This window comes from Chrysemys picta, chromosome 4 (assembly GCF_011386835.1).
Source record: "Chrysemys picta bellii isolate R12L10 chromosome 4, ASM1138683v2, whole genome shotgun sequence".
Taxonomy (NCBI): Eukaryota; Metazoa; Chordata; order Testudines; family Emydidae; genus Chrysemys; species Chrysemys picta.
The window spans coordinates 35,664,387-35,770,146 of record NC_088794.1 but is presented as its reverse complement, the minus strand read 5'-3'; the positions used below and the strand labels follow the sequence as shown (position 1 = coordinate 35,770,146).

Genomic DNA, 105,760 nt, shown 5'->3' with positions numbered 1-105,760 from the left:
CTCCTCCACCCCCCACCTGCACCCTCCTTCCGCCGCAGCCCTGGGTCACTGGTAAAACGCTCCCACGGCAGGTCATTCAGCAGGAATTTTTAGATGTGCACAGAACACAGACAGGATTGGTTCCCATATTGTTACAGAACTGCAGTAAAGTGGAACAATTTTTAGCTTGTGTGGTTGGAGGATATCGGGATGCATATTATAAGGCTGTCCTACATAAATGAGGAAAAGTTGAGGTGCCTTTATTAGTCTTTTGTTCCTCTCTTTCTTTCTATGGGGAATTTGCCAATGCAATATCACTGTCTTCCTTTTAAACAAACAAACAAACAAAAAAGGCAATGGCTGTTGAAAATAGCAATTCCAGTCGTAATAATCACTGGGAAGCATTTATTGCTCAATTTTATCCTACTTTTTCTACAGCAAGTTACAGTGGATCAGTATATTTGATTTGGGAGAAATGAAGTAACAGCGGCCCAAACTGAGCTTGAACACTCCTGAATTTTGAGGTGTACAAATCTGGAAGGCAGGTGCTGGGAGGGGAGGGGGAACTGTGGCTCAACGGGGGAGCACGTCAGCACGTATGCAGCAGTGTGTCTGGCGCTGTGCGGAGCCAGACACGCTGGTCTGAGTTGCATGGTAAGGGGGCTGGGAGGTTGGATGAGGCAGAGGTTCGGGGGGGCAGTCAGGGGCAGGGAGAAGGGGGGGTTAGATGGGTCAGGGGCTTGGGGGGGAGTCAGGGGACAGGTAGTGGTTGGATAGGCATGGGAGTCCCGGGGATTTGTCAGGGGACAGGTAGGGGGGTGGGGTCCTAGGGCGGAAGTTGGGGGGGGTCTCAGGAGGGGGCAGTTGGACAAGGAGAAGGGAGGCTTAGATAGGGGTGAGGTCCCGGGAGGGGGCAATCAGGGGACAAGGAGCAGCGGCGCTTAGATGGGGATGGGGTCCTGGGGGGCAGTTAGGGGCAGGGGTGATCAGGGGACAGGGAGCAGGAGGGTTGGATGGGTTGGGGTTTCTGTGGGGGGCAGTCCGAGGGAGTGGATGGTGGCAGGGTGGGGCTACCCTTCCTCCCTGTGGAGTGTCCTATTTTTTGAATGTTAAAATATGGTATCCCTACTCACAGCGCAGCTCTCCATTCATAGCAGGCTGCAGCATGAGGTCTCAGCTACCTCCCTCCCTCCCTCCCCCTCTTTCCTGTTGATAGTGGCCAAGGGAATGCTGGGAAATGTAGTTCTTCCCCTGCTCTAGGGCTGGCTCTATAGCAGGGGTCGGCAACGTTCGGCACGCGGCTCGCCAGGGTAAGCACCCTGGCGGGCCGGGCCAGTTTTATTTACCTGCTGACACAGCAGGTTTGGCCGATCGTGGCCCCCACTGGCCGCGGTTCGCCGTCCCGGGCCAATGGGGGCGGCGAGAAGTGGTGTGGGTGAGCGATGTGCTGGCCGTGGCCAATTGGCCCGGGACGGCGAACCGTGGCCAGTGGGGGCCGCGATCGGCCGAACCTGCTGTGTCAGCAGGTAAATAAAATTGGCCCGGCCCCCAGGGTGCTTACCCTGGCGAGCCGTGTGCTGAACGTTGCCGACCCCTGCTCTATAGGCAGGGAGCTAACCAGGGCCCCCTGTTGGTTCTCTGCTCCCATGCTGGATCCCTGCCGCCCCTGCAAATGGGCTGCCCCAAGCACGTGCTTGCTTTGCTGGTGCCTAGAGCCACCCCTGCTGAGGCAGCACTATCTAGTTGGCATTGAGTTTCCTATTTATCTGTGTGCTGCTGCCTTGTCTTTTCATCTGATGCTAGTCTGAGATTTACAAATCATTTATTTTTGCTGTTTTGCACTTCATTACTATCAGAAACATGCAAAATCTCGTTCTCTGACTGCTTGGTTCCTCGATATAGTGCATTTGTCCCTTTGTTTTTCTTATTGGCAAGCTGTGCCATAATAATTTCTCTTGCAACAATTATTGCATATGACTCTGTATGTGGGATATTTTCCATTATCATGTTTTTCTCTATAGTACCTATAGATATTCATTTGCATTTCATTTGTCTCCTCTGCTTTGTATTTTTGCATTTGCTTTTGCACACTTTCTGTGCATTTTTCCTTATATTTTCGTCCCTTTCCTGAGCTACTTGGTGAAGTATTTCTGTGTCCACGCTATTTATGCTCTGCATTTGGACGGGAGCTTGTTCGCTAGCTTTGCACAGCTCTTTGTAGAGTTAGTGTGGGTTCCCTCAGCATTCTTATTCAAGCTCCTTCATCTTTCATCCCTGTTGATCGTATATAATAAACAAATTCATCTTTTAAGATTTGACAATCGTATGAGTTAGCTATTTTGATCAGTTTGGCAATATGTTGGTTTATTGTTTCTCCAGATTCTTGATTACACATACCTTTCATATGACATTTTTTGTGGGTTGACAATGCTTTTGGAGCACTTCTAGGACTTTACCTGGGTCCTTACAGTGCGGACATGTCCAGATGCAGTTGGAGCACGTGGCAGCCTTTGCATATTACAGGTAATAGTGTGGCTATGGTTATTTTGTTTTCCTTTTTATCCCACTCCATTGCAATTTCATAGTTTTTCCATTGTGATCTGAACAATATCCAGTTGCTAAACATGTCCCTTTTATTTTCCTCTGCTCAGGAACGGGAATCTGGTAGGCTGTCATGACTATTGTTTTCCCTTTGTTCTTGTTTTCAATGTTCTTAGTTTCTGATTTCACGTATCTGGAGGAACTGACTCACTTCTGATACTATGTTCTGTGCTCAAGCATAAAGAGAGAGAGAGAGAGAGAGAGAGAGAGAGAGACAAGACAGTGCAGCCTTCCGGCTTTATTGTGCCTCCACCTATACTGTCCTCTTCTCTCTCATCAAGGACTTCCTGAAAGCATAGTTCTCAAATTCTCTAGACATTGCCCTTCTATAGTTAAGGATGTTATCACAGTATCATGCCCCTTATTGGAAAGCTATCTATTGCAACAGGAATAAGGCCCATCTACCCAGAACTTAGGTCCAGATCTGGTGCTGAGCACAGTCCCTGGCTCTCCAAATACTCTTCACTGCCAGCAAGTAGGGGATGAGGGCAGGGAATGGGTGGAAACTTGGTTCTGCTCGCTGCCCCCGCACTCACTAGCTGAAGTAACTGGATAAGTGTGAGGGAAAAGTAAGCAGCTCATTCCAAGGGCTGCAGTAACTTCCTTTCTTTCTGGAGCAAGAGGCAAGCGGAGGTGATTCTGAGGCATGATGCCTCCTAGGACTATTGGTGGTACAACGTATGCACCACCCCTTGCAAAGGACTCTGTCTATAGCCACAAACTAGCCCTTTACATTTGCAAAGATCTTGGAATCCTTGGATGAAAAGTGCTATGCAAAGATAACTATATTATTAATGATTATTATTATTATGTAATTATATGAGCTGATTTTTATCTTACAAAACCTTTGCCAGCCTTGTATTTCAAATATGAAGGCATAAGGCAATGGATGCTAGCTTACATTAATTAACCTACTGTATATGATATTTCAAAGCCTGATAAAAGAACAATAGATTAACAGGATCTCATGCAAATATACTTCTTTGCTTTTGGGTGGAACTGTAATCCATCCATTATTTTATTTAGTATTTGCTTATCGTAACCTTTATGTATGTGTGTACGCATATGAATGCCATTCTATTAGTTTAACTACAAAGGAAGACATTGCAAACTGCTAAAGCAAATAAACCTAATCGCTGGGGGGGGGGGGGGGGGGGGGGGAGGAAAGGAGGGGTTGGTTCCTCCAATTTTATTTGCAAATCTCCAGAGAGGAACAAAATCTAAATTAGTTCTGATAACAATTGTCCAGAGAGAGAGAGAGAGAGAGAGAGAGAAGCCCTCAAGATATTTAATAATAAAGTTTCACCCAGATCCAGCAGTGTCATATTTTAGGGTCAAGTTCAATAATAAAATGTTGACTGGTTTCTGGACTCCAAAATGCATAGCAAAAGAGCAGAAAAATCTACTGCTTATTTCTTAATCAGCACGAGTCAAATTCTGATCTCAGTTATACTATTGTAATACCATCAAAGCCACTGGCACTCAAATGCCCTGCTGAGGGGTCCAGAATAAGACCCTAGATCAGGGATGGCCAACCTGAGCCTGAGAAGGACCCAGAATTTACCAATGTACATTGCCAAAGAGCCACAGTAATACGTTAGCAGCCCCCCATCAGCTCCCCACCCTGCCCCCAGCACCTCCCACCCACCGACAACCCTGCCAATCAGCACCTCCCCCTCCCTACCCACACCTCCCGATCAGCTGTTTCGGGGGGTGCAGGAGGCTCTGGGGGAGAGGGGGAGGAGCGAGGGCATGGCAGGTTCAGTGGAGGGGGTGGAAGGAGTGGGGACAGGGCCTGGGGCAGAGCCAGGGGTTAAGCAGTGAGCACCCCCCGACACATTGGAAAGTTGGCGCCTGCAGTTCCAGCCCCGGAGTTGGTGCCTATACAAGGAGCTGCATATTAACTTCTGAAGAGCCGCGTGTGGCTCCAGAGCCATAGGTTGGCCACTCCTGCCCTAGATGGATAGATTAAATGAAGTCACTCTTGATTCACACTGGTGTAGTGGAGATAAAGTTTCCAGAATGTACTTTTGGGGGAGGCAGGATAGTCCAACAGTTAGGGTGTTCGCCTGGGACTCTGAAGACTCAGGTTCAGGTGCCTGCTCCATTGCATATCCTGTGTGACCTTAGGAAAGTCACTTAGGCTATGTCTACATTTATGGCCGTGTGTAGAGTACAGGCACTACATATATAGCTGCACACCACGGTAAAAGGAAGGCTGCATCCACATTTGTCACTGCAGGCTTAATTCCGTGACTGAGGTTTGCTCTGTGCAGACGAGGAGATGTGAGGGAAGGATGGCTGTAATACATATATGTGGTTCCCTGATTCTTGGGGCCTACCAGGGATTAATCTGTCTATTGGCTTAATTTAGAGCAATCTGAGGGCTGTTTTAATTACACTCAGCTCCCTAGGCTCCAAAGGGCCATTCTGGCAGCTAGGATTGGTGGAATACAGCACTGTTCTGGACATCTCTCATGCAACAGGGGTTACTCAAAAGGGTAGCATAAAACCACTACACTGGAAGAATACCCAGGAGGTTAGATTCACTGGTGCAAAACAGCCAGAAAGGGCTGAGGATGTAATTCTTTGCAAATCAACACAGATAAAAAGACCCATATTATACAAGTCCAGTGCATCTAATATCAATCCCTATCTCTCCTTAATAAGACAAAGAAACTTTCTTTTCCTTAAGACAAGTGCTATAAAGTAACACATCTTCATTCTAAATTAATTTTTAAAAAAATACATATTTAACTATACAATTGGATTTAACAATATTGAAGAATGGGTCCAATCCTGCACTACTTGTTCACACCACAATCCTACTTGATCTTTTGTTTGTCATAAAGTGTAGTATCTATTTAATATTGGACACATCCTCGTTCTGAAGACCATGTTCTTCTTCTGCATCAGCGTGACTCAGCCTTGTGAGCTTTTCCATTTCTAACTACTAACATCCTAAATAGTAGTTTGCAGTGCTGTTGTAGCCATGTGATTGTAGATCAATACAGGATAATGTTGTATATAGGTCAAGGTCAAAGAAGTCATTTTTATAATAATAATTGTAATACTTAGCTCTTACAAAGTACTTTTCATCTGTATATTTTAAAGTGCTTTACAAAGGAAGGTAAAAATAATTGTCTAAACATAACATGAATAACAATAATAATATTAATCTATATCTAAGTAAACCCAATATTCCAGATTTATTTTCAGACAGGAAGGGATTAATCTTCAGATAATACTCAATTACATTTTCTTTATTGGTTTTGCACTATGTCTAATATAAATGTAACCATTTATAGGGGAACAAGAGTGACAGTTGTACTGACCTTTTGTATTCTGATTGTCTTGCAGAATTGCTCTATGCTTCAGCCAATTACAGACAGCCATACATTTACAGTTTTATTAGTGCATATTTATGGATGAGCTGTTTTTAAGTGACTGGAGTGTTTTTTTAAACCTTTTATCAATGGGATGCTATCGTGATTCCATTAGGTATATTATGAATATATGTTTCATTAACAATACTAACAGAAGAGACAAGAACTAAATAGACAGGAAAAACTCCCAACAGTATGTTAATCATAGATCCAATATATAATCTGAATCAGTGGACTTTTGCATATCAGGTTCTTTAATAGCTTTGTAAGGGTAGGGTGGTCATGGCACCCATGCTGAGAATCCAGGTTATGAAGCACACAACTTTACAGGTAACATACGATTTTTGTATGTGGATTGGTCACTGACGCCTGGACAAATACCTAACATCACCAATGAAATTAAATACCTGTTACAAACACTGACCAAACAAACACAGCTAAAGTAATCCCATTAATACCTCAGACAAATGTCCAGAGATATCCAGCAAAGGAACCCCCTAGCACAATTAACTATTGTCTTAGAATTCTGTGGAAGAGAAACCCATTTCTTAATAAGGGAGCTCAAAGAAATCTAAACAACCATTCCCCCTATTATATCTTACTGTAAATATAAAGGACAAGAAAAACTATCTGGGTGATTTTCACCAAGCAATACCTATCTGTAGCATGTCTGATGGAATGCTTGGGTTTTTGACTATAGCAATAAACCATAATAACACACTGGGCATAAGGCAATGAGTGAATGCCTGGGCTGCATTTTGAGGGATAAGACTGAAAACTTAGGCCCCAGTTCAGGACAATGCTTAAGCACATGCTTAAGTCCCGTAGAGATGCTTTCCTGAATTGTGTCCTGAGTGCTTTCAACCACTCAAGAAGTACACTCAATAGTAACTAATCTTTAAGGAATAAAGTGCCTGGCACCAGTTCTGGGTGGTTTCTAGTAATTCTGGAAATATCTTTACTTAATACAAGTAATTTAACATTTTAAAATGCGTGGAGGATTACCTTGGCATGGTCATTTAGCAAAAGCGGGGTCTTTAATCCAAATGTCAAAGTAAAGAGCATTCTATGTCTCATTTAACTTCTTTTTATATTTTGAGAGTGAGTGGGTGCCATCAAAGAAGTAGCTTAGTTTTACAGGCTCCATCTTCACAAGGAATGGAGCCAAAGTTGGGAAATGTGTTTAAACATAGTTCTAGCCAAACTGGTTTCTGGCATAGTGTAGCTGACTGGTGTGTGTCTATGTTAAAAGAACTGAGACCAGGCAAACTGCTTTTGTCTCATCTAGGAACTATTAGAAAACCTTCAGTTTGAAAGTTTGACTTGAACTCAAATATTATTTGGTTCACTGTAAAAAAAAAAATGCAAAAGGAAAAAAACGTTAAATAAAATGGAAATGGGGCAGTGGAAAACAAATACAGAGCAATTGTGAGAAAAGGAGAATAACTCTAAAGAATAATTTCTTCAACAAGTTTTGCATTTTTTCTATTTAGCAAATTATCCTGAACAATGTAGAAATGATTTATATGAATAATGATTGGTCTGTAGATTGTGTGCAAAATTTGAGAAGTGTTGTGTAGTTTTCATTAGATATGTCAAAGTCAATGATATGTTTGATGGCCTGTTTCCCCCCCCAGATAAGATTATCCTTAGATCTTGTCTATACATGGGATTCAGCAACCAGTGGTCAGCAACAAGTGTAGCTGCACTGATGCAAACCCCAAGTGTAGGCAAGGAAAGTAGTCATTTGCACTGGCTGAACTTATCCCCTGCTTGAAACTGGGGTAAACTCAACTAGCAAAATCATGTATCAGAGGGGTAGCCGTGTTAGTCTGAATCTGTAAAAAGCAACAGAGGGTCCTGTGGCACCAGCTTGCATCTGAAGAAGTGAGGTTCTTACCCACGAAAGCTTATGCTCCCAATACTTCTGTTAGTCTCAAAGGTGCCACAGGACCCTCTGTTGCTTTTTAGCAAAATCACAGCTTTCCTTGTCTACACTTGAGGTTTGCACTGGTATAGCTATACCAATGCAATAGAGAAGGTTTTGGAACAAATTGATGAATTAAATAGTAATAAGTCACCAGGACCAGGTGGTATTTACCCAAGAGTTCTGAAGGAATTCAAATATGAAACCGCAGAACTACTAACCATGGTATGTAACCTATTGCTTAAATCAGCTTCTGTACCAGATAACTGGAGGATAGGTAATATAATGCTGATTTTTAAAAGAGGCTGCAGAGGCAATCTTGGCAATTATAGGCCGGTAAGCCTGACTTCTGTACCAAGCAAATTGATTGAAACTACAGTAATGAACAAAATAATCAGACACACAGATAAACATGATACATTGGGGAAGAGTCAACATGACTTTTGTAAAGGGAAAATATTCCTCTACAATCTATTAGAATTCTTTGAGGTAGTCAGCAACCATGTAGAGAAGGGTGATCCAGTTGATATGGTGTACATGGACTTTCATAAAGCCTTATACAAGGTCCATCACCAAAAGCTCTTAAGCAAAGGGATAAGAGGGAAGGTCCTCTCATGGATCAGTAACTGGTCAAAAGATAGGAAACAAAGGGCAGGAATAAATGGTTAATTTTCACAGTCGAGCTAGGTAAATAGTGGGATCCTCCAAGGATCGGTACTGGGACCAGTGCTGTTCAACATATTCATAAATGATCTGGAAAAAGGGGTGAACAGTGAAGTGACATAATTTGCAGAGGATACAAAATTACTCAAGATAGTTACGTCCAAAGCAGTCTCTGAAGAGTTACAACAGGATCTCACAATTTTGGGTGACTGGATAATAAAATGGCAGATGAAATTCAATGCTAATGCACATTGGAAAAAATAATTACAACTATACATACAAAATGATGGAGTCTAAATTAGCTATAATCACTCAAGAAAGAGATCTTGGAGACATTGTGGATAGTTCCCTGAATAGATCTTCTCAATGTCCAGTGGGAGTTGGAAAAATTTAACAGAATGTTAGGAACCGTTAGGAAAGGGATAGATAAATTATACAGAAAATATCATAATGCCGCTATATAAATCCATGATACAACCACGTCTTCAATAATGCATTCAGATCATCTCATCTCAAAAAAGATGTATTAGAATTTGAAAAGGAACAGAGAAAGACAACAAAAATTATTAGGGTTATGGAACAACTTCCAGATGAAGAGAGATTAAAAAGACTGTGACCGTGCAGCTTAAATAAGAAATAAGTAAGGTGGGGAGATATGATAGAGGCATATAAACTCATGAATGGTATGGGGAAAGTGAATAGGGAAGTGTTATTTACACCGTCACATAACACAAGAACTAAGAGTCACCTGATAAATTAACAGGCAGCAGATTTAAGACAACAAAAAGAAGTACTTCTTTATACAACATACAGTCATCCTGTGGAACTCATTCATTGCCTTGGAATGTTGTGAAGGCCAAAAGTATAACTGGGTTAAAAGAAGAATTAGATAAATAAATGGAGGACAGGATCATCAAAAGCTATTAGCTAAGATGGTCAGGGATGCAACCCCATGCTTTGGGTGACCCTATATCTCCAACTGCCAGGACATGGCACTAGAGGGGATGATACAGGATGGATCACTCAAAATTGCCTTGTTCTGTTCATTCCCTCTGAAGCATCTGGCACTGGCCACTGTGAGAGACAGGATACTGGGCTAGGTCGACCATTGGTCTGAACCACTGTTGCCATTCTTATGTTTTTATGTTCTGTACAGCATTTGCTGGCCATTGATTGCTGAGCTGGGCTAAGCCCAAATAGAAATAAGACCTCAGAATTGAGTTTCCAGCATGACTACTGATACAAGTTTACTCCCCAATGCTCCAAGAAAATTTGCTGTTTCTGTGAATATTGCTGTCACTAAACTTACTTTCTAGGATATTTGTGGAGTGACAAACTCAGGCCATATGGCTACAAGAGGGTCATAGAATCATAGAATATCAGGATTGGAAGGGTCCTCAGGAAGTCATCTAGTCCAACCCCCTGCTCAAAGCAGGACCAATCCCCAACTAAATCATCCCATCCAGGGCTTTGTCAAGCTGGGCCTTAAAAACCTCTATGGAAGGAGATTCCACCACCTCCCTAGGTAACCCATTCCAGTGCTTCACCGCCCTCCTAGCGAAAAAGCTTTCCTAATATCCAACCTAACCCCCCCTGCACTGCAACTTGAGACCATTACTCCTTGTTCTGTCATCTGGTACCACTGAGAACAGTCTAGATCCATCTTCTTTAGAACCCCCTTTCAGGTAGTTGAAAGCAGCTATCAAATCCCCCCTCATTCTTCTCTTCTGCAGACTAATCAATCCCAGTTCCCTCAGCCTTTCCTCATAAGTCATGTGCCCCAGCCCCCTAATCATTTTTGTTGCCTTCCGCTGGACTCTTTCCAATTTTTCCACATCCTTCTTGTAGTGTGGGGCCCAAAAGTGGTCCAGCTGAGGCCAATGCTGAATAGAGGGAAATGATCATAGAATATCAGGGTTGGAAGGGACCTCAGGAGGTCATCTAGTCCAACCCCCTGCTCAAAGCAGGACCAATCCCCCAGACAGATTTTTGCCCCAGATCCCTAAATGGCCCCCTCAAGGTTTGGGCTCACTACCCTGGGTTTAGCAGGCCAATGCTCAAACCACTGAGCTATCCTCCTCCCCCCCCATAGGGCTTTTATAGGACTTAAGTGGTGCATATGTAATAATCGGTGGGTGGGATTGAACCTGGAGTCTCTGGAGTTTATGCATGAGCCTCTACTGCATGAGCTAAAAGCCTTGTCCCTCGATCTACTGACAATGCTTCTACTTATACAGCCCAAAATGCTGTTAGCCTTCCTGGAAACAAGGGCACACTGTTGACTCATATTCAGCTTCTTGTCCACTGTAACCCCTAGGTCCTTTTCTGCAGAACTGCTGCCTAGCCACTCGGTCCCTAGTCTGTAGCAGTGCATGGGATTCTTCTGTCCTAAGTGCATAACTCTGCACTTGTCCTTGTTGAACCTCAGCAGATTTCTTTTGGCTCAATCCTCTAATTTGTCTAGGTCCTTCTGTATCCTATCCCTAGCCTCCAGCGTATCTACCACTCCTCCCAGTTTAGTGTCATCTGCAAACTTGCTGAGGGTGCAGTCCACGCCATCCTCCAGATCATTAATGAAGATATTGAACAAAACTGGCCCCAGGGCCGACCCTTGGGTCACTCTGATACCGTCTGCCAACTAGACATAGAGCCATTGATCACTACCCGTTGAGCCCGATGATCTAGCCAGCTTTCTAGCCACCTTATAGGTCCTGGAAGGCCAATATAATAGCCCTAGAGTGTTAAAGGCCCGTTTTCCTACAAGCTGAGAAGGGGTTACCTCAGGTCAATTAGGGACACCTGAATCCAATTAAGGGCTGCCCGAGGCCTTTAAAACCCCCTCCTCTGGGGGGGGGGGGGGGAGAGAGAGAAGCTACTGCCAGTCTAGTGGCAGCAGGGAAATAAACTCTTCCAGACTGAGAGGCTGTGCTCCTTCCCAGAGGGGAACAGCCAAGCCCAAGTGCCTGCTAGGGGAAGGACTGACACCCCAGGGCAAGCAAGAGGACAACACCCTGCCCCAGCGAGGAGGCAGAGAAAGGTATTCCCCTTTTGTTTTTCAGTTTATGAGACGGTTTCCTTTTTTTGTTTGGTGCAGGATCACTCCTTAGGCCGACCCTGGGGCCTACCCTGAAAACACAGCCAAGGGTAGCACAGAAGGGGAAGGCACACTGCCCAGAGTGGGGCTGTTTTACCCCAGGCCTGCCATCGCCAGAGGGGGAAGCGCTAAATCTGGCGAGACGAAGGCGGTGCCTTGCCACAATGGAAAGCAAAGAAAGGAAGGGTCTGAACATAGTAGAAGTAAATTTATTTAAAATTAGGAATGATTTTTTTTTAAATTAATTATCAAGCTTTAATTCTAACACAGTGTGACCCTATCTATCTAACTTGCTGGAACTGTGTTTAAATTGAGTTTAAACATCACTCAATACTTAGTTCTTGACCCATTGTGATTAGGGCCTAAGTTATTGTATGGAACATTTCAAAACTTGGGAAAATAAATGTAAAATGTCAAGAAGCTCTCACCACCAGGAGATTGTTCTTTTGGGTGTAACCATGACACAGCCATTATTTTACCTAATGTTTGCTCATTAAAGGTTAATGGAATGTGTGTGCATTTATGCATAATATTCTGTTAGTTTTAATATATATGAGTACACCAAAATTCATTAAAGCAAATAAGCCTGGTAGGGAATTGTTTCACTCATTAGCTCTCAGATGCTAATATGTGGAGCCTTCCTAGTGGGTCATAGACCGAAACTTTTTCTTAACCAGTTACTGGAGATTTGTGGGGTTGGGAGAGGAAGTTGTCTACAAAAGAATCTTTCTCTTACAAAGTGGTCCACATAGTGAAAAGTGATGACACAGGTGGACAGATTCATGCAAACTTTCCTTTTCCCTTCAAGGTGATACCAGTTTGGTAAACTGTAGGAATTCATAAGGTATTTAATCTGCATTGCCACTGTCCAGATAGTGCCTGCCATTGGGTATTTGGTCTTCACAACTGGATAAGAATTCTGTTCACCCTACATAGGACTTGATTCAAATTCCACTGAAATCATTGGAAAAACTTCTGTGGAAGTCAATGCAAGTTTGATCCCCTTAATTATCTACACTTTGATGGTGAACATATTCCTTTTGTGAAGTATTTTACCAGCTCAAATGGATTACATAGTTCCTATGTACATTTTAGGTACAGTGAAGGACTGTGTGAGTTGAATGACTGCATATCTGCATATTGGATATGAGTTATTGTCCCTAACTATTAATTATGTAATATTTTGGATAGATCATTACTGACTGGTCTCAATTTGTTCCTAGATCTTTTTTTTATCCGAGGCAGAGTTGGTAGCACGTCTCTTTATAACCTGTTTCCAGTTCTTATAACTTTGCCAAACTTAAACAATTTGGATACACATTTCTATGCTGGGTGTGTTCTGTGGGTTCTTTTTTTTTTTTTCAGCCAAAACAGTCCAACTGTTTTTGAGAACAAGGCTAGGGAAAAATATATTATTTTGCCCATATTAAAAAATTCTGATGACCTTTTCTTTGAAAAGTCTTGGGGCTCCCATGCTTTGGAGCAGGGACTTGAAATTTGGCAAAGTGGGTTGGCCTTTGTGACAAGAAAATATCTTAAGCATCCCCATGAAAATCTGCCCAAATTTGGCCATATTTTAAGCCTTTGAAAAAACACAGTTAACACACACATTCGGTAGAGATTTGCTAGAGCATTGCAGCTAAATTCCCAAGAGATTCTGGGATGCTCTAGCCTAGGGCTGAACAAGACTTTCCCTGAAATTGCATCTCTGGGCTGTTGCAGGCCAGGCTAGGACCAGGCACGGAAACTGAGGGTAGGGAGACTCTCTCTCATCTAATCTCAATGAACCCCTGCTGGACCAAGGTATTGTAGAAGAAGAAGCTGCCTGATTTGAATGCAGAAGTGAGAAGAGCTGGACCTGAGTGGGCAGGAATGAGTAGATTGGGATAAGGAGCCTGGGCAGGGAGACTGCAACTGGACACTGTCAGAATCTGGAACTGGGAATTGGGGTAGGAGACTGGGACAAGGAGACTGGGAGCTGGAGGGAGACAGACTGGGAGCTGGTAGGGAGACTGGAATAAGTTGGGCAAGGAGGTTGGACTGAGGGGGAGACTGGGACTGGCAGGGCAAGGATATTGGGTGCTTGGGAGGGAAATGGGTGGAGGAACTGAGAGGCATTGGTTGGGGAGACTGGGGCTGGAGGCTGGTGGAGGGAGGGAAGAGGGAAACTGGTACTGGCAGCTGGGGTGTCAAATGAGACCTAGATTGGCTGGGTAAGGTGACTGGAACTGGGAGTGAGGAGGGAAATGGATTAGAATTCAGTGAGTACCTGGGGGAGACTCAGTCTGAATGGGCAAAGAGACTGGGAACCAATGGGGTTGTGAGAAGGTAGGGGTGAAGGGGAAGGGAACTAGATTTGACAAGGATCCAGAGTATGAGGGGAGAACTGAGACTGGTTATGCACAGAGACATGGTCGAGGAAACCAGGGAGGGAGAATGGGACAGAGAATATGGATGTGGGGAGGGGGATGACTAGGTCAGGTGGAATGGGGAAACACATATGAAACAAGGAGCTAGAAGGGGGAATGTGGGACTGGCTGGGCAAGGAGCCTAGGGACAAGAAGCTAGAGGTTGCGCTGGAATGGGGAGGGAACTGGGAATGGCTGGGCAAAGGACTTGGAATGGGGGAAGACTGAGCCTGGGATGGAGAGCCTGGAGGGGGAAGACTAAGGCTTGCTGGGCAAAAAGACTGTGGCTGGGGTGGGAAGCCTGGGGAGTGGAGACTGGGACTGGGTAGGTGAGCAGAATGGGACTTGCACAAGGAACCATGGGAGGGGAAGAGACAAGACTGTGACAAGGACAGCTTGGAGGGGATGGGACAAAAGTAGGTCAAACTTGGTTGGAAAAGTTTGAAGAGCGTGTGCCCATTAGAGGATACTGCCCTCCAGAGCCTGGAATGGAACTCAAGCTTCCGGAGTCTCACCATTCTTCTGCTGTCAGCAAATATCTGTGAAACTCACTGACAAATATACCACCCCCTCTAATGCTGGTCCCCTTAGAAGATGACAACCTATTGTTGCTATCAGTTACTCTGTTAGCTCAAGTGGAAATAGTCTGTGGGGGGACTCTAAAAGTTCTAGCCATGCTCATGATCCATGTGGTGTCAACATGATGCCATAGGATGGAATTTCTGTTTTTGCAGTTAGCATTATTAAAAATCTAGGAAATTACACACAAAACAACCTACATTTAAAAAAAACACTATTGCAAAGTGAAGCACTGAAAAGTTAAGAAATGCCACAATTAAGATGGCACAATTAATGCTGCCACAAGATTTCCAGTCCAGTTTTTCAGATCAAAGAGACCAAGATAGTTTCAATAAGTGCATAAACATTTGGGGACTACTGCTTATATGAATTGAGCCTGTGAACTTTCCGAGGTTCACCTATCAGTGTCTGGAAGCAAAACAGAAATGTAGGGCTTGTATACACTACTGCTTAAGTAGTTGTAACTTACGTTGCTCAAGGGTGTGAAAAAGCCACCCTGTTGAGTGACGTATGTTATATCGACTTAAAGTGCTGTCCACACCGTGCTATGTTGGTGGGAGACATTCTCCTGCCGACATAGCTTCCACCTCTCATTGAGGTGGAGTAATTCTGCTGATGGGAGAGCACTCTCCCGTTGGCATAGCGCATCTTCACCAGACGTGCAGCTGTGCTGATGTATCGTGGTAGTGTAGACAAGCCCTAAGTGGTTGGCAAAGGGAATCAAGAGGTCAGGAATAGAAAAGGCACTTTATTATTGTTCAGCAAAGAAATCTTTTCACTTGGCTAGTGTGGGTTTATGTTAATGTAAAACAAGGGCATTAGATAAATGGCTGCCGGCTTGACCTGGTGTGAGTGATTTGTACATCCAGCTCATTCATTTCTTTCTAAGCTAAAAGGGGATATGGTTGCCTAGTGACTGCTGAATGGAGGAGTACTAGCAAGGCTAAAACTTGAGGTAAAGGATTTGGGGCCTTGAAGTCTCACCAACTTCTTCCTCCTCCTTCTTTGCTGCTGCCAGCTTAACTGGTGTTGACATGATGGGGCTCCTCTTCAACATCCCATTCCCCCTTCATTGCTGCTGCTATCACTGGGCCCTGAGTAGCCTTTTCCTAGCACTGATGCTGAGATGAAAGAGGAACTGGAGTGATGGAAGGGAGAATGGAAAGAAAAGTGGAACATGTGGTATGGGGAGTGGGAAGACACAAGGAGAACAGGCGAGGAATAGACAGTGAGGAGGGGTGTCTGAGGGAAACATGTGTAAATGGAGAGAATGTAAAAGACTGGTTGATAGATATCGAGCACCAGTGAGAGAGTGAATGTGAGGCGGTGTAAAACATATGCCTCTTGCTAGATAACCACCTCCTGGGCAGCCCTGGGCCCTCAGTTTAAGCTGTCAGTCAGACACACAGAAAGAGTTAAACCCCTTTCTATAAAGATTTCTATTCTGTGTTGTTGTTCTTGGCAAGTCCTGGAAAGAACATCATGCTAGTGAATTTTATTTATCTTGGAGGTGGTGTGTTGACATCCTTGTATCTTGGATACTCCTTTAATTAAATGATACTTCCATTATACTTGCTAGGGTTAAGAAGCAGTTCTGTTTATAATCAGAATACTTCTCATTTGATCTCAAAATTTTGATGAAGACCATCTGTTCCATGGGCACCATGTCTGGTGTTCCACAACCAGCCATTGGAGAACCATTCAGTGACAAAAAAGACTTGCAAAGAGGGCAGTTATCACCACACTGTACATTAGCTAATAGCATACGCAGCCTTATATTCCTATTAATGTCACCCCTATAGTCTGTCTTCCACCTACTCCACTCCACTCTACACCGCTGGTATCTCTTGTCCCTAGGAACTGTCTCATATTTTATGTTTGTACAGCACCTAGCACAAGGTCCCTGATCCTGACAGGAACTGTTACCATTGTAAAACAATAAATACATAATTAAAAATAGTACTAATAGGGCAAAAGACAGAGATGGAAGCAAAATTAAGAACTAGTTCCAGTTCAGCAAAGCATTTAAGTGCATGCTTAAACAAATCCATAGTTACTTCAATGAGACTTAAACACATGCTTGATGTTAAGTACTGTATGGGCTAAAAGGCTTTGCTGAACACGGATGGATTGCTGAATTGGGGCCTTAAGCACAATCTTAACTTTAAATGTGAGTATTCCCAATGATTTCAATGCTTGAAGTTCATGTGCTTGAAGTTAAACACATGCTTTAAATGCTATGCTGTATCAGGGCCTCAAACAGGAGGAGGGTTTCAAGTTCTAAAAGAAAAGAAAACCAAACAAAACACCACCAACAACAGAGTGAAATGAGAACAATTCTTAATGAATCAGGCACAGAAATATGGAAAATAGCAATTTAAGAGGGGACTGGGGTGTGGGGGAAACAGATTAATCTTATTACTCATTGTCTCCCCTAAAGTAATTTTAATTAAGCTTTCTGTCTTTACAAGAGATGTATCTAAATGAAAACCATGGATCCACACCCATCAGGTCCGCTCCAGATCTGATAACCAGGCTCCTCTCTAGTGGATAGCAAACAGTTCATCTCTATTACTCATACTGTGATCTTTTCATCTGACGGTTGTATTTTGATAGGGATTTTCTTTAGCTCCCAGTGATTATGTTAAAGCTCTCAGACTTGACAGTATATGTATCTTGCTGGAAGACCGCCAATGCCACACCTTAAGTGTGGTGTTAGAGGTTGAAAGCTGATACAAGGCAGTCCACAATAGCAGAGTCTGTCTGACTGTTTGCTTTGCGTGCATTCTGTGTGTGCGAAGCTTGTTAAATATTTAAGCCTTTCTGACGCTGAAAAGGAGATTTATTAATAGGAATACATTGACTGTTTCCCATCACTCTCCCCGCTTTTGGAGCATTTGAGAGTAAAGCTGTTTTTCCTGTTAGGACTTCAGCCATCAGTATGGGCTAAATTCACGCAGGGCTTACATCAGTTTTATGTCATCATAACCCCTGGCAGAGGCTCCTGCAACAGAAGAACCAGATTGCAGCAGGACAAAGTAGCTGCAACTTTCCCAATGCTAATGCCAGAGGTTATCAGCACAGTCCCAAAAAGGAGCTTGCATTGGCTGGGAAGGGAGCATGACTCTGGAAGGAGTGTACTAACTCAGTGCCTGCCTGTAGGGTAGTGACTATGAAACTCCATGGCAGGAATTTAAAGATGCCTTTCATAAGAAACCCTGAGACAGAGCAACAGTGCTAACACTGCCACTTCTCCCTTGGGATGAATCCCTCCTGAGAGCCAAAGGCCTTGCTGGCATATATGCTTATAGATCGTGTGCTGATCATATTTTTAGGGCTTGTCTACATTGAAGCTTTTTGCATGAATGTAGGTACATCGGTACAACTCCTTAATCAGCTGCGGGAAAATGCTTCCTCCTTTAACGCTTTGAAGACAAGTTCTGCATACCTCTTAACAATGAGTTTAGAGGCATTGCCTACTCTAGGTTTTTTTCCAGTGCTGTACTGTACTAGTGCAACTCTAAAGGGTGGACTTGTTGCACTAGTGTGAAAAGTGACTTGCACCAGTGTGGCTTACTTCAATTAAATGCATTGATGCAACTCACTTTTTACCCTGGTGCAGCATGTCCACCCTTTAGAGTTGTACTAGTACAGTACATCGCTGTATCTACAGCAGTGGAAATATCCCTAGAGTAGGCAAACCTTTAAACTCATTGTTAAGGGATATGCTGAACTTGTCTTCACATTTTTAAAGGAAGAAGCGTTTTCCTGCAGCCAGTTACTTTATAGAGGCATACTGTGGACCAGTCCTGTCCCAGTTACACAAGTGCAACCGCTCTGACTTCAGTGGGGTGACCTGGTAGCAGTGGAATACAAGATTTGGCTAATTTTTTCCAGTTTCTCAAATAACCAAGTTTGAGAAATAACTTGTTCTGATTTAGGAAGATCTGAGTTGCCTTTGTCAGAGGTAGAACAGGGTGGGTGGATTTTAGTGGCACAAGATATAAGGTAAAAGTTCAGATTAAGTCTGTTATTTTAAACATAGTCTCTCATGGATAATCAAAGAGGTATCAAATCTTTACGTTCACTATGGAACCCTTCCCTTTTGGGAATTTCACTGTATCTTATCCCTAGAAGGCTGCTAAAGTATTCCTAACCTAAAAGGTTATATACATCAACGTATATTGTCCAGCATAACCAGAATCTCTGATCTGAGTCATTTTCTAGATCATACAGGATTCCTAGGGAGAAAGGAACAAAATAGTCTGTAGCCCTCAAGCATAACACCATATTTGTTTCTCTTAGAACAAAAATTTAAATTTCAAGAAACAGAGCAGTGGCTCTTCCTGGGACTACTGAGTGGCAAATAAACCAGCTTTAATACATAGTGGGGAAGAAGCTTCATATATTGGATTGAAAGCAACTACATATACTTCCAGGGATTATAATCACATGTCTTCAGCTTCTTCAAAAAAGTGCAAGTGGTAATTATGATGGTGATCTACAATATTTTAAAATATCTTTGAGATTTTTTTAAAAACAGAAAACAAATGAAATTGCAATAGATGCAGCAAGAAAAACAAAAAAGGTCAGTATCATGCAACACAAAAGATGCAATATAATCAGTAAAAATATTAGTAAAACGAAACTATACATTAAGTGAAGAAACGATAAGAAGAGAAGGAAAGAAAGAGATATTGCTGCAAGAAGAGAAGAGGTATCAGAGTAAATATAACTACTGTTTTAGTAAGACAGGGCAGGAATTGTCCCCACATACAATCTCATTGCTATGTTCCTTGTAATCTATACATTATTCTTTCATGTGAATCTTTTTAATATAAAAACATTATATTTTGCAGCCATAATTTTTATATTTGTTTACACTGACACTATGGCCCAGATCCTTAGCTGTGGCAGGGTTCAGGTCAGCATTGCTTATGCAGGAAAAAAATTGCCTTAAGCCATCTTTGTACTCTCCCAATTCTAAGGCATGCCAGCAGCTGCTTCAGTCCCCTGTGCAACTTGGACCAGCCTCAATGTTGCTTTATGGTCCTGCCTACATTCGAGAAATTTGCACCAATGTGTCGACACCAATACAGATGGTAATGTAGACACAGTGCACTGGTGTAAAATGAGTCTTGCACCAATGCCCCTTAACCTGATAATAACTTAGAGCAGTGTTTCTCAAAGCCGATCTGCCACTTGTTCAGGGAAAGTCCCTGGCGGTCTGAGCCGGTTTGTTTACCTGCTACGTCCGCAGATTCGGCCAGGGCTGTGGCTCTCACTGGCTGCAGTTCACCGCTCCAGGCCAATGGGGGCTGCGTGAAGCAGCGCAGGCAGAGGGATGTGCTGGCCGCCCTTCCCACAGCCCCCATTGGCCTGGAGTGGCGAACCGCGGCTAGTGGGAGCCACGATTGGCCAAATCTGCAGATGTAGCAGGTAAACTAACTGACCTGGATCACCAGGGGCTTTCCCTGAACAAGTGGAGGCATGACTTTGAGAAGCACTGACTTAGAGCAGCCTCAGGGCTGCTCTGAAGCCCCGTCCATATTAGAAAAATGTGCACCAGTGTTACTGTAGTTGTGAAAAATTCTCTAATGTAGGGATTTACACCTGTGGAATCCCTTAAGGATCCATATTATACCCGCCTCTCTTCAATATCTATACGAGACCACTCAGAGAGAGAGTGAGACACAATGGCTCAGATACCACAAATATGCCAATGACAGTTAACTACATCTCTCACTCTCAACTGATGGAACCACCACCACTGCTTCCAAAATGTCAGGATGCTGATAAGAAATCTCTTCTTGGATGAAGAGCAGCTGGTTCAAGCTGAACCCAGGCAAGACTGTGAAGCGAAGTCGGTTCCAAAAAGGAAATACTTTGAAGAACTAGATGAGACGTTGTTTCCACCTTCCATTGAAGGCATTCAATCCCATTTATTGAAGTGGTACAAAACTTTGGGGTCTTGTTTGATGCTCCACTAAGTTTGGATGACCAGGTACCATGAATATTTAAAAATGGCACAGTGATCCATGCATTGGTCACCTCTAGGATGTATTATTTTAATTCACTGTATCTAAAGCTGAAAGTGAAGACAATGACCAGGCTCCAAATGGTGCAGAATGTGACGGCCTACCTTCTCTATGATTTAGACCTTTGTAAGAACATCAGACCTGTGCTCAAGTCCTTCCACTGGCTCCTACTTGGCTTCTGATGCCAGTTTAAAGCTTTAGTACTAATCTTCAAAGCAATTAATGGATCAAACCTTAGCTACATCAGAGGCTGAATTTCAACCTATGAACCACCAAGACAGCTGTGCTTCTTTGGGACAGTGCAACTCATAAAGCCAAGGGCAAAGCGTGTGAGAGCAGGAGACAAAGCCTTCTTGGTAATAGTGATCTGGGTATGAATTAAGCTTCCAGAGTTCAGCTGAATCCAGAGTCTGTCTGTCTCTGTAGGAAATGCTGCAAACCCTTTCTCTTCCAAAAGGTCTTTCCACCATAAAAATGTCATAGCACTGGTGTTGAGCTATGAATCAGACTTTCATGGGGCCCTATAGCTTACCCATGAACCAAACTCCCATGATTCTCTGGGAGTCATGCTAAGAAGAGAAAATGCTAGCTTGCTAAGAATTAGCAGAAAGATATAGACTTTACAAGAATTGTTAAGTAAGGAATATTATTTTTAGCAATGTCCTTACAAAAACGTAACAGATGATTACATTAGCTCAATTTGATGGACTTACTGAAAAGATACAAGTAAATAACAGATGTCTGACTGTGTAATTAGAAATGTATCCAAAAATGTGCTAAAAATATCATGTGTCTGTATGTGAAAAAGAAGAAAAACTGAGGATGAAACTGTAATCAGCTCCTCTTGAAGATTATTTAAGTCTCAGCTAAACACAGAACCAGACAGGAGTGCAAGCTCACTTTCCCCAGTTACAAGGAATGGGTTCTCGCAGACTGTGGTGATGTATATCTCTTTCTCTTATGTGCTGCCTAATTAACAAAACACTTAATAAAGCAAATCAAGCTGACTCTCTCCTGAGGTCTCTTTAATTACTAAATAAATTTAAATCTTACTAAAACCCTCGGAGGTAACACTAGCACCCCTTTGCCCAAAAAAACCCAAAACCTGCCAATGAAAAAACGAAACAAAACAAAAAAGAGGGTGGGTGGGGTGTACAAAAGAAATGAATAAAGTCTAAAAAAAAGGAAAAACCCTATCCCAAGCAGATTTTTACCCAAAAAGGGAGGATGCCAGAGGATCCATGAAGTCTGATAAGAACTTTGCTATTTCTGTCAATTTTACATGGAAGGCGCTTAGATATTGTGACAGTTGGCAGTAGTATAAAACCCTAAAAGAGAGAGGTCCTATTTATTCTAGCTTGTAATGATTTCTTAGGGGCAATGGGGACCATGGGAGCACAGTGCACTCCAGCCATGCCCTCTTCCATCCCCAACACACTTCCAACATGCCCCATGCCAAGAAAAAAGGACTACACAAGGTCCAAAGTGCTGAAGAATCATATTCCTGGAATTACTTAGACACATCACTCTCCCTCAGATGAATATTAAAGCCACAAAAGAGAGGGGCAAAACATCTTAGAACATAAGAACTACCATACTGAGTCAGACCAATGGTCCATCTACCCCAGTTTCCTGTCTCCAACAGTGGCCCGTACCAGAACTTCAGGGGGAGTGTACAGAACAGGGCAGTCAGAGTGAGCCATCCCTGTTGTCCTTGCACAGCTTCTGGAAGACAGAGGTTTAGGGTTGCCCCAAGCATGAGGTTGCACACCTGACCGTCTTGCCTAATAGCCATGGATGGACTATCCTCCATGATGTTTAAAATGTTTAACTTGATGTCTTAATTTTAAATTCATTTACTGTAAAAATTTATGAACCAATAATAACCATATAATCCTAAAGCCAATTCAAAGCCCAATGAACTCAAAGGGAGTCTTTCCATTCAATTCTATTTCTGTTCTATATAGGTTTTCATATTGCCCTCCTCACCATAGTTTTGTAGTTCATTGACTTCTGTGGCCTTTGCATCAGATCCTAAGACCTCATTCAATTTAGCTGCCCAGAGAAATGCTGCAATCTCTAGCTGTAAGATACATTTATAACTATAATTGTCAAATTTTGAACTAAATCTGCTCTTTAAAGGAACTAGAAGGTTATTCCCCACTGCCACAAAATAATGGCTTGTATCATGAGCCCTACCTATTATAATGTATTTAAATAAATTAATTCAATTTCATTCTTTTGATTCAGAGCTATTGTAACAATTCTGTCAGCTTGAAAGAATGCCGTTGGGCTTAATATGTGGCTTGATTCTCTGTTATTTAATGGAACATCTGACTAAATAAAACGAGAAGAGAAATTATTTTTAATGCATTATAGTGAGTTTATCCATGATGCAAATGTTAAAACCCATAATCCTCTGATTGAAGCAATGTGCAGCTTTGTTACTGACAGCTTCGGGATTCTTCAGTGCCTGAGGTCATCACTTTTCATATTCATTTCAATTTTTTTAAAATTAGTGAATGATATGAAAAAAATCCGTCTTTAAAAAGTTGGCAGTATCTAATTATCATGTGTATATAAAAAATAGCATAATTATCATGTGTACTTTGAAATCATGTGTCAGTCTGATTCTCCTCTCACTGTTGCTGGTGGAATTCAGAAACAATTCCACTAAAGGCCAGGGAATTACATCAGTGGAAAACTGGTGTACATGAGAGAATTTATAATGATTAATAACAGCCTCTTACAGGCTATTGTGCCTCCTGGGGATCACAGGTGGTGCTCAATTTGCAAAGAGGCCACACCCCTTTGGGAGTTGCCATGATGACGATATCTGACTCCTCAGGGTAAAATTCCGCTCTCATTTACCCTGGTGTGAATCACACCACATTCCATCCTGGCCATGCCCTCTGTGCTAGGAGTGCTAAGAGGGATGGGATGGGATAGAATTGGTTACATTGGCTGTTCATCAGTCAAGAACTCCCTCATGCCAGGGAAATCCTCAATTGCCCATTTAAGATATCACAAAGGAATTTACGCATGAACTAGGATCTGGCCAGAATGTGCACAAAAGAAGTGTAAGCCAAAGGGACTGTTAGTGTGTGTCTAGTATGAAAATCCATGAACTGAAAAGTGTAATCTAATGCTTTCTGATGGGGGCTGGGGAGGACTCTTTTATCTTACACCTTCTGTTAGTTGATGTTCCTTTCTGACCCCTCAGAATGCTGTGTTCTGTCAGCACTGTTGTTCGGTACTGGCATTGTTTGGCTGATAAGTTTGAGAAGGCAGCTGTCAGTGGTGTTGAGCTGAACACCATTCTTCTTTGAGATCTTGAATGGGTTGATGACATTATCTTGTTGGCTCGGGTTGGTGAACTGCTGCAGCTGATGGCTGATATGGTCCAGGATGAAGCTGTACACGTTGTTCTGGTTATTAATCTGGATAAAACTAAGTCCCTGGTTATTATCAAGCAGCCTCTAGCTCCAGATTACTACCAGCTCATTATTAACCTGTCTGAATGGGACATCAAGCAGGTGGCAGCTGTCAAATATTTGGGCAGTGTCATGGACAGTGCTGGAGGAAGCTTGAAAGTTGTGGACACATATACCAGTGGCTGCTGCCTTATTTTGGGCACATCATGGCCTCTGTTGGGTCATTGTGACATCAAATTTGTTACGAAGCTGCAGATCTATAGAACCATGGTTATACCAACTCTGTTGAATGGAAGTGAAACAAGGGTGCTGAGGAAGGCTGAAGAACACTGGATTGACATTTTTTGATTCTTGTAATCTTTATCTGCTCAATATCAACTGGCAGACCAAAATCAGAAATGAGGATACTCAAAACCGACCCCAGCAGCTGCCTCCATCAGCACTGGTTCAATTTCAGCAGCTTTATTGGTATGGACATATTTTTAGAATGGAAGACCAATGAATTCTGAAGTTGTGTTCCAAGGAATTCTACTGCACAACCATCCGTCACATGGATGTCCGTCCAAGGCTTTGGTGGTGTGACAAAATTGCCAGTGATAGACATAAATTGAATATACAGCCAGAGCACTTTAAGCAACTTGCCAGAGATCTGTCTAGGTGGTGCTCCATTTGCAAAGAGGTCACATCCCTTTGGGATTTGCCATGATGATGATCTGACCTCTCAGAGTAAAATTCCCCTCTCATTTACCCTGGTGTGTGTCTCCACTAACAGCGCTAGCAACAGTGGAATTACTTTGATTTTATACTTGGGTTACCGAGGCCTAGATCTTGCAATCCTAGGGAAGTGCCAGTGTCACAGAGTTCTAGGGAACAGAAACCCCATGAGGTGCTCCAAGTGGCAGTTTCCCTGAATCATGCTATTGGAGTGCATGATTTACTTTTCTGCAGAAGAGGCAGTGGTTTAAACCCCGCCAAACTCTGCGGAACTGTCTTCTCTGTTGGCTTTCCGAACATGTTTGAGAGCCCATCTGCCCTGTCCTTGTCTCTCCTCCTTCTGTCCCCAGACCACCTGTTCCCAACCAGGAACTCCAGACCACAAGATGAAAGGTGGGGTAGGGGCAGGGGTGGTGCCATGGAGGTCGATGACACACAATTCTGCCGTCATGGGAAAAGTGAGGATTCGTGCAGAGGAATTCCCTGTGGGGGCAATAATGTTTAGACAATCTGACCCCGAGATGTTTCCATAGAAGTTGTTCCCACTTACAAGCAGGTTTGGATTTTGCCTAATGTACAGTAGTGCCTGGATACCTAACCTGTTCATTTAAAAAAAAAAAAGGTGAAAGAAAAAAATTACCTTTTCCCAACCAGCTGGAGCATGTTGTTCTTCACTGATCTCCCTTGTGAATTTCTCAACTTCTTCTGACAGATATATGTTTTTCCAGCGACGATGCATACCTGTTGATAGTGGGGAGGAGGGGGCCACAATTTAAAGGTTCTGGTGGTATGCAGTGGAGTTCATGGCAAGGCATATAAACTCTGGCAGAAATCTGGTGGGGGACATGTGACCCAGAGTACCTTCCCCCTCCCCCATGTGTCGCCTCTGGTTTCTTCTGAATTCATATAAAGCTTTCTGAAGACGAGGGGGAGCTATTTGCCTAAACACTCCCTGCTGCTCTAACCCCTACTAAGAATCAATGGTTTGCTGAACTGCTGAAAAGTCAAAGGTCTCTGTGAGCTCAATGACTCAGTGTAACACAGTGGGCACTCACCGCTGCAGCGCCTCCTGCTGGTCAGTCCGGGAATTAGCTCAGTCCAGCCTCGGAGCACCTCCTCCTGGCCCGTTTCTCCCTACCGGTACCTGCTTCCTCATCTCCACCACCTCTGTACTTCAGGCACTTCAGACCCCCTTATCTTGGGGTGCTGCCCCACAGCAACACCCCCACACTCTGAGTCTCCTCTGCCAGGGGAACCCCCCACCCCCTATGCCCACCTTGCCTCAGTGGCTACTGCCAGTCGTCATCTAGCCCCCTTTGTCTGGGGCAAACTGCAGTCTGTAATGACCACTCATCATTAGCAAGGGAGTTGGATCTGCTGCCTTTCTAGCCCCAGCTGTCTCTCTGCAGCCCCCGTACCTCCTTAGGCCTTTCTGTCAGGCCTGAGCTCCACAGCTCAGCTTGCCGCTTCCCCAGCATTGCTCTGTCAAAGGTACCCTGTCTCTCTCAGGCAGCTAGGTCCTTCTCACTCCAGGGCTGGAGTGAGACTCTCATGGCTCCTTACTCCCAGCCCTCTTATCAGGGCCAGCTGTGACCTATCATAACTGCCCAGCTACACTCAGGTACTTCCGTCTTTCTAGTAGATGTCAAGGAACAGGCTTCTGTGAGGTTACTGGCTCAACATCTCTAGCTTGCTGGGTTTGCACGAAAGCCCGGGTGTCCGCGACTTCTCTGGATCAGCACCTCTAGCTTACTGGGATGATGTCAAGGCCCAAGCCTTTGTGAGATTGCTTAGATCAGCCCCTCTAGCTTGCTCAGTTGTCCAGGCAACAGGCTTTGTGAGCTCACTTCAGTAACTCAGCACCTGCAGCTAGCATCTCTGGTGTGAAGGGACAGAGTGGCATGAATCAGCCCCGCTAACTTGCTGGGATGATGTCAAGGTACAGCCCTCAGCAAGGTCTCTAGCTCAGCATCAGTTAGAAGTAATGGAGGAGGAGAAAGACCTTGGAGTCCTGGTAGACCGCAGGATGACTATGAGTCGACAATGTGACGTGGCGGTGAAAAAAGCCAATGCGGTCTTGGGATGCATTAGGCATGGTATATCTAGTAGGGATAAGGAGGTGCTGCTTCCATTGTACAAGGCACTGGTGAGACCTCATTTGGAGTACTGTGTGCAGTTCTGGTCTCCGATGTTTAAAAAAGATGAACTCAAACTTGAACGGGTACAGAGAAGGGCCACTAGGATGATCAGAGGAATGGAAAACCTGTCGTATGAAAGGAGGCTCGAGGAGCTCGGGTTGTTTAGCCTAACCAAACGAAGGCTGAGGGGGGATATGATTGCTCTCTTTAAATACATTAGAGGAATAAATACCAGGGAGGGAGAGGAATTATTTCAGTTCAGTACTAATGTGGACACGAGAACGAATGGATATAAACTGGCCGTGGGGAAGTTTAGGCTTGAAATTAGACGAAGGTTTCTGACCGTCAGAGGGGTGAAATATTGGAACAGCCTTCCAAGGGAAACGGTGGGGGCGAAGGACCTGTCTGGTTTTAAGATTAAGCTAGATAAGTTTATGGAGGGAATGGTTTAATGGGATAACATGATTTTAGTCAAATGAACAGTGTGCCATCGCTGGTGAATAGTATCAATGGCAAATGAGGGTCTGGCTGGAGAATCTTGCCTGCATGCTCGGGGTTCTACTGATCGCCATATTTGGGGTCCGGAAGGAATTTTCCTCCAGGGTAGATTGGCAGAGGCCCTGGAGGTTTTTTGCCTTCCTCCGCAGCATGGGGCAGGGGTCACTAGCTGGAAGATTCTCTGCTACTTGAAGTCTCTAAACCACAGGATTTGGGGACTTCAACAGCAGAGTCAAGGGAAAGGGTTGGGACGGCTTTGTGGCCTGCATCATGCGGGAGGTCAGACTAGATGATCATAATGGTCCCTTCTGACCGTAAAGTCTATGAGTCTATGAGACTATCTTTATTGAGCTGGGCTAAACTCAAGCTTCCTGCAAAAAGAACAGGAGTACTTGTGGCACCTTAGAGACTAACCAATTTATTAGAGCATAAGCTTTCGTGGACTACAGCCCACTTCTTCCAGCATATCTAGTTTCCTGAGCTGATGTCAAATCTCAGATCATTGTTAGTTCTCAATTAGGTTACTGGCTCAGCAACACTGGTGTACTGGGCTGATGTCAAAGCACAGGACTTTATGAACTCACTAGCTCAGCACTTCTAGCTTGCAGATTTGATACCAAGAGATAAGCCACTATGGGGTCACTGGCTCAGCAACTCTAATTTTCTGAGTTGATTTCAAGGCACAGATTTCTGTGGGGTTTAGCACCTGTAGCTTCATGAGCAGAAGCCCAGGCACCAGCTTTGTGAGGGCACTGATTCAGCACTTCACTCTTGCTGGCCTTATGTGTAGCTCCATACTTCATACAACTTTAGCATGTGGTTTGATGTCAAGACATCAGCCTCTGAGAGTTACTGGTTAACAGATGTAGCTTGATGGGCTGATGTCAAGGTTACTGATTCAGCATATCTACTTTTCTAGACTTATTGGAGGTCATTGTAACATTGCATCAACCTTCAGGCTTATGTGAAGGGCCAGATTTCTGTCAGGTCTCTGGTAAGCACCTTTACCATGCGGGGATGATGTCAGGAAGCTTACTTCTGTGATGTCTCTTGTTCAGAACTGTTAACTCACTGGGCTGAAGCCAAGACACAGGCCTTTATGAAGTGTCAAATCATCAGTCACTCTGGATCGACATACTCTGAGTGATTAGTGCTGATCGGGGATCTTCAAATGAATTTTTTCCATCAGAAAATACAGATTCCTCAAAACTAAAACATTTTATGGGAATGTATCAGTTTAGACAAATCTTTAATTGGGAAAGGTGTCTCAGGTCTGGGATGAACTTTCTGGTCAAAACAAGATATGAACCTCCCAGAATAGCCAGTAGGTGAGTGGTTAGGGCATTAAGCGTGGAGGTGGGAGACCCAGGGTCAAGTCCCTTCTGATTCAGAAATGCTGATTCAGAGAAGGGACTTGAATCTCACAACCCAAGTGAGTGACCTAGCCACCTGTCTAGTCCATATTCTGTGTATTTTTTGCAAAAAAACTTTGAAAGGTCTTGTTTTGCTCCCCATTTCACAATGACAGGAAGGGATAGATGTTTGATAAATTGCAAGGAGAGTTGTTTGAAAATTGACCCATTATAACCTTGTGCTTGTCTTGAATTCTACCCCATAGCTGCTGCCAAGTTTTTGCCTTTATAAAAACCAGCAGTGCATTGAGAAATGGAGAATGGTTTATGCTGAAAAATTACCTTTCTTGGAAAAGAAAGTGCAATCTAATGTTACCTATTGTGCTTTAGAAACTCTCTGCATGGGAATATTGACAAAAGGGGTTGTCTTTAATTGTTGGACCTATCAATCCAGTAACTTCCTTGCTAAAGACAAAGGTTTCTTAAACTTCAGGATCACTTCAGGCAGAATTGTAGAGATGTTTCATACAGATATGTATATTGCTTAACTGTACCTTGTCACAAGGTACGTCATTCAGTGTAGACTTAAATTTATCTTCATTCAGCACAAACCAGATATTACGTGCTGTTTATTACCTGTAGTAACTGAATAATGGGGCTAAAATTCCATTAGGTTGACTGATAAAATATGAGAGCACTTATAGTTAAATAACATTAAAAAGGATAAGGAAAAATAATCTCATATTTCAGGGCATAAAGCAAGTGCTAACTGATGGGGATTAGGAAAAAATTCCCTATGGCAGGTTATGACATAACTGTCTATTATGGTGTTTCTTTTATCTTCACCAAGTGAAATTAATAGGCAGCAGGTTTAAAACAAACAAAAGGAAGTATTTTCCCCCCACAACGGACAGTCAACCTGTGGTACTCCTTGCCAGAGGATGTTGTGAAGACCAAGACTATAACAGGGTTCAAAAAAGAACTAGATACGTTCATGGTGGATAGGTCCATCCATGGCTATTAGCCAGGATGGTGCAGGGATGATTTAGTTGGGGTTAGTCCTGCTTTGAGCAGGGGGTTGGATTAGATGAACTCCTGAGGTCTCTTCCAACCCTAATCTTCTATGGTGTCCCTAGCCTCTGTTTGCTAGAAGCTGGGAATGAGCAACAGGGGATGGATCACTTGATGATTACCTGTTCTGTTCATTCCCTCTGGGGCACCTCGCACTGGCCACTGTCGGAAGACAGGATACTGGGCTTGATGGACCTTTGGTCTGACCCAGTATGGCTGTTCTTGTGTTCCTCTGAAGCATTGGTATTGGCCACTATTATAGAGGCTGCATATGGACTAGATGGACCTCTGAACCGTTCTGGTCTGGTAATTCCTGTGTTCTTATGGCTTGAGCTGGGGCTGTCAGGGTGCCTGCCATGGTGCCTGCCATGGAGCCAGAAACCTGGTGCCAGGAGACCAGGTCAGAGGTGGTCTGGCCTAGTGGTCAGAGCAGGAGTGAGCTCTAGTGATCAGAGCCAGATATAAGAACCGGAGTCAGAACCTGCATGCCAGAGCCAAGGGTCAAGACAGTCAGAACCAGGGCTGAGTGTGAAAACTGTAGTCAGAGTCCAGACGCCAGAGCCAAGGATTGAGACAGAGCTAGTAATTGGAGTCAAGGGTCAGAACCGGAGTCAGGAGCAGGGCTGGTTCAGAAGCAGGAGCAAGGCTGGACAGGACTGGAACAAGGCCAGGTACCGGGCAGGGTCTAGGCCAGAGCAGGTCTGGGTGAAGATTGGGGTCTAGGCTGGAGCACAGCTTGGAGTATGGCAAACACAGGTAAGCAGAGGGTCCATGGGTGTGCGCATTGAGTAGTCAGCATGCTACTGCTGTTGTGTGGCGTAAAGAACCAGCCTGCTGGCTTCCTCAGCCAGCCAGGCAGAGCGGTGCATCAGGCAGCCTAGCTGACCCCTAAGGCTGTCAGGAGACTGAGGACGCACAGCTGCAGGGCCTTACTTCTGACATCTGACAGCCCTGGGAGACCTGTCTTAAGCTCTGGCTCACAGAATTCCAGACTCTTTGCTCTGTGGCAGAAAATCTGGGAGCCCCAGATCCCAAGCTCTGAGGCTTCCAGCTTAGCCATGGCTCCTAGGTGCCTGACTCCTCACCAGTCGACTTTTTTGTTAAGAACTGGAACTAATTTTTTCCACAACTTCAGAATTTCCCATGAATGGAAATTCCAGCTTTCAACCAGCTCTTTTTTTGCACACATCCAGTTAAAATGTCCTGGGCTGAATGTCATTCATAACAGTGTAAATCAGGAGTAACTCTATGGAAGTCATTGTGGTTATGCTGGTGTGAGATCGGAATCAGGTGCTCGGTATACAAGATTAGTTGTCATGCTAATTTAGCTGTTAAGCATTTTGTGGGAATCCACTGCTTCTCACATGTCTGAGTGCACATTTTATAATCTGATACGAGTTTTCTGTGTAATTCACATATCAAATGGGTCTTTGTTTATTGGCTTTTGTTTACCATTGCACTTATGTATATTTACTAAAGCAAGTAAAAAGGGGGAAATTAGGTTTTATTTTATACAAATGGCTATGTCTGCAAGAAAGAGGAGAATAATATGAAAGAAAATAAGTGAATGAATCTATAAATGTTGTATTTGAATGATTTGGGGGATGGTTAATATTATAGGTAAACATCTGCCCCCAGTGGTTATAAATAAGAGCTACAGTCAAGAATTGGTATGAGGAGAGTGTGTGAAAGAGAGGGTAGGAAGCAGAACAAAATAAAGCTATGTTTGGGTGCCAAAGCTTTTTCTAGTACAGAGTTTCATGTTCAGTGATGTGCTAAGTATAAAAAAATAGTGCCAGATTCTGTTCTCAGTTACACCAGTGTAAATCTGGATTAATTCAATTGCAATGGAGTTACTCTTGATATGTAATTGTGTAAATGAGTGCAGAATCTGACCTGTAGTATCCAAAACTCAGTTCTTGTACCTGTGAATGTCTTTTCTTCGGAGTTCTTAAGAAGATAGAGCTGATGCTGCTCTTGTTTACTTCCTGATCTCTCTACCCAATTTATTACAGAAGCCTCAGAATCTCTGCCCACCTGGTTTCTGCTCCAGAGCCCCTCTGACATATGATCACATCCTTACTATGGCTGGATTAAGCACTAGATTCAATAGGCCCTGAGTGTAAGGCCCCTGACTCTGGGATTATGTGATATACAAGATGATGGCACAGTGTTGCAATTTTAGATTTTTTTAAAGCCACTTATGTTGTCAGGAGAAAGCTAGATTTTGTGTTTTTGCCCTTGCTAAAAATAGACACCATCTTCAGTTATCTATAGAACTGAAGCCAGCAGCTGCCCTCAACTAAGATGATTTCCCTTTGCCTACAGCATTGCAGCTGGAATTGCCCTTAGTGAAGATGGCCCTTGGCTCTTATTTCTATTAGGACTGAAGCCAGGCAGCTCTCAACTAAGATAGGAGCCACCTGAGACAGTGAGGAGACAATGGAATGTGGAGAGAGAGGGGGTGTTTGTTTAGAGTAGGTGGAGGTAGAGAAACTTTGGGGGTCAGGGAGGGAGAATGTGAGGGTGAGAAGAGAATGCAGAGGGAGCATTGGGACTTTGGGAAGCAAGAAAACTGGAGGAGCAGAGAAGGAGAATATGGGGGTAAATAGAAATAGGGATTCTGTGGGAAAGGAGCAGGGTTGGGAGAAGGCAGTCAGAGCAGGATGGGGCAGGGAGACCCATGACAGAGCAGGAGACTAAAATAGGGGATGGGGCAAAGAAGGGGAGATATGGGTAGGAAACTGAGAGCGGAGGAGTTGAGTGGGGAAGGGAGGGAAGGGGTATGGAGAGTGATTGAATGTAATGTCCCCTCCCCTAGCGGGTAGAAGAGGATAATTGGAGGACCTCTCTGAGCAGCCCAGCAGGTGGGAGAGGCCTGCATATCTGTGTGTGCATTTCAAATTGAAATTTCAACCTGAAATAATTACACACAATTAGGACTGAACCTTTCCCCTAAAAGCTAAAAAAATGAGGTGACAGACAAAAAAACAACCACCACCAAAATTCATTGATTATATTTAAAAATCTCATGGTTTTTAAATTAGTCTCATGGTTTCTTGGTGGGGTTGAACGCATGGTTTTTGAACTCCTAGGGTTGGCAGTACAGGCAATAGTGCTACAGTAGAAGCAGACTGCTGGCTGCAGGAGAGGCTGCCAGCCAGGCCCTCCTCTCCATTGTATAAATGGCTCATCTAGACCTATCCTGGTAAGTATCTGTGGGTGCCCACTACTGTAAGTCTCAGTGTTCAGCCAGGCCAAGGCTTGCTACCTCCCTTGCTGGCCACAAGTCTCAGGGTTTGGGAAGGCCTCAGACCAAGGAGAAGAGGGGTCCTACACCACTGCTGCCTTTGCTACACCTCTTTGTGTGGACAGGTGGGGATCCTTCTTCTCCCCAGCTCGCTGCTGCTATTCCCATCCCTACTGCCCTCCTCAGTAACCATCATTCCAAGTAGAGGATTCTTTGTGAATGACCTCTGTCTATTACCCCTAAGCAGGGGGTAAGGGAACCAGATATTTTACTGTTCCTAGGCCAGGATTGCCTTAATTCAGGCCAGGAATACCTGATATGTTTTACGGTGGTGCCGGAGGCTCCTGCCAAAAACAGCTACTGGCGTCCTCTGCCCACTCCTTATAGCTGAGGAGACACCAGTAGTGTCTCCTGTGCACCCTTTGTGGGAGAAGCATTGGCCACAAGGGGTGACCTGCCTCATAACTTCACACCAGCTTCTCTCTTATCACCCTCAGAAATTGAGTGACTCAAGTGGATGCTTAGGCCAGAGGAGCTTAGGCCTGTTCTGTTGCCATTCTGCATACATGGTGAGAGAAATCTGGGACCAGGATATAAACCTGACCTCATCCAAACCCCTGAGCAATGCTGTCCTGGGTCTCTTAAAGAGAAGGATTCTGCAGAGGGACTGAGCCTTTGGCCATCTTTCCCCCTCCATCATACTGCCTCTAAAATAGGGAAATGGACTTTGCCCTGAGTCCAGACTGTTGCACACCCAAGCGTTAAAGAATTAGCCAGGCACCCCAAAATAATGAGGTTGGCTTAAAAATCATGAGATTAAAAAAAATGCATGTTGGATTCTTTTTATTTTTCCTCAGGTACTGAGCCTTTAGGGGACACCTGCTTCATATTTTCAAGGTTTTCTCTCTAACTATGAGGGCTGGAAATTTTATTTATTTTTTAGTGAAAACTTAACCATTGGACTCCATTGGCTAGGATGTTAAGAAAAACACTTAAAACTGTAGTGCATTAAAAAATAAAAATAAAAGTCACGAGAGGTGGCAAAACTACCACAAAATACCTAATAGGTCATCTAATGCCAGTTCTTTGGAAGAGAGGACCAGTCTGTTGTTGTGGTATTTAATGACTTGCTCTGGTGCCATCTTGTGGTGCTTTAAAAAACGGTAAATTAATTTGAAGGTTAATGTGTTCATGCTTCTTTGATGTGTGTTCTGTAGTGAGTTATCCAGAAGTTGTTGCTGGCTAGTAAACTCTGAATAGACTAATGAAATTTTAGCTGACACAGGGCTGCTGGGCCTTACATTTTACATACTTTACATGGTTTTAAAGAGGAAATAATGATGATCAAACATTATTTGGTTACATCTTAGATTTCTGGGTGAAAACTACAAAAAATTTGTCAGTCACTCAAACTATAATCAAACAGTATGCTTTAGAGGAGTCTTAGCTACAAAAGTTCAGGAGGGAGGTGGGGAGGGTTCTGTCTCCAGGGAGATTTCTCCAAACTAGGCTGAAATTAAAGACTCCTCTCCAGCTGGAATAATTTCTTTCTTCAATGAACAGTTTTCAGACCTGATGTCTTCGTATTCTGAGGATCATTTTATGTGACATAAGTTACTGATAGCTGATAAGTTGTGCCAAATTCTGTCCTTGTCCCCAGTGTTACTTGTGCTGGGCACAGTCAGAATCAAGGGTTAATCAAAGGCAGAATTTGGCCTACTGACTTGTTAAACTATAACAACAATATAACACTCTTGAGTAATTCTTTCCTTTTTCTAAATACAGTAACTCCTCACTTAATGCTGTGGTTATGCTCCTGAAAAATGCGACTTTAAGCGAAACAATGATAAGCGAATCAAATTTCCCCATAAGAATTAACGTAAATGAGGAGGACGGAGTTAGATTCCAGGGATTATTTTTTCGCCAGACAAAAGACATTATATACATATACAGTATAAGTTTTAAGCAATTTAATACTGTACTCAGCAATGATGATTGTGAAGCTTGGTTGAGGTGGTGGAGTCAGAAGGTGGAAGAGGGTTGATTGTCCCGCTGCTCCTCCTGCTGTTCTTGCTGAACTTTCCCAACTCAAAAAAACACATCTAGAGATTGATGTTTTGCTTTCCTTTTTTTTTTTCTTGGTAAATTTCTTTATGCCAATTTGGTGCAGCTTGACTCACAGCTGTGACCGGGTAAGTGAATAGCCTCTGGCCCCAGAGCTCTGTTGAGGGTGTGGGCCAACAACACCCCGACTCCTAGGCCTGCAGAGTCCTACCCATGCAAGCTCTGCAGGTTTGGGCTCGACAAGGGAGCCAGGCTGAGCAAGGCCCAAGGCCCCACCCCGACCCACCTCTTCTCACCCTCTCCCCCAAGCATGCTGCATCCTCACTCCCAGCCTCCCTGCACTCCACGAAACAATTGATTGCAGCGGGCAGGAGGCACGGAGCAGGAGTGGGGAGGTGCTGATCCACGGAGCCTGCCATCGGGTGGGAGGCGGTGAAGGGTGTTATAACTGAACATTGCACAACTTTAAATGAGCATGTTCTCTAATAGAACAGCGACAAAACAACATTAACCTGGATGATTTTAAGTGAGGGAATTACTGTAAAACAGAATTCAGGTGCATAAACTGTAAGCCTGGTGCCTTCTAGTGTCACGTCAGGTGTATTACACATTCTCTGCACAAGAGAGTTACTGTGACCTGCACAATAAGCTGAGATGCATCAAGAGATCATTTGCAAATTCACTCATGTTTCCACTTTATTTTTGGCTGAATTTTGCATTTAATACCTGTCTATTTGTCAATGTCCGTAAGTTGTGAGAGCCTCAGAACAGGGATCATCCCTCCTTGAATGTGAGGGAAGCACCTAATACGTTGTAGGCACTATCATAAATAAATAGGAGATAGCAAGAATGTAGAATTTGGTGTAACTGAAGGCGAGTAGGCTCCATTAGCTGTCAATGTCACAGCTACAGGAGGGATAGTGCTGCAAGGCAGTGAATTTGTGGCAAGTCTTGACCATTATGGACACAATCCATATCAGTGCATTATCAACAGAATGATTGAAAGAACTACCAGCGTGACAAGGAGAGGAATAAAAGATGAGAGAGTTCATAGGAGGGAGCCATTCCAGAGACTGGAGTAGGGGTGATCCTGAAGGGTGAGGATCTCAGTAAGAGGGAAGATGTCCAGCAAGGCATTGGAAAATGGGAATCACAATAAAGTCTCAGACAATGGATGCAGTGGCCTCACAGCTGAGTCAATGTAATAAGGATGGATGAATGAACTTCCCAGCAAAGCCAAAGAGGAACCCAATGTCAATCCTTAGCTACTCTTCCCAAAGGATTTTTGGTTGAGAGGCTAAGGACAAAGGACGCAAGCATTGTTCATCGCACCTAGTCAGTAGTCACAGTAAGGAGTGTACCTGAGAATTTAGAGTCAAGGAGTGGTACAGAACAAGTAGAAAAGGGGGAGTTTGCTAAGGCAGTTGGGAGTCTCTATTAATGGCCTAATTGGCACAAATCTCTCAAGGACTGGAGCAAGTCCTGCTCTGCCAGCGAGCCATGTGAAGTTGCTGGTGGCATACTCTGAATACACACTGTTTTCAAGTAATGAGAGAAGTTATGTTGCTGAGATTCAGGCTTTGGATAGAGAAAAGATTGAGGGTCATATGGCAGCCCTGTGGCATAAAGTTGGGCTGGTGGATTGAGCTTCCGCTCCTGAGGAGGGTTAGTGTAACTAACCTACTTGTCCATTACTAGGTATCCTACCTTCCCTCCCCCAGAATGAGCTGGAGGAGAAGCATCACAGGTTATTCTTGGAGGAACAGAGACCCAGCATCTAGCCTGTAGATCAGGGGCCGGCAACCTTTCAGAAGTGCTGCGCTGAGTCTTCATTTATTCCATCTAATTTAAGGTTTCGCGTGCCAGTAATACATTGTAACATTTTTAGAAGGTCTCTTTCTATAAGTCTATAATATATAACTAAACTATTGTTGTTTGTAAAGTAAAAAGGATTTTAAAATGTTTAAGAAGCTTCATTTAAAATTAAATTAAAATGCAGAGCCCCCCAGACCAGTGGCCAGGACCCGGGCAGCATGAGTGCCACTGAAAATCAGCTTGTGTGCCACCTTCGGCACGCGTGCCATAGGTTGCCTACCCCTGCTGTAGATAACTCTGTGTTACCCAGAGCAAGCAGGAAAAGGGAGTGTCACAGTTCAGAGCAACAGCACCCGTATTTCCCTTTTGTGGTCCACTATGGGCACCCACTATTCCCAGCCATCATCTCTCTTGGGCAGAGACCTGTGTCTTTCTCCCCTTAGCTGAGGTTTTTCCAGGCTACACAGTTTCCTGCTCACACTGTGAATTTCCCAGAAAGACAGACTGCATAAGCAGACCTGCTTTGCCTATGTTCTGAGGCTATAAATGTCTAATTACCCACAGTTAAGTTACCACACTGATATTTCTAAGCAAGCAAATATAGTGTAGTGTCAGAATAAGATCCATTAAATTTACAAAGGTGGCAAGGTCAGTTTGTTGGAGTTTTAGATATGGTACATTAGGCCTTAAAGTCTGAGAACAGGTGGGTGGCATTTACACAATTTCCATTCTGCCAATCCTAATAAAGAATCTTCTGTTACTTACAAAAAGTGTGTGCGTTTATTGCACCAAAGGCTAGAGTCTCTACACAAAGCACACTTCTAAATCTCGAATAAGGACGGGGTGCCACTCCACGCAGTGACATCCTGAACTGGGGCTGATTAGAAAACTCTGCGGTAGATGGGGAAGCAAATATTATGTAGGGCAAACAAACTGCTTGTGAAGGATTCAGCAAAATGAAAAAAGCAGAGGACACAAAAGTTGCAAAATGCTAAAAGTTTATTAATCATCATAACTTTTTTTCCTCTTAAGAAACAAACAAAACCCAAAACAAAATAGAAAAAGAAAACATCCCACAACCAGATACCCACTGATGCTAGAAAATGGGGGCAACATTAATTGTGGAGGAAATGGTCCAATACACTTATTTTTCCCAGAAACAAAATAAATAGCAATAGTACAACATTTAAAAAAAATCTCAGCTTCCTAGGAAAGAATTTATATTACTATTATTATTACTTTTGTTTACAAAAATCCTTCATATACCCCTTTTGGCAAAAATATATTTCTTCTGTAAACAGTTAACCAAAAACAAATACAAGAATCCAAATTTTCATACATTTACTATGCTGATGATCTCATGTAAACATAGGATATTCTGCAGCAACCTTGTATGATAGGCTTTCTTTCTTTCTTCCTTTCTTTTCTACAACACCACAACCCCCCCCCCAGTATCTTTAAAGTTTGAAGTTTGAGAAGATGCAGTTTCTACAACCTAAACTCTCTTTAATGCTAAAACAACAAACAAGCAAACAAACAAAAAGGTAGGAAGGTGAGCGCGATAGTCTGTGTTTTTCCTGGACTTGAATTGTTGACACTGCCTAATTGAACTGGAATCAGGGGATTTTAAAAGTTGTCTAATTCAGTGCAATGATTAGTCAGTGTCAGGTGGGTGTGTAATGACCGTGACTAGTGAAAAATTATTAATGACCCAGTGATGTTTGTTCTATGCTTGGCCTTGGGCAGTCAGTATCAGAATCACCACAGGGAAAATTTCAAGACAAAAAGAGACTACGATTTACATCAAGGACTTTAGTTAGAGTATAGTTCCACTCACCCCACCCTCTTGAAAGAAAAGCTGTCAGTCCTATAGTACAGCACCGCCGAGAAAAAACAAACCTCAAGATTTCCTAATCCTGCACCTCTCAAGTTAAAAGAAGACACTCAAAGCAATGAGACCCATTGATAAGGGAAGCTGAAATAATTAGGAAACAGAAATTTCTAGCGTGTATACAGGAATTTCATCCGTATGTCCAAGATTCTAGCTGCTTTGGATACTTGTTTATTATTAGGAAAAAAAAGTGAAAAGATTTATTTCAGTCTATATTCTACTCTTCCTGGTTTTGGTTCATTTTTCTGGTTCTGCTCCTGGTTCTAGGACTGCCCTTGTTGCTGCTGGATCTGTTCCTGTTGCTGCTGTTCTTGCTCCTGCTGCTGTGCTGGAGTGGTGGGAGGGGCTTGGGGGATGCACTCCGTGCCTGCACAATCGCACTGCTCCACATGGGTGTATGAGTAATCAGTGGTGCTTCCATCAGGGCAGCTCAGGGTCACCTGTCTTTTGCTGGTCTTGATCTCCTGACAACACTTGCACTTGTGTTGCATCACATTCGCCTCAAGGGAATAGCTGATTGGCCACAAAACAAAGCCAACAAGAAAGAAAGATTTAGAAATACTGCAGCAAAAACCAACAATAAAATACACCCCCATTGCTAGATATCACCAAATATGGTGCCTCTTTGTTGGAAGCAATCGGTTTGACATTATTACTGTGACAATACTGTGGTGAAATATAATTTCAGTGGGACTATTTGTGGAAGAAGTTAGTGCTGCATGTAAGAGTGGCAGAATCTTATGCCCAAATAAATCTATTAGTCTTTAAGGTGCCACCAGACTCCTTGTTCTTTTTGTAGATACAGACTAACACGGCTACCCCCTGATACATTAATACTGTGCATTATCAACCAAAAATCTCAAAGTACTTTACAAAGGTGGCTAAATATTATGTACATTATACAGATGGAGAAACTGAGGTACAGAGGGGCTAAATGACTTAGCCAAGGTCATACATCATCAGTGCACAAATGATGTCCAGGATGAGACTAGCAACCTCATTTTTAAATGGGCAAGAGATCAAGTTAGGATGTCAGAGGTTAAAGGCATTTGTTGCTATACCACCGAGCTTCCATCTTAAGGTAATTAACATCTTGTAACATAGCAGATATCAGAAATTCAAGTCAACACAGTAGAAACAAACACCTGCTTGTTAGGTGGAAATGCATAATTTGCTCCCTGCCACCAATATAATGAATGAATGCCAAGAGGACACAGGGACAATCATATACAAGGAGAGTGAGTAATGAGCTTGTAGCCACTTACATTGAAGAAGTATCACAGTTGCCTTCGCAGTATGTTAGTTCAACAGGCACAGAAGAGTTGCAGTCATTTTGACTGATGACAGTGGTAGTACTACGCAGACTACAAGCTGGAGTGATAAAGGGAAAATAATTGAAAATATGTTTGTTTACCGTATGCAATTATTGATAGAAAACAGAGAGGTGGAGCTGCCATCATGTGTTCACCTGTTTTAATTACATATGGCGAAACGGTGGCTCTTGCTGCTTCTGTTTTCAAGGAGGGAAAAAGGCTCCTGCTCCCTTAAGCACTGGTGCACGGCCCAGACTGAATTTTGCCACGGGCACCTCTTAAATGTATGGCCAGCTACCATGATTGGTGTGTCACTCTATCCTTCGAAGAGAACATGTCCAGCTATGCTGGAGAGTGAGCATGGCCCTGTCCCTTCCACATAATGGCTAGTATTTAGCAGTAGGGAGGGAGAAGCACATACTATACATTGTCAAAGGAACTGTACTGTGTGCTGGGAATGTTCTTTTCCCAGCCACTCCCTATTCCCCTCTCTTGCCCCAGCAGAAGACAAACTGCCTGAACTTATTCTACACAGGCATAATGCCTCAGATCACATCAGCCCAGCCAATATATGTGTGCACCTGCCACCCAATGTGGGTCATATGCTTCAAAGCACTAGTTAGACCATGTATTTTATCTTTACACCACAAAATTAGCATGACTTACTTTTACGGGGTAATGGGCATGATTTGCAGCAGCCATCTTCACTTAGCATGATATCAGCCTGGAATGCAGAAATAGGGGGAAATGATTCAGAATTGGAGCGTATGTACCAACCTGGGGGGTTTCCCAGCTTCCCAAGTTTCCTTGGTGCCAGCAAGAGGTCTGCATTGAGATAGATGCTGATTTGAAGCAAGGCTGGGGGAGCTTAAGCTATTCCAGTGAGGGGCAACTTCTGCATCAGTATACCAGTAATAGGCAGCTTCTTTATAGGCTGGCATTGAGCGGCGCTCATTTTCTCTTTCTACCCTCAGAATTAAGCATTCTAATATTGTATATACTAACCCAACTTTTAAATACTGCATGCTGCAGATACATACACTTCTGAGTGACTGAAGTTGGAGTGTTGCAAGTAAGGGATTATACCAGTATTGGTCACATAGTTAATAAAATACTGACCTTCCACCTATGCGGCCCTGGTTCCAGTCCATCCCAAAATGTTGACTGAGTTGGATAGCTTTATTTCAATCAATTCCCCTTCAAAATAATGTACTCTCTTTCACCTTACTTAGTCTCATTGGGTGGGATTTTCAAAATCACCTAAGTGACTTAGGAGCACAAGTCCAATTCACTTTCAATGGAATTTGTGCTCCTGTATCACTTAGCACTTTTGAAAATCCAACTCCTTTTTGTGTGTTCTGTTCTCTACTCCATGCTCTGTAATCCAGCGCAGCACATAACTTTGGCTCAAGTCAAATTCAAAGGGACCATATTTGAATAGGCTATAATTAGAATTGCATCCCACATAATAGGTATAATCTTTGGACACAGTGTCCTGGTGTTTTTGTCTATCCTTCCCCAGGCAACAAACGTGAGAATTAGAGGAATATTTAGTAGTACTTACGGGATCGCAGTCTTCTGGGTATATGTGTTGACAGGCTTTCCTTACAGTGACAGAAATAAACTGATCCTCAATTTGTTCACATTTATAGAAGGTACAGTTATCACCAGGCTCATGCCAGACTTTTCCAGCCTGTAAGTAACAGTTGTAAAAAATTAATAGAAATCTACGCATTATGTCTTTAAAAAATCCTTTTTTTCATACTATCTACTACAGTGTGATTATTCTGCAAAAAGGTCATTTACAGTCCTTGAGGGCTAAATCAGGGGAGTTCCTGTTGAGGGCTTTTGTAATGTTAGCAGCATAGCTACTATTGTGTAAGTAATAAAACCCAGTTCATTGAAAGTGTGAGGAGACTATATACTACCATTACACTTTCAAGATCGTTTTAATAATGGATTCACCTATCCCTACTCAACTACTACTGAATTACAGTCAAGCGATAATAGTACAATAAGAATTAGCGATACCAAGAAAAATGCAGTGAGTGTACAGGTTGGTTTGGAAGGGAGACAAAGTGGCTGTGAACAGTCTCTTTGTTTTGTCATCAGTCATACCCTCAAGTTGTAATAAAGTGTATATACTCGTGAACTTGGTGCTGAAGACATGTCTGTCTGTAATGACCTATTGTTTCCTTTGTAAAGATATCAAGATACTCTTCCTCTTGAGAAAATACACAGTGGGGCAAACCCTAATACCATTCAAGACAGTGTCAAGATTTCCCGTGACTTCATTGATGCCAGGATTTGTCCAGTAATATTGTAAAGCTTCCAATTGCGATTGGCCACATGCAGCCAGATTCTGCCCTCATGAGAGTGATTCCCATTGAGAGCAATGAGTGCTGTGTTTTCATACCGAGGGCAAAGCCCGGCCCAGTGTTTTTATCTACATTGCTTTTAACATTGAATTCTGAAAGCTATCATTATTGCAGTAGCTCCTAGAAGCCTCAATCAGAATGGAAGCCCCATTGTCCTGGGGACTGGCCAAGCACGGAGTGAGATCTAACATGAGAGAAGACACAGCGAGCGAGTGTGATAAACACCGGGACAGAAAAGGAAAGAAGGAGACTGGAGTTCACAAAACCTTAAAAGCATTAGTTACCTGAAGCACATGGACTGTGTTATCCTTCATCTTCAGTACACAAGCCTCCTGTACACACTTGCCACAGCATTGTCCAGATTTCATCTTATATTCATAGCCCTGTTTGTAAAGGAATAAAAAAGGAATTGCGCTGAGTCAAGGATGCTCGTTTCCTCTCAGGCAGGTTTTTAAATTGTGTGTGATGGGACAAAAAGCAGCACTCACCGGTGGGCACTCAGTGTCACATGGAATGGGCTGGCAGTCAACGATGTTTCTCTGACTGTCTGGCTGTACTTTGGCAGAGCAGGTGCACTTTTCACAGGTACCTTTTGGAATGACAGCTCCAGGCTAAACAAAGTCAAAGGAGGAGTATTAATTGTCAATAAAAATAAATTGCTTCATGTACAGATCTCAGAGATCAGAAATACTGGGCTAAATTCTTTAACCACACTGGAAAATTTGACCCACTTTATTTAACCAGAGTCCCAGTGTTGGTGATATGAGTACCTTATTTTTCTTGGGGCAAATTCCTTATGCTTATGCAGAGGGTGATGGAATGTTGTTTTTTGATGAAGTAATGGACAATGTTTAACTCAGCCTTTGTGCAAAGAATATACGTTTTAGGCCCCGGCTAGGATTCTGAACCAATTTTTGTTCTATTACATTGTTGTGGTTATTTGTTATTACTGTAGCACCCAGGAGCCCCAGTCATGGGCCAGGACCCCATTGTGCTAGGCGCTGCAAACTAATATGTTTTGTGTTAGAGTAAGTAACATATATGTACATACCATGTAGAAAGTTCCATTGGTTACACAGCCTGGTTTTAACTCTGTAAGGGGAAAAAACAAAACAGTGTGATGCAAATGTAATTTTTTTAAAAGAAGCAGAAAGACACGAAAAGCTATCAGTCATTTTGTTGACAAGATATAACAATAGCATGTAACTTCTTTACACGGTGCTGCTCAGACTACTTTCTTCAACATCTTGACAGGTGTGGATAATTCACAAAAGAAGAGCTTAATACTTACTACATGTGAAGATAGTACAACAATTTCCATTTAATACTTCTGGGATTAACTCGTATCCTGGTTGACAGCTGGCCACTGATTCGGGGCACTTGCTAGTGTCACATCCTATGTAATGTAAGACAGAAAACAAGGAGTTCAACATAGTTAAGTACAGAAGATTCTGTATTGTATGAACAAGAACTTCTGAAGTTTCCTCACTGGGCCATAATTAGCACCCTAGCTCTGTGAGCAAGCATGAGGATGGGATTAGAAAAACTTCTGTAAAGCCTCATTTAAAGTTAATGAGCTTTATTCTTAACCTTAATTCTTAAAACAAATAGTTTAATGTTCTAGCTCAGAAGAGCAGATTAGTGGAAACTTCTCTCTCCAGTCAGAGACAAGTTTGAAAGAGAAAATGTATAGGGATCGAGACTCTGGTGACTTTCAGGAATTCATAAAACCTCTACTCCAGTTTGTAAAAGTTCTACAGAGATTTTGTGAAATAGCTTAGAACTTTTGGTGACAGTGGGTTTTTTTGTGGGATGAGGTGGTTTTAGAGAGATTTTGTTGGTGGTGGTATTATTTACTTATTAGGGGCAGTACAGTTTGTTTTCTTCCAACAGTTAAAATAATTGGACATTTCAAATGACTTTTTGGTAGGCATGCTTTCCCTTTGCTGGTGAAATACTTTTTTCTCTCTCTCAGAAATGAAATGTATTTTTTTTAAAAGGTGCTCCCTTCAGACATCTTGTAAATGCTATACAAAAGGTGTGGGGGTCGTGATGGCACAAGTGGGCACTATATGAAGAAAGTAAATTCCAAATTAAATGTTGAAAAGATGCCTCACAAGTTCCCCACGATATATACAGTATTTTTCACATGGAAGAGCTGAGAGGATTCTTACGGCATTCAGTCTGGACACAGCATGGGTCTTCTCGTGTCAGCGACTGGACAGGAACAAACCCTGGGTCATCACAAGAAACTGGCGGGAGTGGTTTACACGGGCGCTTTGTACACTGTACTGTAACAGTGTACCGGTCACAAACACAGTCCTGGCAATTGCTTTTCCACTGGTCTCCAGGCTGTAAAAAAAAAAAAAAAAAGTTTAGAACCAAGTCAGACTATTTGCACTAGTTAACTTGTTCAGGGCTAAAGCTATGCACAGCTGCATCAGCATCATTCATGTTTATATGATTTCTAGACTAATCTTTATGAGGGAACCTCAAACTCTGAAAATCCTTAGAAGAGGACCCCATATGTTACTGAAAGTATCTGGTCATGACCACCTTTCCTTGCATAAATCTGTTAATTCCTAGAGATTGTGTGAAAGATACAAGAAATATAACTGAAAAAGCATAGGGAACACCCATGTGTGTTCTGAATGCGTAACAAAATTCTCATATCAGGTACGTCAGGTTATAAAATGGGTCTTGTAGAAATTAGATGGAATTAAAGAATTGGGACTGCAAAGTTTGCTATCTATAACTAATTTTTCCTCCATCCAGCCCTTCATTTCTAATAAACTTTGCATGCCAAATTCCAGAAAATAAAGGAAACCAATATGCTGGTCCTCTAGGACTGCTATTTGTGCTCGTATTTTTAGAATGTAATGGAAAGATTAGAAATGGAAGAACCCATTATCTATAATTTAGTCATTCATAAAATTACACAGGGTTCCAGAATTCAGACACTTGCATATTTTTTTTTCTAAAATTTAAGAGGGACGCACATTTTCCAAAAATAAATATTCCTCAAAATCTGTTAGAATGTTTGGCAAACCCCATGTTCATAAACCCCCAAATGTTCCTTGAGCTCTACAATCTATATTTGGTAAAACATACTGATTGCAATACTCACTAATTTGGGCTGTCCATCTGGTCCTATACAGTTACCTGAAAAAAAATGAAAGGATAGATATTAACATTAGTGCTACTGAGGTGATGTGGAATAAATGTGATAGGGTTGGGTCAGGGAACTGCAACCAGAAACAGCCTGCAGATAGATCCTAGAAGAAGAGGGCTGACAGATTCATTCAAACATTGATGCTATTTTCAGATAAATACTGAAAACAACACATCAGAAATACCTTTTTGTCAGTTTGAATGTTTCACAGGTTCATAATACACCGAGGACACACTTTAAAATTAAAATAAACAATAAGGTGGGGGCAGGGAAGATGGTAGAACAAATGTAATGTATTCATTTTTCACTTCAGAATACAATGGCTGTAATTAAGGTCATATAAGTGAAATGAATTCTGAGCCCAGTTATCAGTGCACATTTAGCCACACCAAAATGACCAAACTGGCAATTATGATTATCAGTCTGTGCTGAGAAGAGGCAGAGCATTGTTAAAGGAGGAGTGCTACAGGGCAGGATTGAGATGCTTTGGCAGAGTGGAGTATGGGAATCTTGCATGGGTCATAGCAGTAGCAGGTCTGGAATTAGCCAGCATTATTAGTCACTTGCTTTCATAAGCAATATTCACCACATTCAGTATTCTTTATAAAACAATCAAGGGCCCAAACCAACACCAATTGAAATCAGTGGAAAGCCTCCCATTCACTTTACTGGACATTGGATCAAGTTCTAGATAGACAACAACAATGCTTATCTCTTATATGGAATTTTCCATCCGGAGATCTCAGCATACTTCACAAAGGAGGATAACTACTATTATTCCCAGTTTGCAGATGGGAGACTAAAGAACTGGAGAGACTTGCCCAGAGTCAGTGGCAGAGATGGGAATTGAACTCAGGCTTTCTGACTCCCAGTCCAGGGCCCTATCTACTCCTAAAGTAAAAAACATCTTGCTTACCACATCCAGAGACACAGACATCGCTGTTTGCATTGAAGAGAAACTTTCCTTCAGGGCAGAAACATCCTTCAGTTAGGCCAGTGCCATTGTGTTGAACAGCTCTAGAGTGGAAAGAGGCATATGTTAGAGTACAGGTCTCTCACAGTTAAACAGCCAAGTGCAATCCATGCAGGAAGTCACAGCATTTAGATGATGGATACATGTGAAGAGGGAAAATAATTCAGTTATTTTAAGAAGCAATAGAAATTACAGGTTAAATTCTTTATTACTTACTAGATCTGGCTGAATAATGATACATTTTACTCATGAAAAATGCCAAAATTCACCAGATGAATTATTCACTATGATAATAAAGGATCCTAAGTGACAAAAATCCATAAGGACACACTGAACTAAATGGTTTGCTTGTATGTTCTTTCCATACCTTGAATCACAAGTAGCAGGATTAAGAGGCCCACATGGTTTATACACTTTGCCCACTGGACAGTTATATGCTGTATGGGAAGGGGAAAATATAACAAGGTTAAAAAGCTGAGAGATTGCATTTCAGTTTGGGTTATATTTTGTCGAAAGAGGTCCCATGCATCTAAGGTCCCAGGTTTTTAAGTGGTCTTTCCAAACCCTCCCCCCGCCCCGCCCATATTCATTCTGGGTTTCTGTCAATAGAGCACTCAGTGAAGCAGTGAGTAACAATCATGAGCTAGGTTGAGTTGGGATGTAAGACTGTTAGTTTAACCCTTCATTTTGTATCATCATTTTCCACCAATAACTTTCCAATCTTCTCTTCCCCTCTCTGAAATCTCATGTTACTCTCCTGTAACGAGTAAGCGGGTGCTACAATGAAGCGAAGTAGTAGCTCACCCTTTCGCAAAACACAGTTGGCCAGATTCTTAGTCTCAGTGATACCTGTGTAAATCCACAATAGCTTCAATTGCTTCACTGAAGCTACACTGGATTTACATTGGTCTGAGATGAGAATCTGGCCTTTACAGTATCAACTCTGTGATGCTCCATGCTGACAACCATTTGTGAATTAGGTATCCAAAGTTTGTTCCAAATCTGGATCATCTGAATTAATGTTGCCATATTCTATCCACTAAACCACTGAGACAGACCTGCTCATGTTTTTATAGAGATATTAAATACATTGAGTAAGTGTGAGATGCAGGACGAACTTACTGAACAAGACTCCAGTTACTATTTCATTAACACATGTATTTGTTAATGCTGCAGTACTTACGGCATTTGCCCTGAGTCTCTCCTCTCCAGTCAATACAAACACCTCTAGTGGCACACAGAGTGGCATATATCTCCAAGCCGGAACACTGCATGGATGCATTGGTCATGTGACATGCATCAAAGACACAGCCCTTGTAAAAATCTTGTGGTGGTATCACCTTGTGGCATTCTTCAAAGACTCTTTAAACACAACAGAGAAGAAAAAAGTTTCATTTCCCACAGTTGCTATACAAAATCTATTCTTGTCAAAGAGGAACATCACAGTGTGAGCATATTGTCCTTCTCCTTTGAGATGAGTTTCTGACTGAAATTTAATGTGGGAGAAAGACTCCAGAATGGAAAGGCTGAGAAGTCTGAACCATCATGTAGAACATTTTTTATGTACAATGTACACATATTTTAGATTTTTTTATGGGGAAAGGAGTCTGTCTTTCTGTGTAAGTTTTCATAAACCAAACTCATCAGGCATCTTACAAATGTAAAGTGATGTTACTGTTTGAAAAATATAACTTGGTGTGGATAGATATGCCATGGAAAACATGTGGGAGATAGATGATTTTCTGGTTAAAGCACATAACTGCAAGCCAGAAGATTTGGGTTTTATTACTTGCCAGGCCCCTGACTTGCTGATATTCTCCATACCCTCTCCTTAGAGAGCTGTGGAATCATCATGGAGATCTCCTTGGTGTAATCAGGTATGTGATTTCCACTTGCAGAGGACTTCTATTGCATTTGCCCCCCTCTGCAGCTGTCACACAACTGTTTGGCCTTCAGATATGTGCATAAAGCCACCCTAGATTTGGCCCTGAATTTGTTGATAAGGGCTTGATTGGGATATAGTTCTTATCTCCATCATTTTATAAGATTTTTGGATACTTTTGCTTAGTTAAGAAAGAGTAAATTAATTCATTTTTGAATCTTACTCGCTCAAAATTATCTTGCAAAGAGCAGACGGAGGACAGCTGGGAGCTGGAGTCGGGGTGCTGGGTGGTGGTGTTACTACACAGTATCGCTTCTTGTCATCGTCAACCTTCCAGTGGGGAGCCATTTGGGTACAAGAAGAGATGATCTTACCACTTGGCAAGCGGCAGTCATCGATTTTGGTGTTTGAGCATGTACCTGGAAGACCAAACATAACCAAATCAGAAGGGTGTGAGCCACTGACAAAGTGCATAACCCATTACGTTAATATCAAATTCAAAACTGGTATGCATAGTGAGTGGATCAAACTCCTTGTAAGTTTAGATTGCTTGATACTCAAAGTGCATAATTTCCTTTGAGTTTACTTAATAATTGCTTATATAAGATTAAAATTATAAGACAAAAATCAGGTCATTGAAATATTAAGCATTTGAACCTATTTGTTAGAAGCAGATTGAAGTAATATAAAAAAGTAACAATGAATGAGACCCACATTCTCCCTAAATCCATTTACTTTACATTTGAGGAATTTCAGTCTATGGTAAGCTTGAATAACTATCTGGCTCAGGGAATAAACATAGGGAGAGTGAGAAGAGAAGGATTAATGCATCTATCTTACCACACTGTCCTTCAGTGTTATTGCCAAATTTGCTGAATGGGAGTTTCACTGAGAAGATCAACCCGCTGAAGGTGATGGTAGCTCCAATCTCAGGTATTTCAACAACCATGTTGATGCCAAGCATGTAAATAGAAATGCCATCTTTCTGGAAGCCTGGGTTGACAACCGTTTTATTGAAGATAATCTGCATATGGGGTTAAAAATGATGTCATTGCAGGAGTCACTTTTGTTAGACACATATTTTAAAATAATTTGTTTACTAATCTTTATAATCATGTCATTTCATGATGACATATCCCATGTTCCTCATATCCCACACCAGGTTTTTATAATAATAACTCATATTGTTTTTTTTCCCTTTCGATGCTGCTTTACAAGTCCCCGAGTGACTTAGTTGTGAGACTAATTATCAGAGTGGTCCTGTTCAATTAGCATGGTTATGCAATTGGTCATATTCCATCCGGACAGGCTCTATGCTAATACACATTATTTTAAGGCCAAATATAATGAGTGAAAATATCATTTGCGTCTTTTTGTAAGCATTTTTCCTTACAGAAAATGACTAGGCTGTAATTTTTTAAGCTGCAGCAAGATTCATGCCGTTATTCTGTTATAATCCTGTCATCATTGTATAGTCACAATGGACCAAACCATGAGGGGTGTCTAGCACAGGGAGAGCGCCTGGAACTCACATTGAAATATACATTTCACCCATCATTTTTATATGATGACTTGTTTCCTCTTTAAATTAAGCTGTTACTCACATTTGCCACATACAAATTCCAGGTGCTAACAAAAGTGTGGACCTTTGGTTGGTGATATTGTTCTTCAGGAATTATTTCTATGTTAGGAACTTAACTCCTTTCTCATTTGATTGGGATGGAGGAGGGAGAGTTGCAGATCCCTCAAGTACCATTCTGTTTTGACTGGGAATCACTGGGCTACATTTTACAATATGCCCTATTCCAGTGGTTCTCAACCAGGGATATGGATACTCCTGGGGGTACTCAGAGATCTTCCAGGTGGTACATCAACTCATCTAGATATTTGCCTAGTTTTACAACAGGCTACATAAAAAGCACTAGCAAAGTTAGTACAAACTAAAATTTCATAGGCAATGATTTGTTTAAACTGCTCTGTATACAATACATTGAAATGTAAGTACCATATTTATATCCCAATAGATTTATTTTATAATTCTATGGTAAAAATGAGAATGTATTTTATGTCTGATTTTGTAAGTTTTTAAGTGAGATGAAACTTGGGGGTACACAAGACAAACCAGACTCTTGAAAGGGGTACAGTCATCTGGAAAGGTTGAGAAACACTGCCCTATCCTGTCCCTGACAGTGGCTTATGAGTGCTTGGCACAGCTCTGTGTGTGTGTGTGGGGGGAAACACACACACCTTTGCATCTCCCCTCCCACCATCCTGAGCCATCTGAATGCTGGGTCAGTCCCCAAAATGAAATAGGGCAGCATGAAGCCACTTCTAATTTTCACCAACTGCCAACAGCAATTTAGGATTACTGGGGTAAATGGATGCTCTAGTTCATCCCCTTCTCTTCAATTACATCTTCTGTGCCAGCAAATAGGAATGGAATGGAGAAGGAGCTATTGGGGGGGCTTTATGCTCATCAAAGATCTCCATACTCAGGGGGAGATCCCCATTTGGCCAACTAACGTGAAGTGATTGCTGGTTTGCACCATCAGGGGAGAATTGGTCTTCTGGTGTAGATCTGTTCCCCTTTGTATTCATTTTTTGCACACAATATATGAGTTTGCATCAGACAGAAGTCCCCCAAGAGCAATGCATTTCCACACCAGCCCTTACAAAAGACTGTGTCTTAATCAGATCCAAAAACAGAATACCTTGCTTCATTCACCTGCCTCAATAACATATTCCATGGGTTTGTGTCTCGTGCTAGAACTCATAATCTAATCTTACATAAGAATATAAGAATGGCCCTACTGGGTCAGACCAAAGGTCCATCTAGCCCAGTATCCTGTCTTCTGACAGTGGCCAATGCCAGGTGCCCCAGAGGGAATCAGCAGAACAGGTAATCATCCAGTGATCCATCCCCTGTCACTCATTCCCAGCTTCTGGCAAACAGAGGCTAGGGACACCATTCCTGCCCATCCTGGCTAATAGACCACTGATGTTCTTGTATTCCATGAATTTATCTAGTTCTTTTTTGAACCCTGTTATGGTCTTGGCCTTCGGTTGACTGTGCGTTGTGTGAAGAAATACTTCCTTTTATTTGTTTTAAACCTGCTGCCTATTAATTTCATTTGGTGACTTTACTCTTATACTTTACAATACCACATGTTCCCTAGTTTTTGAACTTCCTCACTCTTGGGAATTTAACTCTGACAAATGCATCCACTTCTTTCATAATTTTCTATTTTTCCAGTAAGGATAGCTCTAGCTCTCTAAACCTTCTATTATATGTTTGCTTCTTGAGAATTGGCATAATATTTTTTATCCTATGATGCCCTCTGCCTAAGCATTTCTGTGCTATAATAAACACAAATGCCCTCAATATTTCACATGAGGTTCAGACAAATGCCTGTACACTTTATTTCTGTTTTGCTGAAATAGGAAACTTAATAGGAACACTGCAAAAACGTTAAAGAACTATATTTTACCTTATTAGCCATCACTCCATTATAGAGTTCACGCGTCAGCACTACCACTGTGTACTTGTAGTAAACGATAATGGACCGAGGACAGGAAAGTCCATCTTCCGCATCACAGAAGTAATTGTCAATGTCAACACGGAAGTTGTCATATTTAGGGGTAATCTGCTTCACCAGAGTATATGTGCAGTTGTCAAGGAATGTGTAATAGGTTCCATCGAATGTAATGTAGTGAGGGTCACCCCAGCCACTACAGACACCTGGTAAAGAGGAAAAATGTAGATGCTAAGACTAAAATAGGTTTACAAGAAAGAATTTAGAAAGTTAAGCCAGTAACACAACCTTCTAGATAGCCCTGGAACCATGAAAAACAAATCCCCATATATTCTATTTACGTGTTTTGTGTATTTTCAGTGATGTTCTTCCTTAATTTAGTTGTCACTTACATTCACATTCATAGTGGTAACAGCAGCCATCCTCACTGAAGACCTCTACTGGTGGGTATCCGTTGGCGCAGGTAATGTTCTTTACAGGTGGGCATTTCACTTTCTGTATAACAACTTTGTTATTTCCCTCGCAAGTTGCAGTGGTACAGTTGGATATCTTCCATGTTTCACCCATCTGTTTAAAAAAAAAGGAATTGGTATCACAAGAGCTTACAATTAGGTTTGAGCTTTATACAGATTTTTAGTTCCAAAATGTTATGATGCTTGCAGTGTTTGGAGGGTTATGTTTCTTATGATATATTTCTTCTCTCTAATGTTTGACATCCATGTTTTGGAAATTTTGGTGACAGTTATTGTGCAGTACATTTTACACTACAAATAGATGAGCAGTAGTGGCACCGTTTTTGCTGAAACCTTCTAAAACAATTCAACTCAAAGCAGCTAATCAAGGAAAATGTTGAAACTTATAAAAACTGAAAACAGACAGTTTTGGAAAGGGTTATGCAGCCTTGTCTACAGCATTTGTTCTGCTCTGCCTTATGATAATATCCCTACTACTTTTGTGTCTATGGCAAAAGAAAACCTTAAGATTAAACCCTGGCAGTATGGTGCTCTGTGGCAATGTACCATCTGGTGTTCCAAAGCATAATCAGGTTTCTTGGACCTGCAGTACCAGAGGAATTCTGAGGAGGGCAGGGGAAGCTCTGTGGCAAGGGGAGTGGAGTTCGTGATCCTACACATTTCCTCACAGAATCCTTGTAGATGACACCAGTGCACCGGTGCATGCACAGAACTTCCATTATTTTTCATATGTGAGAAAAGATTCTGTTGAGGCTCAGCCAGTGTAAACTTAAATGAGCAACAAAGCCTGGAGATCTCCACTGCTTTATACATCAGAAACAGAGTTGTCAGTCAGTAGAGGAGCAACCCATGTTAGCATGAGAGATCTCTCCCCAATGATGCTGAAAGGGGGGGGGTGACATCCTCCCCGAAACTCCCACCTATACCAAGGCTGCAGAGGTAATTTTTGAAGGTGTGTTTTAACCCAGAGGAATCATATTGCCCCTTTGCCTTTGCAACGTGTATGATACTACAGCCCAAAGGCCATCATGAGAAAGAGTGAGAGCTTGGGTTATGCAAAGGGATGTTGGTCAAGGCACAAGGGAGATTACCACACCGTAAGCATCTCTGTGGGTTACAATGAGGGTAGGCCCAAAGACACAGAGTTTTCCACACTATCTTGAGCATACTCAAGATTTCTCAGTCCAGTGTAGAGCTGTCGTACCCAGGAGTAAGAGGCATTCCCATCTCTTACTCCAGTGTACAGAAGGGGCAAGATTGACCATTACAGAATGGAGAGAAGAAATAGCTATCCACTTCATTTGCAGTAAAAATAATTTGGAAGATTAATTCTCTTTGAAATTTGCAGATACCAGGTTGCACAAATTAACCTGTAATATTCAGACTAACATACAAGAGTTTTATACCAATTTTGCACATTGTCTACCACAAGAATTGTTTAAAAAAATATGTGGTCTTTCAGTTTTAAATAATTTATAATGTTCTTTCCTGCGAGTCCCATTATTATTAAAGGTATTTTCAAGGCTGTACAAGATAAGAGATCGATACCTTTCTGGGAGGTTTAGCATCAGGACACTCAATTTTAGTGGTTGAACTAACTGTTGTAGTGGGAGTCGTAGTTGGTATAGATGTTGAAGTTGTAGGTGTAGTTGTTGTTGCTGTTGCTGGAGTTGTTGATTTACATGGTCCCTTAAATCGCTCCACTGAACATGTTTTACTACAAATGGCATAAAAATTACATCCATCCTTGTCTGTTTTGTTGTAAATCATTTCACCTATAAAAAACAACCATTAGAATACACAAAATACAAAGAGAAAACATAAAAAAATCATTGAAAAATCTGCAATAGTTCAATTTGACTATGTAAAATTTTAATATAATTACAATCTGTACTTTAATTAAAATACCCACTCAAAAATGATGTAAAAATCTGTTTTAAATATATTCTAATAAATTGTTAAAGACTTACCAGATGCATAAACAGCGTCCTCAATTTGGCAAAAGCAGTGAGTAGTTGTCATGGTTACTTCTGTTGTTCCTGTTTGTGTACTTGAGATAGTTGGAGTGGTTACACGTGTGGGCATTGTTGGCAAAATTGAGGTTGTAACAGGACAATTAACATTTTCGTCACAGCACAAAACACGTATCTGATAATTGAAACACATTTTAAATTTCCCGATTTGATCCTCATTTTTGCACACCAGCCCAAAATTGGCATCACACTGCACAACTTGACCGATCTGGTCGATGCTTATGTCCGGGTAGTTTTCTGCCCTACACTGAATATTTTCAGGCTTTCCGCAGATTATCTCTCCTGCAGCCCTTATGTTGTTATAGGTTTCAATGTCTCCTTCTTTAGGTCCAGAAGAGGGGAAATCAACATCAAACCATTTGGACCACGTGCACGTTGGTTGACACTTTGTAGTTGAGGAAGTGGTTGTTCCTGTAGTTGTGGGTATTGGCGATGTTGTGGGGATTTCTGTGGTAGGTAGAGTGGTGGTACCTGTTGTGCTTCTGCTTCCGGTGGTTCCTGTAGTGGTGGTTTCTACAATTGTGGTAGTTGGAGATGCTGTGGAGATCGGAGATGTTGTGATGACTCCCGTGGGAGGCAGAGTGGTGGTACCCGTTGTGCTTGTGCTTGTGCTTGGTCCCTTAGTGGTAGTGATTGGAGTTGTTTCAGAGGTAGTGGTTTCTGGTGTTTGTGTGACTGTTGGTTTAGTAGAAGTGGTGACTCTGGTGGTTGTTTCTGTGACTGTAGTTGTTGGTGTACGTGTAGTTGTGGGCATGATACTTGTGGTTGCGGTTGGGCAGTTAGGGTTCTCTTCACAGCAAAATACACGTATCTGATAGTTGAAACACATTTTAAATTTCCCGATTTGATCCTCATTTTTGCACACCAGCCCAAAATTGGCATCGCACTGCACAACTTGACCGATCTGGTCGATGCTTATGTCCGGGTAGTTTTCTGCCCTACACTGAATATTTTCAGGCTTTCCGCAGATTATCTCTCCTGCAGCCCTTATGTTGTTATAGGTTTCAATGTCTCCTTCTTTAGGTCCAGAAGAGGGGAAATCAACATCAAACCATTTGGACCACGTGCACGTTGGTTGACACTTTGTAGTTGAGGAAGTGGTTGTTCCTGTAGGTGTGGGTATTGGCGATGTTGTGGGGATTTCTGTGGTAGGTAGAGTGGTGGTACCTGTTGTGCTTCTGCTTCCGGTGGTTCCTGTAGTGGTGGTTTCTACAATTGTGGTAGTTGGAGATGCTGTGGAGATCGGAAATGTTGTGATGACTCCCGTGGGAGGCAGAGTGGTGGTACCCGTTGTGCTTGTGCTTGTGCTTGGTCTGTTAGTGGTAGTGATTGGAGTTGTTTCAGAGGTAGTGGTTTCTGGTGTTTGTGTGACTGTTGGTTTAGTAGAAGTTGTGACTCTGGTGGTTGTTTCTGTGACTGTAGTTGTTGGTGTACGTGTAGTTGTGGTCATGATACTTGTGGTCGCGGTTGGGCAGTTAGGGTTCTCTTCACAGCAAAAAACACGTATCTGATAGTTGAAACACATTTTAAATTTCCCGATTTGATCCTCATTTTTGCACACCAGCCCAAAATTGGCATCGCACTGCACAATTTGACCGATCCGGTCGATGCTTATGTCTGGGTAGTTTTCTGCCCTACACTCAATATTTTCAGGCTTTCTGCAGATTATCTCTCCTGCAGCCCTTATGTTGTTATAGGTTTCAATGTCTCCTTCTTTAGGTCCAGAAGAGGGGAAATCAACATCAAACCATTTGGACCACGTGCACATTGGTTGACACTTTGTAGTTGAGGAAGTGGTTGTTCCTGTAGTTGTGGGTATTGGCGATGTTGTGGGGATTTCTGTGGTAGGTAGAGTGGTGGTACCTGTTGTGCTTCTGCTTCTGGTGGTTCCTGTAGTGGTGGTTTCTACAATTGTGGTAGTTGGAGATGCTGTGGAGATCGGCGATGTTGTGATGACTCCCGTGGGAGGCAGAGTGGTGGTACCCGTTGTGCTTGTGCTTGTGCTTGGTCTGTTAGTGGTAGTGATTGGAGTTGTTTCAGAGGTAGTGGTTTCTGGTGTTTGTGTGACTGTTGGTTTAGTAGAAGTTGTGACTCTGGTGGTTGTTTCTGTGACTGTAGTTGTTGGTGTACGTGTAGTTGTGGTCATGATACTTGTGGTTGCGGTTGGGCAGTTAGGGTTCTCTTCACAGCAAAATACACGTATCTGATAGTTGAAACACATTTTAAATTTCCCGATTTGATCCTCATTTTTGCACACCAGCCCAAAATTGGCATCGCACTGCACAACTTGACCGATCCGGTCGATGCTTATGTCTGGGTAGTTTTCTGCCCTACACTCAATATTTTCAGGCTTTCCGCAGATTATCTCTCCTGCAGCCCTTATGTTGTTATAGGTTTCAATGTCTCCTTCTTTAGGTCCAGAAGAGGGGAAATCAACATCAAACCATTTGGACCACGTGCACGTTGGTTGACACTTTGTAGTTGAGGAAGTGGTTGTTCCTGTAGTTGTGGGTATTGGCGATGTTGTGGGGATTTCTGTGGTAGGTAGAGTGGTGGTACCTGTTGTGCTTCTGCTTCCGGTGGTTCCTGTAGTGGTGGTTTCTACAATTGTGGTAGTTGGAGATGCTGTGGAGATCGGAGATGTTGTGATGACTCCCGTGGGAGGCAGAGTCGTGGTACCCGTTGTGCTTGTGCTTGTGCTTGGTCCCTTAGTGGTAGTGATTGGAGTTGTTTCAGAGGTAGTGGTTTCTGGTGTTTGTGTGACTGTTGGTTTAGTAGAAGTGGTGACTCTGGTGGTTGTTTCTGTGACTGTAGTTGTTGGTGTACGTGTAGTTGTGGGCATGATACTTGTGGTTGTGGTTGGGCAGTTAGGGTTCTCTTCACAGCAAAATACACGTATCTGATAGTTGAAACACATTTTAAATTTCCCGATTTGATCCTCATTTTTGCACACCAGCCCAAAATTGGCATCGCACTGCACAACTTGACCGATCTGGTCGATGCTTATGTCCGGGTAGTTTTCTGCCCTACACTGAATATTTTCAGGCTTTCCGCAGATTATCTCTCCTGCAGCCCTTATGTTGTTATAGGTTTCAATGTCTCCTTCTTTAGGTCCAGAAGAGGGGAAATCAACATCAAACCATTTGGACCACGTGCACGTTGGTTGACACTTTGTAGTTGAGGAAGTGGTTGTTCCTGTAGGTGTGGGTATTGGCGATGTTGTGGGGATTTCTGTGGTAGGTAGAGTGGTGGTACCTGTTGTGCTTCTGCTTCCGGTGGTTCCTGTAGTGGTGGTTTCTACAATTGTGGTAGTTGGAGATGCTGTGGAGATCGGAGATGTTGTGATGACTCCCGTGGGAGGCAGAGTGGTGGTACCCGTTGTGCTTGTGCTTGTGCTTGGTCCCTTAGTGGTAGTGATTGGAGTTGTTTCAGAGGTAGTGGTTTCTGGTGTTTGTGTGACTGTTGGTTTAGTAGAAGTGGTGACTCTGGTGGTTGTTTCTGTGACTGTAGTTGTTGGTGTATGTGTAGTTGTGGTCATGATACTTGTGGTTGCGGTTGGGCAGTTAGGGTTCTCTTCACAGCAAAATACACGTATCTGATAGTTGAAACACATTTTAAATTTCCCGATTTGATCCTCATTTTTGCACACCAGCCCAAAATTGGCATCGCACTGCACAATTTGACCGATCTGGTCGATGCTGATGTCCGGGTAGTTTTCTGCCCTACACTGAATATTTTCAGGCTTTCCGCAGATTATCTCTCCTGCAGCCCTTATGTTGTTATAGGTTTCAATGTCTCCTTCTTTAGGTCCAGAAGAGGGGAAATCAACATCATACCATTTGGACCACGTGCACATTGGTTGACACTTTGTAGTTGAGGAAGTGGTTGTTCCTGTAGTTGTGGGTATTGGCGATGTTGTGGGGATTTCTGTGGTAGGTAGAGTGGTGGTACCTGTTGTGCTTCTGCTTCCGGTGGTTCCTGTAGTGGTGGTTTCTACAATTGTGGTAGTTGGAGATGCTGTGGAGATCGGCGATGTTGTGATGACTCCCGTGGGAGGCAGAGTGGTGGTACCCGTTGTGCTTGTGCTTGTGCTTGGTCTGTTAGTGGTAGTGATTGGAGTTGTTTCAGAGGTAGTGGTTTCTGGTGTTTGTGTGACTGTTGGTTTAGTAGAAGTTGTGACTCTGGTGGTTGTTTCTGTGACTGTAGTTGTTGGTGTACGTGTAGTTGTGGTCATGATACTTGTGGTTGCGGTTGGGCAGTTAGGGTTCTCTTCACAGCAAAATACACGTATCTGATAGTTGAAACACATTTTAAATTTCCCGATTTGATCCTCATTTTTGCACACCAGCCCAAAATTGGCATCGCACTGCACAACTTGACCGATCTGGTCGATGCTTATGTCCGGGTAGTTTTCTGCCCTACACTGAATATTTTCAGGCTTTCCGCAGATTATCTCTCCTGCAGCCCTTATGTTGTTATAGGTTTCAATGTCTCCTTCTTTAGGTCCAGAAGAGGGGAAATCAACATCAAACCATTTGGACCACGTGCACGTTGGTTGACACTTTGTAGTTGAGGAAGTGGTTGTTCCTGTAGTTGTGGGTATTGGTGATGTTGTGGGGATTTCTGTGGTAGGTAGAGTGGTGGTACCTGTTGTGCTTCTGCTTCCGGTGGTTCCTGTAGTGGTGGTTTCTACAATTGTGGTAGTTGGAGATGCTGTGGAGATCGGAGATGTTGTGATGACTCCCGTGGGAGGCAGAGTGGTGGTACCCGTTGTGCTTGTGCTTGTGCTTGGTCCCTTAGTGGTAGTGATTGGAGTTGTTTCAGAGGTAGTGGTTTCTGGTGTTTGTGTGACTGTTGGTTTAGTAGAAGTGGTGACTCTGGTGGTTGTTTCTGTGACTGTAGTTGTTGGTGTACGTGTAGTTGTGGTTATGATACTTGTGGTCGCGGTTGGGCAGTTAGGGTTCTCTTCACAGCAAAAAACACGTATCTGATAGTTGAAACACATTTTAAATTTCCCGATTTGATCCTCATTTTTGCACACCAGCCCAAAATTGGCATCGCACTGCACAACTTGACCGATCCGGTCGATGCTTATGTCCGGGTAGTTTTCTGCCCTACACTGAATATTTTCAGGCTTTCCGCAGATTATCTCTCCTGCAGCCCTTATGTTGTTATAGGTTTCAATGTCTCCTTCTTTAGGTCCAGAAGAGGGGAAATCAACATCAAACCATTTGGACCACGTGCACGTTGGTTGACACTTTGTAGTTGAGGAAGTGGTTGTTCCTGTAGTTGTGGGTATTGGCGATGTTGTGGGGATTTCTGTGGTAGGTAGAGTGGTGGTACCTGTTGTGCTTCTGCTTCCGGTGGTTCCTGTAGTGGTGGTTTCTACAATTGTGGTAGTTGGAGATGCTGTGGAGATCGGAGATGTTGTGATGACTCCCGTGGGAGGCAGAGTGGTGGTACCCGTTGTGCTGGTGCTTGTGCTTGGTCCCTTAGTGGTAGTGATTGGAGTTGTTTCAGAGGTAGTGGTTTCTGGTGTTTGTGTGACTGTTGGTTTAGTAGAAGTGGTGACTCTGGTGGTTGTTTCTGTGACTGTAGTTGTTGGTGTACGTGTAGTTGTGGTCATGATACTTGTGGTCGCGGTTGGGCAGTTAGAGTTCTCTTCACAGCAAAAAACACGTATCTGATAGTTGAAACACATTTTAAATTTCCCGATTTGATCCTCATTTTTGCACACCAGCCCAAAATTGGCATCGCACTGCACAACTTGACCGATCCGGTCGATGCTTATGTCTGGGTAGTTTTCTGCCCTACACTCAATATTTTCAGGCTTTCCGCAGATTATCTCTCCTGCAGCCCTTATGTTGTTATAGGTTTCAATGTCTCCTTCTTTAGGTCCAGAAGAGGGGAAATCAACATCAAACCATTTGGACCACGTGCACGTTGGTTGACACTTTGTAGTTGAGGAAGTGGTTGTTCCTGTAGTTGTGGGTATTGGTGATGTTGTGGGGATTTCTGTGGTAGGTAGAGTGGTGGTACCTGTTGTGCTTCTGCTTCCGGTGGTTCCTGTAGTGGTGGTTTCTACAATTGTGGTAGTTGGAGATGCTGTGGAGATCGGAGATGTTGTGATGACTCCCGTGGGAGGCAGAGTGGTGGTACCCGTTGTGCTTGTGCTTGTGCTTGGTCCCTTAGTGGTAGTGATTGGAGTTGTTTCAGAGGTAGTGGTTTCTGGTGTTTGTGTGACTGTTGGTTTAGTAGAAGTGGTGACTCTGGTGGTTGTTTCTGTGACTGTAGTTGTTGGTGTACGTGTAGTTGTGGTCATGATACTTGTGGTTGCGGTTGGGCAGTTAGGGTTCTCTTCACAGCAAAATACACGTATCTGATAGTTGAAACACATTTTAAATTTCCCGATTTGATCCTCATTTTTGCACACCAGCCCAAAGTTGGCATCGCACTGCACAACTTGACCGATCTGGTCGATGCTTATGTCCGGGTAGTTTTCTGCCCTACACTGAATATTTTCAGGCTTTCCGCAGATTATCTCTCCTGCAGCCCTTATGTTGTTATAGGTTTCAATGTCTCCTTCTTTAGGTCCAGAAGAGGGGAAATCAACATCAAACCATTTGGACCACGTGCACGTTGGTTGACACTTTGTAGTTGAGGAAGTGGTTGTTCCTGTAGTTGTGGGTATTGGTGATGTTGTGGGGATTTCTGTGGTAGGTAGAGTGGTGGTACCTGTTGTGCTTCTGCTTCCGGTGGTTCCTGTAGTGGTGGTTTCTACAATTGTGGTAGTTGGAGATGCTGTGGAGATCGGAGATGTTGTGATGACTCCCGTGGGAGGCAGAGTGGTGGTACCCGTTGTGCTTGTGCTTGGTCCCTTAGTGGTAGTGATTGGAGTTGTTTCAGAGGTAGTGGTTTCTGGTGTTTGTGTGACTGTTGGTTTAGTAGAAGTGGTGACTCTGGTGGTTGTTTCTGTGACTGTAGTTGTTGGTGTACGTGTAGTTGTGGTCATGATACTTGTGGTTGCGGTTGGGCAGTTAGGGTTCTCTTCACAGCAAAATACACGTATCTGATAGTTGAAACACATTTTAAATTTCCCGATTTGATCCTCATTTTTGCACACCAGCCCAAAATTGGCATCGCACTGCACAACTTGACCGATCTGGTCGATGCTTATGTCCGGGTAGTTTTCTGCCCTACACTGAATATTTTCAGGCTTTCCGCAGATTATCTCTCCTGCAGCCCTTATGTTGTTATAGGTTTCAATGTCTCCTTCTTTAGGTCCAGAAGAAGGGAAATCAACATCAAACCATTTGGACCACGTGCACGTTGGTTGACACTTTGTAGTTGAGGAAGTGGTTGTTCCTGTAGTTGTGGGTATTGGTGATGTTGTGGGGATTTCTGTGGTAGGTAGAGTGGTGGTACCTGTTGTGCTTCTGCTTCCGGTGGTTCCTGTAGTGGTGGTTTCTACAATTGTGGTAGTTGGAGATGCTGTGGAGATCGGAGATGTTGTGATGACTCCCGTGGGAGGCAGAGTGGTGGTACCCGTTGTGCTTGTGCTTGGTCCCTTAGTGGTAGTGATTGGAGTTGTTTCAGAGGTAGTGGTTTCTGGTGTTTGTGTGACTGTTGGTTTAGTAGAAGTGGTGACTCTGGTGGTTGTTTCTGTGACTGTAGTTGTTGGTGTACGTGTAGTTGTGGTCATGACACTTGTGGTTGCGGTTGGGCAGTTAGGGTTCTCTTCACAGCAAAATACACGTATCTGATAGTTGAAACACATTTTAAATTTCCCGATTTGATCCTCATTTTTGCACACCAGCCCAAAATTAGCATCACACTGCACAACTTGACCGATCTGGTCGATGCTTATGTCCGGGTAGTTTTCTGCCCTACACTGAATATTTTCAGGCTTTCCGCAGATTATCTCTCCTGCAGCCCTTATGTTGTTATAGGTTTCAATGTCTCCTTCTTTAGGTCCAGAAGAGGGGAAATCAACATCAAACCATTTGGACCACGTGCACGTTGGTTGACACTTTGTAGTTGAGGAAATGGTTGTTCCTGTAGTTGTGGGTATTGGTGATGTTGTGGGGATTTCTGTGGTAGGTAGAGTGGTGGTACCTGTTGTGCTTCTGCTTCCGGTGGTTCCTGTAGTGGTGGTTTCTACAATTGTGGTAGTTGGCAGTGCTGTGGAGATCGTCGATGTTGTTGTGACTGGAGTTCTTTCTGGTGTTGTTTTACTCACCAGTGTGGTTTCTTTAGTTGTACTGTGCTTTTTCTGAGTCGTGTTTTGATGTACAGGTGCTGTTTGAACTGTTTTAGTTGTTTGTATTTGGGTAATAATTTTTTTCGTGGTTGCTGTTGTCCTTGTTGTTACTGTCGTTGCAGTGGCTGGGGTGCTTGTTGTTACTATTGGGGTAGTTGGTGGGGTGGTTGTTTCTATTGTAGTGGCTGGTGTGGTTGTTAGTGTCATTGTAGTGGCTGTGGTCGTTGGTTCTATTGGGATAGTGGTTGAGGTGGTTGTTTCTATTGGGGTAGTGGCTGGGGTCGTTGTTCCTATTGGGGTAATGTTTGGGGTGGTTGTTAATATTGTTGTAGTGGCTGGGGTGGTTGTTACAATTGGAGTAGTGCCTGGGGTGGTTGTTACTATTTGGGTAGTGGTTGGGATGGTTGTTACTGTCGTTGTAGTGGCTGGGGTGATTGTTACTATTGGGGTAGTGGCTGGGGTGGTTGTTCCTATTGGGGTAATGGTTGGGGTGGTTGTTAGTATTGTTGTGGTGGTTGTTAATATTGTTGTAATGGCTGGGGTGGTTGTTACAGTTGGGGTAGTGCCTGGGGTCGTTGTTACTATTTGGGTAGTGGTTGGGATGGTTGTTACTGTCGTTGTAGTGGCTGGGGTGGTTGTTACTATTGGGGTAATGGTTGGGGTGGTTGTTGGTATTGATGGGGTGGATTTTACTGTCGTTGTAGTGGCTAGGGTGATAGGTGGGCATGTTACAATTACATTTCTGCAACATTCAATTTTGATCTGGTAATTATAGCAGATTGGTGGGAGTTGATCCTTGTTATAACATATCAGCCCTTCTGTTTTGCTGCATATTACATTTTGCTCCAGCTCATTTAATGGTGTGTCAGGGAATCTTTCTGCTCTGCATTCCACAGCCTTTGGAGCTTTGCATACATTGTATCCTTTGGCTCTTATATTCTTAAATGTATCGAAATCTCCACCATTGATAGCAGACCTTGGGTAACTTACATCATACCATTGTGACCATTCACATAGTTCTTTAAAACAATCATCAGTTGTTGGAGGAACAGTTGTCACAGCTGTTGTAGTTTCTGAGATTGTGGTTATTGCTGGAGTAGTTGTTACTGTTATTGATGATGTAGGTTTTGTTGTTGAAATAGGTGTAGTAGTTGCAGCCGTGGTAGTTTCAGTGGTTGTTGGTGTAGTGATTGTACTTATTATTGTGGTAAATTCTGTGGTGGTGGTTTGAGTAGTGGTTGGTGAAGTAGTTGTAGTTGTAAAAGTGTCCGGAATTGGTGTTGAGGTTATTGGAGTAGTGGTTGGTATTGTAGTAGTAGTTTGAGGAGTTGTCATGGTTGTACTACCTGTGGTTGTTGTAGTTTGTGTGGTTGTGGCAGTGAAAGGTGTAGTTGTGACTGTTGTAGTTTCTGTGCTGGTGATGGATGAATGTGTAGTTCCTATTGATGTAGTTTCTGTAGTTGTAGGAGTCAGTGTGGAAGTTTCTGTTGAAACAATGGGTGTGCCTGGAGTAGTTGTAGTTTCTGTGCTTGTGGTAGTGAAAGGTGTAGTTGTGATTGTTGTAGTTTCTATAGGGGTGGTTGTTAAAGGAGTAGTTGTTTTAATTTCTTTGGTTGTGGTTTCTGTTGTTGTGGTGGTTGAAGGTGTAGTTCTTATGGTTGAAGTTGTAGTTTCTGTAGTTATAGGAGTCTGGGTGGAAGGTTTTGTTGAAACAATAGTTGTGCCTGCAGTTGTTGTAGTTTCTGTAGTAGTGGATGTGGATGGGCAATGACTAAAATCATCACAGCAGAATACTTTTATTTGATAGTTATAACACATTTGGAGCACTCCTTCCTGATCTTCATTCCTGCAGACAAGTCCAAAGGATACATTGCACTGGACAATTTGGCCAATGTTATCAATTGATTTTTCTGGGAATTTCTCGGCTCGACATTCTATATTTTCAGGTTTGCTGCAGATCACTTTTCCTGCTGCTCTAATATCATCATATGTTTCAGAATCTCCTTTATTGTCCAGACTGGGAAAATGGACATCATGCCATTCAGACCATTTGCATTTTGGTTTACAAGGTGTTATGGATGTGATTTCTCCTGTAGTATATACAGTTTCTGTTGAAGGGCTGGCAGTTGTTTCAGGGATTGTTGTTGATGGAGCTGTGGTTGTAAGAGTTGAAGTTGACACACTCGTTGTTTCTGTGACTGGAGATGTTGAAGGAGTTTTGGAGGTCATGGTACTTGTTGAAAGAGTAGTTGTTTTAGATTCTGTGGTTGTAGGTAGTGCTGTAGTTGTTGAAGATATACCGGTTACAGTAGTTTCTGGAGTGGTCATTTTTGTGATGGGTGTTGTAGTCTCCGCAGGCGTTGTGGTAGCAGGAGTTGTATATTCACATGGTACAAAGCTACAGCATAAGATTTTTATCTGGAAGTTGTCGCAGATCATTTGATGCTGATCCTTATTATAACATATTAGTCCCCTTGTTGTACTACATTCTACTTTTTGCTCTAGTTCATTTAATGGTGTGTTAGGGAACTTCTCAGATCTGCATTCAACAGCCTTTGGAGCTTTGCAGACTTTATAACCTTTGGCTCTTAAATTATCAAATGTGTCAAAATCTCCATCGTTGATCCCAGACCCTGGATAGCTCACATCATACCATTGTGACCACTGGCATACTTCACGAACACAGACTGATGTAGTTGGTGTCACTGTGGTTAAAAAACAAAAAGAGTGAAAATTTAGTACTAAGAAATTCAAGCAAATATTCTCCTTTCTATTATACCAAATAGACTGAGCGTGATGTCAGCTATCAGCTGTAGGAAGAGGGGCTTGTCTAGACACCTGCCAAAGGGCATGAGCTAGTATACTGAGCTCAAAAATATATCAATTTATTAGGCTAGTTAAATTATAATGAATATCCATTCAAATAATGAAAATAATCGCAACATCTGAATTTGTTGGTATGCCTGGATTTATCACTTCCAAGGGCATGGCCATTATTTCTTGTGATGTGCTAGGATAAAGAGTAATTACCACATTTCAAAAATAGTTGCCTAAGTTACACATGCATAATTTGCACACTTGGGAAAAAGCATCTTTGCATAACATTTTCCATTTTGTGCAGCATGTTTGCATCTTCTCATGAACATTAAGGCCCTGATCCAAAACGCACTGAAGCTATGGAAAGACATAGTTGAATTCAATGTGCTTTGGAGTAGGCCGCATATGCACCTAATTTATTTGTTATATAAATTTACTGCTCATGAACATGTCACATTGCCTGCACTCCTCTCTATTTGTTCATAGAATAATTACTGCAGGGTTGAATCAGGGGTATAAGTTTCCTTATGCGCCCTAATGTGCTTCAAGTCTGTTTGTAAGGGACCATCTCTTGGGTGGAGAGAGTAGTTCATGCTCCTTGCTGATTCAATGCAGGCCTCTCTGAAACTTCTGAAAAGTTGCCAGTTAATGCCAACTATGCTGGCAGTTTCTGTGATGTAGCACTAAGAACTATACTAAAATGACTAACTAATCTCACGTGTGCTATCAAACAGCCATCAGATGGTCATGACTTTCAGGCATTACCAATCTGGGACAAATTGAACCAGAGATCTAGAGGTGAAATGCATAGTATCTCAGTATTGCAGTCTGAGCAATCCATTTACTAACTGCATTTTCAAAATACTATGATACTGACTGGGATTTTAGGAGAAATTAGTCATTCTGCAATTTAATAAATGAATAATAGGGAATGATTCTATGACTGTGCAGATTACTAGCTGTGGACATTTTCTATATAGCAATTTAAAAAGAACAGTATAGAATCAGTTACCACAACAGTTTATAAAATACCCTTGGGATTGTTTTCTAATGAATCTGTCTGAATTTGAGCAAAGATCATATCAAAACCATGCACAGTGGTTTAATTTTCTATATTTTCATGTTTCAATTTGTTTTCTAGCTATGATCAAAACTATATAAAATATATAAAATGCAAAGAAAAATAGGTCTTATTAGTTTTTGAGTTTCTGATCCATTCGTTAGAGTTATAAGCATGGTTTGGTAGGTAAATTTCACTCAACGGCAAGTAAGAGTACAGTGAGCTCATGTATTCATTAAAAACATACCTGTAGTGGTGGATATAGGTGTTGAAGAGGAAAATGAAAATGGTGTTGTGGTTAAGGGTGTAGAACATGCGTAGACTTTTCTATCAATTGTTCCATTGTGACCACAAGTTGCAATGATACACCCGCCAATACCATCTGTAGTGTCGTAGATGACATCCTCATACTCATATTGCTTTCCATCATATGTGCAGTGGCATTCTGTAAATCAAAGGAGAATGTCATCATTAGATTTCCTGTAATATGGAATAGATTGTTCCAAAAATTTCATGTTCAGATAACAGCTGCTTTGTCAACATACCGTCTTCATCATATTCACACTCAATGCCATTCATTGTGCATTCACTGCGGGGGGAAAAGAGAAAAGAAATATGGGACTGAAGATGCATAAAGGATAACCACATACATTTTACTGTTTTAACTGTTTCTATTGCATTTATATCAGAAGGAACAAAATGAAGTTCATGGAGAAAAGTTGTGTGGGTAAGCTCAAAAAGACCTAGAATGTTCTCATCCATCCTGTGATAGAAGGGCCCTGAGCTCTCAAACTGGTGCACTTCTGCTGCAGAAAGGCAGGATGGGCAGGCTCCTTTCAATCTGCAGACAGGATTTGTAACACCATCTGTGCCTACTAACAATACCCTGCACTGCATCCCTTCCAAAGGGATCCACTGACCACTTCCCCCCCAGTGGAGGGGAAGTGCAGCAGGGATGGTGGTGGAGGAATTACTGTTGCTCTTAGGTTGAAATAGCTGCCAGAGAGTCTCTTTAGCTGCTCTGCAGCCTAGTAAGGAGGATTCCCTCTCCTCAGCCCTCGATGGTACGCCCCTGTGAGAACACAGTCCGTTTACTCAGGCTGTGCACAAAGATAGGGATTTCTCACTTACTAATTAAGGCCTAAATTCAGGTACCTTTGTTCACACTAACTAACACTGTACTCCGCAAGTAGTCCTATTGACTTTGTGGAGTAAATTGCTATTCAGCATGAGAAGCATATCAGAATATGTCCCTAAGTAAATATCTGTGTAACGAAGAAATCAGTTACAAAAAATAAAACATATAAAAATACTGAAGGACTCTCCTAGACAGATACATGCCAAGACAATAGCAAAAACAAATGAACAGAATTAAGCTATAGAGCAATTTTAGATAATGATTTCAATAATACCTTGTCAATTTGTTTCCTAAATGCAGTATAAAGAAGATCTTTTTTTTTAAGGATAATACAGAATGTGCAATAAAACAGAGAAATATGCTTCAAGCAAATCACTGCAAAGGAAAGAATTTCAGATCATGATCCTTTCCCTTCCCAGTCCCAGAAATAAAAGTGGTTTATGTACTCATTAGTAATTTATGCACAGTAGGCACAAGACCAATTCCTGTTAGCAAACAATGGAGTTTAATGGCCAGTACATTATGTTAGGATCCTCCTAAAATCCTCATACAGCTAAGCTTACCATGATTGACAGTTCTCTTCTGAACGAATGGGTGTTCCTGGCTTGTAATATTTTCCCTTGGTATCGTAACAGCCACAGCTATCGACACACTCCATATCATCTTCATCAAAATAGGGCTTGTTCTCTGGACACTTTGGATAGCATCCTGCAGTAACAAAGAGAGTTATATTGACACTGGATCTCTTACACTGCGGGTGTCTCTAGACAACTGTCTAAACTCTGCATTGATTTCTTGTCAAGGGTGGAATTTCACCCTTAGTGACATGATGCATATTGCTGCCATAGCATACATTTCTCTGAGAGTTTAAATGCAATAATTTGGATTTTAATCCCAAAGAAGATCATGACCTCTGTAGAGAATTACACACAATTCAGAAAACTCCATAATCACTAACCTGGCTTGTACTTTCTAATATTATTAACTATATTGAGAAGTAGGAATTTTAGTTTAGGAATTTTTAATTAGCTTTTACAAGTAGAGTGAGATATATATAATGTATTTTACCTTCCAAGCCTTGTAACTCATGAAGGCATTTTCCACTTCGGTTCCTGCAGGTCTTCATACAAGGAGACCCACAAGGCTTGTAGTGCCACTCGCATTCCCCTTGCGGGTTGTAGTAATCACAGAACAGAGCTGAAAGAGGGCAAAATGGGTGAAAATATTACATGTAACAAAATGTTTCTAAAGTGCTTCATAGCTATCCATATGCTGTGTACAAATCCCATAATACTAACATAATTCTGCAAGTAGTAAACAGTAGTTATCCTGTTTCTAATTCAATATGATTATCTTAATTCTACAGTTGTATTGACTTCAGTGCTGGTACACTGACAGAACGCATAAAACTCAATTAACTGGAACATAAAATTTTCAGCTGCTACTATGCATTGCTATTACTTACACTGTGACAGATAAAAGCTGTGTGTGTGTTTGTGTGTATATATACTATATATATATATAGTAGGATGGCAGTGGTATATCACAATCTGTAACTAGATAATACAGTAATTTAACAACTAATACAATCACTAGGGCACAGTTTTATTTTAATCATATCTACAATTGGAGATGTGTAGGGAGATTGGAAAAGGAAGTTTTGTAGATAGTTCTATTGATAATTTACTGTTTGCTTTGGACTATTTTGCTATTTTCCAGATTGTAGTGCATCTCAGGAACAGTACTATACGCCTCTTCATTTCTTCCTGTGTTTTTTTCCCCTTCTCATTCTTTATTTCTTTTTCTCCCTCTCCCTCCATGAAGTTATGGGGTAATACTCACGACAGATAGATGGGGTTCTCCATGCAACACAAATGCCAGCCTCATTACATGCTTGAGCATATGAAGCTACCGCTGTACAGAAACATTCACAATCTCCCCCAGTGTCACAGGCACAAGCATCAGTCACACATGCTTCATAATATTCATTTGGTTCAACCTGTTAGAAAAAGAATACATGACATTTAATTTTTGTTCCATGCATTTGTCATCTTGTTTTGCAATAGCAATTCCCTCTCCTCCTAAAATTTCAGTCAAATGTTTGAAATGGATGCTGTTCTTTTCTTTTTCTCTTGTAACATCGTTCCCTATAGCAATGGAACTACATGCAGAATAAATTATGATTTTGGAAAAAAAGAGTCTAAATTGGGGGGGAAATGACAAGAATTGTTTTTAATAAAGTCAAGTGAAGACATCAAGTGTAGGACACGCCTAGCATTAGTAATCATAAGAGAAGTGACTACCCTAACAGCTGTGGAACATTACAAATTAATTGGAAAAAATAATATAATTAGATTAGTACAACCTATCACAACCATCATCCTGTTATCAATTAAATGTATTATCAGAAGCTAATCCTGCTGGACGGAATAACACATCCTGTGATTGTCCCATGTAAAAAGGGTTATCTGATGACGTCTGTACAAGTGTCACATACTTCTTTGATGGACCGGCTTACTTGGCAAAAAGAGAAAATGAATCTCAGTGAAATTTCTGCATAGTCCTCCTGGAATTAGCTATGAGTCCAGTTTGGTCTTAAAGGACCTGGTCCAGCTCTCATTGAAGTCAAATCTTTCCATTGACTTCAGTGTGAAACTGGATCAAGCCCATGATGCTTCTCCCACAATCAAACGTACATGTACATTAAAAAACAGGTAGAGCATCCTTATGTTTAGTGCAGGGAGTGGCAACGCAAAGTGCACCACGAAGGTATTCTGTATATAATATAATCCCTACTTAGAAGGATTCCACCTGAGGATTTGCTATACCTGAGAGTGACAGGCAGCGAATACTTTGCTGTTGATTATGCTGCACTGCTTCTGGGCCCAAGAGTTCCTGTAAGGGTTTGCAGTGCAAGGATCCTTGTTGCTCTTGGCATCTGGGCAAGTAGGAGACACCTTCCAGCTGTTTCCAAACTCCAGCACATCTCCTACCACAGACTGACTTCTGGTGGTAAAGTCATTAATGCCATTGCCATCGTAGTTCCCACACAGGCCACAGACCTGACCCTGCATAGAGAAACAAACAAACTGATGAGTGCTAATAAAATGTATTTGCCAGTATCTGTGATTAACTGAAACTCTGACTTTTCGGATTTAATGTAGACTTTGCGTCTTCAGTGACAGCCTCACACTTGTCCCTGAAGATGCCTTTACCAAAAAATGTACCCTTTTTTTTATTGTACTGAATCCTGTCTGAAGAAAGAAGTAAAGTAGACACATAATTTTGTTCTTAGTATTTAAAAAAAAAAACGAATTAACTATTTTTATTTCATTTTGAATATACCTTATTAGTAATGACCTTTAATGAATGTTCTGCTACTATTTAGTTATGAAATCATTATGTAATTTGTGGACATGAATGATGTATTTAGAAGCAGCTTATCACCCCACTATATTCTGTCACTCTAAAGGATCTATTTTGAGACACCACCGAAAGGCTGATTATATGCAATAGGAATTCATTCAATCTTGCAGTTACAATCTTACTTATGTTTCACTGCACTTCCATTTTCTCCTTCAAGAGATAACACCATAGTGTATCCATAACAGTTGATCCCAGTCACACAGCTCCTAAAACTCACCTTAAAATCTGGGCTGAGCTTGATGAATATGCTGGTTTTCTTATCCCACATAAGAATCAGCCCATTGTTGGTGTCAATCACCATGTAGATGCCCATGTAACGGACCTTGTATGGCACTTCCCCTCCACGGACCTTCTCTATCACTTCAAACTTTCCGTCACTGAGTACCAGTTCATAGTTCTGAAATAGGAAGAAAAGCCAGTTAAAAAACCAACAGATTTAATATATCTATAACTATCTGAATTATTCTATAGCATTTCTTCCTAAGATATCACGCAATTGCTGGTAGCAAGTTTGGAAGGCTACGAAAGGTTATGCTGTCTGATTGGATATTTTTACAGTGAGATCTACCTTGGACAATCTATTGTGCATCCTACTCATGTCAGAGATCAGATACACATGTTCTTTCCCACAGTTTATCAAAGAAGCTACTCACCCCTAGGAAGACTTTAATGGCCTTTGAGCAGGTGGTCCCAGTGGTTCCACAGGGGATGTTCTCAGTGATCACTCGGAAGGTTCCAAGGCTGGTACTGTTTTTACCACAGTAATCCTGAGAACAGGAGTTATAGTTAGTGTTAGTAATACAAGGTCACCACATGTAGGAACACAAGATACTTTTAGTGGTGTAATAATGCTAGGAAAGAAGCTCAGTACCTGGACCAGTGTGTATTCACAGTCTCCACTAAAGCTGAAGCGTTTGCCATCAAAAGTAATGTAATGACCATCTCCATAAACAGAGCAGGTTGCCAGGCAAGGTTCATTGGTGCATTGCCACATTCTGTTTTTACAAGTGCTAGGAGGGAGAAAAAAGTCCAAATGTAACAAAAATACTTAACATATTAATTTCTCCTTATATAGCCAGATGTAAATTTGATTCAGAATGTGTCTATTCCAAAATACAGTAAACCTATGGTACTGGGAAATAGGGCTTACTCATGCTAAACAGTAATCTATCGTAGCTCTGGACCAACAGCACATGGACCCCATTAATTCCCAAAATTTAATTTATTTTCTGATTAAATGGGTGATATGATTGAGAGCCATTTAAAAACCTTTTGGATTTCAAAACCTCTTAGAATTTTTTGAGATGTATGCACCATTGAGGGACTGCATACAGACTGAGCAGGTATAAAGTTTTCCCGTGCAGCTCTAATGGAGAAGAGGGCATATAAAGCCCATCGTTGTCCTGCTCATTTACTAACTATTCTTGTTTGGTTTTGGAAAGAATGAAGAGAGCCCGGGTTTTTTTTTATGCTGAATATTAGATTTCAACATTAGATACCAATGCGGAACTAACTACTAACCCTCTTGCAGTGAAGGATCGCATTGCCAACCAAATTCTAGTGCACAGGCTATGTGTATATCTATCATCACCTTCTGTTGCATGGAATATGAGCCCCACTCAAGTGTGTGCTGTAAGTCTTAATTCTGCTACAGCAAAATGAGATTCTCCTCAAGTTTAAGCGACACGGACATGTACCTTTAGGATTGTGAAAACCATAACTATTCAACATATACCTACCAGGTGTTACAGTTGACTTTAATTGTTTCTCCTGGATTGTAGGAGGCGTCATTGTGAACACATGGACATTCCCCCGCAGCTACACAGCCACCTTTGCCATCTGACACTAGACCATTAGGGCACACGCAGCCAGAGACGCACTGTGTGCTGTACTGTAAGAACCATAGAGAAAACATCACTTGATAAATCATGTCAGTGGAAAAGAAACATTCAACTACAACAGCACAGAGTGTGAGAGATTTAATTTTGGTCAGGATATGAAAATGTTTTCAAGTGGGCATAAGGAATTGGCACTTACGCATCCCATATCAAGAGTCTGACAGCTCTTCTGGCACTCGGATCCAATGGTGCCTGCAGTGACATTGCTGCAGTCAAAGTAGACCATGGGAGCTGCACAGACTGCAGGAGACAAAAGCCATAAGACATTTGGGATCAAACACAGAGTTATCAGTTATTGCTACAGTAATAATTTGTCATGAATATGCCTCCAAAGAGCCCTGATTTTAGAGTTAAGCCAAGGAACACAATCTAGTTACAATGCTTCAGTTACTGGTAAATAACCTTCATTTGCTCTGTCACACATTTTAGCTCTCTGCTGAAATGATTTTAGCCATGGAATTGGGCACAAGGCTTTGTTTAGAATTATAAATGACCTCAGATATAGGAGCTCATTGCCTTTGGTTGTAAACTTGGGATACAATTCTTCATAATTGTTAGTAAAGAAAATTTACAACTAATTTACACATTACTTTGGAAACAAAATCCATTTGAATCTTTATATAATATATTTCAATTCAGTTAATCCTGTAATAATTGTGCTATAATTAATGGGACAGATTTTAGAATAGCAGATGCATAGTTTTCACGTGCAATGTAACGGCATGCACAAATGGCCAGTTAGTTACAGAACTGGTCATTTGCATGTTTAATTACCCCCTCTGCAAGCACAGAGATGGTAAGTGTAGCCAAATCCTGCACTCTTTATTCAGTTAAAACTCCCACTGACACCCGTGGGAAATTTTTGTTTGAGTAGCGACTGCAGGATTGGGTGCCACGTCTTGGATAAGCACCTGATAATAGCTGTAGTATTAAACATATGAACCAGAAGTATGGCCAGAGCCCTGGCCATGCATGTCATTAAAAAAATTGCCATTGGCACATGAACAATATTTGGATCTTAATGTTTTTTTCTTCTACTGTACGGAGAATGGAGTCGGTGGCATGTTATACTTTTGGGTTTTACCTAATACCTACTGAAATATGTGATAAGTGCTTTGAACCACCTTTCAGTTGTTAAGAAATACATCTTACCATCATTTCTTTGTTGAAAAAAGAAAGTGATTCTTGTTACTATATTAACAGCTGTGTTATTTTTCTTTATTTTTTGCTTCCTTTTGCTGATTTTCATTTTTAAGAAGTCTCATAGAAATTTGCCTTTTGGAGAACAATTCATAAAGGACACCCCTCACCCTATATTTATCAAGTTACCGGCATCCAGTAATTTTTGCTTTTTAGGAAATTCAGTGGTTATTATGTACTCCTTAGGGCACTTTTCTTTTTTATCTGTAACACTATGACAAGATCTTATCTTGCTCTGAATTAGATCCTTTAGTTCTTGTCATATTTTGTTTCCACTATGTCACAATATAAAGAATGGTACTTTGCATTTCAAAAATTACATCCTCGCTACTACAAAACTGCTATGCAAATGGTTTCTGATGCGTTAATTTCCCTACTGGGTTTCAAATGTTTGCTGTCTTCATCATTGTAATAAAACTGAGTTCACTCAGAAGTGTGAGAGGGAATTAAAATAAAGCTTAAAGGGATTATACCTGGTTCTGGTTTCACTCTCACGCAGTCCAATTTTCCATGTGTGCAAGAGCTGTGAGAAAGAGAAGGGAATTATGTTTGCTTCAAATCTTAGTTAGTTACATGGAAAGCTGCTTCTATCTTGCCATACATCCAGTGTTTCCTATGGAATCTGGAATACTGAAATGCCACCTTGTGGCCAGAGATAGAAAGTGTCCTTTCAACAGAACCGTGTATATTGTTTGCATATAATTTCTGTGATAGCTGTCCAGAAAACAAACAAGCTTGTGCCTTATGCTAAGGCAATACCACCCAGTCAGTTTGTTGACATAGATTATTACACTTAAAAAGTTTCTTCTGTAATATTATTCATTTCACCAGCATTCCTCATTTTAAGTACAGGGAATATTAAACTGGTAGACTTTTTTAATCTGGAAGAAACCTTTTAAATTCAGGGAGAAAATATGGCTAATTGAGTTAGTTGACTGGATTAAAGAAAGACTTCTAAACAAAGACAATCCTAAAAATTCATGAGTAATTGTGATTTTCACACTGAAAATTCTTAAACGGGGAGAGAAACTCATTTGACTTGAGTAGACTTCATAAAATATATATGATTCCATGATTGCCAGTGTCCAGCCCCAGGGTTTTGTTAAAGAACCTCTTACCATATGACACCATTGTCATGAACAACCTCTCCAGAAGGTAGCACAGATCCTTTGTAATAACAAGGACAGCTAGTAGCGGGCACGCATTTGCCATTTTCATCCATGTAAGTTCCATTTGCACAGGTGCAGCCATCAACTGGAGTGAACTTGATGTTGCACGTGACATCGGGCTCACTCAAAGATCGGCAAGTGGGTTGGCAGGAACTGACAACGTAGCTGTACGTCAGGGATTTGGGGCACGAGGTTATGGCTTGAGAGAGTAAAATAAAGTAAGTTACATTCATAGCTTATTTAATGATGGCTATAAATGCCAAATTTTGGATATATTGTGTATGATAGATCCTGTATGTCCACAGATTAAAACTGAATGGATGAAATTCTGCAGCGAGGTCAACAGTAATGTAATTTACATGTCTTTTGTACTTCTACTACAAAATTTACCCCCACATTACTATCTCGGACGGGTACACTAGAGAACCCCATTGCTGTCAATGAGGTTTCTTCAGTTTAAACAAGTGGAGAATTTAGCCCATATTAATTTGTACAGTTTATTTTTTCTGTTTGTTTATTTTCCTCCTTCCACCATCAGTATATTAAAGTAATAAAACTGGAAGCATTCTAATTATATTAAATCGACAGTAAAAGCCTTATGCTCCCTGATATTTCCTTGGGACTTTCATTCAGTGTAGGCATGATTCTCATGAAGCATCTTCTTTAAAAAGAAGAACAGGAGTACTTGTGGCACCTTAGAGACTAACAAATTTAAATTTGTTAGTCTCTAAGGTGCCACAAGTACTCCTGTTCTTCTTTTTGCGGATACAGACTAACACGGCTGCTACTCTGAAACCTGTCATCTTCTTTAAGTAACTTCCTACTTATCGTTCATTATGTCCCCCGTTACTTATACCCCTTAGATTCAATAAGAGAATTGTTGATAGAACACCATCAAACTTTTGTTTAAGATTTGACTGGGAGAGCCCTGGATTTCTTGGCAACTGGTATAAAGGACCCACCGGCTGATCATTTTTAACCAGTGAATGGTTTTAAAACTTACTGCAGACATTGGTCCTCCATCCATTCAACAGGACTCCTTTGGCAGCACAGGCTCTGACATAGGTAGAGAGGGCAGCACACATGCAGTCCTCACTCTTTTCACAGTTACAGGTGTCAAACAGACAGTTCTAGGAATACATATAAGACTCATTAGTAATCACTGAACTGCCCATCCAAAGAAATTTCCCTTTAAGTTTTTGCATTCACATGTCAAAATCACTGGCTCTATTTAGTCTTATAATGGATTATAGGGCCAAATTCTACCTTGATGTATTCACTTTGCAACCTATTGGACCAAATGGTGCTCTGATTTACCCCAGTATAGATCTGAAGTATGTCAATGGGTTTATTCTGGATTTTCATCAATGTTATTGACAACAGAATTTGGCCCATTAATGTCTGTATATTTATACCTGTATAAAAATCTAAGCATTTCCTTCTTTGCAGTCAGTTATCTAAGAGTGTTTCAGACATGCAAATTTAGATTACTTCTCCGCAAGGGAAATTACCCTGAGTACTTGCCAGAAAGATGCAATCCTTTACAAGGAAGTAAAATAGATGCCTGCAGCTGTATTTTTATGTTCCCCCTTTTATTTGAGGAAAAAAATAGTTTTACTATTTACATCAGATATTTACAATCAATGCAGTGTCATATACAAAGTGAAACAATTAAACTTATCTTCCTGATAGTGTAAAGAAAAATGCCTACTTAGAGAAGGAGTAGATTACATGAAATCAAATTACAGTTAAACCTTATTGTAGCCTGATGAACTTGTCAGAAGCAAATTGGGTGTCTAAACCAGCTCCTCCTGTTTGGTATGTGTTTCTCTTGGCACTTGGTATCAGGGATCAGACTCTTATTGGTGCTATTATAAAGGTGAAAGAAATAACTAGCAAAGTACCGTGTGGTAAACATCTGGATTCACTGTTGAGTGGCATTCAGCAAAAGGTCCTTGAGTATCAGTCAGCAATCCACACCAGTGCTGAGCATATTTTTCTGTAAAAACAGAAAATGCTATGAATTCATGTTTCACTTTATGGGTTAAATTCTCTTCCCAGTTACATCACTGTAAGCCCGTTGTGTTCAGTGGAGTTGCAGAAGCATAACAAAGAGTAGAATTTGGCTCTGTATTTCTTCAAACACAAAAAACTGCCCACTCTCTTTGTACAGAAATATGAACGTGTCATAAATTGACTGAAGCTAAATCACAATGGCTGCCTTTGATTAAGCTGGTAAAACTTGAGCTGGTGTTTTGAAAAAGGAGATTTTCAATGTGGATTACTAATGGCTCAATTCATATTAGCAGCAGAAAGAGTGGCTTGTGGACCTTAAAAACTTAAGTTCTTTATTGGTTAGAACAGAAGATTGAGAGCCTTGAACCAATGAATTCTCAGTATGATTCATGACTCATTGTGTGGCACTGGGCAAGTTACATACAGTCCAAACATACAAAGTTCTGAGCACACCACACCTTCTAGATGGCACTTAGCATCTTACAGGATGGAATGATAACCTCTTCAATGACTCAGTTTCCCCATATGCAAAACGGGAATCTTAACACTTCACTTCTTAACTCACAGAGCTATTGTGATGCTCTAAAATACTCTATTAGTCTTAAGTATTATTATTATTTATTAAGAGAAAACCTCAGTCTTGTCTAACAGAAAATGGGTAGGCAAAATTGGATTAGTTAAAATGAGTCGCAGCATCCTGTTAATATTTCTTACAGTTAAATAATTGCTTTGTTTTTCAAGCTAATCTTCTTTTATGATTTAATTTTTAAAACCATCTATATGTAACATGGAATTTAGAATCTGAATTCATTTCTGCTACCTATTTTTGTCAGATTTGTTTAGTCTTCTAATTATAGAAGAAATATATTATTATAACGAACATACCATTTTCTATGCTGAGGGTACAGGGGTTCTCAAAGATGTTTTTGACATTAGGGCAATCACCCTGGATTTTCCAGGTATTGGCAAAAGCGGCTGCTGTTCCTTCCACTACACCACTTGTGGCTTTGAAGTCATCTGCTTGGATATTGTTGAAGTTTCCACAAAGACCTTAGCGGGAAGCAGAAGGATTTTGAATCTCTCATACAAGATCAAAAGTAATTTCAATGAGTGAGGTCACAACCTGCTCCTTCCTGATTACACTCTTGTTCAAGACCCATGTCTCTGGGTTGCTGGTACAACCTTTGTACCTCTGAAAGCTTTCTCTCAGGACATTTTCCTGTGAATATCAGACTAACCCGGCTACTTTTCCTATCGCTATTTCAGGGGCCCTGCAGAACTCTTCAAAACCCACTGATTGGCTATGCTTTCGACTTCTGGGTCTGAAACACCACTACACTTTTATTGGATCAGAGGAAACATAACATAAAAGTAAAAATAGCATTCAGTGACCCTTCTACTTCTTACTCCCAGAGAGAAAGCTTAATCTTATAAAAGCTCAGCCGTGCTTCCTTTCCTGATCAAAAGTCTAATTCTCTGACTCTCTCTGATCCTGCTGCCTGTCTCCCACCCAAACAAGCAGTCTGGGTGGTGCTTCTCCTCAGTAGGAAAGACACATATTAGATAAGTCCACTTACCACATGTCTGCCCTTTGTGGGACGGGTCCAAGTTTACAAAGAGTTGCATGATGGGTACAAGCTGGATCTGAACCTGAAGCCCAAAGTTTGTTTGTACGATGATGAAGAATGATGAAGGCCTGAAGATAGTGACATTGGCTGTGGACAAAGAACACAATAAACCCATTTTTGTATGTGATCAAAAATCAAAACAACTGTCCATTATTTACAAAGATTCTCTTTATACTAAGCTTCTGCTACATGTAGTGCTAAGCTATCACTTGGAGAAAAAAAGGAGAGTTAATTTGAACTGGATCTAAAATCTGGTACAAAGTTAGTCTATTACTATTCTAGGTACCAAGCAGGCAGAACACGCCTCCAGTCTCGTAATTTCTTTGGAACAAGGAGAAGAACGTGAATTTCTGTGTCCAAACAGACTTTGGCTCTGGGAGAATTACCTAACATGATGTTGTCCTAGGATCCAATCTGAAAATACTCAATACACATATAGTACTTGTACTTCCTGTATATGTGGGTAAGAAACTAAGGAGGTACAGATAGAGTGAAAGGCTTTAATGATGAACAATATTCTTGAAAACAGGCAGAAGAGGCATAGGGCAACCTAATGGCTCAATCAGTTGTAGGCCTGGTTTTTGGGGCCCAGTGTATTTGCTTTTTACTCTTACAGCACTAGTTGGGTCTGGAAATATCAGCGTGATAGTGTATGTGTGTATAGAAGATGTTCTCTAATGGTTACATAACAATATCCGATTATCTCCAAACTGAAAAATGCTGAATGAGCAAAAACAATTATTTTAAAAATAAGAGGTTACTGCAGGGTAACTGACTTCAGAATGTAACGGAGAGTATAAGCAAAGCACTAGGCTAGCCAAGTCAAAGTCCGCGAATGCCACAGATGTCTCCTAAAAGAACATACCTGCAGAGATGGGCAACTGGGTGTAGATCGTATTCACAAACACGCTGCCAGAAGGTTTGATCACAACAATCTGACAAGAAGAAAAAGAGTGATTGGCAAGCAGGTTTAGGAACTGTTCAGCACTTTCCAAATATTTCATATCTAGTATTGTTCAAGATGAAGAAAAAGGCCGGACGCTTGATATAGTGAAAATCAACTTTTCAACACAACTTTTTTTGTTACTATACTATTTTCTATAATTGTTATAACTAGCAATTATTTAGAAAATCTGTATAAAATGTAAATGCCAGAGAACTACCAGTATCTTGACTTCCATTGTCTGCACTGCAGTTTCTTTTTGCTTGATCAAGGTTATATCTTATTTGAACAGAAATCAATGCTGACTTCCTAGCTTCGCTGTTCTTTTTTGTGCATGCATCTACCCCAAACAATACATATGTGTGTTTGTTGGTACAGGATTTGGGATCAAGGACCATCCATGTTCAAATATTTTTCCATCTGGGCACAACATAAGGCTGAACATAGTTCCTACTGCATCAGGAACAGAAGTTGTGGTGAGTCTAGTTGGTGATGGGTAACACTTTTTGCAAGCTACAGATCACTCATGTTTTTCTCTGGTCTTCAGTTTAAGCCCATCCTTCCCACCCACACCTACCTACGCAATAACTGTCCATTTTAAGGTTTCAGAGTAGCAGCCGTGTTAGTCTGTATCCGCAAAAAGAAGAACAGGAGGACTTGTGGCACCTTAGAGACTAACAAATTTATTAGAGCATAAGCTTTCGTGGACTATAGTCCACGAAAGCTTATGCTCTAATAAATTTGTTAGTCTCTAAGGTGCCACAAGTCCTCCTGTTCTTCTTTTTGTCCATTTTAAAAGCATTCAGGCCAAAGGTTGGGTATCTGTTTTTACTACGTACAGTTTGTCCTCCACCTATGCTGATGGCTACACCTTTCAGGCATGTCTCGGTGTCAGTTAGGCCACATTTGCGGACTTCTCCTAGAACAGTGAAGGAATCGCTGTCACAGAGCTGAAAAAAAGAAAAAACAAACCTATTAGGTGAAAAGGGATCAATATCAAATAACATTCTGGGTAAACTTGGTCATTGTAAATTTTGCTCATTCCTTCCCTTTGTCTCTCTTCCTCATATGCACACCCATTTACACTCACCAAAGTAAGCTGGCGTAAACACATGCAACACAATGAAAAGTGTCAGCTGACCATGGCATTAAATACTTGAAGTACCCATGAGGAGATTTCAGGAGCCTTAATGTTCAGACATTCCTAGATTAGCAACAGATATTTTTGTGGCATTCTCTTTTCAGTTAAAATTTAACTTGACCTTACTGAAAGTGAGGTTGTTTTATCTCATAAAAAGGATTTCTAGCACACAGCTGTTAGGTGAGGAAAGATAATTCTTTGTGTGTGTGTTATTTTTAATATTAAGTCTTTATTACTTTTTTTACAGAAGTTATTATATATAAGTCAATGACAGTGGTATATAGGGCCTGACTTTTGCAGTGACTCTGATGGACTTTCATTCAGGTACATAATCATTACCACCCCCATTCATTCCCACATCCTGTATTCCATACATATCACAGTCCCCAGTTATTAAGTTATCTAAACCACACATACACATTTTAGATCCTACTCCTGAATAAGAGTTCTTAGTCTTTTGCTCTGAGACTGAACAGTTATGCATGTGTAATAGGAAAGTTGATAGTCAGTTTACATGAGAACTATAAATGATGCTTCTGACATGAAGAACATTTAATCAAGGAAGGCAAACTGTGTGCAAACTGGATTAAGGGTGATAATGGAGGCAGAAAGGAGGGTTAACTTTACTCAGAAAGAAAAAATTACAAAACACAGGACAGAGGAGATTTATTTGAAAATGTATAGTAACCATCTGCAGGTTATATTGAAGGGGTCTGGAAAATGCAATGTAATTCATAAGCAAACCTCCCTCCCCCTAAATAACAGACATTCCTAATGTATTCAGCTACCTGATTAAGTCTTTGCATTCGTTTATTCTGGGCCTGTTCCAAAGCCCATTGAAGTCAAAGGAAAGAATCCTATTAATTTCATTGGTCTTTGGATCAAGCCCCATGTTGAGACTTCCAGTAGCACTAATTAAGTTGCATCCTCTCTAGTTAAAGAATCTGCCTATACTAAGTTGCATTGGCAGTAAATGCTCAATTACAGTTACCTTCGTCAGGATATAGCTACAATCTCCAAAGAAGGAATAACGTTTCTCGTCAAATGTGGAGATGTGGGAACCTCCTTCAATGGAGCAAGTCCCAGGGCAGGAAAGGCTGACACAACTCCACTGGCCTCCAGTACAGGTACTGAAAAAAAAGACAAGAGATGTTTGTTAAGCTTGAGTGACACAAGCTTAAGAAAAATGGGAGAAAATGTGGACAGATGACACCTTCATTTCCCCCCTGCTGTTTTTATCACTGTTTGCAAGTAGACTAACTGATATTGCATTGTGTCAAGTATTAGGGGGTAGCTGTGTTAGCTTGTATCCACAAAAACAAGGAGGAGTCCGGTGGCACCTTAAAGACTAACACATTTATTTGGACATAAGATTTCGTGGGTAAAAGGGAAAGTTACTCCTTCTCTTCATGTGTCAGTATAATAATGCCCGCATCTCTAATTTACACTCCATGCATCTGAAGAACTGGGTTTTTTACCCATGGAAGCTTATGCCCAAATAAATTTGTTAGTCTCTAAGGTGCCACCGGACTCCTCATTGTTTTTTTGATATTGCATTAAAAACTCAATATGAATAAGGGAAAGGCATCTCCGTCTTCATGGTAATGATGTTTTAACCTAAAGCTATTCATTGTAAATCTTTGGACCAAATTCAGCCCTTGTGAAAGTGGAAGCAATTCTATGGAATACCAAGGAATTTTTCTCATACTGAATTTGGACTCTTACCTTCATTAGCATGAGACAAAATTCAGAGCATGTTAAATAATTCTTTACAAATAATAAATTTTGTGTTTTTATATACATATACACATATACATACACTGAAGTAATATTTAAGCAGCTACGGGGAAGCCATCAATTCACATCCAGAAGCTGTTATATGTGTACACATAATTTCACTATCCATGTAATACACTGTGTCTTCAAATTTAAAATGGTGCTTATATAGAACATGCATATTTCATGCTGGAGTCCACCACTGGATTTACCATCAGATTAGGCGTGAATAAAGACGGGGAGTGGTTGGGTCATTACAAAACCTAAACTTAATTTCCCCAATACTAATTTCTCCCTACTGTTACTTACACCTTCTTGTCAACTGTCTGTAATGGGCCACTCTCTTACCACTTCAAAAGTTATTTTTCCTCCCTTGGTATCCTGCTGTTAATTGATTTATCTCATTAGACTGACCTCACACTTGGAAAAGCAACCCCCATCCTTTCATGTATTTATACCTGCTCCTGTATTTTTCATTTCATGCATCTGATGAAGTGGATTTTAGCCCACGAAAGCTTATGCCCAAATAAATTTGTTAGTCTCTAAGGTGCCACAAGGACTCCTCGTTGTTTTTGCTGATACAGACTAACACAGCTTCCCCTCTGAAACCTGTCACTGGATTTATGTTACTGAGGGCTGATTTGAGCATTCAGTGACTGGATTTGATCATATTGTTAACGTGCCTGGGTTTGAAAATGAGATTACTCTTGTCTAAATTCAAGTTTTTGTTCTCGTGTACAGAAAGAAACCAAGGAGATAAACAACTTCAGTAAGTATTTTAAGCCAGAAGCTTCAGACTAATATATTCATTCCCAACCCCTGTGTAATCAGTGATTTCTTGCCCACTGCCAACAATTATTAGGTAATGCACAAAAAAAGGAAAAGATTTGACAAAAATAGTAGGTTACCATGAAGTGCACTGGGATGCAAAAGAAGCACCTGGACTATACGTTTCACCTTTGTAGGTACAGTGGCACTCGCTGAGAGGGATACAGCCAGAGCTGTTAATGTCATCAGACACGGTTCCTAGAGGAAGAAATAGTAAGTTATTCACTTTGTCATGCTTTCCATGTTGTTTCGGAGCACAGCTGTAGAAGAAATCGTAAAATATGTTGTGTTTCTTTTTTTATTACAGATGAAATGCAAAAATAAAAAGCATTGTAATAATGGAATCTCTGCTATCTACTGACTGCTGCGGCTGTGTAACCAATCAAAGAGTGGCAGAAATCCTAGAGCTCCTTCACTCTGTGATACTCTGGTAAGTGCCTTGGTGAGATGGGCCTTGCTGATTTGAATTGCAAGATGACAGAGTGACAGGATGTAATGGAGCAAACATCTATAAATTCACATGGGGACCCATTTGTAGTGTAAACACTATACACCCTAAAGCAAGCACATAGTAGTCTCAGGGAGACTAGTTAATTTATTCTGACACGAGATGAGGACACGAGGGAGCACCACATGTGACCACACGTAGCATGGGCTGAAGAGCAGGGATGGGAAATATGATGAAGATGATAAATTCACTCCAGTCAGCAAATATTCTCAGCACGAGAACTTAGTTTGCATGGAGATAGCAGGCAGTTACTGTACCTACAATTACAAATTAATGTCCATTTATCATGCATAATTCCTGAAAATGGCCTGATCTTACAACTGCTGAGTGCTCCCAACTCCCAGTGTTTACAGAGGGAGAGGAGGACAGGCAGCACTCCACAGGAAATGTTCATCACCTTGGAGGATCAGGCTCAAAGTTGCTAATGTCAGGAAACATTTTTGTGGGCAAAAGGTGAGTAAATGTAATCTACTTATTGTACACAGTGGCTAAGGAAGCTGCCAGGTTTAGAGAGTTCCATCTCTAGTATGCTGTCATATACTAATTTCAGTCACTTTTTTGGCACATCAGATGCATGTCCTGAATAAACCCCTGTCATCTGAAAGGGTGTTTCCATTAACATAGATAGAAACTATGTACATGTCTCAAGGAAAGAACATGGAACTTCCTGTAGCTGTGGAAAGAGCATTAAAAGATATAATGTATCCAAGGAAAGCTGCTAAACCTGTACATGTAAATGTGCTGGTGCTTTCGAATACGAGAAAAGGAGATGAATATAAACTTGCCTGGGGGGCAGACGCAGCCATCGGTACAGTGATCTTCACAGAGGGCTGACCTTTCAGGGTTGGTGCAGGTGTTAGCACAGGGGGAGCCACATTCCTCGTGCTGCATGTTATAAGGGCACGTCTTGTCTGAAAGTAGAAAAAAGGATAAAGAGTTCTTAATTTAATCCCCATGTATTGACTTTTCTCATTTAAACCATGGAGAGGTGACATCTGTATCTGATGATGAACTCCTTAGGAGATGTGCTGATATCTGCAATTTGTTATTGAGTCCTCTGGGGAATACTGGCATCCCCGGTCACTGCAAAATGTTTAAAACCTTTAATTCCTGTAAGGCCCTGATGCACTCAGGTTGAAATTGACTTCGTGAAAAGTATGGTATATAGGCCTTTTGAAAGCTGTCCGCACAGGAGTAGATTTCACACTATTGGAATTTGTTGGTGACTAGTTGCAAGCATAGGAGAAAGCATCTTCTTGAGATACTTACTGCACAGTTCTTTAGTTCTCCAGTTCAGAGGTTGTCCACCGGCATGGGCGCACTGCCGGGAGTATTCAGCAAAGGTGTTACAGATGCAGAAATCACGCATAGACTCATCACAGCGGCACAAGTCTTGTACGCAAGAGTCAATGTAGTCTTGAACGTCCACCAGTGCATTGCAGCTCACAAATGCTTCACCAGTCAATACTCTCTGGCAGATAGCACTCTAGAAGTGAAAATAGTGGTTGTTAGAGCAACAGTGTTTACAAAACGCCAAAGAACTAATTTTTATTTAGATATTTTAAAGTATTTTGTTCCAAAGACATCCCATTGTCTTCATTTTGATTCATGTTATGTTTTCCTACTCTTCCAAATTTCCCCCAAATTAATTCATTGATGTAAGAAGAGGGAGCAAAGATATTTCAATGAAAAACAAAATACTACAGAAAAGATCCTTACAAATTCATTTGAGCAGTTTGAAAGAGAAGAAGATGTAGGATCCTCGCATTGCTCTGTGGGTCCATCCATCTTCTGCATATTCCCAAACTGCACGTCAGTCAGCTTGATGTCTGTAACAAGCAGTTAAAAAAATATTATGGCACTTTTATTGGCTTTGAAAATGCAGTGCTAATTTTGTGTGGAGATTGACCCTTATGATGTTGCCCGTGGTAATCACCATGATAGCAAAAGGAAAGAGTGATGAAGAAAGTGTGAATAGCTGGCAAGTGTTTGGTGTTGAAATATTAAAAAAAAACAGGAAATCACTCATTACAGCTTTATACCCTATGCCTACTATAAAAGTGTTAAATCAAAGGACATAAAATAGTGCATGTCAATATTAAACATCAGTGTAGTTTAATATTAAACATCAGTATAGTTTCACAACTTATCTGTGGATCAGTGCCCCATTCTATTGAAACAAATACTATTAAAGCAAAGAAAATCAAACCACAGTGCTTAATAATGTTGTTGTTACTTACTGTTTGATGTGAACTCATTGTAAATTGGAATGCCATTGAAGTCCCCACAAAGCCCACAGGTCTGATTGGCATATTTCTTATCCAGTTCCACCTAAAAAAATGGGGTAAGTGAGTTACACACAGAGTTAAAATTTATAGTGTATTCAATGTTAAGGATGGAATTCACCACTATCCAGAGGTACTACATACATCCCACTTAGGTTTTCAAAATCAGTGGTGAATGGACATGGTGCTAGCCCTCGACACGGGGTGAAATTAAACCTAAATCAATGCAGTAGTTTGGTCAGACAGGTTTTTTTCATTAGATATGGGTGTTTGGGTGAACAGTATGATGGATTAAACTAAGTCTGGTCTATTTTATAATAATTGATTTCTTATGATCACCGCAGGACTTCAGGATGGGAGTTGTGGCTACTTTGCTTCACTGCAGTCTCCTCCCCTGGTGGACTTCCCACTGCTGAAGTTCTGCACCATTGTTTATGCTACTGAATGCCACAGGGGCTGTGAACATCAAAGCAGTGGTGTATTTAGTATCTGAGGAAGATTACATTTCACTAAAAAGATCTATTAGTGGCTTGGGGAGAATGGTGATTATAAACTGAGCTCTGAGAAAAGAAAGGAAATTGAAAGCATAATAGAGTAACACAATGCAATGAAAATGGATAAAAATCCCAAATCACCTAATCTCTGGCTCATAAAAGCCAGAATAGTTTAAAAATAAGTATTCTTTGCAACATCTGGAATGTACACTTACCAGAAGGCCATCCAGTTGGTTCCACATGAAGACCAGGCCCATCTTGGCAGTGATTTTCAAATAACCGCTACTTCTCTCTATCAGGATTCCTGACTGGCTGAAAGGCAGCTGAATTCTGGAGAGAGATCAAAGTGCAATTAAAGTAGGAGTACAGAATTTGACATCCAGTCTTTGAGACATTTTTAATTCAACTGAATAAGGAATTGGCTAGTAATACGCATTGCTAAATATGAACTGCACAAGTTTATAACAATCTTGGAAACCTTCAGTTGGATAATCTCCTATGCAGTTGCTCTCCAAAGTGCTGTGGGTTCAGTGTTATTTTCTGGTGACATTCCTTTTCAGTACATCTATACATGATGTTTTAGTGTATAAAATGCAGGTCTGTCTGCTATATGATATAATTCAGACAGTGCTATGCCTGTCTGTTGTTTAACAAATGCACGTCAAGTGCTCTGCTATTATTATTTTAAAGCCTTAAATAATATAGGACTAGCTTCTCTGGAGGGAATTTGTTCTTTTTTGTTCTTTCTTCATAACTAAGACTAGCACAGTTGAAATGGCAGAGCTGGAATTGCTGGACTTCCCCACATGCAGTCTTAAAGGAACAAGATGAAAGGCTTTCTAGTGTAGAACTGGAATCACTGAGATACTTTCCCCCTTCACATTTACACTTGTGGCATCCTTCAGGAGGGAAGGCTCAGGACTCTTGTTCTTTTGCTAATATGTACTGTGTCTTTCTTTCTTACTTTCTTTCTTTCTTTCTTTCTTTCTTTCTTTCTTTCTTTCTTTCTTTCTTTCTTTCTTTCTTTCTTTCTTTCTTTTCTGCTGCAGTGTCTGGCTTCTTGTATTCTTGATCTTGGATTTATTTAGGTATTTTGCTGTATTTGTTTTTATTCTACCTTTATTTTATGGCACCTAGAGGCCTCTAAATTACAACAGTAGAGTGGGGTCTGGAGTGCCCCTGAACTGCATGGCACATAGATCAGGAGGTAATCTGTAAAGGTGGAGTAAAGCTCAGCTCTGTACTCCCCTGTTTCTGCTGCTGCTCTAAGAAGGGCCTATCCCCTTACGCTGTTTTAGAGCAGCCTGAGGGAATGAGACTGAAATAGGCATCCTTTCAAACAGGCCATTGGGACAATATCAATGGTGCCAATTTCATGAGATAATAAGACATCTGAACTTACGGGTTGCCATTGACCACAATGGAGTCTGAGGTCAGTTCAATCACCATTCCGTCAAGCTTCAGGGTGATATGGTTGATCACAGGAGAGCTTTCCAGCATAGTGCGCCTGATCTGGATGTTGAAGTCCTCATAGGCAGATTTGCAGTGGGATGCAAAGACATAGTTGCAGAGCCCGGGGAAGTGAAAGATGTCCCCATCAAAGGTCTTGAAGTGGAAGTTTCCCCAGGTGCTGCACACACGTCCATTGTGAGCAGGGTTGCCAGCTGTGGATTCAAAACAAGTTGTAGGGCTGTACTGAAAATTCCAGTGTAAGTCCCTCTATTCACTCACTGGCTAATTCGTTTACATATTTATCCATCTATCTAAACATTCTTTGTTTTATCTTCTCATCTAGCTATTTATTTATTTGTGTATGTATCATTCATTCTGTTAACTTTTCTCTTTAGTCTATCCATCTCTTCACTTACCCTACAGTTCTGATCAATTTCTCATAAAGACATGGCATTTGTTTAACTTACGCTTTACAGGCAGCGTCGTTCTCAGTGGTTGGATGATTGTCACTTCTTGTGGTTTAGTTACTGGTACAGAAAAATCTAAGAAAAAGAAATACAATTATCACTAATTCAAAAGGTTCAATAAACAAATTGGCAAACACAGATATGGATCTCCTAGCCTCATTAGTGGTTAAAGGTTTTTACTGCAAGTAATGCTCACTGGAAAATTTCCAAGGGAGTCTATTGATGGCTTAATGCCACTGCATCAAATTTTGGTTTCCAATGTAAACTGTAATTAATAGCCGGATCCTGACAACCCTTCCTCAAGTCAGTAGTCCTTTCTCACACAAGGAGCCCAACTGAATCTGACCCCACCTGCCCAAAGTAGGTATCCGCAAGCTGATACCAATTTAATCCTTCATCTACGATAGGAACTATACAAAAAACCTCAGGCAACACAATGGAGATTAAAGTTATTCACAACCTTTGGCTCCCAGCATATGTAAAAGTGGAAAACTGTAGGAGGGTTTCAATGGTTGGGGTTGAGAAACCACAGCAGAACTTGTTTAGATCTCATATTCTTTTCTTAGCCGGAAGTACATGTATACACACACACTCACATACAGCCAACTTCAGGCAAACAACAAATTCTTGTAGAATTCTGCAAATCCTTAATCACGAATCTAGTGCTTTTTCACACAAGAACTCCCATTTGCAGGATCTGGCCCTAAGTTTGCTGTGTTCATCCCTAGCATTTCTTCTTTGGTTCCAGTATTGAATGGACTTGAGATTCACAGAAGCTGCAATGTAGTTTCTCAACACCTACTTCTGAATCCTCACTACAGTTTTCCACTTGCACGTAGACTGAGAGGCAAAGGTCAAGAATGGTTTTAATGTCCCTTAAAGCTCCTTCTGAGATTTTTTTTAAAGCTCCTGGAGTAAATGAAGGATGATATCTTTATTATCATAAATAAATCATAACATGGCCCACACGGTATCACCCAGTGGTTGCTCCATCTAGACCAATGATTTGTGGTTGAAACAGAGCATCTCTTTTAGAAAGACAACTGGTCTTGATTTAAAGACTTCAAGGGATAGAGAGCCCACCATCTCCATTGATCAGTTGTTACAATGGTTAGTTACACTCAAGGTTAATAGTGTTTGTCATATTTCCAGTTTGAATTTGTCTACCTTCAGCTTCCAGCTGTTGGGTTTGTCAAGGTTGCTAACTTCAGATTAGGTTATGGTTCAGATTTTCAGGCTGATTAGTTAAATTATAGTGTAATAAATTTACTGGAGAAAGGAACAAGGGACATTTTGTTAGAATTTTTATACAACATGGTTTTTGTTCTGACAGCAGTGTTATACCAACAGCCAATACACATCCCTTATCTTATTACATGTAACTAATATGTTCCAACAAGCAGCATAATATATTTTATACACAAATCTGCACTATCTCTGGTGCATGTACTGCAATACTTTTCATTTTCTGCCTTTTCATGAGTGATGCAGTTATCTCAATAGAATGAAAAAGAGTACTTTTTATTACCGATTATCAAATATCTTTGTGATACACATGTACACACACACCTCATAAAATACACCTTGTAAATTTGCAATATGTACCTATTACGTAATTATAGATTAGATAAGTGTGTAGCTTCAATGGGCCAAATCCTCAACTGGTGCAAATCAGTATAGCCCCACTGACTTCAATGGAGTTTCACCAATTTATACCAGCTGAGGATCTGGCCCTACAGTACCAATTCCAGGGAGCTGAACATTGTGTATAGAGAATTGTTCCTCTCCCTTCATTTAAAGGCATAGTACACTTTAATCACTCTATGTCTATTGCAATGAGTTTCTAAGACAAGATTGGCTGAATTTAGATTGTCAAATAAATAAATAAAGTAAAAAAAAAACACTTACAGTCTTGTCCCTGCTGGACATAATTATAGTCATCATAATTTGCTTGTTGGTCCTCATATTGGGCTTTGACTGGAGGAAAAAAAAAGTTACTTTGGGGGATTGTGCTCATAAATTCGTCAGTAACACCTGGTTGAACAATACAATCTGCAAAAGTAGCATTCTTTTAGGCAGGGAAACTGCATGGTAAGTGTGGTTTGTTATGCTGTGGCAAATACAAACACACACTCACACAGAGGCAAAGGCTGTGAGGGCGAAAATATTTTAAAAGATGAAAATGGAGAATTTTTCTCCTTAGCTACAGTTCAGATCAAAAAAGATCTCTAGGTCTCTTGTGGTATGATGGCTGGTACGCTTTTTTTTTTTTTTTACAGAAGTTGTTATATATAAGTCAATGACAGTGGTATAGAGGGCCTGAACTATGCAGTGACTCTAATGGACTTTGCTTGAGGTGCATAATCATTGCCAGCCCCATTCATTCCCACATTCCCTACTCCATACATATCACAACCCCTCCCCCCCGTTATTAATTTATCTTAAAAAACACACACACATTTGAGATTGGATTTGCAATCTATACATTTTTGTCCTAGGTGTCAGAACTGAGTAGGAGTTCTTAGTCTTCTGCTCTGAGACTGAACCGGTATGCATGTTCATTGGGAAAGGGTAATAGGAAGGCTAATAGTCAGAGAGCTTTTTCCCTATGCTTCCCCTGAGCAACCTGCTAGCTGGTCACTTAATCTCCACCAAACTCTCACCCTCTCCTCCTTCAAATCCATTCTAAAAACATGCACCTGTCTACCAACTATCAGGTCGGCTCCTCAGCAGTGTAAGTTGGTATAGTTCCATAGACTTAAAGGAGGTGGCCTGATTGACCCTAGCTGAGAACCTGACCCATATATCTCTCCTTGAGCCAAATTTTTCTTTTGGTTGTAACAAGGAAAATTCTACCGAAATCACTGGGATTATACCAATGAAAACTGAGTGGAGAATTTCTCTCTTTCTTTGCTAGCTACACTGTACCCTCTCTGCCCTTCTAAGCTATTTAGAGCAAAGGCTCCATTTGATTCTTTGTTTTTCTGAATTTGTACAGTTGAACCATCTGCAAAGTCCTATGTACATCTTGGGAACTATAGAAATAATAACAAATAACCAGAGAAGGGTATAGAGAAGACTGTTTTATACTGGAAGAACCCTTTTTAGAGCGAGAGGGCCAACATATAAGCTGTGTTACTGGGAGTAGAATTTGACCCATAATAGTTGGTTTACAACTTCAAACACCAGTAATAATAACTAACATACCCAGAAGCAATGTGGATAGAATTGGGGAGCTGATAGATTTATTTCAGATAATTGATTGGGCCCCCAACTTGTTCAAAATAATAAAAACAATCCCGAAGATATTCCTTTCATTCCTTTGCGCCATCATCTCAAAATATAAAGCTGCACTCAACCCCTGTTTAACAAAAAGCACTGCTTAATGAAAACGCAGAATACTGAGGGCACAATACTGAGGGTAGCTCTTGAGCAGACATGGGGAGCACCTGAGCTAAAGGCAGGCAGCATCCTGTATTCCTTGAGTGTAGAACAACTGCTGGCACCACCACTGAGGCTAGTCATCCCAAATGGGTGAGGCTGACATGGGCTGAGGCGTTGCCATGGCCCCATCTGCACTAGCTGGATGTCTGAGGCTGGCCCTGGAGCAACACACTCTGCACCCTTTGAAAGGGTGTATCATTTGATCCTACTGTGTGCCCTTCCCTAGCTTTCTAGCCCAGGGAATCATTCTGCTTCCCTCTCAGTGCACATTCAGCACAATTTCTATGCCATGCCAAATACCCATGCCCATTGTCAGTGGCTGGTAATGGCACAATTAATCCCTTGGTGTAATAACAAGGTTTAATAAAGGTTAGCGTGGAACTGCATAGGAGTTAGGAAGAAGTAAAAATATTCATTAGGATGTGTGCATCAGATCAAAAAACACTAGATACTAACATTTTCTGAGTTTAGCCATGGAATGAATTAACAAAGGGCACAGTGAATAAAAGATTATACAGAATGTGAATATAAAATATCTTCTTAGACGATAGAAGGCTAGGCCTGTGCACTCTGGATCCTGGTTTCATGAATTCATTAAAAATTATCCTTTGAAAGACAAACTTTGGACTAATCCCTTATGTCACCTTTACCCAAAGTCTCAGTGATAATTATGACTGACATTAATATCAATAGCAGCTTATTTTGCTGATAGGGTGACAGTTAAAAGTTAATGATAAAATCCTAAATGCCTTTACTTAGGGCCCAGTTCTGCTCCCCTTAAGATCAAACCTCTTAGGTTTTACATTAACCTTATGCAGGCAAACTGCCATTCAACCAAAATTCTTATGACATTGGGTAGATTTTAAAAGTGGCTCTAACAGGATGACATTTGGCAGGAATAGTGCCCTTGATTCATATATTTTTTTGCTCCATAAGAGCCTTTGGTTACAACAAGAATCTTGGCACCCATGGTCTCTCGTGTTACACTCTGTACTGGCTCTTTTTGTGTCATCTTTTTCATCACACCCTTTCCCTCCATCACAAGAGGCTTTTCAGCTAAGATGATCTACAGTATTTAAGTCAAGTTTATATTTCAAATGAGTAATGTGCTCGCTCATCACTGTATGTTCTCTATAGCCTATGACTGCTCTGTTACAGCTAAATTAATTGATCACATTTGTTGTCATGTCTATAAAAACAGGCTTCATTTGTTGTTGGAAATTAGGTTTCTATATGATTATTCATAATCATAATATTATTATGAACTTGCCTGGTTCAGAGCATTTGAAAATTGAAAGCAAAAGAGAACTGGTGAGATTGGTATTTATCCAGCCATAAAAACTCAGGGATATATTTCTCTAGGAAATGTTTAAGGAGTGGAAAGCACCAGTTTGTCTATTTTAGCTCTATTTTGTGATATATTAACGAACATAACATTTATACAAATTCTTTGACCAAGAGGTGGAAGTGTGAAGCGTTTTGAATTAATGGAGTGGAACAGCAGCAGAAACGAAAAAGCTGTGAATTTAAGGTTTAATACTAGAAGGATTGCTATCACAGGGAGCCAATACCAGATATTATGCAAAGCTTGCAGTCTGTGTTATTAACTTGCCATGTTTTTAACAGCCTTCCATGTTCACATTTGAAAAAACAACAACTATTGAAACTGGTAAAAATGACCAGCTAGAATAATTATATGACTAAATTCTACTCTTAGTTATGCCAACGCAACTCCGTTGACCATGGTTTTTCAATTCATCCAACTGCTTTTCCTGGGCTTGAGAGCAATATGAAATCAGTGAAGCAACATTAGTAAGGAGAGGAATAGAAAAAGACATGGAAATCTCATTTACGAACAAAATCTTATTAGTTGCACAAAGCAAAGAGAAACCACTGAAAAGTCTTTCCAACTGCAAAGCAAATTATAAGTTCTCTAAAGTAATAAAAATAAAAAGCAACTATAGCCTCCTACCTTTGTTCTGCATAAAGGTGATCACTAATATTGGTATCCATAGTGGTATTCGTACCCCCCAGCCTATGCCCATCTTGATTGGAGTTCGGTAGGAAGTACCGAACTATAGGCTTCTGAAGAGGCACTTGTCTTTAGACAAGTCTTATATAGCAACAGAATAGGCTTTGGCACAGTTCCCAGATAGTTTCACAAGGTTCTAAAAAGGTGGAGCTTCAGGGATTTTACCTTTCCTCTGCAGGTGCACAGGTAAACAAAGGATGCTCTAGCTTCCTCACGAGCTGGCCAAGTGTATTTGCATTCTGGGAGGAGTGCTATTTTCTAAAAGACTTTTCTACTGAAGGAATTCCAAGTGAGCAGCAATGAGGAACAGTTATGCTCAATCTTACTGTCTTACAGTTATTACAGATCTTGCAATAAATATAAACCAAGAATGACTTTTGGGGAGTCGGGGACGGGATTTAGAATGAGAGAGAGGCAGTTTTTTTATTATCCTGATTACAGCAGATGATTTCAGTCTAATTTTTCAAGTGAGCAAAACACTAACTTCTTCTGATCCAAGCTGTGTGATAAAACTTTTCATGTTTGGGACCCTTGTCTTTTGAGAAGAGATTTTGTGCCTCGGTGTATAAATACTCTGCTTCTGAAGATGAAGAGACCAAGCACACTGAAGGCCAACAGTTATCCACATGTCAGGCACAGGACAGGAATATGCAGTCAAGCTCTTCAGTGCTGGATAGTCAAAAACTAATACCCTCCATAAAAGGAATTCTTATCCTCAGAGGTGCTTCAGTCAGTGTTGGATCAAATCTGTATCCCTTCTAAAGGCTTGTCAACACAGGGAATTATTCTGGAATAGTTATTCTTTATTAACTCTGTGTTGATGCTCTTGTTCCAGAATAACAGTTTAGTTTAATAGTTTAATGTTGGAAATGGATTAACTTTTAAATTAGCAACCTATCTTATTCTGGATTAATTTTAATGTGTAGATAAGACCTAAGTAAACATAGCTAATTGAACAGATATATTTAGGTATATGTCTATCCATACTGAACATATGTATTTCTCTTGCCCCAGATAAAAGACAGTTTATTTTATATAATTTGGTGTACATTTCCTTGTTGCACAAAATAAATGTTTTAGTAGCAATGAATTTAAGAAGGTTCCATTATATTGGGAACAATGTGAATGTGAACAATGAGTTTTTGTAAATAGGTCAGTGTATTTATTTAAAGGTCTATTACTTTTCCAAGTTGTCTTTTTATTGTAGTTTACCTTTCAACAGGTCTAGTATTGTCACAGGTATCCTTTCTAGTGGGCTCTGTTTATATTTGGCGAATTAGATGATCAGCAGTTAGGGGACAAAAGTAAAAGGTTCATATTTTATCCATTTCCAAGGTGATAGAAGGGAGGTGAGACACTGCTTTCCCTGCACACTTTTAAAGTTCACGTGGTTTATTGGTGTTATAATAAATTGACTATAGGTAAATAAACATAGTGTAGTGAAGAAAACAATTGGTCAAATTCTGCCATGAATTACACTCTGTGAAATTCTACTCAGTGGGAGTTATAAATCAATATAGCATTTGGCCCCAAATCAAAGGGTGACAAAAATGACTAAAGATACTTTCAAACAAGAATTGTACAGTCAAAAATCTCAATAAGTGTCATAAATATATATATATATATAAAACAAACACATTATTGAACAGTTACTCAGTTGCTTAGCTCCAGGGTGAGTCAGGATTTCATGTTCTGGCCCTGTAACTTTCCATATCTTTGTACTATACCATATTAAATATATGCTGCAGTGGAGACTAGTGAGACAATTTGTTCATGATAAATTAAATCACCAGTATGATCAGCTCATCTATCTAACACTCTACCTTCCAATCATCTCTTAACCTGGAATCTCTTTGTAGAGTGTTGAAGGAAGAAATGTGGAAATTTAAATTCACACAGATTTGGTGGAATTTTATATAGGTATCCAGACTTGTCTAATTGTTGGATATAATAACTCATTGCATAACCTAACTTCATGAGCAAAAGGTTCATTAGAATCACAAGAACAGCAATTATCTGGATAATTGTAGATAAAGATTTAAGTAGGTAACCAAAAAAACAAAACAAAACCCTTATACTTCCTCCACCTGTAACCTAGAAGAACCCATTCAGCATAGAATAATCTGCTGAATCTTTTTTATCATTTACACTGGCCTATACTGTCCTCCTGCCCAGTCCTGTTCCTATGATATTCAATGGGGGTTTTGCCATTGACTTTAATGGAAGCAGGATTGAGTTTGTCACTGCACTTTGGTCATATGACTATTCAACCCCAAGTTATTTTATCCGTCTCAGATTCCAAGATAAAAAAAGATGATTGGTCAGTTGCTACTAATTTTTCATTCATTAGAATTACAGATATTGCTCAGTTAGTTTTATATCCTGATGATAAAGTGAATTGATCTACCAGCCCCAAATAAGGCTTGCACCAAATTATCCAGGTCAACGACCAGTGATATTTTATAACCATTGTCACCTGAATGTCCTATGTAAAGCTAAAATAAAAAAGAATGGGATATGGATCTTGTTTGTATTATGCCATATCTTTGTCAAATATGGTGCCATTAATCCATTCTGTTATCTGTCAATGGCTGTATAAAACTGATGGGATTCAAACCCAAACCACCGTAATACCTAAAATTGGAAGTCCCATCCCACACATAAATATTTTCCCCCATTAGACTGCAAGCTCTAATGTCTGTAAAGTTCTTTGAGATCCTTAGAGGGGAGTGCTACCAGAATATAAAATATTATCATCAGAATGTCAAGATAGCAGCTTCCTCTTTGATCACTAATTATTATTTTTTATTTTATTTTAAGCTTTACAAATACTGTAACTAGATGTAGTGACTATAAAATCTTTTATATCACATTGCAATTTTACTTTAGGAAGGAATTTGGCCATAGACCAGTCCTAATGTCCCTAAACCGGGAAATACCATTTACTCAGGCTTAGTAAACAGCCCACATTTTTGAAAACTTTGCATTTTAAATACACCCACACTCTCGTAATAACACTATTACTTTTTTTAGACTACTGGGAAAGATTTGAAATTTTATTACTGGCACTAACCTGGTCAAGTGGATCTTGGTATTAGCACAATAATGTGAGATTACTATAAATTCCCAATGTAACCCTGCACTTGTGTCTAAGTGCACTACAAACTGGAATGAGTTTTTTTCCCTCCTTATTAAAACATTTCTAGTTGAATCTGCACTGTTTTAGCCCATACATTACTTGCACCTTTCCTTTCCTGCAGGTCCAGTTCCAGATTTCTCTTAGGATATATCTACACTAAAGTCTGAGGTGAGATTGCAGCTCAGGTAGACATACCCACGCTAGCTGTAACCTCACTGGCTTGGCTAAAAATAGCAGAATATATGCAGTAGCATGGGCTTCAGCTCAGGCTGTACAAGCATGCCGGGGTCCCTCAGCACCTATTTGCATTACTAACACGGCCTTTTTGTGCATGCTAGTGCAGGTAAAGCTAGCATGGGTATGTTTACCCAAGCTGTGCACACACCTCAGATTGCAGTGTAGACATAACCTCTGTCACTCCCAAAAATCTTGCATGCAAAAAACATGACTTTCCTCTCTGCTGATTGGTTGCTTGCTCCAACCCCCTCCCTCACATTTTCTTCACTTCAGCCTCACTCCACCTGCCTTCCATTCTTCTCTGAATTTTTCCTGTGATGCTTTCCTGGGGATACCCGGGGCATGAGGCACCTGACTACCACCCGTCACACTTCTCTTTCCCTTCTTTCCTCCCCAATGCCTTTTACTTTTTGCCCTGTAATGCTCCCCCTACCTTGTTTTTTTCTTTTGTTTAATCCATTCCTGTCTTCCCTCCTCCTCCAGCCCTCTCCTATAATATGTTAAATAAGTCTGATAAATACTGATAAAATAAACAAAATCTCATCCAAAATTCATTCATTCTATCTATCTATCTATCTGGGCTGTTGATTAATCTCAGTTAACTCATGCAATTCACTCAAAAAAATTAATCACAATTTAAAAAATTAATCGTGATTAATCGCAGCTTTAATTTCACTGTTAAACATAGAATACCAATTGAAATGTATTAAATATTTTGGATGTTTTTCTATATTTTCATATATATTGTAATTGAAAAAAAGTGTATATTTTTATTAAACTATTTGCACTATAAAAATGATAAAAGAAATAGTATTTTTCAATTCACCTCATACAAGTACTATAGTGCAATCTCTGTGTTGTGAAAGTGCAACTTACAGATGTATATTTTTTTTGTTACATAACTGCTCTCAAAAACAAAATAATGTAAAACTTTAGAGCCTACAAGTCCACTGAGTCCTACTTCAGTATTTGTATTGGGTGAATTGAAAAATACTATTTCTTTTTTTACAGTGCAAATACTTGTAATAAAAAATAAATATAAAGTGAGCATTGTACACAGGAGCGGTGCCAGGGTTTTTGCCGCCCTAGGTGGCAGCGCTCCTCCTCTGAGCATTCGGCGGTGGGGGTCCTTCCGCTCCACGTCTTCGGGGCACTTCGGCGGCGGGTCCTGGAGCGAGTGAAGGACCCGCCGCTGAATTTCCGCCGAGGACGGCAAAATGCCGCCCCCCAAATCCTGCTGCCCTGGGCAACCACCTAGGGTCACCTAGTGGAAGCGCTGGCCCTGATTGTACACTTTGTATTCTGTGTTGTAACTGAAATCAATATATTTGAAAATGTAGAAAACAGCCAAAAATATTTAAATAAATGGTATTCTATTATTGTTTAACAGTGCAATTAATTGCGTGATTAATTGTAATTAATTATTTTAATCGCTTGACAGCCCTACTAATTATATATTCCCCCCAAATAGTGATATACCATATTGCTGCCATCTGTCACCACAGCTATTTGTCTTCTTCTCAGAGCCTAGCTATAGAGCTGGTGCCCTGTGTGAGAGCACACGTGGAACCTAATAAAGGGTCAAAGCTGAGAGATTTTTTTCAGTGGATTTTGATAAGCAAAATGAAAGCATCTTGTTCAAAAAGAAGATGTTAATAGAAGTCCCTCCTTTTGCCACCATACTATCTGGATGCCTCCATGATAGCGGAACACATATGCAGATGAGTAAACGCATGTACTCTTGTCTATTTTGTAAACACAGGTGCTGCGATGGCAGGATACACACGTGCATATTGAAGAGTAAGAGTGGGTCCTTAGAGGTAATTGGTAAATATTCATAAGCACACAGAAGTGCATTGCATTTGTAGGTACATGGCTAAATTGTTATAGGACTATGAAAGGGCAGTAGGTTGTATATGCACAGATACCCAGAAGGGCTTGATAGTGATGGGCAATTCTCAACAGTTTTGGAGGTTCTGTAGAGCGTAAAGAAGTATCTAAAAGCTGGGCTAGTTTGCTAAACATTATTCTAATCCACAGTTTTTAAAATCCTGTATATAGTAATCTATTTCCAAAGGGGTCAGGATTGAACACCTCCTTCTCTGCTGTGAGGAAATTTCGTACCTGTGAGGAAACTACAGTACTTTCCTCTCCTGACAGTTTCTTCTGAAGGAGGAAGCCTTCCTTTCTGATTCTCAGTAGCACCTGTTTGTGGTACGAAGGGAAAAAACCCAGGGCCATCTTTTCATTCATTCTGGGCAGCCACTGTCCTTCCCACCCCCTATCACTATGGCAGAGTAATTTCAGCAGCCTCTCTTTCAATCTCTGCTTGTGGCGATTATACAGAGTCCCTGGGACAATACAGTGGGGATTCTTCGAGTACAGAAGATTGATTAAGCAATACTTGGGGCCACACACAGGGACTGCTGGGGCACTGGGCACTAATGAACAATTTAGGAATGGTAAAGTCTTGGGCATTTCATAGAGGAAGCTTGAGGATTGCAGGTGGTCAGCAGGGCCAGAATGTAGGGTCCTGGAGATAGTGGGAGGCAATAACACCGTGTTGGGACTTCCCCCATTCCAGCGGTAGGTCCTTAACTGAACTTTTACAAACCTTAAAAATAAAGAGATGCAAGAAGGGTCGATTCAGAGCTCATTACAATAAAACCTCTTTCTCCATCGCTAATGGATGGTAAGGATACATGGTGGTGCATGGTACTTGTGCACAGAAACAGGGCATGCTGGTTGGACAGAACTCCAATTATTTGTGAAGGGTGTATATTAGTTTTTCTTCCCACAATGCCTTGCAAGTATACCCATTAGTGTAAAGCACTAGCCCCCTGGCCTTATCCTAAAAGTGCTCTCCAAGTGTAAATGTAATCTGACAAATGTAGATAAAGGAAGCCAGAAACTGAAGAGTGTCACAGAAAAATGCTGTATATAATTAAACAGTTTGAGAAATGTATTGGATTTTTAGGTGTGGTTGTGAGTGTTAACGGGGTCCCCATGGAGTTCTTTATCAATTCTGTTCAAATATTAGCATTTATTATAATAAGTAAAGGCATTGTACTGCTCTGGCATGCTCTTCAAGGGCAATCGGAGCTACTGCACTGGGTGGGTGAAATGGCAGTTTTTCATAAAGTTTTTGGTTGGTTTTTCTGCACTTAGCTATTCAGTTTACAGAATGGTACAATAAGATGATGCAGTATTGATAAGAAATATCCTTATAAAAAGATTTAGCTTTATATTCTTCTCCCTCTTTTAATTGTAGGAACAGAAGAAAGAAAATAACAATTGTACAAAGGCAAGTCTCTATTCTAGTGACTTCTTTTCTAGAGTCCTGATACTGTTATTGTGCCTTTGCATTACCAATTTATAACCAGAATCCTACCTTCACACTTGAACCTCAGGGAACAGCAGTGATAACAGTTTCATACACACTTTTGAAATCCTCTCAACAAAGCCGATTTAGGAGGCAGTAATTATAAATGTTCCAGTAGTCTTAGAACTGGAAGACAAAGTTCAAGCCAAATGCAGACCTGGAAGTTTGTATTGTCGTTCTTCCATTTCATTCGACAACTGGATGAAGGTTCTGAAGAGCAGTGCAGCACAGTGGTCTCTCACTTTTACGCCTTAGCTCCAGTGCCCAGAAAGAATATTTTAGTGAAAGAGAAATAACCAAACAATCCTCTGATAGAAGTGACAGGAAAATCTCAGAATTACATTGAATGAGACAACAGTTAAACTGCAAAAGATGTAGAAGAAACTAAAATAAAAGAAGAAATGTAGAAGCAGAGATTCCACATTGAGACAATATCAGTTTAAACCTGAAAATCTTCTGGTCAGTTTTCTTTATATTTTGATCTATTTCAAGGGAGACTGAATGGCTGTGGAAAGTGGTAGTGACTTCTGTTGGTCACTGGCCTAAATCTACACTAAGGACCAATCCTGCAAGCACATATGAGTAACATTAAAGGCCAATAGCACTATTCATGTGGGTTAAGTTACTCATGAGTGTAAATTTATAGAACTGAGTTCCAACTCAGCTTGAAAGTTGTTACAATCTATTAGTTGTTTGATAGTCTATGTGAATTTGAGTTGTTGAAAGTCTCAGCAAAGAAAACCAAGAATAAATGGGCCTGGAGAAAGAACTAATTACTGCCTCATTCTAGATCAGAGTTGAGGCTCATTAGCACAACTGACTGTGATGTGCTTGTTCTGTGGATAAACATGGGACTTCAGTTTTTAGTGGTGCCAATCTAATACCACTCATTAGAAATAGCTTCTCTTTTTGATTTTATCATGACACAGCTGTTAAACTGTTTTCAGCATGCTAACGCCCTTATGACTACATGGGTTCAAAAATGAATGTCTTTTAATGCACCCAATTCCCCCTCTGGGTCTCCTTGGTTCCTCTTTTTGTTCAGTGGAGAAAAATAAGATACCTATAGTGGTGGCTGCATGAAAGGTCTGGATTATCCTAGTTAAGAGATACCAATTTCATCCTCTCCATCATGTAAAAACACCTATATGGAGCAACCCAGCCTTGCAAATAGGTAACAAATCTATAATTTGGAAGAACTGACTGAGCAGGACTGACCGAGCAGGATTTTCCAATTAGTCCATAATGAGGGCTTTGTCCCATTTCTCACGATAAAGCAGCACTATGACCTGCCACCATCAACAGAGCGGCAGTACTTACAGTTAAAACACTGGAAAACGTAATAGTTTGGTCCAGACATGCTAGGACTGCCAGAGGCCCCAGAATTGCTTGCTAGTAACTTTAAAAATGCTTCATAAATTCCCCAGACTCATGTCCACTAAGTACACTTTGTTACTGAAGAGGAACTCCATTAGTCTGGAATTCTTTGTGAAAGCAAGGGAAAGGGATTTATCAGTCCTTAAAAAAATCCCAATGGCAGCGCATATTACATAATGTTAAAAATATCTTTGTGGATCTCAGGCTCCACTTGTCAGAAAATTTGATTCAAAATGTACTGAATGCCACAAAGGTTGCAAAAGATATAGGCCTTATCCTCTGATGTTTGTTGGTGCTGTAATAAAGAAAAAGGGACCTTGAGACACATGCTATGGGAATAGCTAAACAGCTGTGGAAGGAGATGGACACAAGTGTTAAAATGGTGCTTATGGGTGAAATCCAGGTCCCATTTAAATCAATGGGAGTTTTGCCATTAATTTCACTGAAGCCAGGATTTCATTAGGTTTAGACCCAACAGTTCAATATAGAAAAGCAAGTAATATTTATTTCGATTTTCCTCAAGGTAATTTTTTTTAAAGGAATCTGGATCTTTTCAGTAGCTGAACATGGAAAACCTGCTCATGATGGAGTTGGGGTTTTCATTAATGACCAAGAGATTACATGGTAAATTAGAAGAAAGATGTTCTTAAGGATGGGGATCTTACGCTTGTTGAGACTTACACAAGTGGGAAAGATTTATATGTTCCTAATGCAAAGCTAATGCCCATTTATCCCAGAGCTGATTCTGCAGTCATTACCCATGTATGTAAACCTTCTTCATGCAAATAATCCCATTGACATCAATGAACCTAATTAGGTAAAGAAGGATTTCTCATGAAAGAAGGATTCTGGACCCTAGATTGTTAGCTATCTCATTCTTTAGTTTTGAATATAATCCTCTAAATATACATAATAAATATGTCTAATTGGTCTGCTTGTTTTATTAAGGTATGCTAGGAGCATTCCATCTTGGAATGCTAAAGTACGATATAAAACAAAAATGTTGTCAGACTTGAGCAACTAGATTTGTACTTTATGAATCATCTAATACGTCAGTGAACCAAATTTCTATTCATACTTTTATGGCCATTTTCCTGTTTTATTAACCTGTGTTCTTAATAGTGACTTATTCAGTATTTGTATATTATATAGTAGAATTTTTATTGACTGAAAATCCCTCCATTGAGTCGGAATGACTGCAGAAGTTTTGGATGCAGTAGAAGTTTATTCTATTCTATTCTCCTCAACACCTAGACTTAAAGTTGAACATTTAGTAGTAAGAGGAAGGAGGCCTGGAACATTTGTGATTGTTACTGACATTATATGAACTTGCTGAACAGATCTTCAAAATCTGCAGTAGGTATACAGCAATGACTTTTTTCTATCTTGTACATTAAGAAAATTGTTGACTAAGTTCTGATTGCAGAATCTTCATAGCTGGCAATAAACGGACAAGAAAGAACCCTATTTGAAATTCAGATTACTGACTAAGCCTGGGGTGCTATCAGTTAGAAAAAAATATATTGTACTTGTAAACTGCTCAGAATCTATCTAGAAATCAAACAATTGAAACTATGGTCAATGTGATTTTTTATAGTTACTTTTTATAGTAGAACCGCACTTTACGTATTTATTTTCTATTTAGATAGATTTATTATTTACATTTTTGCCTCTTGATTGTCGATATCTGGTTTTCTTTAATCCAATACTTTGGTATGGCTATTATAGACACAGTGTTAAATTGAAACAATACTAGTCATATTTTAGCATCCTGACATCTGGGCCCTATGCTACGTTATCTCAAGGCCTATTTGGTGGATAGTTAGCTGTAGTGTGTGATTTTGAGCGGGGGCCACTTATAATGCTGCAGATCAGAAGAGTCATGATACCATTCATGCCATATTACAAAAAACCCTGATCTCCCACTGAGTGCATTAGTTTATATGTTTTTATTACACTATGTTCAGCTTTTTAAGGAATTTGTTTATTTTAACTTACTCATGCCATTCAGTTTTATTTAGTACTTTGTTCTTCATTTCAGATTTAGAGTATCTAATCAGAACAGAGTAGAGCGGAAGAGTTACCTCTTGTGTCTTGCTTACAATACTCCCCAGCTCACTCCCCAGGTGGAGAGAGTAAGTACGGTAATATCACATGACAGGTGGATCACGTGTCTAAATCAGGCCTCTGAGGATAGATGAGAGGCCTATGGAGAGCTAGAAGGCAGAGGGAAGAGGAGGATGTGGGCCCTCTCCAAAGGGGGAAGGACAGAGTCCAAATATGAACTCAGACTTTGGTAAGGTGGAGCATGACAATTTAAAGAAGTAACCTTCCAAATGTATGTAAAACAATTCAGTGATATCTACACCTATACCCCGATATAATGCTGTCCTCAGGAGCCAAAAAATCTTACCGCATTATAGGTGAAACTGCGTTATATCGAACTTGCTTTGATCCGCCAGAGCGCACAGCCCCGCCCCCCTGTAGCGCTGCTTTACCCCATTATATCTGAATTCGTTTTATATCGGGTCGCATTATATCGGGGTAGAGGTGTACTTAATTTGCAAAAAGACTGAAAAAATAGCTCAGAGAAAAATATAAATAGATCTCATTCATCTCAATGAAATGGTAACTATGAAACCTAATAATGACATTTTAAAGGAAACACTGTTTCACTGGTAATTGATATTTTTGGTCAAAATAATGTGGGTAGTAGAAATTGACTCTAAAGGTTCACTCATAGGCAGTTTACAGCTATGGGTAAAATTAATCATGAACCTGTACCTAGCATTTGTGCTACTCCTGCTCTTGTTTTAGATTCAGAAGAAAACAGAGGAGCGACATCCCCTTCATCACCTCTCCAGACTCTATGGAGATCCTAAATCACCCTTCATTTTTGTTTGGTCTGGTTTTCATGTTTTCACCCTTATGGCTGAGATTTTGCCTGTGAAAAAGGAGTATAGTTGAGAACTACAGAATAGGTC

The 105,760-nt window shown here is 41.0% G+C and overlaps 1 protein-coding gene and 1 long non-coding RNA gene across 2 annotated transcripts; one reads left to right on the top strand and one right to left on the bottom strand.

Moving 5' to 3' along the window:
* The first annotated feature begins 11,428 nt into the window (after nucleotides 1-11,428).
* On the top strand, nucleotides 11,429-104,221 carry LOC135982982 (uncharacterized). The gene is made up of 7 exons (XR_010600476.1): nucleotides 11,429-11,593; nucleotides 75,700-75,845; nucleotides 80,593-80,690; nucleotides 84,097-84,172; nucleotides 84,267-84,389; nucleotides 99,780-99,837; nucleotides 101,289-104,221. It is a non-coding gene; the product is annotated as an uncharacterized LOC135982982 (long non-coding RNA).
* Nucleotides 37,993-94,721, bottom strand: MUC5AC (mucin 5AC, oligomeric mucus/gel-forming). The gene is made up of 49 exons (XM_065592020.1): nucleotides 94,582-94,721; nucleotides 91,074-91,142; nucleotides 89,166-89,240; nucleotides 88,649-88,910; nucleotides 87,462-87,576; nucleotides 86,708-86,798; nucleotides 86,187-86,296; nucleotides 85,737-85,953; nucleotides 85,253-85,378; nucleotides 84,040-84,157; nucleotides 82,347-82,485; nucleotides 81,054-81,164; nucleotides 80,137-80,206; nucleotides 79,221-79,358; nucleotides 78,529-78,693; nucleotides 77,532-77,626; nucleotides 76,631-76,757; nucleotides 75,577-75,826; nucleotides 74,932-74,981; nucleotides 73,398-73,498; nucleotides 73,100-73,251; nucleotides 72,232-72,370; nucleotides 72,014-72,127; nucleotides 71,578-71,757; nucleotides 70,763-71,002; nucleotides 69,777-69,933; nucleotides 69,003-69,131; nucleotides 68,498-68,642; nucleotides 67,342-67,385; nucleotides 67,044-67,241; nucleotides 54,597-65,624; nucleotides 54,175-54,401; nucleotides 52,546-52,720; nucleotides 52,109-52,359; nucleotides 49,461-49,644; nucleotides 48,844-49,039; nucleotides 47,922-48,100; nucleotides 47,106-47,175; nucleotides 46,682-46,782; nucleotides 45,721-45,755; nucleotides 44,768-44,945; nucleotides 43,885-43,989; nucleotides 43,645-43,685; nucleotides 43,082-43,204; nucleotides 42,878-42,976; nucleotides 41,780-41,908; nucleotides 40,882-40,939; nucleotides 40,168-40,273; nucleotides 37,993-39,415 (listed from the first exon to the last, which is right to left on the bottom strand). The coding sequence occupies exons 1-49, from the start codon at nucleotides 94,652-94,654 to the stop codon at nucleotides 39,166-39,168; spliced, it is 17,535 nt and encodes a 5,844-aa protein (XP_065448092.1). The 5' UTR covers nucleotides 94,655-94,721; the 3' UTR covers nucleotides 37,993-39,165.
* Nucleotides 104,222-105,760: the final 1,539 nt, after the last annotated feature.

Excerpts from the sequence above, each read along its gene's own strand:
- MUC5AC (XM_065592020.1), bottom strand. The coding sequence starts at position 94,654 with ATGGGCATAGGCTGGGGGGTACGAATACCACTATGGATACCAATATTA. Across the intron at positions 75,827-76,630 it reads ATGGAGGACCAATGTCTGCA|CCATAACCTCGTGCCCCAAA; the intron begins GTAAGTTTTAAA and ends TACTCTCTCAAG. Across the intron at positions 72,371-73,099 it reads AAAGTCAACTGTAACACCTG|CACTTGTAAAAACAGAATGT; the intron begins GTAGGTATATGT and ends TCTCCCTCCTAG.